Source organism: Hyaena hyaena, unplaced genomic scaffold, assembly GCF_003009895.1.
Source record: "Hyaena hyaena isolate Hyena2069 unplaced genomic scaffold, ASM300989v1 scaffold_1025, whole genome shotgun sequence".
NCBI classification, from domain to species: Eukaryota; Metazoa; Chordata; class Mammalia; order Carnivora; family Hyaenidae; genus Hyaena; species Hyaena hyaena.
Window position 1 is genome coordinate 333,988 of NW_024081659.1, and position 144,179 is coordinate 478,166.

Sequence of the window (144,179 nt, forward strand, 5' to 3'; positions counted from 1 at the left end):
ATGGGGTAAGAGCGGACACCTAGTTTGAAAAGCTGGTACGAAATTGTATTAGAAGCAGGTCACTGAGGCCTAAATCTGAGAAATCAATGGCAGGTCTGGGTTGAGAATTGTCCAAATTTTCTTACACTGTGTCTGAATAGACAAGAAAGATGAGACTATCTTACCGACTGCTGGGGCATTCCCCTCCCACTAACTGCTCTGTTTTGTTCCCTTTGTTTTTACTAATTTAAGGTTGCTGTTGGACCCTACTGTGAGTTATTGAGACCCTACCAAAAATGTGAACTACTAGACTAGCATGGTCACATTCGGAATTAATAGAACACGGAATTATATTAAAATGTGTCTTATGTATTCACTATGAAGTACTGCTGACCATTTTCATAAAGATGGACCATGAATGTTCACTGTTTAAGTAAATACATCATTAGTATGGATCAGGTATTTGGTACGGAATTAGAGAGTAAAAGAAACTACTTACAAATGGAGTTTTTTTTAAAAAAAAACCCAGCAGTATTAGGAAAATAAACAACAGCAAAGCTCTTCTTAGGGGAAATGGTAATGAGATGTAAAGAATTTGTCTTCTCTTTCTTAATAGCAGAAATCATAAGATAGTATTGCAAGAACTTGGGCTTTCCTCATACCAAGGAACCCAGGAAAGATTCCAGGAGGTTTAAGAGGCTCTCTATGAAGATGGCGTGAGAGGGACATAAAGAGGCACCTCCGAAGGAACAAAATACTCACAGCAGGCATCTTTTCCAAGTCTTTCTGAAAATGCAGCCCCTGCTAAACAGGGTGCCACGGCAATTGTTAGAACTCTTTACAGTAGCCACAAAGGAAATGTAATGCCAGGGAAAAGGTGCGTGGACAACAGGAAAAAATTTACAATTGTAGTAAATAACAGGTTTCACTGTATCAAGAACATTCATATTAAAAATGTTGTGTTAAGAACAAAACAGAAACCTAACACATAACTAGTTTCGGAGTGTGGTCTCCTTAGGCGTGAGTTCCCTTGGGATGTGCTTAGATGCTCTGTTTCAACCCGCCCGTCACCAGACAGTGAACCTGTTTTACACTGAACCATGAAAACTGACCAAAAAACAAACCCATCATGGGCTTCAAGCAGCCATAGGAGTTAGGATTACACATGGTGCTTCTGTATTCATGTAAGCAGTTTCTCATGACTCCTGTAGAAGTTGGAGAAATAGAGCTAACTGTTCGTCTTTAGCAAGAGCACTTGTAAAATACAGAAAGGGATTAGGTAAATACCGTTTAGACACTGAGTTGATCCATTAAAGGACTTTAGAAAAGTCAGCAGTTCATTTACCTGAGTTTTGCATTTAAAGGCTAAACATAATTGAATACTTTTTGCTTACAAATGTGAACAAAAACTTACAATATTCAGAAGGGCCAGAGTCAGAAAATTGAGACTCAAGATGAAGTCTGAGATTTTTGAGATTTTATAAAATCTAATAGAAACATCTACGAATTTTCCTTCTTAGTTAAAACATAAAGTCATAGAACAATACTGATTTGCTGGATGTTATTTAGACTTTAGGCTTGGGGTCAGCCTGTGAAATCATTATTAAGAAAGCAGGTCAAAGTCTCTTGGAATTGTGAACAAATTATTACAAGTGATAAAACTACTTATTAGTGCCTTACTTCAATTATGAACCCATATGAGATTATGAATTAACACCAGATAAAGACTTCAGCATAAATATGGTTTTTAACCTGAATAGATCCCTTTGGAAGGGTGATATAGAAAATACCTGTAAATTTTACTCAGAAATATAGTGCACCCAGTGTTTTACCAGTAGTTATTTAAGCTTACCTTTCGACAGGGTATTTTTGTCGTGCTCGGCCATGGAGAATCTTCCAGGTCTTTTGTTTGCTTAAAACAAAATAGGGCTATGTTTCTAAATACAACACATTGTTCATAATCAGGATCCTACCCATATTCTGGAATTGAATATTTTATCCTACAAGAAATATAACCATGTTACTGTTTTAAACATATCATTTCAGTTCCGGGTGGGAAATAAATCACTTCTACAAAATCGCCATTCACACACTTTAACATAAAGCAGACACAGTAAAGCATCTGGGACTACATGATTTCATTATTAAACAAACAAAAAGCATCTCTTCCCCAAATCCTTCACTCCATGGCATCTCATAACATTTGAAACACGACTGAGGTACACGTATCTGCTGAGGAGTTCCTGTAGTTGCGTTCTATATACGACTCGAAGCAGCACTGAGCAAAATCACCAGGATCAGGGAGCAAATTGTAAAAGCAGTGTTCTGAAACCCCAAATCATCTTCCTATTTTCTTGCGTTGTTAAGTCACAAAAACTTTATTAGATCAGACTGGAGTTCCGGAAACAGTCCACATGAATTTACTACATGAAACAAAAATCCCCACGATTGGTAATACTGGTCCTGGATTGAGGACACAAATAGTCTTTTCATTTTCCTGTTCTACACCGAGTGAGAATCAGTGACAGATTTTGCCCAAGATGCATACTATGTTGGTTTAAACACAAAGATAAATAAACGCTCTGCTGACCATCAAGCAAAAATTATTTGAGTGACATCTGCTTAGCAATTTATTCACCCCTTTAAAACCAAAGTAACAGAACCATTTTAGATGAGATGCTTATTTTAAGCCAAAAAAAAGAGCAGAGAGTCCCTGTGCTTCCATCACTGGCATCCACAGCAAGGGCAGGCTTAAGGGAGCTCCATTTCTGTGTATATGGGTTATACTGTGGAACAGGCAGAATCCGAATAGATGACCACCCCACAAGGCCCAGGGCAATCAGGGCGCCTGACGACGCTGTGCCAGCCCTTTAACAGAGTGCTTTTGCAGCGAATTTTTTTTTCCTTCCATCTGATGTACCCACATATCAAGATATCAGAGATTATTAAATTACTTAAAAGCCAGGCTTCTGATTCTGATTTTTAAATTTAATTATCTATTTTAATTAAAATAAATCGAGCTTCTCTAAGGTTGTTCACCAGTAGTACATAGCAATATTAAGATTAAGAGGCGAGGGGCGGCGAGGGCCTCTGTATTTTGCTTTTAAATGACATTTCTGAAAAGTCGCTGAAAACGCAGATCAGATAGATTATAAATGACCAATTCGAGTAAGCCAACCCTGGAAGATTATTGTCTCCACTCACAAAATCCTAGCCTAAGGATAACTTTGGCTGTCAGGTATATACAATTTAGGGTCCTTTTGGAGAGGAGGAGAAATTTTAAGAACAATAGTCTGTGACAATGCACTTATGTGAATTTATGCTCCAGAGAAAAGTTTTCCGTAGGATGAAGGGCTTGGCCAATGGAGAAGGCAGCTGGCATTACCATAAACTAGCAGACGTTGTTTGGTACATACACAGTGAAAACAAAAACAAGGACACTGTACAGGTGTAAACAAGCTAAAAATGACCTTGCCAAAATATCTATTTAAAAAATGCCAGAAAGCATGCAGCTCAAAATTCCCTCCCTTTTATAAGAATGAAACGAAAAAAAAAAGATAAAACAAAAAACAAATGGAACCACCTGTTCCTGTCAGTAGAAAACAATAATAGATACGTGAGGTTCCAGGACAAATAAAACTTTAAAATATTAATATTGAGAAAATACAATTAAAGTTTTATTAAAAAATACATACTCCTTGCTCAATCTCTGTGTACATTTTGTTTTGTGTGAAAGAGAAAAAAAATAAAAATAAAATAGGAAAGGCATTAAGACTACCTAATTATCGATACTGTATTTGGTAGAAGCACGTGTCAGTCAAGCTTTAAAGAAAAATAAGTTATTCTGCTTTCATTTGCTCCCGGACGTCAGAAGGCAGAGTTTCAAACAGAGCGTCTTCGACAACTAACCCGGCTCGCTTGAGAGCCCGGCAGTCACCCAGTTCGGGTGGGAGGATTTCAAAGTGATTGCCTTTAACGTCTAAGTAGGAAAGAAATAACAAATTTCCAATTTTCGGTGAGAGTACGGATAGGCTGTTCTTCCCAATCTTCAGAGTTTTCAGTTTCTTGCAGAAGTAGAGTTCATCTGGAAGGCTCTCTACTTTATTACAGGTGATGGAGAAGTACTGTAAACTCTGCAGAACTCCGATTTCAGGTGGGATAAACCGAATGTCGTTGTAGGATAAGTCCAAGTAGCGGATTTTGTTGCACAGGAAGAGGTGGGAAGGGAGCACCTCTATTTTGTTGTGACTGAAGGCCAGGCGCTCCAGGCTGGTGAGCTTCTTGATGTGCTCTGGGATGTAGGTGATGCTATTGTGCCACAGTTTGAGCACTGTCAGCTTTCTCAAGTGCTGGAAGCTAACGATTTCTTCTATGGATTTCAGATTGTTTTCTTTGAGGTCCAATTCCTGGAGGCTGAGCAGACTAAACACGGCGTGGGGGATGCGCTCCAGGTCGCAGTGGACCAGCTCCAGCTCCGTCAGATTGGTCATCTTCTTTAAGTTGTTGAGCATCACCAGCTTGGTGCCATCGTTATGTATGCACATCTTCTGGAGGTGGCTGGAAACGTCCACCACGGCCTGAGGGATTTTGGAAACGTTGCTTTTGATAGAGAGGATTTTAAGGCTTTTGAGATCCCGCAGAGACTCAAGAGTGACATTTTTGGAAATATCGTGACTTAGAGAGCCAACCAGGTAGAGCTCTTCCAGATTCCGGAGCCCATACATCCAGGGGGGCAGCTCCCTCATGTCATCAAACTTGACGCTCAAGACCTTGAGGTTCTCCTTCAGGAAAGAGAGCGCCGCGCTGTGGATTTTGACTGAGCACTGGTGTAGCGAGAGCTCTTGGAGATTGTCTAGCTGCGCGATGGTGGCTGGGATCATGACGTTCTTAATGATTTCGAGCTTTAAAGACTGCAACTCTGTGATTTCAAACACCGTGTCTGGAAGCCCAGAGAGCATGATGAGGGGTAATTCCAGCCGGTTATGGGCATTCGTCTGGAGCTTCTGCCTCAGTTTGTCAGGTGTCCACTCGTTATTTAAGTTCAGCTGCTTTAATTTGTTCTCGCTCACTTCAGACAGGAACACCGCAAACCTCTTGGAATACAGGGGGTCATACTGATCTATCATATGAAGCATAAAAGCAAAGTCATTTTTCACATCGGGAATATCATCGATTCCAGTCTCCTGCCGGACATACTCAAAAGAGTATTCCCGTAGAGAACGATAGAAGAGCCAATATAGGGTATAAAGGCACGTCAGTCCGTAGATACTCACAAAACACAGATAGCAAAAGGACAGTTTTGAGAACAGATGTGCCATGGTATGATTACAAGAAAAGTTTTTATAGCCAGTCATGTCCTGAATGTCCACATTACAGTCCACTGTAAATTGAACTTTGGAAACCAGGGCGCTATTATAGGCAATGATGATCAGGAACTTTATAACCTTCAGTACAGTCTGGCGAACATACATAGCATATAGGATATCACCTTCTTCCACGTGCAGCCTGAACTTCTTCACCTTCTCAAATAAGGCCTTGGCTTGCTCACCTTCCTTCTTATCCAGTGCTCCCGCGGTGGACTTGTCCACCACAAACTTCTCGGGAATTGACTTGAGTGACTGAGAGTTGACCAGGCTGCCTTCCGGACCGGACTGGATGGTGTTGGACCTGCTTATGTTGTTCTTCCTGTTGTCCTTTTCCTCCGAGTCCTCCCCAGATACTTCGGACAAAGCCCGAGTGGTCCACGGAGAGTCAAAACACTTGCCCAGGATTGAGATGAAATGTTCTATCTTGGAGCTGGAGCCGGGGAATTTGAACCAAAAGTTGCTGCAGAGCATGAAGACCAGGGTGTGGATGAGCACAAGGTAAGGGAAATACTTGGCATACCAGTGGAGGGCTCGCTCGTAACACATCTGGTTTATGAAACTGTACTGCTGAAGGTCCAAATCTGTCTTCAGCCCTTTCATTTCCACGGTGGCGGGGTTAGTAGGAGACGGTTTAGGGGGAGGCAGTGGGGTGGTGCTGGCAACTGCCTGAGAGACATTTGAAACGGAAGAGTGGTTCTGAGAAGGCTGGACTCTTTTTGGAAGGCAGATGATCTTGTCTTGCATGACCTGAAACACAGAAGTAATATTTTCAAATTATATTATTCGGAGAGCTTTGATAATGTCATTAGCGTGGAGAGAGCAGCAATAACATCCAATAAATGTCCATTTCCTTTGCCTGGAGAATACAACGTTCGATTCCGGCACCAGGATTTTATCCTCAGCCTGCATGTTGGGGAAGTGAAATATCTGACTTTGTTCATCATGTGTAAGTTATGACAAAACGCAGCAGTTCTGTTAGGCCTTATAACTCACAACAAAATAAATATCTAAAGAACATTCATGAGTTTTAAAATTTTGCATTTCGCCCCTTGCTGGAGCCTGGGAGAATCAATCATAGGAAGTACATTCGCTTATCAGACTCAGTCTTTTTTTTTTTTTTTTTTTTAAGTCAGATTGATGCCCAACATGGGGCTTGAACTCATGACCTCAAGGCGAGGAGTCACCTGTTCTCTTGACTGAGCCAGCTAGTCATCCCTTATCAGACTCAATCTTGAATTGGATGGCTCCTGAGATTATATAAACTTGTGTATGAGAATTAAAAGGATTGGAAGGAGGGCATGTGGAAGAAATTCTTGTCTTTATCATTTCCCTTTTACTTTCTCCCCATATCCTGGACTGCGTGCATAAATGAGTGCAAATGGCCTTACTACAATGGGAAGTTACTAAGCTTCTATAAAAGCCATCTCATCCCTCTGCCAAACGATGTGAAAGAATACAGAAGTGTTCCATAGTAAAATAATTAGGTTTGAACTTGCTGGCTTTTTAGACAAAATACTGCCTTAACAGCTTTTATCCCTGTACCAATTCTTCAATGTGTCAAAAAAACAGTACGCTCTATAAGAGCGTCCAGGAACCCCCAAATCTTGAAACTTGGGTAAGGGATAGTGCATGCATACTTTTTGAAGATGAGAGAGTATAAGGCAGAATACTCTCTGAATTAACCGGGAGAAACTGTCCCCATGAAAAAGTCCATGTAAATAGAACGCTTTGAACAACAAGCAGTTTGAAGGGAGAATAATAACCCAAGGAACTGACAGCAATCACAGGTGGAATTAGTAAGGCAGGGAAGATCTATTTGCACCGTAAGATGTCAAATGGCTGGAAATCCATAGCAATCAGTGATTCTGCAACAGCAAAATACTCAGTGATTTTGGTAACAAACAGTAAAGCCTTTTACATTGATTCTAGAAGTAGAAACTGAATCCATTTTAAAGAGGGCTGCTGTGGCATGGGGATGTGACGAGAGTTGATGGCATGGGAGATACAGCCCACCAGAGAGAAGGACAAGGTCTGACAACAGAGTGGAGCATCCAACACTTCGCAGAGTGCCCAGTGCAAAGGAGAAACCCAATACGGATTTGCTGGGAAAGTGGGTGAATCCAGAACGGACACTGGTAGTTCTAGTTCAGGGTTCCATAGGTCTGGGCATGGCCCAGGTCTCTCCCAGGGATGAGGATAAGGATGGTGACTGTAGTGTGACAGCTGAAAACATCTGCTGTGTTTAATACGCAACTGATCTGATTCAAAGAATGTCAGAGGTAATTGTTCTTTTGTCACCTTCATCTGATGAGACAGGTACTCTTATTATTCCCATTTCACAGATGAGGAGAAAGGCACAGAAAGGTTAAGTTACTTGCTAATGTCATCTCACTCAGGCCACCTGCACCCAGAGCCCACATTCTTATTTTATTTTACTGAATTTCTGGAATTAAACACAAAAGATCCCAATCTGACTTTACTGTAAGTAACAAATTACCTTATGCAAATTATGCTTTAGGAAAAAAAGCTTATTTCTTCAATACCTTGTGCAGATAACAATGAAAGAATGAAGCTAGAGGGAGAGAGGAAGTCTCTCTATGAGAGTTATAAAAGTTTGTTCTGGGACACCTGCGTGGCTCAGTCAGTTAAGCATCGAACTGTGGCTCAGGTCATGATGTCACAGTTTGTGAGTTCAAGCCCCATGTCAGGCTCTGTGCTGACGTCAGGCTCCAGGTGCCTGGAGCCTCCTTCCATTTCTGCGTCTCCCTCTCTCTCTGTCCCTCCCCTGCTCACGCTCTGTCTCTCTCTCTCTCTCTCTCTCAAAAGTAAATAAACATTTAAAAAATTTGTAAGTTCTGTACTGGAAGATAAAGCAGGGAGCAATTACTTACTATGTCCATCAAAAGAAGGAGGGGAGGGGAAGGGGGGTGATGGGCACTGAGGAGGGCACTTGTTGGGATGACTACTGGGTGTTGTATGTAAGCGAATTTGACAATATAGTTTAAAAAGAAGCAGGGAAGAATAACAAATGGGGCTGCATTTTTACAGAATTTGGTGGCTACAGAGGTGAGAGAATGGAGTGGTGGTCTTTGAACACTTTTATCACTTACTTATGTCAGAGAAAAAATGCTGAAAGTGCCCACTCAGTATATGCATTTCTAGTCATAATTATAACCATGAGCTTCTGTCAACCCATAGGTGAATTATTAGAAAAGCTTAATTCCTTTCCCTGTATGCTTAAGGTAAATACAGGCAGACCTTGAAGACACTGCAGGTTCAGTGTCAGATCACCACAGTAAAGCAAATACTGTGACACAGTGAGGCAAGTGAAATTGTTGGTTTTCCAGTACATATAAAAGCGATGTTTACGCTATGCTGTAGTCTAGGAAGCGTGCAAAAGTGTTATGTCAAAAAAACGTGAACCATCATCTGAGCTTTCAGCAAGTCATAATCACCGATCACAGATCACCATAGCAAATAATAATAATGATGAAGTTTGAAGCGGTGCACGAATTACAATGTGACACTGAGACACAAAGCAAGTAAATGTTGTTGGAAAAGTGGCGCCAACAGAATTGCTCAACCCAGGGTTGCCACAAATCTTCCATTTGTGAGAAACAGTATCTGCAGAGGACAGTGAAGTGCAATAAAATGAGGTATGCCTGTCTCAAAGTTTTCATTTTTTCTTTAGTGTTTATTTTTGAGAGAGAGAGAGAGAGAGAGAGAGAACAGAGCACTAGAGGGGAAGGACAGAGAGAGAGGAAGACAGAATCTGAAGCAGGCTCTGGGCTCTGAGCTGTCAGCACAAAGCTTGACATGGGGCTCAAACTCACGGATTTTGAGATCATGACCTGAGCCGAAGACAGAAGCATAACTGACTGAGCCATTCAGGCGCTCCTAAACGTTTTCATTTTTATCTCACTTCTCAATGGAGCATCGTTTGCACTTCTGGGGGTCAAGCACTCTACCCTGGAAACCCCTGGGATCGAAAATAGGAGGAAGTCTAGACTGCTGGGCTATCCTTAAGGAATACAGAAGAGAGACAAGTGAGCAGTTTAGTTTGGGGTCGAGGTCTTCATGTCTTCCCCTTCATGGTCTCAGTGAATGCGGTAACAGTCTGTGTAGTAAGCAGCGGTGTGGGGTGGGGGGCAGGGCAGGGGGCAGAGCTGAGCAGGGAAAGGGCCTGCTTCCCTGAGAACCTTCCCCAAGAGTAACACCCTTGAGCTGGTATATTAACAAGGCATTGTCAGTGTTGTGATGTAAACACAGGAGAATCAGTTTGAGAGCAAGACCAGTGAGAAGGTAAAAAGGCGGACACCTTTTTCAGTGCCAACTCCCCGCCAAAGAACGGGCAGACCCCATTCCTGTCCCCCTGCCCCATGCATCCTTAGGCTTGTTCCTAATGGTGTAAGGTGACAGACCTCTGGGGCTTGCTTGTGTAGGGTTTCAGGATATGCAGGGTGTGAGAGGGTGCCGAGCTAAAGGGCAAGGGTGGGCTGAAATCCTGCTGTGCTTCCCTCAGCAGGATGGGGGCCCTGTGCTCCCACAGTGGGGATACCTTTCTAGATTCTGCACAGAGGTACCTGACTGGCTAGCATCTGCCATGCCAGGGAGGCAGGTCATACTCCACCCCTTCTACAGAAGAAGACAACTGAGGTTCAGAGAACGTAACTTGCCCGAGTTCACATAGCTAGGAAACGGTAGCGCAGGAATTTAAACCTGACTTCTGTTTACAGACTTGTGTTCTTCTGGTTCCACACGTCTTCCCATTTCACCCAGCTTCTGCTATGAGGGCTTCACGGAGAACAGCCCAGCTGATCTTCCCAAGTTCCTGTAAGACTTCTGATGCCCTATTTCTCTTTCTTTTTTAAAAATCAAAAAAAAAGTTTTATTTTTGAGAAAGACAGAGACAGAGCGTGAGCAGGGGAGGGACAGAAAGAGAGGGAGACACAGAATCTGAAACGGCTCCAGGCTCCCAGCTCTCAGCACAGAGCTGGACGTGAGGCCCGAACTCATGAACTGTAAGATCTTGACCTGAGCCAAAGTCATACATTTAATTGACTGAACCATTCAGGCACCCCACCCTATTTCTCTTTCAATCTTCACAAAGACAGAATTTTTAAAATGTGCCTACTTATTAAATCCCAGGAGGGTAAGGACGGTGGTCTATTCTCCCACAGCTGTTAACTATTCAGAAGTGAGCACAGAATAGAAAAAATACCGGGATTCACTTGCTACGAACAATAGCTGCTAGAGCTGCTGAGAGAACATTTCATAAGGAGACTCCAGCAGAGATGCAGCTCAGAGAAGATTCCCAAAGAATGTGATGGCAGGTTGCCTAACCCAGGACTAGGAGAAGGAACAGGGCAGGTTACGGAGTCCAGCCCTAAGAGTGTGAAGATTGAAACAGCAAAATGCCCACAGGCGAGAGGGTTATTACGCCTGCCATGTATGTGTGAACATGACCGCATTGAGAAGAACCCGGAGAAGAATCTGTGTTTTCAAAGGCCCTGGAGGAATAAAACTATTCATGCAAAGCTCTTCCATCACTGCGATAGCTAGGTAATAGTCCTGGAAAAGAGACTCAAGGATTTCGGGGGTTGCAGAAATGGGCTCAGTGAAATTTGGAGCTATATGTTCTCCTTGGTAAATTATTTTGAGATAACCCAACAGCTAGGGTGTTTTTGGGCGGGGGGGGGAGGCGGGGGGGTGGGGGAGAGGGGAAGGAACTCAGTGTTTTCTCAAGAGAAACAAAATAAACATTCAAGCTGCCTTAGAAAAGGAAACAACCCATGAAAACCATGCCTGAAGTACTGCTCAGATCTAAGAAAAGAAATCAAATATTTAAAATTGTAATTGTCAAATTTATACCCACAAAGAGACGCATTTTAAGTGGAATATGTGTGTATTCATTGAATACACACCTGTTGAAATGCCGTGCGTGGTCAATGCAAATTTGGGCCTTTTAATAGTAATTTTCACTATTTTAAATCATTAGGGTTCATGCCTCCATCGTTGTATGCCATAGCTTTGATGATAGTGATTTGATTCTTAGTACTTCGTTGGAATTATAGTAATTATAATGTAAAAATAAAATCTACTTAATTTAGACAATTTCCAGAAAAGCAATGCAGTGCAAAGCAGAACCCAACTGGGGCAACAAGTTGAAAAAGTATCACATTGGCACGAATGAGACACCAAAGAGCTGAGGGTAAAACAAAACAGAACAAAACAAAACCACTTAGCTTCAGAGAAGCTTCTTGAAATAACAAAGAGCAACATGAAGAAGGGCCTGCTTATCTATGACATGCCAAGGATATAAATGGCACTGATGGCAGTGGCAGGGCAGGTAGAACATGAGAGTGGAGTGTTGCATGTGTGCCCTCAGGAGAGGTCAGCCATTTTGGAGTAACTACTTTTTCCAGATATTATGTGAGGAATAGAAGAACAAGAAGCCCTACAGGATCGGGGCGCCTGGGTGGCTTAGTTGGTTAAGCATCTGACTTCGGCTCAGGTCATGATCTCAGAGTTCCTGAGTGTGAGCCCTGCTCCGGGCTCTGTGCTGACAGCTTTGGATTCTGTGTCCCCCTCTCTCTCTACTCCTCTCCTGCTCGCATTCAGTGGCTCTCTCTCAAAAATAGACATTAAAAAAAAAAAAAAAAAAGGAAGCCCTTCAAGGTCAAGACAGCAGAAAGAGAACTAACTAGGGGCACCTGGGTGGCTCAGTAGGTTAAATGTCCGACTTTGGCTCAGGTCATGATCTCATGGTTCGTGGGTTCGAGCCCTGCATCGGGTTCTGTGCTGGCAGCTCAGAGCCTGGAGCCTGTTTCAGAGGCTGTGTCTCCCTCTCTCTCTGCCCCTTCCCTGTTCATGCTTTGTCTCTCTCTGTGTCAAAAATAAATAAAAACTATAAAAAAAATTAAAAAAAAAAGAGAACTAACTAATCAGTAATTGGTGTGGTAAGTGCTCAGTCTCCTGCTTGTCTTTCACAATGAACTTTATAATCAACTTGTCTGGATCCAGAAAACAACACCATCACCACCTTGGTGGTATTTTGTTGGGATTAAATTACATTTACAAATTAATTTAAGAAGAACTGACATCTTCATGGCATTGATTTTCCTCCTCCATGGTGTGTTTTCATTTGTTTCCATCCAATTTTATGTCTTTCAGGAAGTTTTATAGCTCTCTTCACATAGATGTCAGATACTTAATGTCAAGGTATGCCTAAATAGTTTTATTATTCACTATCATAAATCTTTCTTAAATCTTTTTAACACTTTTTTGAGAGAGCATGCGAGTAAATAGGGGAGGGGCAAAGAAAGAGGGAGAAAGAGAGACTCTTACTCAGGCTTCATGCTCAGCAGGGAGCCTTACACTGGGCTCGATCCCACGAACTGCGAGATCATGACTTCAGCCAAAATCAAGAGTTGCATGGATGCTTAACTGACTGAGACACCCAGGCACCCCATGACTACTTATTCTAACACAGATGGTAGAGTCCTCCTTTTCCTCTTCTCTACCATTCCTTGTGCCATTCCCTAATAAGCGCTGCTAAGTCTGGTGTACCCTCTTCCAATCTCTGTGTATTTGCATCCATATGACCTATAAACACATGGGATCTTACTATATAGACTGTTCATGCACCTTGAGCTTTCACTTTCATTATACGACCTGAAGACCTTAACACATTGGCCCATTGGGCTCTACTTCCTTTTAAGGACCACCAGAATTCATAGTGTGGATATGCTAGAATTTTAAAACATTCCAATGATGACACGCATTTAGGCAATTTTTCTATTGAAACCAATGCGAGCGTTAAAAAATTATGTGCCGTCTGATTTCACATGGCATTCTGTAAAACAGGACAGAGAAGACATGGGTGGTTGCTGGAGGTTCCCTGCAGAGTTTCAGCACCGGGGAGGCTCCTTAGGGTGTTAAGATTCCTCTGTAGCCTGTCTGCGGTGGTGGCTACAAGAATTTATGCATCTTTTAAAACTCACATATGTTATCTTGTTCTGATAAAGAATGCATTCTTGAAGATGGCAAGGCTAAGTGTGTCTAATATCGACGGTGCCCCACCAGCTTTTTTTTTTTAATAATATTGTTCTTTAATCTACTGTGCAAGCCTGTCTGTGGTTTTATTTTTGGGGTGTCTCTTTTATAGATCAAAAAAGAATCCAAATGAATCGCCTCTCTCTTTTTACAAGTGAATTCAATCCATTAACTATTTTGCTCACTGATATTTGGATATTTACTGTTCTTTGGATTTATTTCTGTCTTCTGTTGCACTGTTAACATTGTCCACATCTCTTATTTGCCATCGTGCATCAGCTGGGTTAGTAAGGTGTAGACTGTATTTCTAGAAAGATACTACCTATTCTTAGAATATATGCATTTAAAGTTTCCACTATTGCAATCCTGCTCCAAGCATGTTTTAACTACCCACTGAATTATCTCATTTTGTTGTTCTTGGGGTTTTGCTTTTCTTCTGAAACACACATTTTTATTTTTATTTATTATTTATTTATTTATTTTAAAAATTTTTAATGTTTTATTTATTTCTAGGAGAGAGAGAGAGAGACAGTGTGAGCAGGGGAGGGTCAGAGAGAAAGGGAGTCACAGACTCTGAAACAGGCTCCAGGCTCTGAGCTGGCAGTCAGCACAGAGCCTGACCGCGGGGCTCGAAACCAAGAACTGCGAGATCATGACCTAAGCGAAAGTCGGACGCTTAACCGACTAAGCCACCCAGGCGCCCCTGAAACACACATTTTTAAAAATGACCTAGAGTTGACTGTGTTTATTATATATTTATTAAGTCATGTGCTGACCAGCTTTCTTAGATCCTGTATCTTGTCTCTGGGTTCATTTCCCTTTTGGTTGAAGTATAGCCTTTAATAATTCTTTTAATAAGGGTCTGTGGATAGAAAACTCATATGCCTTTTATGTCTGAACATGTCTCTAATGCTTTCTTTTTTTTTTTTTAATGTTTACTTATTTTTGAGAGAGAGCATGTGCAAGCTAGTGGGAGACAGGCAGAGAGAAAGGGAGAGAGAGGATCCAAGGCTGGCTCTGCACTGTCAGCAGACAGCCTGATGTGGGTCTTGAACTCAGAAACCATGAGATCATGACCTGAGCTGAAGTCTCATGCTTAACCAACGGAGACACCCAGTGCCTCTATTGCTTTCATTCTTGAATAGTTTTGTAAGTCATAAAACTCTCTGCTGACAGCAATTTCCCTTCAGCATGTTAAAACACTATTCCATCTTCTTCTTGCCTGTATTTTCACTTCTGGGAAGCCTGCTGTCACTCCGCATTTGTCCTTCAGTGGGCAGTCTTTCTCTATGGTAACTTTTAAGATTTTACCTTTAGGGGCGCCTGGGTGGCTCAGTAGGTTAAGCGTCTGACTTCAGCTCAGGTCAGAATCTCATGGTTTGTGGGTTCGAGTCCCACGTCAAGCTCTGTGCTGACAGCTCAAAGCCTGGAGCCTGCCTCAGATTCTGTGTCTCCCTCTCTCTCTGCCCCTCCTCTGCTCATACTCTCTCTCTCAAAAATAAACATTAAAAAATTTATTTGAGAGTGAGAGAGAGCATGAGAGTGAATGGGGCAGGGGGAGAGAGAGAGAATCCCAGGCATGTCATGCTGTCAGCGCAGGGCCCGATGAGGAGCTGCATCCCGAGAACCATGGGGCCATGACCTGAGTCCAAACCAAGAGTTGGATGTTCAACCGACTGAGCCACCCAGGCACCCTCCCAAACTTTCTAAGTTTTTTATAGCCATTTGCTCTTATGTCATATGTACCCATTTTTTAATGTCATGTCTTTGTCTCTTTGACCACTGTAAGTATATTTATCTGAACTGCACTGTTTGTTTCAGAACTTAGTTTTATCTCAGGTGAATCAGTGTTCTGATGGCGAATTTTGTTGAGAGCCTTCTCTTGGCATAGTTTCCTTCCTGTGCTCTGGGTGGTAGGCTGGTTGGGAGATGAGATTGTTTCCCACCATCTCTTGGGTGCTCTTTTTCGGTTCCCAACGCCTGGCCTCCCCAACCCAACATCAGGTCTTCTCGTGGTGTGTTGGTGTTCTGCTGTGATGTCAGGATCGCATGGCCCAGTCGGGAGACAACGGGCAGGCTGGCTTAGCTCCCAGCTGGGAGGCACGGTTTCCTCAGAAGTGTCAGTCTGCCATCCGGTTACTCGCCATTCTTTTCAGCTTCCTTTTGGGAGTGGGGCCTCTGGCTTCAAACAGTGACCAGGCTCCAGTCTCTTATCTTGCTCAGTGCATTTTTAGCTCCTCTTACTGGCAAGAGCTGAGTCCCTGGCTGCTACTGCCTTTGGCTAACAGCCCGGCAGCTGCTTCAGCCTCGTTCAGTGTTCTACTCCTGACCCACACAAATGCTGGTCTTGTTTTTGAGTCCATGTATGCGTTTTTGTGATCTCTTTTTATACTTTATCATGGCTCTATATACTCAACAGAGGGAATGTTTTGAAGTGTGACACTTGCTTTAGTATCTTTTCCAGAAGATAAAGAGTATATGTGCATTTTAATATAAAAATTTAGGCTCAAGACTAACATGAAGAATGGCATTGCTTGAGTAGTTCCAAACAAGGCACACCTATAATGCCAAATTCCTCTCCCCACCAAAAAAAAAACAAAACAAAACAAAAAAGGCTGACTTTCTTTATACGTCTCCTACTGTCACAGCAGATGAATGTGCTTATTTTCCTACAACCTCAATGATTAAGTACATTACACTTTTTCTATGTACTATAACCCCACAATTATTTATCTGGTTTAGACTTTAAGTCATAGTTATGACTATATTATCACTGAAAGAAAGAGAACATTTGCTGCGTACAATAAAAAGGCAGGTATCATTCCAATATGCTAACTTCTGATCCAGGCAGATTCTTTAGATTGTGGTTGATTCTTCCTTCCTTCCTTGCTTCCTTTTCTTCCTCCTTTTCTTTTGTTTCTTCTTCTCTTCTCTTTTTCCTTCTTTCTCTTTCTTTTCTTTCTTTCTTTTCCTTTTCTTTCCTTTTCTTTTCTTTTCTTTTCTTTTCTTTTCTTTTCTTTTCTTTCTTTCTTTCTTTTCTTTCTTTCTTCCTTCCTTCCTTCCTTCCTTCCTTCCTTCCTTTCTTTCTCCCTTTCTCTTTGTTTTTTAAATGTTTATTTAAAGAGAGAGTGAGGGGGGAGGGGCAGAGAGAGAGAGAGAGTGAGACAAGGATCCAAAGTGGGCTCCACGCTGACAGCCCAGAGCCTGATGGGGGCTCTAACTCATGAACTGTGAAATCAAGACCTGAGCTGAAGTCAGAGGCTTAACCAACTGAGCCACCCAGGTGCCCCTGTGGTTGACTCGTTAAAGAGATTGTGCTTTCACTGGGTTATTCTGTAATTAGTTAGACAGCAGCCACAGAAAGGCAGGTGAGCCAATATAAAAGTGATTAACGTTATTCTATTTCTACCCCATAAATTCAAATACAGCTGATTCCAAAGGGTTCTACCCTGCAGCTAATCATCCAGATTTGTCCCCGATCTGAAAGACCAAAACAATCTCTTGTAACCCAAGAACAACCTTGTAAGAAACAGATCCTAAAGACCTATTCCCCAGGGCTTGTTCAGAGACACTAGGAGAGAATAGTTTTAGTTTTAGCAACTAAAACTTCTGCATATCTACTCTATGCTAAGCATCACAGGAAAATCAAGGAGACATAACCAAGGTTTGCTGTTCTAAAAGCACTTACACTCTTATGGGAGTGACATACAGAGTCATAGAGAATGTCAAATAGGTACAGACAAGGCAGTGTCTACAAATGAATGGTGTGATAAGTACAATAGGCACTCAGGCTTGGTGTGAGCTGGGAAAGCTTCATGGGGTTGGAGCACCTTCATCTGCACCTCAAAGCTCATGGGCTTGGCTAGGTTACAGGAGGGTGAGGGCAGAACCTTGTGGATCCAGAGGCAGGAACAAAGGATTGCACTCAGGAAGGAAAAGAGAAAAGGTGACACAGGTCGAGTGTGGCTCTTCCTCTCTGCGGCAGACTACGGATGGAGATCTGGGGGAAGGAAATGAATCTTCATGTCTCTAAGTTATCAGTGAGTGTACACACTTACTCCCTCAGAAACAAGGTGCTGGAAGATAAGAAAGCACCTAATCTCAAGAGATGCAATATTTGCCTCCGTCAGTGACAGGATTCACTCTGAAGATGCAGACTGTGTTTCAGGTCTCACTACTGAAAATATTTTCAGTACACACAAATCTTGGTGAGAAAGACAAGGAACTGAAAAGGTAGAAAAGATGGCTATAAAAGAGTGAACATCTAAATGCTTTTGCTCTCAGCAAATATCTTATTCACAAGGCTAGTACGTGTGTACGTGGGGTGGTGACCATAGCAGCGTAAACACAGGCACCCCTAAGCGCCACACGCGGCATCACTCTCACGGGCACAAACCAGGTCCCGGTCTCCAGGGGAGATGGGATGCTGCTGCACGGGTGTGAGGCCCCCTGACTGCTCTGCACAGGGCATCTGCCTTCTCTGTAAGGGTGGTGTTTAAGACTTCTGTCATGGACAGGAAATAATACACTGTGTGTAGAGGAAATATACACCCAAATAGTAAGAAGAAAGAAAGGGGAAAAAACAGCAGCCTTAAGCAAAATGGCCAATTTTAAGGTGTTTTACCAACACAAGGGCTAGTGAAATGTCTGTTTTTATTGGTTGCTCATTTTCTCAGGAAAGGGAAAAAGGGGAAAAAAGTCATACTTGGCACCCGTGAGGCACAGTCAAATTTATTTTGTTTGAGATCACTCCAAGGGATCGAAGGGATGAGTGATTAAAACTTGGATGTCAGAATTTATGAATTCTCTCGGTGGTAAGGTACAGCGATACGACACTTGCTAATGGGCTCATCTGCACACGAGTGACACCCAGACATCAGGCCCACCTTCTGAAGTTAAGCACTGTCAGAAGTGTCCAAGCTTGAGGGAATGAAGTGCCATTAGTCTGGGAGAAGAATGAGCCACTGAAAAAGTCAAAGCGTCATTTCTTGAGTCATTACTATACAGAACAAGGATGTACACATATAGTTAAACGGAACTGGAACAGTCACTTAAGCCCTGGTTTTCCCCCATCAAAGCACCTAAGGAAACCTGGCCTAAATGCTTATTATCATTTTACCTCCTAGACCAAGAAGCTCTTTAAAAGTGGGCTCCATTCTTCTTAACACTGCGTGGCACAATAAGTATGAGGTGAAGAGACAAACACACATTCCCACCTAAGGAAAACAAACCACAACAGTGGCAAGCACACACATTCATAAGATGGGAGCCAGTGAACATCAGGAAATATCTGGCTTCTAGCTACTTTCCTCTGAGAGGGAACAACTTATTTCACACATTTTCCAAACTGCCAGGTGATGTCTGCCTAGCGATTCGTAAAGCTGGAGCTAAGTGCTTACTCAGTTAAGATACACAAAGAAGGGGCTAAGATTTGTGAGGTACTATCCCTTTATTCCCGAATGAGAAGGAAGGCATCACACCTTTAGGATCATGTAAACATTTGATACTTCACTTAATAAAGGTGGTTCTCCTACCATTGTAAATGCAGACATGCTGACTTTTTGAGGGTCGGGAGGACTATGTACTATAAATGTTATTTTCTTTTAAACCTTGGATTAACCTGAGACTTTCCAGCTATCAAGGATGCTCTCATTTTCTGTATCGTAGTTGTATTTACCTTGTGTTTTCTTTTCCTTCTTTTGAGGACAGTTGTTCTAGGATATACAAGGAATTAGAAAACAAATTCAAAAATGAGGGCGTGGATCAGATTCAAAACTGCTTTCATTTTGCTTCATGGCATTTTTCCATAAGTCAAGTGGATTAGTGCTTTATTTGATCCACGGCAATTCAAGACTTAAGTGGAAAGTGTTCATTTTATTAAAAAAGTTTTTTAATGTTTATTCATTTTTCAGAGAAAGAGAGAGAGAGAGAGAGATGGAGTACTAGTTGCGGAGGGGCAGAGAGAGAGGGAGACACAGAATCTGAAGGAGGCTCCAAGCTCAGCTGTCAGCACAGAGCCCAATGAGGGGCTCAAACTCATGAGCCGCTAGATCATGACCTGTGCCGAAATTGGACGCCTAACCAACTAAGCCACCCAGGCGCCCCAAAAGTATTCATTTTAAAGCCAAAACCATGTGAGAAAATTTAGTGAATAGAAAAAACTGTGGATAAACATCAGGAACTTACAGTTAATGATTCATAATGGAGACTGTTTCAGTTGCTTCAGAAATTTAAAATATTTATAATTATGTTCTTGAAATAATGAAGGGAAAGCTCTTTTTGAAGCAATCTCCAGGGATGGAAATCTTAGTTCTGTACTCATGACTCATCCCTGGACACACTGCAGTTCTCTCATAAATCCGTGAGCTAAAGGAAGAGGAGAGAAACTGGGGGGCGGGTAGATTGTCGAAAGGGAAACATAAATCCTCTGGATGAGCCACACAATATGCAACCAGCACAAAGATGCACAATTCTAAACAATGGAAGCATCCACACACACAACTAAAAAACTATACTAATTTACTCTAACACTTGAAGAATAAATTGCCCTTCAAGTGAATGACGCCAAGGCTGTGGTCAATCTATGGGAAGGAACTGATGGATAGTTTAGGAGAGAATGCCTGTGCCTTACTGTGACATCACAGAAGGCTTGCAAGTAAGGCAAAAGTCATGGCAGTCTTCCTCATTTAGGTGTGCTAGATGGGAAAACATTTTTTTTTTTTAAATCATCATGCTTTTTGGAAGCTAATCTACCTGGACTCCAAAAATATCATTAATGTGGAAAAGAAAGATTCTCAAGATTCTCCTTTGTTCCTCCTTCCTTCTTTCTAGGAGCGATGGGGCTCGCAGCATTAAAGGAAAAGTAGTGAACCTTGGTGCTCATAAGGGGTGAAGGCTCTGAGTTCAGGTGGCAGGAACTCTCAAGATGAGTTAGTCTGGACCCTCTTTAGAGCTTCCCTTGGGGGTTACCACCTTGAAGTCTCTCTTCTTCCTTGAAGCTGATGTGATACGATGGGTCTGGAGCTGCCTCTCTCAGAAGTGGACCATCCCCTCAGCGGGCCCAGGGAGGAGGACTCAGACAAGCTCTCCCCTTGGCTTTAGGGAGAATGGACAATCAGTCTCCTCCTCCCTGGTTCCCCTCTCCTGACCCTCCCCCCACGCCCCCACCTCGGTCTCTTCCTTGGCCTTTCCAACTCCAGGCAGGCAGAGATTAAAGTACAGGGAAGAGGTTAAGGCAGCTTCTTGAGCTGCCCCCCACCCCCTTCTAGTCTAGTCTAGATCACATAGCCTTTGGCGCTTAGGCAAATGAAGGCCTGTGACTTGTCTGAGGTCTGGCTTAGCTCACCAGGGGATTGATATAGTGAATTTGGGCGCCAGAGTGGGGCTTCTGTCAAATATTCTTTTATTAAGTGTTCTTTTTTTTTTTTCTTTTATCAAAGGTTCTTTTGCCTGGTCTTGTCCTCTGTCTATATAGCTCCTGTAGGGTCCTCTGGGAGAAGGAACAATTGAGCATTTGGCCCTTTCTCTTAGACCTTTCTCAATCTGTTTGCCAGAGACCCAACTAATCACACTTAGGGCTATCAGGAAATACAATAGATAAAGGCGTTTGAAGTCTATAGTTAAAGAGACTAAAAATAATACATTTCTGTTTTTACCACCATTTCTTCACAATAAACTATGAAATGGAAATGATGCCTATCCTGCTCATTTAATAAAACCATGGCTCAGAAAAACCATGTGTTTCATCTAAAAACCTATGGGAGAGTTAATGTTTTCTGTTTAAAGTTTGGGGGAAAGATTTAACTTTTTAAATTTACTTGACGTAGCTGAAATAAAAATCAACCCAGGTTTTGCATTTCCAGTGAGCACATGAGGTTTCTTACAGTAAAATGATGGTGTAACTGATGGCCTGTTTATTAGACAAGATTTGGTGAAGAATTTCTTTTATTTTTAATGTTTATTTATTTATCTTGAGAGAGAGGGAGAGAACGAGTGAGCAGGGGAGAGGCAGAAAGAGGGAGAGAGAATCCCAACTGGTCCCGTGCACTCAGTGTAGAGCCTAACTCACGGCTCAGTATCACAGATCGCGAGGTCATGACCTGAGCCAACCAAGAGTTGGATGCTCAACCCACCGAACCATCAGGCACCTCAATGGTGCAGAATTTCCAAAAATATAAAACTAAATGACTAACCAATATGATCATGCACAAAAGTGAACTAGAAGGATATATTTCTACCATATTTCCTCATTTTGCTATAGGCATTTCTGAGCCCAACATCTAGCACCTGCATTTTTATTTTTTCCCTCTTTTTAAAAATTATGTTTTAATTTTAATTCCAGTTAAGATATAGTGTTATATTAGATTCAGGTGTACAATATAGTGTTTCAACAATTTCATATATCACTCATAGCACCTACATTTTAAAAGTTAACATTTGGGCACCTGGGTAGCTCACTTGGTTAAGCATCCATCTCTTGATTTTGATGCGTGGGATTGGGCCCCACATCAGGCTCTGTGCTGATAGCATGGGGTCTGCTTGAGATTCTCTCTCTCCCTTTCTGTGCCTCTCTCCCTATCAAAAAAAAAAAAAAAAACGAACAAAAGACCAACTTTAAAAAGTTAACATCAACATCCCAAAACACAAACTAACATATTTGAACTTAGAGTTACATAGCCTTAGCTTAAAGGTGTCAGTGCAAAGAATCTCACCAGCTCTTATGGACTAATATATTCTGAGCAGGAAGACATCAGCTCAATTTAAAAATAGCTGACCCTAATTTGCCAATTAGCATAGTTTACTTCTTAGAGAAAGCTAATGTTTAGAACTTGCTATTACTTGATGAAAAATCACTATGCATATTTAAAAGCCTTGACTCCTTTATTCTTCAGGAAGAAGAAGTGCTGTTGAATCAAAAATCTAAGAGTCTTTATTTGCTAGAATCTTCCAAGGGAACATATAATTAAATTCTATTTTGCCTCACAAGTCTTACTCCACGTAACACACCATAACACTCTCTTCCCCTAGGAATATAATTTAAATCATCCTATACGGAATATTGATTTCCCGGGTAGACTTAACTATTCTTCCTCCTTTGTAGTTATTGCGATAAATGGTCATTGAAATATGACCATAACATGCGTGCGCGTGTGCATGCACACACACACACACACACACACACACACACACTGCAGCAATTATCTTGCATGTTAGAAGGATGCATGTGAATGTTTATCTTTGCAACAGTTTAAACATCTTCAGAGTCAAGAGCAAGTTTTGCGTTAGAACTTAGCACGTAACATAGCATAGAAAATAAAATGGTAGAATGAACGAGTATGTTATTTTGCCTCTCCAACTATTCCTGAAGCTCCTTTGGGGCAGAGATGGAGCCCTAATTATTTTGTATCCCCCACAGTACCTAACTGTGCTGGGCACCTAGTCAACATTCAATAAATATGTACTGATTTACTTGCAGTTTCATGGCAAAAATTTCACTGAATGGAACACTTCTCCCTCTCGCCACATATACTCAAACAGGAACTAGGTATTAATCTGTCAAGGATGTTACGGAAGAGATTTCTATACTGGGAGGGAACTTATATTAAATCGCCTCTAAATTCTCTTTTAACTCTGAAATTTTATTTTTATTTTTTAAAGAAATTTAATTAGTTCAGGACTACAAACTTCACATAACAAAAAAAACTGATATCATGAAGGTATCACTGTTACTCAAGAACCAGTAAATGTTAATTTTTAAAAATCCTTGAAAGACTAAAGTATACCAAAGAGTTAATGAATATATATATTAAAAAAAAAAAGCCCTCAAAAGTCCATGTGAAAACTAGTTGTTTAGAATGAAGAAACCATTTTCCTATAAAACAACAGGTTTTTAGACTCTTAGGGAAGCTCATAAAATCCAATCCCTAGGTCAAGTATTAATACTGCTTTAGAACTTAACCACTGCAAGGGGCACCTGGGTGGCTCAGTTAGTTAGGCGTCCGACTTCGGCTCAGGTCATGATCTCATAGTTTGTGAGTTCGAGTCCCGTGTCAGGCTGTGTGCTGACAGCTCAGAGCCTGGAGCCTGCTTCGGAGTCTGTGTCTCCCTCACTCTCTGCCCCTCCTCCACATGTGCTCTGTCTATCTCTATCTCTCAAAAGTAAATAAATGTAAAAAAGAATTAAAAACAGAAAACTTAATCACTGCTCATAATATGGTTTACTTTGGGATCCTGGCAGTATACTTCTCTGCATAACATCTGAATAAACGGGCAATTGTCTAGATAAGAAAAATCTGGTTTTCACCATGACAGTCAACTACAATTGTATTATAAAACAACCACATGTGGCCAAACTAAACAAATTCTCAGTTCTGTAAAGTATACTCTACTGGTCTTACTGGATTGACTCTATAACTTGCTCTGCTGAGGTGCCTCAGTTTCCAGAAATTTCTTTGCTATAACAGCATGTTATTTTTTTCTATACAAATTTTTGCTATAGTTTTCTAACACATGAAGCCACATAACCACATATAAGTCAGGGTGTGTTGATCTGTTTCTAGCCCATTATTGCAATACATCCTCAATACATCCTCTAAGGACCCCACCCCCACCCCCGCTAAATTTGTTGATTAGACACAGGGCCAGTCTTACTGCTTTGTCACTGGGTTTATGCTAATTATTCTAAGGATGATGCTTCCCCCAGTCTTATCCAGTTCTAGAAAGCTGTGGGTAATATCTGATAATACTAAAGGAAAGTTATTTGCTACTGGCTTCTTTTCCTACTTTAGGGGGAAGATCTGATTTTTATCACCTCCTTATTAATTACCCCACACAAAGCTTTCCTCTGCCAGTTTTTGATTTGGTTTTAAACTGCATGTTCACATAACTGCTTTTATTATTATAACACCCAGTGAATTCTTAGAGCTGGTGATGCATAGTAATGCATCCACTCAACATATTTCTTGAGTGCATGTCAAGTCTAAGACATGCAGGTGGGCAGCACAAAGATGAATTAGAAACACATCCTGCCTTTTAGTAACTTGAAGTCTTGTAGGCGTGATGAGATACGCACTTGACATTTGACATTTTCTGCCACACGCTGTGGCTAAAGTGTCAGCAAAGGGTCATGCTAATTGCTTTAGCAGTTCATAAGGTCCCACGTTCCAAATGCTGTAGGATTAAATTCTTTGTCTTATCTCTGATGTCAGAGTCGACTTAAATCTGGAAGCGTCAATCTACGACATCTGCTATTTGCCAGAGCACAGGGCTCCAAGGCATTAGTGGGAATTCTCAATTTAGGTTAATACTGATGTCGAGCCTTATAAAGAGAATCCCAACAGGAAAAACTGCAAGGGGCCACACCCCCTGTACTCTGTACCTGGCACACTGTCCTCTTCTGTTTCCTTTGTCTGGCATTTTCTTCCCCTAGATAACCACACACCTCCTTCTCGCAGTTCCTTTAATTCTGCCCAGATGGCACCTTTTCAGAGAGGACTTCCTTGACCACCCTATTTAGATGCATGATCTTGGCCAAAAGGCCAAGAAGTGATTGACCACCTTATTTAGAGTCACTTGTCACTCTCTTTCCATCGCTTTACTCTTCACAAATCACTTATATCTAATTCTATACGTTTAATTTTTTTTTTTGCCAGGGATTTGTCTTTTTTTTTTTTTTAATCACCGCCTAACCTCACTGCTTAGCACTATTTATTATATGCAGAGAACAAAGGAACATTGTTTGCATGACACATGGATTCTTGGGCCATTCACTTTCTGGAAGGGCATCTCTGAGAAAACTCACTGCTTCACATGACATTTCCAGAAAGTTCTTGACTTTTTGAGAGTCTGGGTTTGTAGTGAGCCCAAATCTTCTTTCCTAAAACTTCTCTATTGGTTCTATTTGGTGTTTTAGGACACATGGAATAAGTTTAAGCCATTTCAACTTTCCACACGTGTCTGTTATTTTCATGTTCCCTTCAATCTTCTCAACTTTAGGCTAAGAGTATCTTCCCCCAGACCTTAGACAGGGGCTGTGGGTTTCTCTCCTGCACTGGTCACAGTCTCTTAAGTTATGGTGTGAAATGCCCACAAATGAATATAGTATCTCTGTGATCCAAAGTCTCAGCTCCTTCCCATGGCTGTTTGCTGCCACTGGATCTTAGCACATGGCAAAACGTGTCTCATCTACTCTTCCTGGCTCACCCATTCCTTCATTCCGTGCAACGGGTTCTGGTGAGTGCATACACCTGCCCGCTACTGCTCTTGCTCCTGGGGTATAGGATAAACCTGACCGATGAGGCATATGGTCTTATGGAAGTTATGTTACCAGGCAATTCTTCTAACTAGATTTTTAGTTTTGAAACAAAAGTTGGATAAATTTTAGAGCCAGTGATTCTTTTATTTGTAAAACTTGGAGTTAAGAAATGTCCAGCTTGTGAAATCCAGTAGAAATATTTGTACAGAGATTTAGAAGTTTACAACTGAAAAAGGGTGAGATTTAAATGGAGCACCTGACTCATATTCTGCAAAGAACATTTGAATAAATTAGTGCATATAGTTGGGGTGGGGTGAGTCTGTGTGTGTGTGCATCTTCCTGCAAAGCACATGTGTGTGTGGCAGGGAGAGGGGAACCTCAAGGGCAGAGGCTTGATTTATCCATATTTGTCAGTGCACAGTATATTATCAGTTCCTGCAAAGCCCCTTCCTTCCTTCCTCTTCTTTCCCTTCCTCCTCCCCCTCCATCTCTTTCTTTCCTTCCTTTTATTCCCTTGTACCATTCTAGTCCCCACCACCACCCCCATTAGGGAGCACTTGTCATAGAAAATTTGGTATAGGTTTATCAAATTTCTTAAAAAGTCAAACGGGAATTTTATTAATAGTGCTTTTATTTCATAAAATTACTTGTGGGGACTGGTCCTCTATGTAATATCAATTCTGTGCTATCTTAGGGCACATAATACCTTTCCGTTAATTCAAACCATCTTATATGTCATTTACTAGACATTTAAGTTTTCTGTGAAGTTCCTGTGTATTCTTGGTTTTATTTTCTTCCTATAAGATTAATTCCTATATACATAATATCCTAAGCTTAATTCCTATATACACCACAGTTCTAAGTGCTATTTTGAATGGTATCTTATTTTTTTGTTAAATCTTCTAGTTGGTATGTCTCTTCTAGTTGGGAGTGTTTTATTGCATATTTTAAAAAGTGAGCACAAAACAATACTGGGTATATTTTTTTAACTATACAAAGGCTAAATGTTCCGAAACAATACAAATTATAAACATAACAAAAATGCAAGAGTTTATAAAGGAAAACAGTACCAAAGACAGAGAAGGCATAGCACTCTTTATATTAAACAGAAGACTCCAGATATAAACTAGAAACTTACTAGCCTTACAATTAAAATGTCGTCCCATTGCTAGCCAAATCTTTTTATCTCAGGGCCCCTGTGTGGCCGAGATGACCCACATGTCATCAGTGTGGTGTCCTCAGTGAAAGGGAAGAAAGGGACTTGGAGAGGAACCAAATGAGGACGGGGTGGGGGGGGGAGGCTGATGGGTGTCCGGCTGGAAGGATCAGAGGACTGGGGAGGGTGTCCAAGTTCAGGACCCTGATTAGAAATACAAGACCATGCCCTTCATATCAGAGCAAACCTACTCAACAAAGACCTTTAAACACAGGACCTGGTGACTTACAACCCAGGCTCAACAACAGAGACTAAACATATGCTGAATCTCGACTGCTTCTTATAGGAAGAAAATAAAAACCCACAAAAAATCCTAAAGCCTATCAGTGCTATGCTAAAAGATGTATTATTAAACAATCAATAGGCAACACGATCATAACAATCCATGATAGTGAGATAAAAGGAAATGTTCCTCCTTCACTGACGCACTGGACGGCATCAAGTGAGCTAAGAAAAGCATTTAGATTCCTACCCCATGTTAAACCCAAGAGGATGAGGTGGAAGTCACTCATATTATTCTGGTGGCCAGGGATTCGCTGCACATTAAATTGTCAAGGTGAAAGATGACAAGAGTAATGTTCTAGGGAAGATCAAAAGTACCAGGTCGAGTAAACCACCATAACAAGGAAGTCCTAACTAACTAAGGCATATTTTTGTCACTTAGATGTAACAGGGACTTACACAGATGGGAAAGGTTGCTCTTTAAAATTATTTTCACCATCAAATGATTTCTCTTTTATATTCCCCAAAGCCTCAGAGTAGAATGGTGACACGAGGGTACACAGAAATTTCATAAAACATGATCTTCATAAAACATGATCTTCACTTCAAAACTACTCATTAAGTGCCATCTGCTCTTTCACCAGGACCCTGAGTTTCACCGAACACAACAGGCTAATCTAAGTAAGAATTTCTGAGTCTCTATCTCTAAATTCAAATTTGACAACAGAAAAAGATCTACTAGAAATCCAGATGGTATGGGACAGAGGATGGGGGGAAGGAGACAGAAGCCAGAACTCGGGCCATATTATCAAAATGAACTCTTCTGTAATCATTCTGGAGTCTATAATCTTTACCACCTGTACTTTCCAGGGAACTGCCTGTGCCCATTTTCACCTGAAGGCCATTTGTCGTGGAACTGACCTGGATGGCTCTAACTCAGAGAAGCGGAAGCTACCTTCGATATGTACCAAAAATCAAGGTGGGACTCAATTCCGACCAAGAAGCTCAGATGTCCCAAACTCTTCTCCCAAACTCATGCTGGCCAGACTGCTCCTGGGACCTGGGTTAGGTCCCCAAGAATTTTTTTGTAGGTGCTTTCAAATCATTGAAATCATTCTCTTGGCTTTTTTTTTTTTTTTTTAATTTCCTAATTCAGAAAGCAGGAAATGTCTTTCTTGTGTAACAGTCGCAAAGCAGTCCCCTTGGGCTTCCAGGGGGCTTGTTTCTTCCAGTTCCTGTTTCTGGTTTCTAACTACTAACTCTATATTTGGTAACAGCCTGCCTGTGGGCTGTTTTGGATGTGGTCATAATAAGATAACCTGGAGTCACTGAGCAGAGATCTAAAGCAATCTTATTTTTCCAGGAAGCAATGTGTTGACCTTTCAGGATTTGTTCTATTTTATGGAGTGTGTTGAGTTTTTGAATAGTGTTGTTTATAGCAAAAAGTTGGGTGTTTACACTACTGGTCCTTAAGGGTGTATGACTATACAGCAATAGGATACGTACAGTCTCCCGGGTCACAGTGAGTTTACATTTGCTTCTTATGTGGACTGATGTAATCTAAGGAATGCACTTTATCCATTCTCTTATTCCATGGCAGCCTTGAAAATAGCTACTTGCTTGGAAATGGACAAACATTTGTCAGAAGAGTAAGACCAGAGTGTTGACTTTTACATCAGGGCAAAAACGAATGAACACTGACAACAACTGATAGATAGATAACTTCTTTCTTTCCCCAGTAGTTTCAAAATGCTTAGTGTTAAACCTATACGAACACAATATTTTAGGAATAAACAGATAATCAACTTGTATTTGCCATTGGAAGAAGCCATTTGAAAAGAGTCAAAAAGCTTTTGGATGACTATTTTACCACCACTGAGTGCTCTTGTAACCCTACTTTAGATTTTTGCTTTGTCATGTTTTTGAACCATAAGAGTAACTTGTTTTGTACATAAGATCAGAAAGAATCATTACACTTTCATTTTACAAAGGGAAACCCAAGGCGTAAAAACACATTTTATGATAAGAGTTTAATGATTATTTAATTATTTAAATTATTGCCTTCAGTCAGGGAAAGGAATTTGAGCTTCACAGAGACCTTTTGTTTATGAAGTGATCAGTCATCAAGTCAATTTCAGAGGATTATGATACCAGAACTAAAATAAGAGCTCAAATTCTCCCCCTAAAGAACATTACTTTCACGTGTAATATGGATATATGAGATGGTTTTACTTTAAGTAATTTATACCATATTTTATTTCTTGTTTCTTTAATGTTTACTACAGGTGGAAAGTTAGTCTTTCTTATAGTAGGTGTACAGCAAATAATCTTTTAGAAAATCTAAGATGTGGGGTGCCTGGGTGGCTCAGTCAGTTGAGTGTCCGACTTCGGCTCAGATCATGATCTTACAGTTCGTGGGTTCGAGCCCCCCGTCAGGCTCTGTACTGACAGCCAGCTCAGAGCCTGGAGCCTGCTTCAGATTCTGTATCTCCCCTCTCTCTGACCCTCCCCTGCTCATGCTCTCTCAAATAAAAACATTAAAAAAATTAAAGTAGAAAATCTAAGATGTAATTCAGGAAATTCTTTTTATAACTTTCTATTTTCCCCTTCGGTCATTTTGCATTTGTTTTTATACTTAAGATCCTGTTTCACAAGCTAGAACTTGGCCATACAATCTGTGCAGTTGTAATGCTTCCATACTCTTGCAAAGCAGCGTGCACAGGGGTGAAAGACCCATTCTGGAGAATCAACAGGAGACTGGAGCATCCACTGTACCCCTCTTGGCTTTGGGACAAGCACCTAACCTTTCAGATGAAAATCCTCATCTGAAAAATGGGACTAATTCACTTTTTTAGTTTCCTTCGGGGAGCTAAAATGCATGGAGATTCTAGAACAGGTTCCCTTATCAGGGTTACTCAATGGAGAAGCGATGAGCATTCTAGATAAGATGATTCCTCTGCTGTGCAAGAATGTCCCACCCATTGCAAGATGCTCCCTATAACGCCACTGATATTCATCAATGAGGACTTGGTGAAATGATCATACCACCTTTTCTGTTTGTACTTATTTTCCTTCCACTCCTTTAAATATAAATATATAAATTAAAATATATATATATATTTTGGTTTTGCATACTCATTCGTTGCATACTCATACTATGGCTCAATTTTCATTTCCTCAAGTTCCTAACTTCCAGCTACTGAGATGACACAATATTTCATGCTCTTGAAGTTTACCACCATTGAAATGCTTACACGCTGAATAGCTCTGATTTCTATGGTCTTTAGACTGTTAGCAATCTAAGGGCAGTGGCTGTATTATATTTCTCTTTCAGTGTCTAGCACCCCACACAATGCCAGACATATTGTGGGTACTCGGGGATGTTGTTGAATCGAATGGTCCACCTCCTGTGAATTCTGAGACTGGTAGCCTTCGTATTCTGACATCATCTTCCTGTGAGGCATTTCACATCGTTTAGAGCCTTGACATCTCAGACTGCACTTCACAGATCTAGATACCCGGGGCCTGTTTTCTTCTGAAGGCCATGGGAACGAACCAGGCCTGTGTGTGAAGGGACCAGGTTAGGTCAGTACCTGGCACACGGTGATGCCGGGCGGGGTGCTCAGCGAGGCGCGCCAAGAGCTACCGCAGAGCAGAAAGACGTGACAAGGCTGTGCTCCAGGGACAGGAATCTGACCGTGGCACGGGCGCACATGCTCAAGTTGTGCTTGAACTCACTTGTCCCTTCTGAACTTGCTGAGGGCGCACTTCTTTTTTTTTTTTTTTTTTTTATTATTTTTTTTTTTACAAATAGTTTATTGTCAAATTAGTTTCCACTGTAGACACTTTCATAGGCTCCTGCTCTCATTTCCATTTTGTTCTAAGTCGACTACTATTCTTATAGACAGTCTGTGCAGTTTCTCTTTTCTGCACTTCTTCCCGCCATGGGATATGCCAACCAGAGAAAAACGATTCCGGGCCCTGCCGTGGTAATAAAGTAAAACAGCCGCGAGTCCTCCTGCTGATCCATGTGACCTCCCTCTGCGATTTCCCAAACTGGTCATTCTAAATATTTGCCCTTCTCCTCAAGGACCCTGCTCCACGCCTCCTTTCTTACCACATCCTACGGCCTCCCTTACCCCACAAGCTCTCTCCAGATATGTTGCTTTCTACCTCACAGAAGCTATTAGGTGCAAACTCATCTTTCTGTCCCTCACTCCTGCCCCCCAAGCAAATGCATCTGTAGCCATCATTCCCATTGTGGTGGAAGGTGCCCCCTCCCCCCGAATCAAGGGTTATCCTGCCACCTGGATCCTGGATCTGCCACCTCCTTTGTGAAGATGACCATCCTTCACTTACCCTAATTTCCTTCCTGAGTCTTCTATCCAACTTCTGACACAACAGATCTACTTGGATATCTATCATATAACTCAACTGTATGCTCGAAAACAAACTTTTGCGGGTTGCTCAGGCCTAAAAATCTTAAAGTCACGATTTTTTTCTCATACATCACATTCACTCTTCAGCAAATCTTACAGCTTTTCCTTAAAAGTATATCCAGAACCACAGCTTCAATCCTGGTGCAAGCCATCTGATTCTTGCGTCTTGTCTGGGTTTTTTTTAATGATTTTAAAACATTTTGTTTGTTTGTTTATTTTTAAAGAGAGAGTGAGCAAGCATGCGAGTGAGGGAGAGGGGCAGAGGGAGAGACAGAATCTTAAGCAGGCTTCGCACTCAGCGCAGAGCCTGACACGGGGCTCAATCCCACGACCCTGTGCTCATGACCTGAGCCAAAATCAAGAGTTGGCAGTTCCACCGACTAAGCCACCCAAGTGCCCCTGCAGCACTAGGCTTCTAAATAACCTCCCTGCTTCCAACCTTGCCCCCTACACTGTATTCTTATCTAGAGTGGTCTTGTTGAAACAGGCTAGATAATGACACCCCTCTGCTTCAACCTCAAAACATGTTCCATCTGACTTGGAGCAAAGCCCAAACCTAGACAAGGACCTACAAGGCCCTGTGTGATCTGCAGCTGTTGCCTCTCAGGCCTTATTCTTCTACTCTGCTCCCACTTCACTCTGCTCTAGCCCACAGGCTCCCGGCTTTCTTCAGCATGCCAGGGATGCCCCTGCTCCAGCCTTGTAACTTCACCAGGGGTCCTTCTAGGCTCATCTCATCATTCGGACTTTAAGATTATCCTAACACTCATCTGGCACCAGAATCACTTAGAAAGATCCAGGATTAAAGTCACAGCTTGCCAGCAAAGTGGCATCAGGCTTTCTTCCTTTGGAGGAACTTTCATAACTGGGTGTGATCCACACCTTGCCAAGGACCTCGTCTCTCCCCGGGCCCCTCCTCCCCAGATCATCTCAGGCCCAAGGGAAAGAGATCCACGCGATGTGGGGTCTGCAATTATCTGGGCTTAGAAGGCTTCAGCTCCAAAGAGACTAACCTCTGGTGCAACTCAATAGATACTCTGTGTGTCAAGGGGCATGCCCTGTTATAGGTGTCACCACAATCACAGAAGTCTGGTGGTGTGGCTTCCTACCAGGCATTTATCATTCTTCCAGTCCAGATGCAGTTGACCAAACAGCAGTCATTTATATCATAAGCAACGTTGCCTAGTAACACAGCTAACATTCTACTTTTATCAGGTCTCCAGGGAAACAGAGCTAGAAAGCTGAAGAAGTCAAATGTCAAGTTCTCCTGGAGAAGGGGAAGGAATCTGTGAACACTCTGTCCGTGCCTCTTTTGCTTTTGCTGTTCTCTCTGGTGGGGAGACTCCTCCCCGGACATCCTCATGGCCTGCTCCCACCCTTTCTTCAGTCCCTTCATCAGAAGTCACCTTCTCAATGAAGGCTTCCTATGTGAGAACTGCAACTCCTAATGTCACCTGCTGAGACCATCCTCATATGCTATATTTTCTTTTTCATTGTCCTTATTACCTTCTAACATATATAATTTATGAGCTGATTTTACTTATTTTGTTTTCCCATAGAATTTAAAGTCAATATGGCTGGGATATTTGTCTTTTTCCTTGTGCATTGATAATAATTAGCACCTAGGACAGTGCCTGGAATACAGGAGGTTCTTCAACAACTATTTGTTTTATTTATAAATGAATATATGTCCTTTCTCTCATCCAAATTCTCAATTTTCACTGGCACCCTTCTTTGGGGGGCAGAGGGAGGGCCAAATGTGTTCAGTCTACAGATAAAAAGGGGCATGGCGTTAGAGATGAACACTGAGGCCAAACTGCCTGGGTCTCGGTAAAGGTTTTGCCACTCACCCTGGAGGTTTCCCTAGTCTCTCTGTGCCTTTGTTGTCTCTCTGTAAGTGGGGATAATAATAGCACTGATATCTCACGGTTGCCATGAGGATGAAATGAGTTAAAATACGTGTCAAGTATTCAGAAGAGTACCTGACACTTAGGAAGCACTATGTGTCATTAAATCAAGTTTTTATTACATCCAATTTTAAAAGGCCTTTATTTCCACTCTGTACCGCTTCTAGTTATTTCCCTTTCTTCCAAGTTTTTCTTCCTCTCAGCTGATCTACCTAAAAGTCACACCTCCCCCACAGTCTTTAACTTGCATGCACTTTTCCAACCACTTAAAGTACGATTTGCAATGACCCAGGTGCTACCTTTCTCTCCTTAGTCAGTGACTGAGTCGTATGCCTGCCATCACTGACCACAGGTGTCTTTCCCCTCCGGTCTTCCGGGTTCCACCTCTCCGTGTGGCCGCCCCTTCTCCGTCTCCTTCGGAGGCACCCCTTTTTCCTTCGTTTGCACTTTGGTGTTCCTGCCATTATGTCGCTCTCCACGTTCTCCCCGGTGACCCCATTCTCAGGCATGGCTTCAACTCCCACACTCACGACACCCAGGGAGGTCCGTCCTACTGACAGTTTCCCAAAGGCGTCACGTTCTACCTCACCTCCATGACTTCAAGCTTCCCGTCTCCTTCCTGGCATCTTTTTCTACCCCCAGCTCCGTCTCCCTCAATACAGCTGGTTCTCCACGTTTTAATACAACCGTCACCTCTTGTCTCATCCCCAGGAAAATGGCCCCTCCTCTGCGCTCCCTTAGTGCTTCACGGTGCCTCTATCCTAGCAGAACACTCGATGGCTGGTTTAGTTAGTTTTACCTAAGAAATGAACTGCTTCTAGGTATGCATACACATCTAGGAAGGTTACAGATGCATATATACATGAAAGTGCAGTGACTATGGGTTTTGGGCTCCCTTCCATGACGACAAACACCATTCACTAGTAGAGAAAGACAACTAGTATTTACATGGCTAAAAATCATACCGCCAGCTCTTTTTAAAGGTGTCAGCAGCTTACTGTCTTGCTCTGGCTCCCCTTCTGGCTCCCTTAGGTCTAGGCACCTACCTGCAGAGTACATCCGAACACACCGATCATCAGCATAGCTACCGAAAGGTAGTCGGTAAACACATCCCACCATGGTTTCAGCACACGGAAGGCAGGCTGCTGCTCAGAGAACTGCCGGAACTCTGTCACCGGAATCATGTTTCTGAGAAAGGAACGGTTGTGAATTAATTTCTCTTCACGTACAACACACAACATTAACAGCATCTGAAATGCTGCTTCCACCCGTGAGAAACAGCGATCTGGATTAGTCCGGGAGTTGACAAGGCACCTCAGTGTTTTATGAAGCCACTGAATGAAGCCACTGGTAGGGGAAATAAGCCTCACGTTTACTGAGTATTATCCCATAAGTGGGTTGCCTTTGGCTCCACGTGGACCAGAAAGACCATGGCCAGAGCAGACCATTATTTCCTGGACTCTCCCTTCCCCTAAACAAAACATGAAGATGCTAGAGAGAACAGAGCCCAGCCTTTGAAATGTTTCTGTTATTTATCTTACCATCCTGGGTAAGGATGCTTTAAACCATTTTAAAGGTAATCTCAGCATTGGTCTGTGTTAATTATTTACTAGTCTCTGTTTGTAAAGCATTTACTTGCTCCCTGGGAAGGCAGACGGCTTTGCCACATGGTCCTCGTCCTAGAAGATGGAAGATCTCGTTGGTTGTGGTTGCGGTAGGGGGCGGGGGTGGTTTGGAAAGAACTTCATTTTTTCTGGCTTCCCGTTTTTTGTCCCTGTGCTTTGTAAAAGATTCTTTTACTGTTTATTTCTGAGAGGGAGAGCATGAGCAGGGAGGGGCAGAGAGAGAGGAAGAGAGAATCCCAAGAGAGAATCTGTGCTGTGATGTTAGCACAGAGCCCCAGGTGGGGCTTGAACTCACGAACCCACAAGATAATGACCTGAGCCGAAATCAAGAGTCAGACCCTGATCTGACTGAGCCTCCCAGGCACCCCTATGCCTGTGCTTTTGACTTGCTTTCTTTTCCCCATTTTCTGTATTCTGCATACTTCACTGGGAACCTCAAATATTCTCCGCTGAAAAATCCGTTGTCCTTGGAAACGCCTATCTCTATCTAAACGACAGAAGATAAATGAGTAGGATGCACCTGTGGCTCCGGGAAAAAGAAGAAAGAGATGCATCCTTTTTAGACTGTGTTGTCCTTTCTCATGGCTCAGTCCCACTGCCCCCAGGACATGAAGTTCATCACTCTGCCACTGTGAGAAGGAATGTTCTGCTCTTATCTTATGGCAGTGAATAAGGGTAGCCAGTGTGGGACAAAAAGAAAATTTCTCTCCCTTTTGCCACCTTCAGATCCAAGAATCTAGCTCTCGGCACCTGTTTTGTTACTTAGTCCTAATTACAGAGCAAGGGCAAGGCCGCATTTTGCTGCTTATTCTCCCAAGCCTTGTTTGGTTTGTGGATCTTCCCTTCCCTAATACGGAATTAAGGGCTGCACAATAAACAGCCTAAAGCCAAGCCAAGGCTCTTCTTTGAGTTCACAGGTGGTTATCTTTGGAAATGATTATAATTATCCATTCTGTCTTGTTGCTTTAGCTAACTTCCTTGAGCAGCAATCTGTCTTCCTTCGGGGTTTATTCCTTAACACAATGTTTGAAGTTTCAACTGCCTGCTGCTGCGCTCACCTGTGACCTGCCTACTTGACGTGCGTCCAGCATTTGATACGATTTTCTCATTTTATCAAAACACAACTTTCCTAACTCCATTCTGTTACTGCCACGAGGCTGCAAGCTTCTTGAAGGAAGAACCTATATGGTGTGCAGGCGTGTTCTCAAACATAGGTTGCAGGCAAGCCATACAAGCTAACTAAAGAACTTTGCAGATTCCTGGTGTCCTTGACATTTCAGACTAGTTCATGATTTCCTAATACTTCATGACCTCTTGGCTTCCCAGTGAGTCATCACCTCACTGCCCCAAATGTTTCCTACTCATGGTTGTTCCAGTGACAATCACAGAGGCTCTAACTCATCTTAACCTCCAAGTTTTGCTTCCAAAGCTATTGTCTTATTCTGCTTCGCATTCCCGTCCCTTACGTACCACAGCCCCTGGCAAACGGGATCAGGACCCAGACAACTGCTGTTGAGTAAGTGAATGACTGAACTCAGATGCTCGTTCATGGAGCGATGCTCATCTAAATGAGACTGGAGGTGACCCCAGCCAGCTGCAGTGACAGTGCTAACAAGGACAGTACTAGTGCTCTAGTCTATATTCCTTGATAGATTTGGTGGTTGTTTCCTTCATGGTAAGTGTCAAAGGAACTGGGCTTGTTCTTTGAAGTGAGGGCCAATTTCAGGAATAAAATGCACCAATGTAAAGCAGTGGCTTTCAAATTTTTGATCTCTGGACACCTTCACGCTCTAAAATGTAGTAAGAAGGACCTCAAGGAGCATTTTTTTACATGGACCATACCACTCAATATTTAACATATTAGAAATTAAAACCAAGAAAGTTGAAAAATATATACTAATTTAAAAATAAACCCATGACATGTTGATTATAACTAGTCTCCAAAACAATAACAAAAAAATGAGAAAAATAGCATTGCTTTCCGCTTTGCAAATCTCTTTAACGTTTGGCCTAATGGAAGATAGCTAGATTCTCATATCTGCTTCTGCATTCAGTCTGTTGCAATATGTTATTCTGATTGAAATTTATGAATTAAATAGATAGGCAGTTGGAAAATAGAGGAATATCTTTTTTTTAAAATATTTTATTTATTTCTAGGAGAGAGAGCGTGAGCAGGAGAGGGTCAGAGAGAGAGGGAGACACAGACTCTGAAACAGGCTTCAGGCTCTGAGCTGGCAGTCAGCACAGAGCCCGACGCGGGGCTCGAACCCACGAACCGTGAGATCATGACCTAAGCGAAAGTCGGACGCTTAACTGACTAAGCCATCCAGGCGCCCCATAGAGGAATATCTTAACAGGCTTTTCATATAATTGTGGATATGAACTTTTGATATCAAACCGACCTAGTTAGTTGCAATATGGAATCTGAAAACTATATCAACAAACTTCATGATATTAAAACTCATTCATCTGTCGTGTACTTCCAATGGATCTTTTACACAAGGTTTGTATCATATATTCGTCATCTGGAAAATACTGGATTGCTGAGGTATGCAGATCTTCCACATGTTGACAAATTATGTAAAGAAAATCACATTCATTAATATCATTACTGCTTTCATGAGAAAAGTTTTAAGGAATGGGAATTTTTCCAAAATTCTAATCACCACTTGAAAGTTTGAAGTTTGTTTCTGGCAGCAAACGGTATCAGTCGTTTTCCTTAAAGCATTAGGCTCACTTCATTCATTTCGAGAAAATGTCTTCCACAGGCTAAAGTCTGAGTAATCAGTTGTTTTCATTCAAGTAAAAGTGATATAATATGATAAAGGAGTGAATTCCACTTTAACTCAAATGAAGACTTTGCCTTCAGACAACCACTGTACTGTGGAATGTAGTAGAAACGCTTTATATATTCTTCCTCTTAGTCATACAGCGCGTTAATACAGTATGTAGCCAAGGCTTATGTGCTGTTGAAATAACTTTTATTGCATCAATGAGGACATTAAATGAAACTGGCATTTAAGTTGTAAATATATGCCAATGAAGAATGCCATCACCACAGTAGAGTCTGATACCTCTACCTTGATTCATGCTAAGGTGCATTACCCACCATTGCATTTGCACCATAAGTGAAAAAGGCAAAAAAAAAAAAAAAAAATCTTAGCACTAAAAAATAGTTTTTGACCTTGTGGGCTCCCTAAAAAGGTTTAGGTGACCAGGGTTTCATGAACCACACTTTGAGAAGCACTGAGGTAGAGGCTCACTGTTCTTTCATCTACAGCTCTTGTTGAGAGAGCAAACCGTGGGCATGCAGAAAAGGCAATGTTCTCAGAGTCCTTGGCTACGTTGCCTTCACAGTCATTAGTCTTTTAAAATGGAAAATAAAGACAAACTAAGGAATCTAAGAAACTTAAATAGTAGGTACTGCCCCCTAATACTGGCACAACCTAATTAAGATGGGTTGTTAGAAGCACAGCTGGGCCAGATGACACAGCCTTTAGTATCAGAGCTCTTATCACACTTTGCCTCTTTTGAATAAGTGTATCTATATATGTCCATGCCATATATGTGTGTACATATCTACTCCATAGGAATGTATATACACAGATCTATCATACATATAGAGACTTTATTGTTTTAACATATCACTGGGCTCATCCTTATAATTATTTTTGATGTGACCAAAGGGTGCGGACAAATAAGTTGATTAAAAAACTCTAAGAACTAAAGGGACAGCGGATGGACCTTGTACTTGCTGATTGAGAAAAATACCATTTTTTTGGTATTCTTCTTTTACCAATTTCAGCAGCTCTGAAGACATGCATGCATTATCAGTGGCTACCCTGGATTTCTCTTTCATTACTATTGAAGCTTCCAACTGGTTTGTTACCATTTCAAGAGTTACGGTTTCAAGCTGAAGGAGTCAGTACGGAATCAATTGCTTGGGTTTAAACAGTCATTTCCCTTAAAGATCAATCAGCATAATTTTCTTTCTATTTAACTTTTTTCTAATTTTAGAATTTCATCCAACGTTGGGGCACCTGGGTGGCTCAGTCGGTTAAGCGTCCGACTTCGGCTCAGGTCATGATCTCACGGTTCATGGGTTTGAGCCCTGAGTCAGGCTCTGTGCTGACAGCTAGCTCAGAGCCTGGAGCCTGTTTTAGATTCTGTTTCTCCCTCTCTCTCTCTGACCCTCCCCTGCTCATACTGTCTCTCTCTCTCTTAGAAATAAATAAAACATTAAAAAAATAAAACTAAATAAAAAAAGAATTTCATCCAACTTTGATTTCCAACTTATTATATAAGAGCTTAGTTTACCTAATTTTAAAAATGCCTTTGGAAATATGGCATTGCATTTCATTCATGAGATACTGGAGCCCTAATTAAAATTAAATAAATTTTACATTATGTTACATAGCTGCCTCTGTGTCCTTTTGAAGAAATCCATGTGCCTTTCCTTTATTAAAAACGCTTATTTCCAAAAGTCATTTTAATGGCTTTACAAAATTTACTTCTCTGAAAGGTCATATCATATGATCTTTTAGTAAAGAATACTGATAAAGTTAGTTGCAAACCCAAAGTTTATTTCTTTCATTTATTTGGTTCTTCCTGAGCAATCTGTCTTCCTCCCTCTCAGAAGAGTTTTATTATTTTCTCCAGAATTAATTACACAGAAAAAATTCTGCTCCATTAACTCTTGGCTCTAAGAATATGAAACTTACTCCACTTTGATTCAAACCTGATTGCTAACAGTGCTCTCCAATATCTATTAGCTGGGTATGGCCAACATTTGCTTTGTTCCACAGGTTTTTGGCAGTTGGAAAATAGCATTACCTTTGGACAGTATAATTATACACCATTTGAGGGAGAAAGAGCCAATTCCAAATAGTAACAGGTATTCTAACAGTAATGTGGTGAGTGGTCCATTACAAAAATCAACTTAAAAATATAACAGTTCCTGAGCACATGGAATATGGATTCTACAGAGAAGAAATCCACATATACTGTTCATCTATGCTGCTAAATCCATCTAATGGTCAATACTCAGCCCTCACCTATTTGCTCTATGAGCATATAAGCAGCACAGGCATAATTTGACCATCCTTTACTTGACTTTCAGGACACCATAGATGTTAGGTTTTCCTCCTCCTTCCCTGGCTGTTCCTTCTTTAACCCTTCTGCTGTTTCTTCCTCTTCTTCCTGATCTCTGGGCTTAATCTTTGGTCCTCTTCCCAAAGTCATTCATCCTCTGGTGACTGCATCTAGTCACAGAGCTTTATTTTTTTTAATTTATTTTTTAATCTTTATTTTATTTTTGAGAAGGACAAAGAGAGAGAGACAGAGAGAGAGAGAGACAGAGCATGAGTAGGGAAGGGACAGAGTTGAGGTAGACACAACCTGAAGCAGGCTCCAGGCCCTGAGCTGTCAGCACAGAGCCTGATGCGGGGCTTGAACCCATGAACTGTGAGATCATGACCTGAGCTGAGAGTGGACGCTTAACGAACTGAGCCACCCAGGTGCCCCTAGTCGCACTGCTTTAAAGAGCATCCATACTAAACACAAATTCAAACCTGCATCCAGGCTCATGGAGCCAAGTGTCTAATTGACATCTCCATCAGGATATCCACCAGACACATTAAATGCGGTATGTCCCGGGGCGCCTGGGTGGCTTAGTCGGTTAAGCGTCCGACTTTCGCTCAGGTCATGATCTCGCGGTTCATGGGTTCGAGCCCCGCGTCGGGCTCTGCACTGACTGCCAGCTCAGAGCCTGGAGCTTGTTTCAGTCTGTGACTCCCTCTCTCTCTGACCCTCCCCTGCTCACGCTGTCTCTCTCTCTCTCTCCTAGAAATAAATAAAAACATTAAAAATAAATAAATAAATAAATGCGATATGTCCCGAACCAACTCCAGGTCCCTTCCCTTACTCCTATTTCTCCCAACCCCACAAAGCCCTCTTATCTCTAGTAAAGATGGCAACTTCATCTTTCCAGTTACTTAGGCCAAAAACCGTGGAGTCATCCTTGATTCTTCTTTGTCTCTTACATCCCACTTCCAACCTGCCAAAATATACGTGTTCCTTTATTGTCTGTCTCCTAATGAATGTAAGTTTCACGAGGGCAGGTACTTTCTTTCCAGTTCTATACACTGATGTATCCCAACCAGCTAGAAAATAATGCTTGACATATAGTAGGCACTCAATATTTGCTGAGTAAAGTAGTGGATACATAGTAATTTTAATGAAGAAAGGGAAGCGCAGTTGCCTTTAGTTTTAGAAATAATCACTGTAGGGGTGCCTGGGTGGCATAGTCGGTTAAGCGTCTGACTTCGGCTCAGGTCATGATCTCATGGTTCGTGGGTTCTAGCCCCGCGTCAGGCTCTGTGCTGATAGCTAGTTCAGAGCCTGGAGCCTGTTTCAGATTCTGTACCTCCATCTTTCTCTGACCCTCCCCAGCTCATGCTATTTCTCTCTCTCTCTCTCTCTCAAAAATAAATAAAACATTAAAAAAAAAAAAGAAATAATCATTGTAAAGGTAAAGGATTCTCTGGGTAATGTTATGGGAGGAAGATCCCCTGGTGCAGGGCCCAGACATTAGCTAGTGTCCTGAGGCTAGTGTGGAAAAGGAGTGCAAGTGAGGAAGAGCACAGAAATACCATGATTTATTTAGGGATTCTTCTCGGCTGTACCCAAAGTTTCCATAAATCAAAATAAAGTCCTCAAGATATGCTCAAAACATCAATTATAAAAATAAAACAAACTGCTTTTCTTCTAGCAGTGCAAAGATGGAAATTGAGAAAACAGAAGAAAATGCCAAATTTTCCAATTCCTAAAAATGACACCCTTCTCTCTTCGGAGAACATGATTCTAGATTGTTTTTTATTCTGTAGGTATGGGACACATGACAAAGTATCTCTAGAAAAATCCATCAAAGAAGATCCTAATTACATGGTTCTATAGAAACATATTTAATAAAAGAAAACAATAAATAAGTTATAAAATTTTAGAGCCCGAAGGGCGCTTCAGAGGTTATCTAGTCCATAATTCTTATTTTAAGAGTGAAAAACTTGAGCTGATGGATTAGGTGACTTGTGTCGAAGGAACACAGCCAAGGGTGAGACATGACTTCTAACCAAATCTTACCCTGCACAGCTAGTTAAAACAACATCATGATGACTCAATTGCAAAAAACTTAAAATATACTAGGAAACGAAGAGTTTAAGTAGAATTCCTCCCGTATTCAACTTCTCTTTTCATATCCCCATTTGAATATAAAAATTTTAAAAAGCTTTTATTAATACATTAAACTGATTCTTGAGCTCTACTGTCCTTACAGCCCCACAAAGCAAGAACTTTGCAGTCAGAAGGAATTGAAAAAGGCAAGTGAAACTTGCAACCCAATGGATACTTCCGTATTATTATCTCCTTGCATATTTCCATGGTGTCATACATTAAATTAATGGTCCAGTCATAATATTTCGAAAATATTCAGGTTGAGCTTGCCCTGTTTTCCTAAGGGTGGTAGTGGTGGCGGGAAGGAAAAATTACTCCTACCTAGCAATTCTGGTTCTTAAAGAAAAGAGGAGATATTCTATCTTCTCTTCCTCATTACACCTTTCACATGTTAAAAGAAAAATCCCTTTAATCATTGTACTTCAGGCCATATATCTCAAGGACTTTGCTTCACATGATAGTTTCCACAGTTCCCTATACTGTAGTCAGAAGCTTTTGAATCCACTAAAAATTTATTACATATGATGATCAACAGCTGATTTTTTCTCTCACAAGCACAGATTACCTTCATTTACTTATACGCTTGCTATAGAATAACTATAGGAATGTAAAAGATGTCAGTCCTGTGCTAGGTGCTAGGGGAATGGAAGTGAACAGAAGACAAGGTACCTGCCCTTACCCTCATGCACTCTCATGGGAGAATGTGTATTAAAGACATTCCTATAAAACCATGAATTGTAATCCATCTGCTTGGTAAATGTGACTGATTAGTGTTTCCCGTGCCAATGGTGCATTTTATTTCACCGAAGCTAGTGTTTATCTTGTTTATCTCTGTGTCTTCTAGAAAACAACACAATACCTTAGAATGGACCCTCAATTCATTTGTTAAATCAAACCAGGCCCCTGTATACAAGCATACTCAAAGATACACACACCCATTCAAGCATTTTGTAGTGAAGGCCAAACTCTTCTATTACTATCCTGTGTTATAAAGTTTGACACTGCAATAACTATTACCATATAGCTTCACATGATAAACAGTGATTATTCAAAGAACATGCACTACTGAAGAGAGTGTTTGAGAAGAAGAAAAGAGTCAGGAACAATTTACAATTTCAAAGTTAAGGATCACTGATATTTTAATGTATGACGCACCGTCACTGGTGCTGAAGGGGATGTGTCGATCAATAACGACTTAGGTTTAGCACGTATCCAACGGTCAAATTTTGTGACTCCCTTATCAGAACATTGCTCTATTAAGAAATAAGGGACAGAAAACAGATCCAAACATAATACTCTTGTTTTATGATAGAATGGTTTGGAATGATGCCTTTCTAAATCTTAGTGAGATCTCAAAAGAAGGCTTTGCTTTCTTTTGGATTTTTGTCAAAGAGCTTCGGCTTCATCTGTATGACACTAATAATAATTTAATGTTTATTCTGTACATTTCAAGTAAACTTGAATTCGGAAATATTTTCTAAAACGAGGCCAAATTGTGATCTAATAGTCTCAAAAAGCGATCATAAAGGATATCAACACGTGTGGCTCATTACCTCCCTTATCTCTGTCATTCGGAATTTACTAAAGTCTCTCTGAGAAACATGGCCTCAGCTCTCTGCATCCCACTGGCATTCCTGGTCACCTCTCTGTTTCATGTCGCTTCTCTTTCCTTTAAACCAGGAACAGTTTTGGAGGAGGCACAGTGTACACATAAGCCTCCACCCCCTCCCTATCAGGAATCTAAACCCTTGAGAAGACTGTGTTTTTTCCAACTCTTGATATCTTTATATGTGACCGAGACAAGATTTCAGTTCATCTTATTAGTCTGGACATCCAAAAACGAAGTCTAGCATTCAACAGAGCAAATCCATGATGACTGTTTTCAAGACCATCCCTTCCTTCAATGGACAAAAAGAAACATGTCTCCAGTCTGGTTTTATCCCCTGAGCCAAGAAAGCACAATAGTTCTAAGCAGCAGAAGCACCATGAACATATGGTGCAGGTCAGAGAGTCCAGACAAAACGCGTGCTGGCTCGGCGGCGGGAGGTCTACCTGGAAGGAGACTTTCTTTCTGACAAAAGGACAGTCAGGAGAAGATGGCGGAGAAGACAGGAAGGCTCCTGCCCTTCAGAACATTAAAACGGGAGGTTCTTAATTATTTTTCACTTTTTGGAGTTTAAAGGAGTCTGAAAAGGCAGAAGTCATCTTCCATTTCGTATTGTTAGCTCCAGGCCTAAAATGCTCCACAGTTTGAGTTAAATTCTTAACGATTCCATGGGGGGAAAGTTGCCTTGTCTGTCCCAATAGGCAGTTTGGCTTGATTTACAAACACTTTTCACAAACGTAGATAGACTGATACTTATAAAAACAGCAAAAGTGCGACAGGCAGCTGAAACAACTTATTATCAAAAACTTTCCCACGAAGCTTTTTTTCTTTTAATGTGGTAAGATTTAAAATTCCCAGCTATTGGGGCGCCTGGGTGGCTTAGTCGTTTAAGCGTCCGACTTTCACTTAGGTCATGATCTCACGGTTCGTGGGTTCGAGCCCCATGTCGGGCTCTGTGCTGACTGCCAGCTCAGAGCCTGGAGCCTGTTTCAGAGTCTGTATCTCCCTCTCTCTCTGACCCTCCCCTGTTCACGCTGTCTCTCTCTATCCTAGAAATAAATAAAAATTAAAAAAATAATAATAAAATAAAAAAATAAAATTCCCAGCTATGTTAAATATAACAACTAGGAAACAAAGTAACACTGCTCAGGAAACAAGTGATTGGGGCTTAAAGTGAGAGATCGAAAGGCTAAAGGATTTGTAGTATGAACATTTTTATGGCCTTTTTTATTAAGTTCATTTTTACAGGAATCTACCATTTAAAATTTCTCTCTTTTTAAAAAATGTTTATTGAGAGAGAGAGAGTAGGGGAGGGGCAGAGAGAGAGAGAGAGAGAGAGACTTCAAGCAGACTTCACACTGTCAGTGTAGAGCTTGATGTGGTGCTCAAACTCACGAACCATGAGATTATGACCTGAGCTGAAATCAAGAGTTGGATACTTAACCGAATGGGACATCCAGGTGCCCCTAAAATTTCTCTTTTAAGAGAAGATTTGATAATAGTAAAAAAAAACATTCACTGTTAAATAATACTCTCAGGGGCTTTTCAAAAAAAGGTTGTTTTGCAGAAGTCAGCTCTTGGTTTGTCTTTCCTATTGGATGTGCTCAGTAAAATCCATAATGGAAAGAAGTCCAGGCCCTCCAGCCCCTAGGAAGAAACAATTCTACATAAGGAAATTAACAACCACTATACTTTTATTGTCATAATATTAAAATGGATGTGAATACACCTAAAAATTAGAATGTTGGGTTTTTGTTCATCCAACCAATAAATATTTAACACAAGGCTTTTTGCCTATAGGAAAAACATTTGTTGGGTTTGGTTCTAAATTTAATATATTGATTGAATGGCCTATCTTTTCCAAGTTAGACATTATAGGAGTTCCCTCTTTCAACTTTTATTTTCTCATAGCAAAGCTAAATAAAATCTAACATGATGATATTCGATACTAGAGACTCACATTCTAGAAGCTGAGGAGGGAATAAAAGTTTCTTTATATGAAGGCTCTAGGAGAATACAGTCAAAGGCTACTTGCCTCTCAGACCTCGCCAAAAATCTAAATGAAAGGAATGCTTGGAAAATAGGAATCAATTCATTAGAGTACATCTGTTTCTGAAGATAATAGATTCTTTAGTTGAAAGGCGAAAGTTTTATATGATCGGAAAAGAAACCAGAGTACTAGATTCTTCAGGTAAAAAAAATGAAAACAAAAAACTACTCTCCCACACACACTACCAAAAAGAAATAGTGAAATGAGGTGATATACGTTACATGATTGCAAAGGTCCAGTGATCTGTGTGGCTCTCAAAACGTCACTATGAAGGAGATTCAAGCAATAGCAGGGCCTTGTGGTGTTAATCCTAATGCTGGGATGCTCTTCCAATCCCCTCTGCATCCAGCAGACCTTGCTCTAGCACCACTTGGTCGGTCAAGCCATCCCTGATCTCCCACACTGCAGGCTCTTGCAACACCCCAGACTCCTGTTGGAGACCCCAATTTCCTCTCATTTGTGTGTTTCTTGGATTAATGTTGGTCTACGTTGTTTTCCCATCACCTAACAGTCTTTGGCATGTAACAGGTGCTCAACATAGTCATCGAATCAATGAATCATCAAAAAGAAAAAAGAAAAGAAAGTTACAATACCAGTCTAAGTGTGAGATCTCAGACATTCATTTGAATACTTTGTCAGCAAAAAGAAAATAGGGAGGAAAAATAGAACCCATTAGCTAACTTGGAATAAGACCCAAAGCAGTGCCATCTTTGTAGACAAACTATAGTATCGTGAAAATTGTTTGGTTGCAGTTGCTATTATGAGTAAGAAAGATGGCTTGGGGCCAAGGAAGTCTCCCTGAGAAAACCATCTCAAAGACACTGAGAGCCCTGCCAAATGCACTTTTAAAAATGGTGGAAAGACCTAGAAGACAAGACACTGAAGCCCTGCAATCTATCCACCTACGTGGTGCCATTTAGTTATTCAAAGTTGTTCGGCAACTTCAACAGCAGGATAAAGTGGTCGACTAGGGATGCTTGAAAGGAACAAAACTAGTTCAGTGGTTGTTGAATTGGGAAGTTTTATGTAGTGATCACCAACACTGAACAATGAAAACCTGTGTAGGAAGGTCATAGAAATTTGCCTCAAATCTTAGATTTGGTTGGAAAGAGTAAGGAAGAAACAAGAAAAAACTTACTTAAAAAAATTTTTTTTTAAATTTATTTCTGAGAGAGAGACACACACACAACGTGAGCAGGGGAGAGTCAGAGAGAGAGGGAGACACAGAATCTGAAACAGGCTCCAAGCTCTGAGCTAGCTGTCAGCACAGAGCCCGACATGGGGCTCAAACCCACAAACCATGAGATCATGACCTGAGCTGAAGCTGAACCCTCAGTAAACTGAGCCATCCAGGTGCCCCAATGCAAGTGCATTTTGAAAGAACCAACCTCTCATCAAGATGGAAGGCAGATTAGGGGCACCTGGGTGGCTCAGTCGGTTAAGTGTCCGACTTTGGCTCAGGTCATGATCTCACGGTTTGTGGGTTTGAGCACCGTGTCAGGCTCTGTGCTGACAGCTCAGAGCCTGGAGCCTGTTTTCGATTCTGTGTCTCCCTCTCTCTTGACTCTCCCCTGCTCACTCTGTCTCTTTCTCTCTCAGAAATAAATAAAACATTTAAAAAATAAAAGAATAGAAAAAATAAAAGTCAAACATTTCACAGTTGAGAGACCTTTAGAAGTTCGGAAGTAGGGGTGCCTAGGTGGCTCAGTTGGTTGAGCATCCAACTTTGGCTCAGGTTGTGGTCTCGTAGTCTGTGAGGTCGAGCCCTGTGCCAGGCTCTGTGCTGACAGCTCAGAGCCTGGAGCCTGCTTCAGATTCTATGTCTCCATCTCTCTGGCCCTAACCTGCTTGCACTCTGTCTCTCTGAAAAATAAAAAAAAATTAAAGAAAAAAAAAGAAGTTCTGAGGTAAAGCAGGACTTAAGAATGGATGGATGATCTTTTGGGTGGCGCAGGTCCAAGGGAAAATCAAGGTATATGGAACAACTGTGGGGATTTGTTTGTTTTCATTTATTCTGTAACGTTTGATCCTATTTTCAGATGACCTGTATTAAAAACTTAGCAGACTAATGTTTTAGGAACCTAATAAATGGCTACATAGACATAAATGTAAATTGTTTTGGCAAAAACAAAAATATCCATTTCAACAAAGGAACAGAAACTGGTGGAAAGATAGGTTGGCTTATTTCTACACTACATCCTTAGATACAAAGAAAGTCCATATTGGGATTCTTGCAGTCAAAGAGGCAGGATTTGGGGAAATGAGGTGAAGAAAGCCATACCATCGTGATTTACCCTTGGTCTTTCCTGTCTAGAGGCTAAGAGAGGGATAAATTATCATTGGAGATACCTACTTCAGGAGCACAGTTTCTCAAGGATGGACGTAGTGTCTTTGAAATCTTTAAATCCCTAGCACCTATCACAGTGCCTGGTAGCTTTATCCATTCTTCCTGCAAGTCCTAGAGTAGCTTTAAACTGCAAAGTACTGGGGCTCCTGGGTGGCTCAGTCAGTTAAGCGTCCAACTTTGGCTCAGGTCATGATGTCACGGCTTGTGGTCTGAGCCCCATGCTGGGCTCTGTGCTGACAGCTCACAGCCTGGAGCCTGCTTTGGATTCTGCATTTCCCTCTCTCTGCTTCTTCCTGGCTCATGCTCTGTGTCTCTCTCCCTCTCAAAAATAAATAAACAGCAAGGTGTTGAGCTCACTGATGTGGACATACCAGTAACTAAGCCAGAAGCCAGACCCACAAGACTTGTCCTTACGAACCTTATGTTATGGTGGAGAGACTGACAGTAAGTAATGCACAACTATTCCATCACAGCTGGGGTAGCAGGGAGGTGGAGGTTTAGGACACTGACAGATACTGAGGTGCCTGAGCTACTGGGACTTTAGAGAGTGGTGCCTGCACGGCAACATGAAGTACAGGTAGGGATAGTCGCCCCGGTAAACTTGGAGGCTAGGACCAGACCATCTCAGGCAAAAGGAAAGGTCTACAATATGATGGCTCTTTGTTCCCTCTTTAAGGTGTATCTTTTTGCCCTCCATCATTCACCATAAAGGTTTGGTTAGATCTGATACGTTCTGTGTCTGGAGACACAGGGTAAGGGTAGCATGAGCTGGTCTACATTCTAGGCGAAGTGGGCAACGAGTGACCCCTTCTTAGACCGAAATGCCGAAAGGCACCAAGATTCACCGAGTCTTCTTCTAAGGTATATGTAAAAACTTACCCAAAGCAACCTTTCTGTAGAAGCATGTAGACCTTCTCTGCCTCACCTTGTACTTTGCTGCTGAACTGCCTTCTGTAACACGTGAACCACCGACACTGGGTCTCCTGAGTCATCCCCACCCAAAGCCTTCACTCTCTTGGTAACTGTCTAACGACACCCCGAAGTTCTGGCTAGGCTGCGTTTGTTACTGAATTCACCAAATTCTCACCATAAATAGAGAACATTTTTCTAGAATCTCAGTTGGCCAGTCATGACCAGTGAGGGGACTGCGAAGTAACTGAACACAGGTGGCAACCATGAAAGCCGAGGGCTGCTCTGGTCTCCTGCGCCTGTCCAAACGTGGGCCAGCCTGCATTTTAGTCGCCTCACTCCAAATCCATCTAGAATTCCCCCTCAGGAGCTGACTTCCGAGTTACACGCAAGACATTCAGTCATTGGTCAAAGGATAGTCTCCTTTGATCTATTTTTTTTATTTTCTCCTTTTCTTCTTTCCGTTGAATACATCCTCCTCCTTTCCTTTTCTTCCTCCTCCCCCCTCCATCTCTCCTCCTCGCCTCCCTCTTTCAACATTTGCTACCCAATTACTGTGTATCAAGAACTGAGGATAAAAGACGAGAAGCTCTAGTCAAATATGTGGGCAACAGATCTGTTAAACAAAGAGATTCAAAGTGTGTATCTTTTCTCTTTGCTCCTCAGCTTTTTGTATGAATTCAAGCCCAAAGGGCTTGTGAGCCAGACCAGTACCAGGAATGATGCATCCCGACTCGCCATTTAACTCTTGCTTGTGCTTTGCCAAGAGACTTTCCAGAGGACAGAGATATAAAACCACACAGGAGAGTGCCCTGGGATGAGGTAAAAATGAAAACAGAAATAAACAGGTGCCTTAACTTTCACAATCTAAAGTTAGAAATGAAATAGACTGGAACAGATTATTTGATGAATCCCTTGCTATCCAAACTCTTACAGCTTGCTATTCAAAATCTAAGACCCAGATAAATTTGGATAATAAGAGGTACTATTTGTTCAATAGTTTCCTCTGTGCCTTTTCAAAATTGAGACATAATTGACTCATTGTACTAGTTATAGGTGTATAACATGATTTGGTATATGTGTATATATTATGAAATGATTACCTGAGTAAGTTTAGAGAGAATTTTTTTTTAATGTTTTATTTATTTCTAGGAGAGAGAGAGAGAGAGAGAGAGACAGCGTGAGCAGGGGAGGGTCAGAGAGAGAGGGAGTCACAGACTGAAACAGGCTCCAGGCTCTGAGCTGGCAGTCAGCACAGAGCCCGACGCGGGGCTCGAACCCACGAACCATGAGATCATGACCTAAGCGAAAGTCGGACGCTTAACCGACTAAGCCACCCAGGCGCCCCGATTATCTGAGTAAGTTTAGTTAATGTCCACTAACCACATGCAGTTACAATTTTTTCTCATGATGAGGACTTTTAAGATCTATTATTTTACATGCACCTGGGTGGCTCAGTCAGTTAAGCATCCAACTTTGGTTCAGATCATGATCTCGTGGTCCGTAAGTTTGAGTCCCATATCGGGCTCTGTGCTGACAGCTCAGAGCCTGGAGCCTGCTTCCAATTCCGTGTCTCCCTCTCTCTCTGCCCCTCCCACACTAATGCCTCTGTCTCTCTCTCTTTCTCTCAAAAGTAAATAAACATTAAAAATTTTTTAAAAGATCTATTCTTTTAGCATGTTTCAAATATATGATACAGTATTGCCAACTATAGTTTCCATGCTGTACATCCTCAGGACTTAATTATTTTATAACTGGAAGTTTGTTCCTTTCGACTCTCTTCACCCATTTTGCCTACCCCTGTGGTAACCACCCATCTCTCCTCTGTATCTACAAGTTTTTTTGTTTTTTTGTTTTTTTTTAGATTCCACATTTAAGTGAGATCACACAGTATTTGTGTTTCTCAGTCTCAGTTCACTTAGCATAATGCCCTCAAGGTCCATGCACGTTGTTGCAAATGGCAGGATTTCCTTCTTTTTATGGTGAAATAATATTCCATTGTATATATATATGCACTGCATTTGCTTTATCCACTGATCCAGTCACAGACATTTAGGCTGTTTCAAGGTTTTGGCTGTTGTAATAATGTTGCAATGTACGTAGGGGTGCAGGTATCTTTTTGAGTTAGTATTTTTGTTTCCTTCAGATAAATACCCAGAAGTGTAATTGCTGGTTCGTACGGTAGTTCTATTTTTCATATTTTCAGGAACCTCATGTTGTTTTCCATAGTGCCTACATCAATTTACATTCCTGCCAATAGTGCACAAAGGTTCCCTTTTCTCTACATTCTCTCCACCACTTGTTATTTCTTGTTTTGATAATAACTATTATAAAAACTGATTGACAGATAACAAGAGGGGAAATCTCATTGTGGTTCTGGTTTGCATTTCTCTGATGATTAGTGATGTTCAGCATCTTTTCGTGTACTTGTTGGCCATCTGTACATTTTCTTTGGAAAAAAGAACTATTCAGATCCTCTGCTTATTTTTAATAGAACTGCTTTTTCTCCTATTGAATTATATGAGTTCTTTACATATTTTGGATATTAACCCCTTATCAGATAGATGATTTGCAAATATTTTCACCTATTCCACAGGCTGTCTTTTCATTTTGTTGATGGTTCCCTTTCTTACCTAGAAATCTTTAGTTTGATGGAGTCTCCACTTGCTTATGCTTTTGGTGTCAAATTCAAAAAATCCTTGCAAGACTGACGTCAAGGAGCTTATCCCCCTTCTTCTGGGAGTTTATGGGTTCAGGTCTTACATTCAAGTCTTTAACTCATTTTGAGTTTATTTTTGTGTGTGGTAGAATACAGTGAGCCAGTTTCATTCTTCTGTATGTCACTGTCCAGTTTCTCTAGCACCATTTATTGAAGAAACTGTCTATTCTCCATCATATATTCATCCATTACGGCTTAAACTGGCTTTTTTTTTTTTTTTTTCTGGTGAGAAGGTCCATAGCTCCTTTCTAATTCTCGGTGGGATTGTAATTCCCCCAAATACTTAACTACTTTACCAACAGTACCTCAGCTATCGTGGCTACAAAAAAGCTGAAAACATCCGTGTAAAGAAAGTAGCTGCAGGAATTAAACTAGAAAAAAAAGTAATAACATGAATGAGTCAGCATGAGGGTATAACAGCTTTAAAGGCATCAACTTCAAAGAGAAAATGAAATTATTTGGGTTGCCCTAGTAACACCAAGATAAAACGTGGAAATGAAAATGCAAGATTTAACATTAAGGAAACCTCCTTCAGCACTGAGGTCTCTCACTCATGGAATGAACTTTACCATGGCAACAGGCAAAAAAAACATGTAAACAGATTAAAGAAAGAGAATATCCAAGGGAGTAGAACCATAGTAATCAGGGCTAAGCTAATCTAATAAACATTCTGTACCTTTCTTTTCTTTAACTCCCAGAATTAACTCCCAAAGGATCTACAGGGATCAAATGAGACTTTCTTCAGTGACATGTGATCTTAGATCCTTCAGATGTTCTGCTTTATGTATGATCTCCAACCCACTCACTTTTCCCCAATAGCATGGAACTTCCACACATTCTGGAGCTCTGGTTTTATTGTAGGAAAAGACAAACATAAGGAATAGGTTACATTCCCCATGCCCAACCTCTACTTTTTTGGAGGTGATCCATCCCTGGTGATTAAGGAAAAAACAGATAGTCATATTAATGTAGTACTAGAGCCTTAAAGTATTCCTTTAGAATTATAGTGACTAGGGACACAGCACTCAAGTCCAAATGCCTGAGCGTGAATCTTGGTTCAGCCACTTGGGATCTCAGTAACAATGGGGAGGGTACTTAATCCTTGTTGCTTCTGTTTTTAAAAATGGTTTTATAACATTTATTCATTTTTGAGAGACAGAGTGTGAGGGGGGAGGAGCAGAGAGAGAGGGAGACACAAAATCTGAAACAGGCTCCAGGTTCTGAGCTGTCAGCACAGAGGCCGACACGGGGCTCGAACTCACAAACTGTGAGATCATGACCTGAGTTGAAGTCGGATGCTTAACCGACTGAGCCACCCAGGTGCCCCTGTTTCTTCTTCTTTAAAATGGAGAAAAGGATAGTATTTTCCCTCACAGGATGGCCAGGAGAAGTATATAAGAGATAACTGTAGCAGACAGTAATTGCAATGCTATAGCACAGCTGCTAATACGAGCAATAAAGCAAACAAGTCGGTAAGTGCAATAGGGAGTTTTACTATTCAAAGTAAGAATTCCTTGGTGTTTGGCACCTTCAGTTCTAACTTGACGTATCACACGAAAAAATAATTCTTCATAAAAACAGAAGAAACAGAACTTTGAATCATTTTTAATGGGAAAGGAAAAGTATAATAACACTGAACATTTAATATTATTGTGTCTATTAACTACCAGGCATTGAGCATGTTATCTGTGGACCTTCTACATTACACCCCTGAGGCAATACTATCTTTGCCTTACAGATGAGGAAGTGTGCAAAGGGAGATTAAACAATTTCTCAAAAGTTACATAGGCGGCGAACAGCATAGCAAAACTTCCCATTCAGGTCTGTCAAATTCCAATGCCCAAGCTCATTCCACTTTATGAGAGAAATTATTTCAGTCTCTAACAACTTCCGTTATGGGAAATTCAGCCTTGTCATCCACTGGCAACAACACCTGTTTGAGGCATTAGATATCTGAGGACTGAATTCAGGACAACCGTATTTGTGATGTCCACACTCTAGTCAAAAATCTGGCACTGAGAGAGAAATCCACTCTGAAGTAAGATTTCCTTAGACATTAGAAAGGACTCAGCTTCTCTCGAAAAAGGAGTAACTGGTATGAGACTTACTAGTCTATCACAAATAGCTAGGGAAAAAAAACGAATTTTACCAGAGCCACAGAAAGTCTTTCATGTTGTACTTTTGGTTACACTTATTTTTCATTTGACACTAACCCCTTGGTTGGAAAATGCAGTCTTCAACCTTTATACTGTTCCAAACTCTTTTACGGGGGAATCTCCATGTGATTTCCAGGAACTCAGAGGAGCAAAATAGCAAGAACCTTCTGTACTGAAAACTTGAATACTGGGAAATGTATACTGAATTAAAATAGAAGGACAGCGACTACTTACTTCCTTTTCATTGTTCTTTTTCAAATAAATTTGGCCAACACACTTAACTACACTTAGATATTAACCATCGCTTGTCCCTAGAAAATTATCAGAATTTCCCTTCCCTGATGTTCCAGCAAAGTGTCTTGCTCTATTACAGTATACCCACGAAGAAGATTGGTTTTTATCTCTTTAAAATTTTTGAGAGAGAGAGACAGAGTGTGAGTGGGGGAGGGCTAGAGAGAGACACACACAGAATTCAAAGTAGGTTCCCGGCTCTGGGCTGTCAACTCAGAGCCTGACACGGGGCTCGAACCCACGAACTATGAGATCATGGCCTGAGCTGAAGTAGGACGCTTAACCAACAGAGCCACCCAGGTGCCCCACTTTTTTATGATTTTTTTTAAGTTTATTTATTTATTTTGAGAGAGACAGAGAGGGAAAGAAAGGATCCCAAGCAGGATCTGCACTGTCAGCGTGGAGCCTGACGTGGGGCTTGAACTCATGAACCGTGACATCATGACCTGAGCCGAAATCAAGAATCGGATGCTTAACTGAGTCACTCAGGTGCCCTGAGAGTTGGTTTTTCTAAAACAATGGTTCAAATGTTCACTGTCTTTTACAGTTATGACTCTGGATTTCTGGCTTCCCCATTCAGGTCCACAAAGTTTCCAGAGTCAGGGAACAGAAACTACCTCCAGTGAACTTCATGTGAATATGGTCATGGGTCCCTAAAGTCTCTTCACAGTGTCTGGGGCTACAGCCCTAGTTGTGTCAGCTAATTCTTGATGTTGAGACATACCCAAACATAGCAGACCCCTATGAAGTTGTGGCTCTTTTAGGGTCATCTGGCTTATGAAGCGCTTTCACATCAACCTGACTTTCGGGGCTCACATTCCCTTAGCTTCCACTTTCTTCAAACCACCAAATATTGCCCTGCAGATACTTCCGTTACTGCTCCTGCTTTCTACTTTACCTCATTTCCTTTGTCCCAACTTTCCAAGTTTCCTCCTTTTCTAGTTTTCCCCATTATAAGTGATCCTGATCAACCTGGGGTTGCGGAGAGAGGGAGAGGACACCAAGATTTCTGACTTGTGAAAGAGAATGCATGGAATTGCCTTGGCTAAGGGGAGAGGGAAGCCACAGCAGCAGCAGGTTTGGGGAGGGGACGATAAGCCAGGTTAGAGACGTGTTAAATCTGGTCCGTCTATCAGACATCCAGGGGGTGGGGCTCCATTAAAAGCTGGATACATGAGTACATGAGGCTCAAGTTAGGAAGATCTGGGCTGGTGATACAAATGTGGGAGTCATCACAAGACAGGAAATGGGTAAAGCCACGGGGCAGGATGAAGTCACTTAGGAAGTACGTGGAGAGAAGAAAACTACCTAAGGACTTCGGGTAGCAAGGAGCATTTTCCCACCAGATGTGGGACCGAGTCACTCTCTTGCTTCCTTAGGTTTCTGTGCAAATGTCATATTATCAGAGGCCTTCTCTGGTCACCCTATTGAAAATATTAATGCTAACTGCTACCTCTAGCAGCCCAGCAGCCCAGGAGCACAGAACTCCCTTTTTCATTCGAAGTGAGTTCTCTCAACAGCATTCTCTTTGTCAGCTGTACTACACATGCATTCACTTGTTTACTCGTGTTATTGTTTGTCTCCCCATTTATAAGCTCAGTTCCATAAGAAACAGGAACTTTGTCTTGTTCACGCCTGTCTCCCAGTATGCAAAACAGTGCCTGGAACATAAAAAGCACTCAAATAAATAAAGATGAGTGTATGCTTATTCTGAAATTCTCCCAGTTGTTAAAAATGGGAAACAGAAACATTTCTGTAAATATCAGAATTGAGAGTTATGTGTGCTTCGTTGTGGGGAAGAGAACTGCCAGATTGCTCTTGCAGCACTCGGCATTTCCTCATGCTACCTGCTCTCTGCTGAGGGGCACGGGGGAAGCAAAGAAGGCATCAAAGGCCAGTAAGAGATTGAGGAGTAGGCTAAAGAGGAAAATCTTCTTTCTTCGCTTTGTTGAGGGAGTTGGGAGAAGGAAGACCGGAGTGGAAAAAGAGGTGTTCTTGGCCTGACTTATTTTGAACCTTGGGTTCCTTTATAAAAATGTTAGCATTATGTTCTTTCCTCTACTCCCATTGTGTGCCTAAGCCACCTTCCAGGGACCTGCCACAGACTCAGGTAAAGGCCACAAGAAGGGAAGAAAAGGTGTTTACTAAGCAACAGCAGTGCAATAGTGATCATTGATGATTTAGGTCAAAATACTCAGTGGCAAATAACAGCAATGCACAAGCACAGGTCAATGTGGGAAGCTGTGGGAGATCAGAAGTAAAAAAAATCAGCAGTACTGGCGTTCTTTAAAAAACCAACAGGATACTGAATTTGGTGTATTCAAGAGCCAGAAAGTTAAACATTTTCCAAAAAAAATTTTTTAACATTTATTCATTTTTGAGAGACAGAGAGAATAGAGCATGAGCAGGGGAGGGGCAGAGAGAGGGAGACACAAAATCCGAAGCAGGCTCCAGGCTGAGCTGTCAGCACAGAGCTCCACACGGGACTCGAACTCACTGACTACGAGATCATGATCCGAGTCAAAGTCAGACACTCAACCGACTGAGCCACCCAGATGCCTGAAAGTTAAACTTTTTCAAAATTTGTATCATTTACTTTCATTTTTGTTTAAAAAATTTTTTTAGAGAAAGAGCACACTCATGTGCTAGCGGGGGAGGGGCAGAGGGAGACAGACTCTTAAGCAGGCTCCACGCTCAGCCCAGAGTGTATGTGGGGCTCAATCCCACAGCCCAACCCTGGGATCATGACCTGAGCCAAAATTAAGAGTCAGACGTTCAAGTGACAGAGCCACCCAGCCGCCCCTAAACTTTTCTGTAACTAGAATTACTTGGGTCTCTTCCTGGGTTTTGAGACTCTTTTAAGAGGGATGTGGAAAAACATTAGACACTTATTTGAGAGCCACAAATTCTACCTTCAAAAAGACATCCAGATTCAATGGTTTCTGACTCATCTCTACTGCCGTTTCCCTGGTCCAAGCCATCATTCTCTCTCAACTAGATTATTCAGTAGTCTCATAACTGACCTCCCTGCTTCTACCACTGAGCCGTACAAGTTAGCCGCAATGGAGCAGCAACCCTATGAGAGTCCTGGGTTTCTCTTCTGCTCAAAGCCCTCTAAGAACTCCATTTTGCTTAGAGAAAAAGAAGTCAAAACCTTTACGAGAAGCCTACAAGGCTCCGTGCCATCTGCACCCCTCCCCTCTCCAACACCGGTATCAGAGCTCTCTCTCCTTGACTCTCACTTTGCTTCAGCAGCACCGGTTCTTCTCACAGTTTCTTGAACACCCCAGGTTCACTCCTCCCTCAGGGACTTTGCATTTGCCATACCCTCTGCCTGGAATTCTCCTCTTTGTGGTCTCTGCCTGGCTCCGTCCCTGGCCTTGTTTAGGCCCCGCTGAAACTTATCCAGAGGCCATCCAGTTTTCGCCATCTCTGTCACTACCGCTCTGGTCCAAGCCTTCACCAGCACCTGCCTGCATAACACAGCAAAGCCAATTTAATATCACAACCCAGCCCCAGCACTCCATGCCTCCTGTCCTGCCTTCCTTTTCTTTATAGCATTAGCTCCTTTGAACATACTCCATATTTTTGTCACTTATTTCTCTTCTGTTCCCCCTCGTTGAACGTAAGTCCCATGAGGGCAGGAATTTTTGCCTGAATTGGACACTATTTTCTCTGTAGCATCTAGGAGAGTATCTGGCCCATATCTGTCACTCAATAGAAATTTGGTGAATGAAAAAGTAGTGGAAACAGAACCTATACAGAAATATCACATGAATTGAGGTAAGTGAAGGAATATATTACAAGAACTTAGAAACATCTGGACACACAGAGGTACCAAATACAACAACGCTTCACCTTTGTATATAGAAACAGACTTCAAGCTGCTTACATGAGACGTTTAGGGTAGACAGGAAGAACCTGTTATTAAATGACTGAACAGAAGGCTCTAGAACAAAACCTGTCAGTTGGTCACACCGTGGAGATGTGAAAAATAGGCAAGACCTTCTCTCTGGAGGCAGACTGCTAGGGAGAAAGGCTTCTGTTGCTCCAATTACAGCCTAAGGTCTGAGCCAATGCCACTTACTGAAACGGCAGGAAATGGTATGTGTTTCCAAAAGGAAAACACATGGACTGATAGGAAATTGGGAACCGTCAATAGGAAAATCTGTTGACAGAATCTGGGCTGAGCCAGTCTTCTCAAACTTATTAGAACATCTTGGGGAAAATAAAACCCTGGGTAGGTAGAGTAGTGGCTCTCACTGTTGGCTGCACATTGGAATCAGTCAGAAAGCTCTAAAAATACTAACGCTTGGGTCCAAGTAAGTCAGTATTTCTGGAGTGAGATCCAGGCACAAAGTTTCTCAGGTGATTCTAATAGCTGAGTAGCTGAGGCTGAGACCTCTCTCTCTAGAAACATCTTAACTCCTCTTCTTGGGATAAATGTAAACCCAAGCATCAGATGAAATCTTAAGGAAAAATCAGGGCTTTCTCCAGGCCTATCAAAGCAGAATTCACTTACTTAAAATGACTTCAGTACTCTTATGAATTTATATTTATAGCTATAGGGAATAAGCTAGTCACGTTTTTGGTTACTACATACCTCAGACCTTCTCTCTCCCCCGACCACCACGTCAAGACAGACAGGCTCTCCCTGTGGCCTCCTTCCCATGAGAAATACATGCTACTGGGTAACATTTGCAAGGGGCTTAGACCACAATGGCAGTGTCCTATTTTGGAAGCCTGTGGCTGAGTATTTTCATATGCAGTCCAAGATCAACACCTTCCCTACCTGCTCTGTTCACTCCTTCACTCCCCTCCCTGGGTTATTTATACACCCATCTATCTCCCCTCCCACACTGCAAATCCTGCAAGCGCAGAGCATAGCTCATTTTGGCACACCTCGCCTCTGACCCTGTTATCTGAGCAGTAATGGTTTTACGTGACAAGAAGCTCTCATGGACAGCAATGATTTGCCTCTCCAGAACATTCTCTGAACGTAGACGATGTTTTTAAACATTAGAACTGTAATCTATTTTTATTTTACTGGTATTTTATTTTAGAATAACGGTGAGTATTGATCTGACCTGGCAAAGATCTCTGTACGTATAAAGGAAAACCCCACTGCCAATGACATGAGCCAAGGTTTCCTGTGCCCCTAGACAGTGTCTGGCACTTCACACGTGACATATTATTTAATCCCCAAACATTCCTAGGCTCTAGGTACCATCAGCCTACTCTTACAGAAGAAACGGAGTCCTTGGAAGGTGAAATATCCTGCCTGGCATTACACGGGTGTAAGCAGAGAAGCCTCAATACAACCAGGGAATCTGTTATTACAGCCAGCTTTTCTAAGTCATTCAACCTAACATTCCACGGACAATAGAAACAGAATTGAAAGTTGAATTCCTTCTAGATTTAATTTTGGAAATGGCTAGCAAGAAAGGGTGTTTCCCTTTATAGAAAAGTTTCTTTAAAAATGGGAGTGAAACTACATAAAACTTCCTATTAACTTACATTATGTCAGAGATGTTTTATATCACACTCAAGGTGTAATATATCCTCTCTGTGTGTATTATATTAGTGTGTGTTTTCTTTTCATTTCTCTTTGCTTTTCTATTGGCAGTGGCTCCTAACTCCCTGGCTTTAAAGCTCTTAGCTCTTCTGTCTCTTGGTCAAACACTTAATAACTTTAAAGAATTTAAAGAGTAAAATTTACTTCATCCAATAGCTAAGTGAGAGTATGGACAGTCCATTTTCCTGTAAGAAAAGTGCCCGTTTTCAGCATACTGCATATCCATATTTTTAGTAAACATAGTTCATCACTCGATAATGAAGAATAATATACAGGTTCAATTTTTTTATATCAACAGCTTGGTTTTAGAAAGACAATGAGGATTTCTTTAATCCTGTTCATAGGTGATTCTAATATAAAAACAGTGATGGTGCTTAGGTGTAAATTTTTTTTTTTTTTTTTGAGAGAGAGAGAGCTCAGAGGTGGGGCATAGGGAGAGAGAGAGACAGAATCTTAAGCAGGCTTCATGCTCAGTGCAGAGCCCAATCTGGGGCTCAATCTCATGGTCCTGAGATCGTGACCTGAGCCGAATCAAGAGTCCGACACTTAACTGACTGAGACACCCAGGAACCCCTAGGTAGAATCTTTTTAAAACTGAGAACATAGTTGTCTATTTTTAAAGCACTGTGTTCCTCTACCTTCCCCACTTCCACTAAACAAATGTCTTAGCTGGAGTACAAGATGTGGTGAGATGGTGGATGGCTATTTTAATACGTTATGGAGGTTACACATTTTCTAACTCTTTTTCAGATTATATTCTAAAAACAAATATATTTTATAACAGACTTCATTCCAGGTTTGCAGGCAAACACACCCAAAGAGATTAATTAATATATCAGACCCTTAGACGGTTTTCCAATGCTATCCACTGCTTATGATGTCACGCAAATAATTCTGATTCAGTTTGAATATGTCAACAGGAAGAGGTCTGGCAGAAACATAAAAATTCTAAGCAAACGAATTCGGAGACTTGGGCAATTCCATTTACCAGAAATGTTAGTTAAACCAAACAGTAGTGTGGCCAAAGAACATCAAGGAACACCGCTGTTTTCAAGATTTGTGGTTTCTTCATATAAGGGATCTACTCTGCTTGTATTTGGATGTGGCACAAAGGTGCTTTTGGAAAGCATAGTGTATTTCAATTAAAATAATTCCCAATGCAGCTGGGTAAATGTAAAGACGCTCTCAGTCATACACGTACATTCCTGAGATTCACTATAAATATGTGTGAGCTTAACACTGATAACACGCCTTATTGCTTCACCTACAACACTTCCGGTTTTGTGTATAAAATATTCTAGGGGCACCTGGGTGGCTCAGTTGGTTGACTGTCCGGACTCTTGATTTCAGCTCAGGTCATGAACTCAGGGTAGTGGGATTAAGCCCTGAGTCAGGCTCCCTGCTGAACATGGAGCCTGCTTGAGATTCTCTCTGCCCACACCTCCCACAAGAGGGAGAGCGCTCTCTCTCTCTCTCTTGCATTAAAAAAAAAAAATTCTAATGTGATATGGTCCTTTGTGCACAGCTCCAGTTTGGATCTCAAATGTTTTCTCCTCTTTAGCAGAATAGATCCCTGAAAATTTCTGCAGAGGCATGCTGTCATATTAAGCATCTTCCTTTTATTTTATTATTTTTTATTAAAGTTTATTGTCAAGTTGGTTTCCATACAACACCCAGTGCTCATCCCAACAAGTGCCCTCCTCCATGCCCATCACCCATTTTCTCCTAAGCGTCTTCCTTTTAAACCACAATGGCCACTGCTTACTGAGCCCACTACCATACTTAGGTAGACCTATAAAGATAGGATCTGCTCCTACTTAGGACACTGGCATGATTTTAATAGTATTTTAATATAAAATTTAAAGGTAGTTTCTATAAATTTCCTTCTCTATTAAGTGATTACAGCTATTGTGCACATCTAGGGTGATAAAAAGTCCTTAGTCCGACACTTAGTACATGCCCGCAATAAAACTAATACAAATATTCTTGCTATTGTCTTGTATGTATATATTGCCACTTTCAACATCTGCATTCCCAGAACTCTAAATTTAGTCATAAACAGCCACATTAATCTAAAAAATAAAAATAAAAGTCATCTCTACTTACCATTTTGTTCAATGCAATGTACAGGTTACAATGCAAATTTTATAGATAGAAATTTATAGTGGGTTTGAAATCTAGCTCTGCGCCAATCTCTTTAAATTATGCACACTTAGAAAAGTGCCTGGCAGTAAATATGACAATTATCAACCTCATTTAATTAAGAAAATATTAGCTTTGCTTATCTCTTGGGAAGATTCTGGATCCTCAAAACTCCTATTTACTCTATGTTTCTCTATATCTAATGTGCATAGAATGAGCCTAAAAAGTACCCCCAAATTGTGGTGACTTCTTTAAAACATTTGCTACTTTTTTTCCTTGCCTCAAGATAGGCCAGATTCTGGGGCTACCGGGTGGCTCAGTTGATTGAGCATCCGACTCTGGCTTAGGTCACAATCTCGCAGTGTGTGGGTTCGAGCCCCGCATCGGGCTCTGTGCTGACGGCTCAGAGCCTGGAGCCTGCTTTGGATTCTGTGTCTCCTTCTCTCTGCCCCTCCCCTGCTCATGCTCTGTCTCTCAAAAATTAATAAATGTTAAAAAAATGAAAAAGAAAGGCCAGTTTTTTTCAAATCAACCATCTCTAATTCCATGTGTTACCTGTCCTTGTTGCATGGATACACTGAAGCAAAACACCACAAAAATGCCAATCTGCCCCAGTTCTTGAAGAAGGTATCTGCAAATGCAGAAGTCTCGGGTGTGCAAATCCGCTAGGTCCTCCATAGGCTCTGTGGCTCCTGAAGCTTACTCAGCACCTAGCATCTCTGCAGTAGGATGCCGAGTTTTAGGAAAATCTTGAGTTTAAGGAAATCTTAATGATAATGATAACGATAAGGTCAACTGAGTAGCTGACCTTAAGAACAAAGGCCCAACCCTACACCTTCGGGTGTTTAGACCTGCTAGTGTGAAGACCACAGAACTTTGGGAAGGCTGTTCATCTGACTGCCGCCATCTGTGAACACAGCTGCCTTTCTGGGGTCTACAGCATGGTCAGCTGCTGTGCCCCTCTGCTCCTTGTGTCCTCAGCTATACGACGGCAGTACCATGGTGGGAGAGGTCACTTACTGTCTTCCAATATCCAGTCTCTCCTTTTTACATAGTAGAGAAGTTCCCGTTCCAGCCCCCTTGCCGGCAGGGGTGACCATGTGACTTAGTTCTAGCTAGTGAAATAGAAAGAGGAAAAATATGCTCAATTCTGAGTTGTGTCCTTAAAAGCAAGGAGTTTACCCTCAACATACCCTCTTCCCCTCTCTTCTGAGCTGGGATGAAGGCTTGGTACTGACGATGCTCAACCAGGCCAGTGAGGGATACGCGATAGCAAGAGCGGAGGATCAAAATATGTGGAGGATGAACTGTTGACATCACAGACCCACATGACTGTGTCCCCACTAGTATGGGAAAGAATGTCCTTCCTTGTTAAAGTCATATTAGGGATGGAGGAGCAGAGACTCTGACAGCACATGCACTCGTAACTTAACTCTTTAGCCGCATGTGGCCCTGCTCACACTGGAGGGGTGAACGCGTGCCACCTGGGAAGGATGAGAAGCCATAGGATACACAAGGCACATTTTCCAGGCACAGACTTTACTCGGTCATTTTGGATGAAAAGAAAGTGTTACACTGAAACCAACAAGGGTGTGGTGTAATGTGCGTTTTAGAGTTAAAATTAACATATTAAATAAAATTTGGCACTTCAAACAGAATGCTTTGGCTCTATTCCAGATTTCTGAAATAAGCTGACATTCTGAAAGTCTAATTTTTGAAAGTCTCTTCTATCCCAAGGGATGCTCTGATGGAAAGTATGAAGACCATTAGTTGTAGCAAGAACATCAGATTGGAAGTTCAAGGTTCTAGACCAAATTCTACTTTTGACTATACTGTATTAGACTGCCCTGGTGCTTGTTACAATAATAAAACTGAGCCACACGCCTATGTGTTCAGCCAATAAACACTATTACACACACACACACACACACACACACACACACACACACACACTACTGGGTTGCTCGGGGGATAAAGATGATGTAGACATGATCTTGAAAGGCAGTGAGATGCGAGGTATTGTAATCCTGGAGCAATGGCATCTAAGTGGAAGCCTTCCAGAAAAAGGCTGCTTACCATCTTAACACCTATTGTGAAGCTCTTGGGTGGAAAAATTCTACAATTCACAAAATACTCCTAAACAGCTTTCTATGCTTCATTATTATATATGAACACACTATTATAGATTACCAGCCATCTGGGGAATGTCTCCGACCCTGAAGACAAATCTAAACAAACACGTAATCGAGTGAATGAACAAAGAGAAAAACAAAAAGCAGGAGAAACACACAAAGCAGATAGTAACAGATCACATTTAACAGACTCCAACTTATATTTAATATTCTCAGAGCGCTAGCAGAAGATACTGTGTCCATAAAATAAACACATCAGAAGAAACTTGGAAATTAAAAATAAGATAATAAAAATGTCAACCTAAGGGTTAGATTGTAATGTTGAGAAAATTCACTGTAAAGTCAAAAAGGCAAAGGGAAGAAAAAATAAAAATATAGATTCCAGATCTGATAGCTGAAAACTGAAATCTTATTTGTAAAGAGTAAAAAGATAAAATGAGCAGGGAATTATTGCAAGAAAAACTTCCCAAACTGCAGGATATGAGACTCAATATTATAAAAGGCTGACTAAAGTGTCCAGCACAATGAATGCATATAAACACCTGTGCCATCATGAGGTTTCAGAACTTAGGTATAAAGATCCTAAAAGCTTCTGTGGGAGAGGAGGTTAGAGGATTACATACAAAGATAGAAAACTCAGACCAGCATTAGAATTTTCAGTGACAACGTTGATTACCAGAAGAGAATGGTTAAAAAAAAAAACTTTTAGAATTTTTAGTGAAATTGTTTTTTGTTGTTTTGAATGCAGGGCTTGAACTCATGGCCCTGAGATTAAGACCTGAGCTGAGATCAAGAGTCCAATGCTTAACTGACTGAGCCACCTGGTGCCCCCAAAAGTAATTGTTAATTTAGAGTTCTGTATCCAGCCAAACTACTTTTCAATTCTGAGAGAGAATAAATAATAGATTTTGGAAACTGAAAGGTTCAGAAAACTTAACTTGCACTCACATGTGCAATTTAAGAAACAAAACAGATGAACATAGGGGTAGGAGAAATAAAAACAGAGACCCAAACAATAAGAGACTCTTAATTATAAAGAACAAATGGAGGGAGGTGCATGGGGGATGGGCAAGATGGGTGATGGGTATAAAGGAGGCACTTGTGATGTGCACTGGGTGTTGTATGTAAGTCACTAAATTCTACTCCTGAAACCAGTATTACCCTATATGTCAACTAGCATTTAAGTAATAACTTGAAACAAACAAACAGGTAAAGTACTGAGGGATGTAAAGGTAATTAAAAAATCCCTCTCTTGAAGCCCAGACTTAAATATCCAGCTGCAGACCTGACATTTACAACTGGATGTTTAATAGGCATTTCAAAAATCAATAAGTCTAGGGGCGCCTGGGTGGCTCAGTCGGTTAAGTGTCCGCCTTTAGCTCAGGTCATGATCTCACGGTTTGTGGGTTCGAGCCCCACATCAGGCTCTGTGCTGACAGCTAGCTCAGAGCCTGAAGCCTGCTTTGGATTCTGTATCTCCCTCTCTCTCTGACCCTCCCCTGCTCACACTGTCTCTCTCTCTCTCTCTCAGAAATAAATAAAACATTAAAAAAATTTTTTAAAAATCAGTAAGTCTAAAACAGAATCCTTCATTTCATCCCCAAGTCTGTCTTCCCACAATCTTCTACATTTCAGTTCCTCTGGTCCAAAACCTAGAATTCTGACTTTATTCTCTCAAATCCAGGTCCATTGTGTCTACAAACCTATTGGGTCCACCTCTCTACTATCTCCAGAAGAGAACCATTTTTCATTACATCTATTGCCAGGACCTGAGCCACCAGCGTACCTTGTGGGTTTACTGCAACAGCTTCCTCATAGCCCCCATGCTTGCCTGCTTGCCTCCTATAATCTAGTCTCTTCTCTGTGCCTGTTTCTCAAAGTGTGCCTTTTCAGGAAATCAGTGAGTTCAAAGAATACTACGCATTATCTGCCTTTTTAATTCTCATTTTCTCGCGAGTATACAGGGGAGTTTTCTAGAAGCTACATGACATGTCATAGTGAACAGACTGAATGCCAGACACAACAGACCTGAATTTGAGAGAATAAAGTCAGAAATCAGAATTTCCTGAATGAGGAAATTGTAAAAATGTAAACACTGTCATTTTCTCTTTTCTGGGTGAAAATGTAGTTATTTTCATTAAAAAATGCTCTCTGTGTTAACATGTAGTGGCTTTATTGTTATTTTAAAATAAAAACTTAGTTTTAAATTCCTAATACAGAAAATATCTACAGATATAAGCCATTAATATGTAGTGGCTTTATTGTTATTTTAAAATAAAAACTTAGTTTTAAATTCCTAATATGGGAAATATCTACAGATATAAGCCCAAAAAGCTCTTTGGGGGTCTTCAATAATTTTTTAAGAGTGAAAGGCCCCAAGGCCAAAAAATTGGCTAAGGCTTCTCTACACTGCCGCCAGAGTGATCCCTTGAAAAGTCAAGTCAGATTTTGACCCTCGTTTCCTCACAGTCCTCTAACGGCTGGCTCCTTTTTTCAGTCAGAGTAGAAGTGGACAAAAACAAAATCTTAAAAAAAGGGGAAGGGTGGTGCTGGGGCATCTGGGTGGCTCAGTGGGTTGAGTGTCATGACCGGCTCAGGTCATGATCTCGCAGTTGTTGAGTTCGAGCCTCACATGGGGCTGGCTGCTGTCAGTTTGTCTGTACAAAGCCTGCTTCAGATCCTCTGTCCCCCTCACTCTATCCCTCCCTCTCTTGCACTCTCCCCAAAATAGATAAATATTTTAAAAAGGGGAGGGTGCTTGGCTGGCTCAGGTGTTGGAGCATGTGACTCTTGATCTCTGGGTTCTGAGTTCGAGCCCTACATTGGGTGTAGAGATTACTTAAAAATAAAAAACATTTTTTTAAAGAAATGGGCAAGACACTCCACGAACCTACAACATCCTTGCTTAATAACTACTATTCTCCCCCTTGCTCAGTGCCCTCCTCTCACTCTGGCCTTCTTGCTGCTCCTCTTTTCTATCTGCTGCTCCCTCTGCCTGGATTATGCTTTCCTCAGATATGGATGGCTCCCTCCCCGAGTCCAGGTCTTTGCCTTCTGGGAGATATTTTTAATTGTTTCCTTTTCCAGATAATTCAATACATGCAAACATTTCCTTGTCCCCCTGTGGTAGTACTACCCTTTACCATGCCTATTTGTTTACCTTACCCCCTCTGCCACAGAGTAAATCCTCTGGGATAATGGCTGGTTTTTAATCTCCTCAAAGGATAGCAGATCTGGTGGTCTGCACCCAGTATGCTCTTAAATGAAAAATACGTGATCTCAAGGGATTATTTCAGGCAAGACCATATTCAACCCATGACAGACAGCCCCGACGATACCTTATTTTTGAAGAATCTTAAACACCTAACCTCTATGAAAATTCGTGTAAAGGCTGATGTCTTGATGTCATCCTCATGCCACAGATTACATTTTTACCTGTTCTGAGAAGAGATATATAATCACTCTTCACACTCAGTTGGAGACCTCTTTGTGCCTTTGGAAGTAATTGTTAACATTTCTCCTTGTCCTCTTCATCTTAGCTGAAATATCCCAATTCTTTTCATTTTTTCCACATAGATTCAGTTTTTCAATGCTTTAATTTAATCCTGTGATGGTCTTCTGACTTCCTTCCAAATTTTTCATCTTCCTATTTATTTGTACAGTCCTAAATTAAACAGTAAGAGCTAGTGTGGCGTCAGAGGTTCCTAGAGTCTACTTTTCTTTTACTGCATCCCTGGGTATGCTTTTAAAATATATAATACATTGCCTTGTAAAAGAAAAATTGTTCCTAATCTGTTTGTCTGATATAATTTGGAACCTCCTCCCGGAAAGAAATGTGCTTTTGACACAACGCTTAAGTAGTTGAGTCTCATGAACTTTAATGACATTAAGACTTGTTCTGGGAAATTAGTTACCACCCACACAGCTGACCGGCTGTCAACCAAGTTTAGTGGCCTTTAACACATATTATTTTCTTTTGATGTTGAATCAAATGCTTTTCTAACCATTCTCTTCTCCCATAAAATGTCCCTACCAAGAGCAAATCTTTAAAGTAGCCTATGAGAGAGCTTTTCCCCTACAAGAAGTTTGTTACATACTAACAATGAAGTTGTCTTTTTTTTTTTTTTTTTTTTTTGGCAAATGCAGGGATAAGTGATCTTGTTCTATAAAGGAAGAGATAGTAAATATTTAGGCTTTTCGGGTCACATATAGTCTGTGTTGCATATTCTTTTTTTAAAAAAATTTTAAACAACCTTTCCAAAACATAAAAACTAATTTCAGCAAGTGAGCCAGATAAAAACAGGTTGCAGACCCAAACCACATGGGTCACAGTTTGCCATCTCCTAGTGTAATGGTTCTTGAAGTTTCGATGGAGACTGACTCATCTCAAAAGAGGCAGAGCTGTGGGCAGCCTCTGGATCAAGGACCTTTGAGGCAAGTATGCTGTTGAGATCCTGTATGTTTCTCTTCCTGAGCCTTGGAATTTCTGCTGCAATATGGCAATTTGAGCACTTCAGTGTCAAAGTCTAACGGCCATCCAAAAGGATTCTTATCCTACTAGGCTTAGATGACTTGCCACCCAAGTTAAGAGCCTGGAGAGCACTTTGGGCCCTAAGAATTGCCTGCAGTTGGGGTTGAAGTTAAAATAGAACTTTTCCCTAGAGTGAGGTTAGAGAGGTATACTGAAATCTGAGCAACACAAAGGATTCCCAAGAAGAGAAGTCAAGTGTAGAACCCAAAATTTCTATCTCATTTTTGAAGTTTGAGGATTTCTATGGCCAGTGGTTTGTATTTGACACATTCCATGGCTGAATGTCTGTTATTTTACTAAGAAACAATCAAAGTCCTTAGTAAGAAAGTTTAGGGTGAGCAAAAGTATGTACTGTTAAGAAACAAAGTATCCAAAACTTAACACGTGAGACAAAGAGAAGGCAGTACAACCTTTCAATGCAATATTGAAGAACTATTTAACTGGCGCATCCAAAGGTTATTTAGGGAGTATACCTTTCTTTGACTTGCTAATTATTACTGATTAAATTCCAGACTTGCATATTTTGTCCAGTAGAAAAAAACAAACCAACAAACACGGTTGTTGTTGTTTTTTTTATAGCCCTGAAGGATTCTACCTAGTTTTTGTATCTAACTGAGAAATGTTATTCTAACATTCTTTTTTCAGACAGTTCCTTGAATGCTCTCTGAACCAGTTGGCTTCTTTATTAAGAACCTGAATAAATCCTTGACATGTTCGTTCTATATTAAGAGTCATGTTCAACTTTTTGAAAATTATCCTTTGACAACATTCACAGAAGCCTTATTTTGTGTTTTGCTTGCAGTGGGTTTGTGCATATATTTACATTTGTCTAACAGTTAAAACTGCATGTAGGAATTTATTCGGGGGTTTTCTGTTCATTTGCCTGTATCTGGAAGTGGTTATTTATAGTGTTCTGCTTTTATGGTGAGTCCTTTGGGCCCCTGCTAGGCGTTAGCTTCCCACTTGCTCAGAACACCTCTAAGAATGAAGGTTCAGTGGTTGCAGGAGTTGTCTTTTGTGTGTTACAACACAAATAGATTCACTTTGAAAGGAAGGGAAGTGGGAAATGTCTGGGTGATTTTACAATGGGGTGAAGAGAAAAGGTTAGGGAGAATTTCTGCCAGGTCTTGGTCTGATGGTGAATTAAAAGAATAGTACTAAACAGACTGAAACAGATTCAAGTTACCAAGATAGCCTCCCCATCACCACCCCAGGCAAAAGAGTAGTGCCTGAAAAAAATGTTAACCAATGAGAGGTATTTTACTTTTATAAGTGACTTTCCCTCTTTTCAGAGGGAAACTAACAAGACTGAAGACTTTCAAATGAATGGAGTTCACATTTTTTAGGCAGAAGCTAATAAACACTTACATACTTCCATTCTAAGGGAATATGAAAAATATCCCCCTCCACCCTACAATAAAAAGAGGAAAATATGCACAAAAGGAAAGTTTGGCGTTAATGGGTGGTGTCCCGGTCACTAAGGATAAGGAACCAGAAAATATACAAATAGTTACGTAGTCAGCCTTCAGCAGGCCTTTTTATATTTCTTAACCAGAACTGTTATTCCAAGTCAACTGTGGTTGACTTATATTAAAATTCAAAGCTCAATAGATGTTTCTGATGACAAATACTTAGACAAATTAAACTATTTTATTAATTTTCATGAAAAAGACAGTTAAATGTTTTAGCTCTGATTTTATTCTAATTTGGGATATGATGCAAAAATTATACTCATTTACACCAAGCTCACTTACATCAAAATTTTACACACAGACTTACATACAACCCAGCAATTCTGTTTCTACATGCATCTATCCAATAGAGAAATGAAAACATATGTCCACACAGAAACTTGTATATGAACATTCACAGAAGCATTATTTCTCATAACCACCTAAATGTCCACCAACTGATAAATGGATAAAGAAAATATGGTATATCTATACAACAAAATATTATTTGGCAGTTCAAAGGCAAGGACTATTAATAGATATTACAACATGGATATACCTCAAATATATGCTAAGTGAAAGAAGACAGTCACAAAAGATCGTATATTATAGGATACCATTTATATGAGTGTCTGAAATAGGCAAATGTATAGATGCAGAAAATAGATTGGTGGCTTCCTACAGCTTGGGAGGAGGAGAAGTGGGAGGGCATCGTGGGGAGTGATAGCCAATGGGTATAGGTTTCTTTTTGGAGCGATAAAAATGTTGTAAAATTAGATTATTGTGAGGAATTCTGTAACTACTAAAAACCACTGAATTATATACTTTAAACAAGTGTTCCAGTATGTAACTTATATCTCAATCAAGTTCTTAAAGTGTATTTTAGCTTATGCATGACTGATCTGCTCTCTGATAAGACATACATTTAATTGGAAGTTACTAAATTCCTTGTATTTATCTCATAGATCAGATAATTTTACACTAAAAATTTAAGTGCTTGTAGATATGTTCAAAATTGAATTACAACCAGTGTCTGTTTCTTTAACGATGGTTGTAAATTTTAGGCAATGCTACAATAACATGAAACAATGGATGTTGTTTTTCTTTAATATATATATAAGGTTTTTTTTTTAATGTTTGTTTATTTTTGAGAGAGGCAGAATGTGAGTGGGGGAGGGGCATAGAGAGGGAGACACAGAATCTGAAGCAGGCTCTAGGCTCTGAGCTGTCAGCACAGAGCCCGACATGGGGCTTGAACTCAGGAACCACGAGATCATGACCTGAGCCGAAGTTGGACACTTAACCGACTGAGCCACCCAGGCACCCCAGTATATTTTTAATATAAATAGTGATTATACTATTTTTAAATGGCAATGTAAATTGTAATTCAAGATAGTTAATTCTAAGGCTTAGGACTAATATTAAAATTCCATAATGTATAAGGGGCACCTGGGTGGCTCAGTCGGTTAAGTGTCTGACTCTTGATTTTGGCTCAGGTCATGATCTCACCGTTGATGAGATCAAGCATGAAGCCTGCCTGGGATTCTCTCTCTGCCCTCCCTTTCCCTGTATGCACACATGTGCTCTCTCTCAAAATAAACATACATTAAAAACAATTAGGTAATGAATAATCTTTGACAAAATACTATCATGTGATAGTTTAAATTTATATATCATATATACAAAAAAATTTATTCTTCATAACACTCAAATAATGATTATAAACATTGCTTTATAACATGCTTTATAAAATTAATTTTATCTCAAAAAGTAAAGTTTGCCATTTTAAATTCTGTCATCCCCATTGCTTAGCTTGTTATGATAAATAACATGTACTGAGATAAAATCATTTTTTTAAAAGAGCATAATAGATAACTGGTAACTGAGAAAGAAAAATTATTACTTTTTAAATTTTATTTATTTGTGAGGGAGGGGGCAGAGACAGAGGGAGAGAGAAAGAATACCAAGCAGGCTTCATGTTCAATCATGAGATCATGACCTGAACCAAAATCAAGAGTCAGATGCTTAACTGACTGAGCCACCCAGGTGCCTTGAAAGAAAAATTATTTTTGAGATGACCTTTTCTCAGTATGAAACTGTAAAATCATTTACTTATGTATCCTAACCAGATAGCAAGCTATGTTTTTCTTCATCCAGCCCAATATATTATTTCAAAAGGGGAAATTAGCTTATTTTGCTTTTGTACTGCTTTCTGGTATTCCAAAATTATAAATAACTGAAAGCATCCACGCAGAATAATAAGAGATTCCTGGCCTCTAGGGACATTAAAATTCTGACATGTTTTATAACTTTGTGATTTAGTTGTTAATAAATACGACTGCCAACAATATGGTTTCTCTTATCATTGAGCATCTATATTCTTATCTGACATTTTGCAATGTTCTATTAAGACTATGTTCCAAATGTGAAGCTATAAAGAAAGGAGATTTTTTATACTCAGGACATATTTGATACACACTAGACAGTATCTAGGTAGCATCAAAGATTTGTTCCCTCTCCTACAGTCCAGATTATGGCATTCATAAATAATAGAGATGCTAGAAATCATTAGCTCTAATTGATTTGCTCCCTAATTCCTTAATTAGGTCAACAGTAGGATGCTCTGTTTATTGCAATCACATTATGGGGAAAGCTATCAAGTGAAAAAAAAGTCAATAGGTAAAATGTTATTTTAAAATTTTTTTTTAAATTTTAGAGACAGAGTGAGTGTGAGTGAGGGAGAGGAAAAAAGGGAGGGAGAGAGGGAGAGAGAGAAAGAGAGAGAATCTCAAGCAGACTCCATGTTCAGCATGGAGCTCAACTTGGAGCTCGATCCCACAACTCTAGGATCATGACCTGAGTGGAACTTAAGAGTCAGCCAACTAAGACACCCAAGCATCCCAACAGGTAACATGTTATTAATGTGATTATATTGTTAGATACACTCTCAGGAAAGTAAAATCATCTACATGTTTATGTACAAGAGCTGACTGAAAGAGTGATGGACAACATATTTACTTCTAAGCTTTTTTGGTAAATTTTAAATACCCACAATTCATTAGTGATTAGTGAGGCATTTATTATTAGTTGTTGCTTTGTGGATTCCTTAGATTATGGAATTCTGTCTTCTTTATTTTCTGTTTTTATTTTTTATTTTGAGAGAAAGAGAGTGTGAACAGGGGAGGGGAAGAGGGAGGAGGAGAAAAAGAGAGAGAGAGAAAGAGAGAGAGAATCCCAAGCAGGCTCCTCACGGTCTATGCAGAGCCCAATACTGGGCTCAAACTCATAAACCTTGAGATCATGACCTGAGCTGAAGTCAAGAGTCAGACACTTAACTGACTGAGCCACCCAGGTGCCCCCGGAATCCTAATTTCTAATCACAAAATTTATAGGGAGAGATATTTTTGCTACGTCCTTTCCAATCTTTATGTCTTAATTTTTTTCATCACTATTGCATTTGCTGGCCTCCTGTATGACATGGAGTGGGGATAAGACTTGTCCTTGGAAACTAGCTACCCAGTGACCCAGTTAACTGTTGACTGTAAGTCAAGAGTCTAGTAACCTTTAACCCACATTTTTTATCTGGTCTCACAATGATATCTGACCCTCCATTACTTTTATAAGATAGCCCAAGTAAGAATGAATTTTCAACCTTACATACCAGAAACCTTTTATATGTCAGACTGAAACAAAATGTTAACATACACACTATTCTAAATACTGGTGATACAGACATGAACATACCCAAACAAAACTCTAGTATATTTGTATGGTAGGCTTGTTTATTGTTCTTCAAGATATAATTCTATACTTTCCTTAAGTAAATTTTATTGCTTAGTTTTGACTATTTCCTTTCATTTTACTTTCATGTAATTTGGCCAACCTCATTTCCAAACCTTGCTTCAACACCAAGCCACTCTACCCACCATGGAGTCTTTTAAAGAAATATCAGATTCATGTTTTCTGTTATGCCACCTAGACTCGTAGATAAAATACCTAAATCCTCAACTCAGATCCAAACCCTAGATGTACTTCCAGCAGCTAGCTCCTTGGCTTTAACCATTCTCTGGTTACACAGATCCACATAGCTTTGCATGAACTACAAAGTTGTGTATGCTGGGCAGTATTTCCTAACTTTGCAGATAATAATATTATCCTGGACCTAAGGTCAAGGGAAGTCATACAAACTAGCCTGGCAGTGTTTTCCTAAAGAAGCTATTTTCAGGGCGCCTGGGTGGCTCAGTCGGTTAAGCATCCGACTTTGGCTGAGTTCATGATCTCGCAGTTTGTGGGTTTGAGCCCCATATTGGGCTCTGTGCTGACAGCTCGGAGCCTGGAGACTGCTTCAGATTCTATGTCTCCCTCTCTCTCTGCCCCTCCGCTGCTTCTGCTCTGTCTCTCAACAATAAATAAATGTTTAAAAAAAAAAAAGCTACTCTCATAGTTCTTTTGAAAAAATCAGGGTGTTATTAGCTTAATAATCCTCTATAAATTTTTCCAGAAGTTGGATTATATTTTTCCCATTTCAAAAAAAAAAAAAAGATATTTGAACCAGCTTCTAATTTTCTTAAGCCTCAACAATATTTAAAAAAGACTACTTAATAATTTTTATTGATCTGACAGGTCTTCAAATATACAGAACAAACTCAGAGGACTCATGGGTTTTCCTATATTTAGTTTATTTAATGACATTTGCCCAGGATTTGTTTTGGTGTCCTGACTTCATATTTTATATAATATTTGCTCCTAATTTCCAATCACATATAGAAATATTTCCATATACATATTTCATGATCCTATTAAGAAGGATAACTTCTAGTTACACTATCAAATTCCATAATCAGAATTTAAAATAATAGAAAGGGAAAAGGATACACCACAGCCGGTAGGTTAGAAATGTCACTGTCACATATACCATTAGATATTTATCCTGTGACTATATCTTGAGCAGCTACATCCCAGGCACTGTGCAGGTGATGCGGATTCAGACGTGCACAAGGCAGATGTGGCCTCTGCCCTGAGGGAAGTTTCAGCGCAGCTCCAAAAATCAAAGAGAAAAGATGTTGAAAAATAAATATATTACTGGAGGTTTGAGGGAGAAGGAAAAAGCACACTATAGTTAAAGCAAATGCTACAGGTGACACAGATGAGTTTGAGGGGAAGGGAGCATGCAAGGCTGAGGAGCTCCAGATGCTGAAAGAAGTCAGTATACAAAGAAGCCAAGCTCCTCTAATGCTTGTGGCTTCTGAGATCAAACACCAGAAGTCCAGCCTATGTTCCCCAGGGAACTGGAGCCAAGAACAGAACATGAAAAGCTAAGAATGACTTCAGAGCCCCACTCTCTGGTGAGATCATGACCTGAGCTGAAATCAAGAGTTGGACACTTAACCGACAGAGTCACCTAGGTGCCCTAAACTGAGAAAGGATTTAAAATGGGAGGTATATGAGCTCAGGAAGGAGGTAGCATTTAGGCTGGGCCTTGAAGAAGATACAGCTAGTAGAGATCTGGTCAAGGGTGAGGTACGTGGTAGGAAGATACTGGGATTGTCATGGTCCCTGGAGTGATAAGCAAGGCTGAGAAATCAGGAGAGGCAGAAAACAGGAAAGTGTGTTTGCCAAAAATTACAAATTCCAACTCACTGAAATATGGCTAGTGAAGTTCTAAAAAAAAAAATATGCAGAGTGGAGCAAAGGAAAAACTACATTAGGTGAGCAAATGTTTTTAAGTCAGGACTACAAAAAAGGATATAATTCAAAAGTTAAAGATGCTAAACACAGGATTAGACGTTTGTATGAAGAATGAATCGCTGATAGCAATGACTCATCGCTATGTGCATGTGAACTCTACATGGAATGAAATACAGCAGCTTCAATCAGTGCTAGGATACAGGGGTGTTAATCCTTACCACTTTCTCAACAGCTACCAGGTGACAGGAGCTGTCCTTTACATGGATTGCTACACTTAGTCCACAAAATAATCCAATTAAGTGGGTTTTATTAACCACATTATATACAAGGAAACTGGGGCTCAGAAAAGTTCCACAGCATGAATGAGTTTACATTCCTCCTGGACAGTAGAGCCAACATTTGAGCAGCTTTTCCCATCTTGAAGCCGCACTCTTTCCCCCAAGCCAATGGGGGACTGATTGAGACTGATTTATATTTTAAGAGAAATTAAGTGGATTCAAGGATACTTCCATAGTAATGTCACCCTCACTGGTTGTGAGTTCATTTCATTTTGCACTTTATATAGTGATCTAGGACTAGAGCTACAGTCTGCACTTCAGGGACTGAGAATGTACTGCAGCCTATCTGAGAACATCACTGTCAAGTGGATGAGAACAGCTGATGAAAAAGAGTAAAATGTTTCATTAAGTTCTTAAGCAGTCATGTAACAGAGATCAATGGCAAGAACACAGGTTTGAGAAACAGATGGCCCTGATTCCAAATATGAAGGCTGCTATATACTAGTTACATGGAAAACCACAGACAGGTGATTTTACTTCTTCAATCATGTAGTTATTATGGCACATTAACAGTAAATTTTTGTAGAAAAAAGAAAGGCTGCTTTGGATAACAGAAAAGTACATCATTAAGGCTAAGGAGGGTTGGCTTCCTTCTGGCAGCAAGTTAGCTGTCTGGTCTTGGGCAGGTCACATACTCTGACTCTCTTCTGTAAAATAGAGACAGTCACCTTCTCCCTAAGTATTTATTGTAAGAATCTGAGTATAATGTATGTTAGGCATCTAGAGCAGCTAGACTATATTATATAACAATGTGCCATATTAAATCATTAATACAATGCTTGGAAAAGTATGTATAACTTCCCACCCCATTTATTTTTAAACCTAGGCTGTATTATATTGTTACTGGTGACTATAAGTTAAAAATGCTGCAGACTATTGGAAAATCATAAAAACAATTTGGTAAAAATTAGGCACATTAGGAATTTTAAAAATTGCTAACTTTGTATTGTTTTAAAAAGATAAACTTCCCATAAGTGGAAAATCATTCATTCAACCCCCCGACTGAAAGCATTCCCTTCTAAAACATGCCATTAAACAAAGTACTTAGTCAATCTGGGAAATAAGAGACTAGTGCCATTAATAAAGACTTTGATAAGTTTGTTACTAAGAAAATTGTTCCATATGCTTGCTATCTGATACCACTGTTAAATTGGTAGGCCTGATCTGTGGTCTATCCATCACATGAGACATCAAAACACATCTATCCTTGCAAAGCTGGTCTCCCACCCCTCGAAGCAAACAAACAAACTGACCTCAAGACAGGATTTAAACGAATCATCCAAAGTAAATCGGGGTTACACTCCTGGTCTTCACTATTTAAGCCAGTCAGAAAAAAATGCAAATGCTATAGATTAGAGTTGTATACATCTGTGTTCACATATCCAACACACGGTTTATGAATCTGAGCAAATGTGGGGAAATTCAACTTACGTTTTGGGTTTACTGAAGTCATTAAAAAATAAAGAAAAAAAATGTATACCCGTATAAGGGTGATTGGTTCCAGTGATTCTGCAGTGTTGTGCCAAACAAGAGGGTTACCATCACTTGGCCTCCTCTCCCATCTAGATGCCATTTTCCTAACTTGTCTATGAAAGTAACCTCGTGGAAACCACGCCATACCTGTCTGGAAATGTGCCCATTGGTTGAGGCTCCATTTCTTACCTTACAAGAGGTATGTGACTACTTCCGCCCCCAAAAAGCTGCGATGTAGAAGGTCACTCAAGCCTCCCTTTGCCCAGCACTAGCACTCCCACAAAGATTGGCTCTTTTTTCGTTTTGTTTCTACTTTAAGGAGGATGGGGACTTGCAGGTGTTTTCCTAACTGGTTTGCTGAGAGTTTCAAATCCTTAAAAAGAATCTGAAAGAATCTGAAACCAAGTGAAGTTTGGGCTTCACACTCTGAAATCTCCGTCCTGGGATGTGGGCTGGGTGTCTGTGGTTATTCAGAGCTAGGTAAGGTGTGAGCGTTGGAAGGAACTATAATCTGATGTACACCGGCAGACGTAAGGTGGGGGAGGAAAGAACTGGCTGAGCAGAAAAGAAAGGAATTAGAGTCTGCAGAGCACATCCTAAGGTTCTGGTGTTGCTAACTCCATCCCCGACCACCTCGCTGCTGGGAGCCAGCTGGGAGGGGAAGGACCGGCGACCCTGGGTTTGGTCTCAACCGCCGGCCTAGACACCTGGCCCTCCGGATCCGGCCGAATCCTCTCTCCCCTCCGGTTTCGCAAAGGGGCAGACACCGCGCTCGCGTTGGACACCATCAGATCGCGCTCTCCCTGAAAGTGCTAACTTCAGGGGCTCGGGGAGAGCAGACCAGAAGGGCCGGGCTGTGGGGTCTCAGGAGGCGTTCAGGTAGGGAAGAAGGACGTCCGCCCCGGCGGTGGCCGCCTCGCCTCCCCGTCCTCCACCCCCGGCGCCCCCACCCCCCACCAAGTCCGCAGGACCCGCGGCGGCCGCGCGGTGCTCGGCGCCAGGCTGGGGTCCCCGGCCCCGCCGCCGGGGCTGGCGTGGGGTGGGTGGGGTAGGGGCTGGCGGGTCCCCGAGCCCTAGCAGCCGGTGGCTCCGCGGACCACACACCGGGGCAGGCGACCACATTGCGCCCGCCCGAGAGCGGGAGCAGGCAGGGACGCGAGCGAGGCGGGGCGAGCGGCGGCTCCCGCGCACCTAGCGGACCGAGCCCCGCGGTCCCCGGCGGGCCGTCCCTCTCCATCCCTCCGCGGTCCCCGCCCTTACCTCTGGGCGCGAGGGTGCCGGCGGGGAGGGCGCTGGGGAGCGGCGAGCGGTCTCCCGGGCGGGCTCAGCGGCGGCCGGCGGCAGCGGGGTCGTCGGCGGGGCCGCTGCTCGGGGCGAGTGGCGCCCGGGGCACTGCGGCCGCGGCCACGGCGGCGCCTTCCTCCTCGTCCGGTTCGCGGGCTCCGAGCCGGGACGCAGCTACCGCCCCAGCCCCGCAGCCCTCCTCCCCTCCGCCTCCCCGGCCGCGGACGGAGCCGCCTCCAGCGCCGCCCCGCGCGCAGCCGGGCCAGCGGCAGCCAGCGCCGCCCAGCGCCCGGCCCCGGGGTCGCCGCCGCCGCCGCCGCCGCCGCCGCCCGCCCCGCGGTCCCAGCCCCGCTGTGACGCAGGCCGCCGTGCCCGGGAACTTCCTCCCCTGCGGAGACCACCCCGCGCCCGGACTGGTCGGCGAGGCTGCCGCCGGCCGCCGGAGGCTTCCTTCTGTAGGTGGAACGCGAACCCTCCCGCGCTCTCCGGCGGGGCCGCTCCGGCCTTCGAGGCGGCCACCTGGCGGCCTCTGCCTGGGCAGCGGGCTGCGTCTGCTACCTCCCCCATCCCTAACTGGGCGCGGAAAACCGAGGCTCCTCTGCGCTCTGCGGCCACTCCACTGCCGCAGCTCCTCCCATGGGTGTTCGAGGGGAGCAGCTACCTCTAAAAATAGCCCTTCTGGCAACTCCGCAGCAGGACTGGGGTCAGGGCAGAGATAATCCCTCCTCCTCATCTCCCGCCCCCTCGTGAGAACAGAAGGACCCCATAAGAACACAAGAATGGGAGGGGGCGCACTGAGGGAGACGGAGGAGAAAGATTAAACCCGGTATCCGTGCACCACGAAGCCCATGAGACCCTGGACACCCGAGTCTCCTCTCCAGCAGGAACCCCCATGTTCCTGGACACTCACAGCTGGGCTCCCCTATCTCTCCGCAGCAGGTTCCAGGGGCGCTGAAGTTGAACGCTCCGCCTACAATTGTGAGCTGTGTATAGAGGAGTTGACGGTACTCATCAAAACCACCTGTTGTTTAAAGAGCATGGGGGAGGGGTTCTCTCTTATTGATTGATCTGAAGAATGTTTGTCTTCTACTCGTTCTCCCCTTACCCAATTTCAGGACTGAAAAGCAAGCTCGGTCTTCTTGGAAGCTGACAGCTATCTGTACGGAAAGTCTTCTGCCCAGTGAAAAATGTTCAGACAAGATTGCTGATATTTTGTTATTCTGAGAGTACCTAAAATTAACCCACTGCTCTGTCCTGGCAGTCAGGAAAAGGCTGATGTACCTAATTGCCTTTCGCGAGTTGATCTGTTCTGACACAGGAAGCCTTAAGAGAGCAGGCACTTCCTTTTACCCCATTTCTATTTCCACGTCAAAATGAAATGAAAATTTGTCCAGAAATTGTTCTCTTAAGCTTTTAACTATTTCTCCCCTGCTTGCTGGGCGAACTACCACACTTTTCCAAATCCTGTACTGTCGTGGAAGTCAACCTTAAACCCTTGTAGGCTTTAGATGACTCTACCACCAGCCTTAATTCACCTAGATCGAGGCAAAAGTCTAGGAGAAGGTGGGGCCTTTCTCCTAGATGGCAGGTGGAAATATTCCTGGCAAGTTCCTCTGGAAAAGGCCGAGGTTGACTTTAGCAACTTGCTAAAATTGTGAGCACCTTGCAAGCCACCAGATACTATCTGAAGTAGTTCCCCCTCTTAAATATCTTACCTGGATTTAAATACTCAGTGAGGCAGGTACTCTAAGGGCACAAACCTGTCGAGGGCCTCATTTTGCAAGTGCTTTCTGAGCATCTCCAGCCTCTTGTACCATTGTCACCCTGACCTCAAGCTTAGGCATCCCTGAAATGCTCCCTCATTATCCAGTGGGAAGGAACTATTCCACTCTAGACATTGGACTGGGGTGCACCGGGAATGAATCCCTACTCTTCCTATGTAAAAGTAAGGGAGTTATTGCCAATTTTATTTATTTTTTTTCCATCAGCAGCAATATGGGTATAGTTCTTTAGGGTGCTGTGTAAAGTAGATAACATGCTTAAAGCAGCAAGAACAGTGCCAAGCACTTTATAAGTATGCAATAAATGGGAGCTACTATCAACGGTAGCTTACAATAAATTTGTACTTACTATGCTCTTCACAGACCTGAAATCAAAAGGACGAGGAACAGCAACAAGGTTTGGAAATGGGATAGGAACCCTGCAAGTTGAGTCTCCTGCCCTCCCCGGATGCTTAACTGAAAGAGCAACACTTTTTGTCTTTTGTCTAATAGGGTGTATTTGGGTACGTGTATATGCAGTGACGTGATTCACACACGCTCTCAAGTCTGAGAGGCACGAGTCTGCAAACCACTGTTTTCCCGCTTAGGTCACCTTTTCTTATTTGAGAGCACAAACCCTAAGCCTAGTTACCTCGCCTCAGTCAGCCTAACTCAAATCAACATCCACAGTCACCAAGCCCTAGGAAAAGAACCAAGTGAATCTATCATCAGCCAGCTCCTGTGAGTGCTGGATCTTGAGGGTCTCAAAGAAGTACAGTAGCCCCCTGATCTGTGGGGAATATGCTCCCATACACCCAGGGGGTGGCTGAAAGTGCAGATAGTACCAATCCCTATACACACTATGTTTTTTCTCCTATGCATACATACCTACAATAAAGTTTTATTTATACATTAGGCACAGTAAGAAATCATCAGTAATTAATGAAATAGAACACTTGTAACAATATACTATAATAAAGTTATATAAATATGGTCTCTCTCTCAAAATATCACACTGTATTGTACTCCGCCTTCTTCCTCTTGTGATGATGTGAGGCAATAAAATACCTACGTGATGCGATGAAGTGAGGTGAGTGACGTACGCATGGTGATGTAATGTTAGGCTACTATTAACTTCTTTTTTTTTTATGTTTTTTTTTTTATTTATTTCTAGGAGAGAGAGAGAGACAGCGTGAGCAGGGGAGGGTCAGAGAGAGAGGGAGTGACAGACTCTGAAACAGGCTCCAGGCTCTGAGCCGGCAGTCAGCACAGAGCCCGATGCGGGGCTCGAACCCACGAACCGCGAGATCATGACCTAAGTGAAAGTCGGACCCTTAGCCGACTAAGCCACCCAGGCGCCCCTACTATTAACTTCTGACAGATTGTCAGGAGGGTCGTATCCTTCTGGACCACAGTTGACTGTGGGTATCAGAAAGCATAGAAAGCAAAACCTCAGATAAGGGGAGACTACTGTATAAGGCTTATTCCTTGACTTCAAGGTGTTCACAGAACTTGAGAGAGGGAATCTGGTAGCACATGAATCAGAATAAACCATCTTGAACTAAATGTGATTGAATCTCAGAGAAAGGAGAGGGCACTGTGGCCCAGGTGAACTGTGCATACAGAGCCGCCACCTTGATCTCTCACTTACCCAATTCTTTAGACCAACATTTGACATTCTCAGTGGGCTTTCAGAGTGAGTTCCCACACTTGGGCTCCAGATGGTTACAAGTTGACCCTGTACTGATTGGTAAAAGGGAGCCGAAGTAGATCTTTCTGGGCAGTGCAGGGCTATGGTAAGGGATTTAGAATGATGCAGACCTGGGGTCAAGTCCTGGGTCCACTCTTTACCATCTATGTGATCCTGAGCCTCTTAATCTTTGAACCAGTTTCTCCATCTATGTGTTAGCACATCAATACCTACTTCTCTTAAGGTTCTAGCGAGACTCAGAAAGAATATCTGCAACCCTTCTAGTGGGTTGTATGGATGTGGTTTATACTGTTTTGTTGTTAGCTTCAAGACAATGCAGGCTGGGCCATAGCATTCCTTGAAAGCATATTTCAAAAGTCACTTTCTCTGTGAAGCCTCTGCAGGTTCCAGGCAAGTGTAATTCTCCCCTCCTTGTGCTCACACAGCACTTACCATGGTGTTAGTGGTTCAAGCCCTGCTCTCGGAGCCTGCTTTGGGTTCTATCTCCCTCTCTCTCTGCCCACCCCTCCTCTCAAAAATAAACAAACATCAGAAAAAAAAATTTTAATTAAAAAAACTTCAGGCTCTAAAATGTGAATCCCTGGGGCACCTGCATAGCTCAGTTGGTTAAGCATCCGACTTAGGCTCAGGTCATGATCCCATGGTTCGTGGGTTCAAGCCCTGCATCAGGCTCTGTGCTGACAGCTCAGAGTCTAGAGCCTGCTTTAGTGTCTGTGTTTCCCTCTCTCTCTGCCCCTCCCCAGCTCACACTCTGTTTCTCTCTCTCTCAAAAATAAACATTAAAAAAATTTTTTTTAATGTGAATCCTTTAGCTCATAGAGTTTATATTGAAATTATGTTATTATGCATCTGTATCTGCTTAACCTTGATTTTTCAATGCTGGGTTTGTTCTTGAAGACCAACCTGCTATGCTTGCTTTTATATTTGATGTTAGTTGATTCTGCCTAGGAATACTGCAAGTAAAATCTGAATTCTAAACCAAAACCACCAGCAGCGTTTAACCCAGCATTCTCTACCCACCCTTTACACATCTGCTCCCCAGATCCTTTCTGAGCTTTTGTGGGAAGGTCTTGAGCTAACAGAAAGCATTGTTTTAAGTTTCAGCTCTTAACACTGTTGCAAACATTAGCACTTTCTAAATTAATAGCCGCCAGATAAAATCACCTTTAGGGACAGCTTTGAAATCCTTGACTCTATGCCATTAAAAATGCCAAGACAAGGAGAATAAAACCTCTCCTAGAAAATGTCGTGTGAGCAGGAAGTTGCCCAAGAGGTAATGTGGCCAAATGTGGTCTTAACCCTAAAATGGCAGTTGAAATTGTGCCAGAGGAGAGGGTGGTGGTGCTGAGGACCTAAAAATAGGATACTGCAAAACTTTGGGCCGAATTTTTATAAAATCGTTTATAAATAATTTATTTCACCCTCCCCCGCTCCCCTCCTGAAGCGGGAGGCCCAGCAATTTGAACATAAGATTGAAGCGGTTGGCCCAGCAATTTGTGATATACTTTGGAAATGGTAATAATAAGTAAACACTTACTAGGTACATACGGTGTGCTAAGTACTAGCTTTCTATGTATTGTCTGATTTTTTTACCCTAGCTCCCCAGGCAGTATTATTTTCTCCTGTTAAGAGGAGAAAATTGGGGCACATTTTAAACAAGTAACTACTCAAAGGTCATATGACCATTGAGTGGAAGAATTAAGATTCGAACCCAGGCAAGCCTAATTTCAGAGTTCTCTTGCTTAAGCACTGCTCAATCATATGGAAAATGAATGTTTCTTTTTAAATAGAATCTGTCAAGTATATTCAGTAAGGTCCTCTTTCAGTAGTTTTTGAAATTGCATTAGTTTGTGCTTTTCCCAATAACGTACTCACATCCCAATTGCGTCTTCATGAGGTGATTTTATAGCTTCCTCTTTAATTGAAAAGCATTTTGTGACTGAAAACAAACTTCTTAATGAAAGATCATAAAGTGTCTGTGGCTCTGAGTTTAGGCAATATGAAATATACCAAACAGAGAAACTAATTCTTAGAATTATTGTTCATATGGACCAATGATAAATAAGTAACTTTCACGCGCTACATATATAGTATAAGCTTAAAGCACAAAATGAATTTGACATTCTCAAGAGTGGCTTTTATTTTTTGCACCTAAATATCACTGTTATAATGTTATTACTAAATCAAATGTTCCTGTCACTATTAAGCATGTACAACCACTGCTCTAAGAACTTCATATGTGTTAACTCATTAATTACGTCTATAAATGACTAGCTGTAACTGTGAAGTGAATTATTCTAAAGATAATGAAATATTCTTGAGGGGCTTATGACTTCCTTATTTATTAAGACACAACCTCCTACAGAAGGCAACTCAATTTTCCCAGGACTCAAAGTTTCCAGTTTTTTAACATCATCTTATTATGCATATAGGATGTACCAAAGAACATTTCAGATTACAGTTTAGCATTGACTTGTTTCAAATTTCAGTGACATCAGCCCTGACAAAGCACTTAATTTCAAGCCCAAGGAATTGCCTCTTCCCTTTGACTGAGAAGCCGCTCTCTCTCTGAGGCATGAATAACCAATGGCTCAAGAAACCTTAGCAGGGCAGTGAAACTCAAGATGCTCTTGTTACTGACATAAACACAACTCTTTTTGGAAAACTCTCGTGGAAGGTGCTTTGTATACTTAGAAAATGCCATCATCAGATGATCTCTTCTTAAAGCCACCACCCGTACTGATACATGATGAATTTTCTGGAGTTCGTTTATTAATTTTCTGAATTTACTCATGTTGTTTATTTAGCTCTCTGGGTAAAACAACAAAACAAAACAAAAAACCAAGAAACCTGGTTTTCCTTCTCAGTATCAATGATAGCAGTCAGTAATGATCAATTCCATTGCTTCTAGTGAAAAGAGCATAAATTGGGATTAAGGAGACCTGGATTCCAGGCATGGCTCTGCCATCGACTAACTTTGTGACTTGGGACAAATCTCTTAATATCTTTGCATCGTCCGTCTCCTCTGCAAGAAGGGATTGGAATAGATGATTTCTTAGGACTTATTCAGAGCTAAAACTTTTCACATTGATCTTAAAATGATACACAGGTATCCTCCCTAGATTTTAGTCAGTGATGAATATAATCACTGACCTCTAATAAAAGAAGCAGGAAGGCACATATTTCTGCCATCCGTAGGAAAACTGCCTAGAGCATGTCAGACCCATCAGGAACATCTTCCCAAAGTACCTCTGTCTTTCAGCATCCATGGCCAGTGAGCCAGGGTCACCCCTCCATGGAGGCATTTCCAAGCAGCTTTCCTGGGAACTCCCGCCTTGGAGTATCCTGAGAAATAGGGGTCTGTGGTCAAATCCCGTGGAGAATACTATATCCCTTTTGGAGATTCACAACACACGTTAACATGCTTAGAACAAGTTAAAAATACTTGTTTAACTTTGCTGAACCTAGCATTTCTTTAACTTTATTTGACAATGGAACTGTTTCCTTTGTCACAGCTACCAACGTTCCAGGAAGACCAAAATCTCTCAGAACAGAATATTTGAATTGCTATTTTAAAGACTGCAGAGCCTTCATATGACTTTTGGGAAGAGCAGGAGGTTATCAGCCCTATTAATTCATTTAATTAATGCTTACCAAGATAAACCTTCTTGGTTTTCTGTAGCTATTTCCCTTACAAACATCAGCCGTTAACAGAGTACTTGTCATCTTTAATAGGACAAAGAGCACCTATTCTCACTGGTAATAGTGTAGCCTTAGTCCTTTACACTGAGGAATATTTCCTTGCCTTTACATATTCTTTCTTTCTTTCTTTCTTTTTTTTTTAGAGAGAGTGTGAGCAGGGGAGAGGGGCAGAAGAGGAGGAGGAGAGAGAGAGAGAGAGAGAGAATCTTAAGCAGGCTGCAGGATTCAATCCCATGACCCTGAGATCATGACCTAAGCCCAAAATGAGTCAGACACTCAACTGACTGAGCCACCCAGGCTCCTCTACCTTTACATGCTCTTATTAGCCTCTGGGTTCTTCAACAGCCTTTTAGAAACGTGAAACTGGTGTAAGACAAACATACATTCTGAGTAGTCAAAGGGCTGGCATAGAATAGTTTATTAAGGACTGTTGGAAGACAATTCTCCATGGGTCTCTAGTATTTCTTCGCATCTTATGAGCAAGGCACTGACTGCCCTTTCTTCCAGACTCAAATTCAAGGATACTTGTTGAGTGAACAGCCTTTGAAGACAGAAGAAATGTCACCCTCTGGAGCAAAAGGCAAGTTTACCCATTGTCCAGTATCATAAAGGCACAGTTTCTCTTCAGAGCGAGAGGCAGGCACGCTTACACTCATTATAAAACACTCACATTCCCTTAGCTCACGGTTCCTCTCCCATAACACAACCTGTTATTACTATGTCAGGAACTCCGGGAGCTGACACAAAACTGCTAATACTCTGGCCGCTGCTTTCACTGAGTAATAAACTTTTATCTGATCCAGGAGTTTCCTGTCTTCTGCCGCCCTCCAAGAAACCTCGGCAGGCTAATTCCTTTGAGCTTGCCAGGGATAAAGCCTCGGATCCTTCACAATTCTGACAATAACTGGCTTTTTCCTCCCTGGGAATTGGACATTGGCAGAATAACTTCATATCCTTAGGTGTTCTCCCTCCCTGGCTCATCCCTGGTTTTCTGAATATTCTCTCCTCTGAATGCTTCCCTAAGCCTGATACAGCATTTATAGCGATCCATCCTGGTTCCCGAGGAATACTCAGCAGAGGGCTATTAGAAGTGATGCAGTGTGATTATGGAATCTCAAAGAAAGGCACCATGAATTCTGTCCAACATGATAACATTTCGTTAACATGATTAGAAAATATTTTGCAGTCTATCTTGTTTCTTAAAAGAAATTTAAAAATCCTCCATGAAAAGGAAATACTGTCTTTTAGTAAACAGTGGACATGTATGTGGGGGTGAGGTGGGGAAGGGGAAACTTCTGAGTTAATTGTACTGATTGCTCCCAAAAGCAATGTAGAAGGAGACTTGAGTTCAGATAAGAGAAATTGCTTCATGTGACCAAGGGGAGGATCATTTTACCACAATATGAAAACAAGTGTGGCCTTATTTAGGAGATGGAAGACATCCAGATTTCTTGAACGTCCCCAATATTATTCAGCTTCTAAAATGCTCCGACAACAGTCTGACCTGATGTCATTTCGTATGAACCGTTGATTTCATTGGCTAAACCACAACTCAAAATTATGCTTTCTGTAACAATGCTTCTGATAAACTGCTTTGAAATAAAGAATTTCTGATTGAAAGTGCTTTCAGGGTCTGGAAATCCTAAGTGGTAGTCTGGTAACTTGCTACAGTGATTTGAAAGCCACAAATAGGGTAGTAAATTAAGCTTTGGTGAGTACTCCATGCCAAGCATGGTTTAAGCATTTCACATATATTAGTTCACTAATCCATGTAATGACACTATGAAGTACGTACTGTCACTGCTCCCATTTCACACATGGGGAGACAGGGCCACAGATAATGTCACTTGCCTGATGTCACGCTGCTAGTAAGTGGCAGAGCCAAGAACAGAATTCAGGCATCCTGACTCTAAAGCCTACACTCCCTTTCTGCTTTATAATCTCAGAATTTTTTTTTAAACTTCTGGAAAATGTGATTATTTTTTCTAGAATGTGTAAAAGAAATCAACATCATTTTTCTTCTTCGGATTTTTATCTCTAGATTATTAGCTTCCTAGACATAATGCCGTTCTTCATTTTTCTATGAGGAATAGATCTCAGGACCTTTAAGGGTGAATTAGTCTGTTATCAGCCCACGTTGCCAGAGAAGGGAGATACGATGTAGCCTGTTTTGAGAAGGGGGACCTTGCAGTTAAGCCACCTTAAAATCTTCTGTGTAAGATTTTGATATGTCTTGAATGCCTAACACAAGATGCATTTGAAAAATCTTTTAATAGTCTAAAACAAATCCACAATAGATGTTGAATGTTTCTCTTTAGGTCTATATCCAGAGAAGGAGGGAAAAGCAACCATATTTTGAAGTGATGTATCAGTTCTTTGCTGGCACAAGCGTTAGTCTTTCATGACCAGGAGTGGTAATACCAGCCTCCAAGTCACCCACAGTTGCCACAGTCCCCAGATGGACACATTGTGACCCTGCCTAGACCAACAATCACATCACAATGCTTTTCCTCATCAGACTGGCCCTCATCCTCTCCGATCTCCAAAGGAGCACGGGAGGTAGGAGGACTAGGGAATTTCTGAATTCTTGAAGGGGGAAGGAATTTTCAAAATCTTGGGGGGCTAGATTTCTCAGAATGGTGAGGAAATGATTTATTATACGGCATTTATAGATTGCTGCCCAGGTTCTGACGCCCCAAAATATTACTGAAAACTAGTGATAGCAAAGTTTATGTAAAAGCCTCTGCAAGGTTATGTCTGTTCAGTGTTCTGAAGACAAATGGTATGGTACAAATTTCAGATCCAAGAGTGAGACCCACTTCTGCGTGGGCCGTCACCATTTCCACAGGCAAATGAGGGTGCCAGCACTGTCTTGGCCCAACAACTTTTGTGCGGACTGGTGGGTATGTTTCTCTCCTTCTGTTAAGGCCTTGAAGAGCCAAGAGTTGAGTAGAGATTCCTGCCCGGCTGCTTCTCATATCTAGAGTGAACTAGAAGTTCAAGAGACGTAAATACAAATCCATCTTCCGATCTTTCTGGGACCCCACGTAGCTGCGTGGAATTATTGTAATTCCTTAGCTAAAAGGATTTGGATTTATCTTGATGTTAAAAAGCACTGCTTTTTAAAAGACTTATATAACTGAATTCTTCCAGACCCAACTTTTTAGGCAAAAGTGCTTTCCTAAATGTTGCAGTGTTTACTCCGAGGGGACCCGCACATTTGCACATGCCTTCAGTGGCTTCACAGCTCTTTGCCACCTCCTCTAGTATCTTTCCACCACCTTCTAATTTCTCTCTCACTTCCCGTTTCTTGTCTCTCCACTCCCCTCCAAATTACATCGGTCTTTAAATGTCCTATTCAAACCTTTTCTCCATAAGTTTTTCTAACACTTTCTTTTCTGAAAACTCTCATACTAATTAACCATGTTCTTTCTTCCATGGCTGTGAAAACTTGAATAAGTTGTTTAGCCTCTCTGAGCCTCAGTTTCTTCAGAGATAAATGAGGATAACTATAGTACTTGATAATGTGTTTTGAGGATTATGTGATTTTTTTTTTAATCTTCGCGTAGTCAGTTCTGCACTGAGCATATTAGTCCTTGAAATAAAACCTTTCTGTTTGTTTGATTGCCACTTGAGGTGCCTGAAAAAACTTTAGGAAAGCTACAAAATCCAAAGGAAAGGAAGACTGGAGAGAAACTTGTTTCACCCTCCTCAACACTGACCACCCCCAACCACCTTGGGTACAGCTCCACCCTCCGATGGTTCAAAAACAACACACAAATTAAATTATGCTATAGTTTCGCAATATCCGTGCCCCTCACTCAGAAATATTTGTCTATGATTTTTAATATAGAAGGGAACAGATCTAATGTAAATTCAGTCTATAATGGCTGACTCTCTGGAATCTGTGAAGAAGACATTTTTGATCCAGAGATAATGTACAATGTCTTTCTAGAAGTTTCCTCAAGGACAGAAGGAAGAACGATGGAGCAGAAGTGAACCATTACAAGCAAACTAATCTTTCCTCCTTGTTTCCTTTTTCTCTCCCCCTGTTTCCTTTCTTGGGTTGGCCAGTCAGGGACCCCAACTCTGAGGCCTTCATCTGTCACCCGAAACAAAACAGCACCTCCTCCCCAGAGGTTGCCTTTTCTCACACGACGGGACACAGGATTCTGAAAACCATGTATATCCTTCCCTCACTTCCACCCTAATTTTCTCCTCCTGGTCCTCCAGTTCCAGCCTGGATTTATAGGCCTTACCTGAGATGGGGAAGGGAACCTACCTCAGCCCACCCCCACCCCCCTGCACCCCGCCTAGATCACGAGGAGATAACCACTGCATGCTTCTGCCTGGCGAGGAGCCTACAGGAAGAAGCCTAGGTTTCTTCTTCTTCTTTTTTTTTCATTTATTAATTTTTTAAAATTTACATCCAAGTTAGTTAGCATATAGTGCAATAATGATTTCAGGAGTAGAATCCAGTGATTCATCACTTATATATAACACCCAGTGCTCATCCCAACAAGTGTCCTCCTTAATGCCCCTTGTCTTATTAGCTCTTCTCCCCACCCAAACCCCTTCAGCAACTCTGTTTGTTTTCTGTATTTAAGAATCTCTTATGGTTTGTCCCCCTCCCTGTTTTTATATTATTTTTTTCCCCTTCTATTATGTTCATCCATTTTGTATCATCAATTCCACATGTGAGTGAAGTCCTATGGTATTTGTCTTTCTCTGACTAATTTCACCTAGGATAATACCCTGTAGTTCCATCCACATTGTTGCAAATGGCAAGATTTCATCCTCTTTGATCACCAAGTAATACTCCATTGTGTGTGTGTGTGTGTGTGTGTGTGTATACCACATCTTCTTTATCCATTCATTCATTGATGGACATTTTGGGCTCTTTCCAAACTTTGGCTACTGTTGATAGCACTGCTATAAACATTGGGGAGCATCCCTCCTACACTGTTGGTGGGAATGTAAACTGGTGCAGCCCCTCTGGAAAACAGTGTGGAGGTTCCTCAAGAAACTAACAATAGAACTCCCCTATGACCCAGCAATAGCACTGCTAGGAATTTACCCAAGGGATACAGGAGTGCTGATGCATAGGAGCACATGTACCCCACTGTTCATAGCAGCACTCTCCACAATAGCTAAAACATGGAAAGAGCCTAAGTGTCCATCAACTGATGAATGGATCAAGAAGATGTGGTTTATCTATACCATGGACTACTACATGGCAATGAGAAACAATGAAATCTGGCCATGTGGAGCAACATGGATGGACCTTGAGGGTGTTATGCTGAGCGAAATAAGTCAGGCAGAGAAAGACAAATACCATATGTTTTCACTTATAGGTGGACCAGGAGAAACCTAATGGAGGGTCATGGGGGAGGAGAAAGGGATAAACAGTTTGGGAGAGGGAGGGGGGCAAACCATGAGAGACTCTTGAATGCTGAGAACAAACTGAGGGCTGATGGGGGTGGGGGAAAGGGAAAGGGTAAGGGGAGTGATGGGCATGGAAGAGGGCACTTGTTGGGATGAGCACTGGGTGTTATATGGAATCCCAACTTGACAATAAACTATGAAAGAAAAAATAAAGTCAGCTGATTAGTCATCTTAAAAGATAAATAAAGATAAAAGATACAATAAAAAATAAATAAACATTGGGGTGCATGTGTCCCTTCGAAAGAGCACTTCTGTATCCCTTGGATAAATAGCTAGTAGTTTAATTGCTGGGTTGTAGGGTAGTTCTATTTTTAATTTTTTGAGGAACCTCCATACTGCTTTCCAGAGGGGCTGCACCAGTTTGCATTCCCACCAGTTGCACGAGGGTTCCTCTTTCTGAGGATTCGGTGATTTAACACATGTCTTAGAACTGCCTGACACATCATAAATATGCATTGTGTCAATTTTTATTAATATTCAACAGCTAATTACATCTTTTCTTTTTTTTGACACAACCACATGGTTGTGGTTCAAAAATTATTTCTTAACTTTATTTTAATATTAAGTTAAAGGAGGAGTATTTCCTTCAAATAAAAAAAATACAGAAATACGAGGAGCTGCCACTTGCCAGTTTTCTTAAAAGTCAGTATCTTGCAACTTGATATATAATAATTTCTTTTAAAAAGTAAGCACAAAAAGTGCTTCTTGCAGGAATAAAGTGTGTATGTTTTTTTACTCTTTCATTTGTATTTCAATTCAACATATCACCTGTGATATATAAAATAATCATTTCTTTCCCCCAGTTGAAACCCATGAAATTATTTTTTTGAGAAATTCTTACTTAAAATATTCAGCCTGTTGCAGAACTTCTGCAGGTGTGAGCGATTTGGTGTCTTCATTAACATTGTGGGAAAAAGTACACTGAGGATTTTGAAATAGTGTTTTATTGTTTACTGAAATCTGCACAGGGGAAGAAATCACCAGTTTTAACACATAGTGTTACAGGTTCTCTCTGCTATATGATTTATACAGGGGCACATCCAACATTCCCCCGGCCACTTCATGAATTTGTGATCTACGAGGGGAGGGAGGGCCCTGTCCTCAAAAGAGAACACATTTCAAAACTCTGTTTGAAGAGTAAAAACCGACAGTGTTCATTTTAAAGCAGAAATAGGTCAGCCATTCGAAGACAAGAGGAGTCAACATTTTTGTTCAGAAGAATAATAGACATATGGCATTAAAAATCAAGACAGAGGTGCTGAAGCTTGCTCAGGAGATAGAATATTGCTATCTTTTCTGTTAGTTTTTAATGTTTAGAACACAAAGCTCTATTCATCGCAAAAGAGCCAGTTTACTTATCAAGATGCCTTGGATTCCTTTAGCAAATAGTTTAACTCTTCCCGTAGTTTTCTCTAGTCATCACATTGTATTTTGTAATGAAGACAAAATGTTAAATGGTAAAGAGTGCTGGTGGAAAGACAGATGGGTCGTGGCTAGGCCTGCTTTCCAGCCTGTCCCAACCAGGATTTGCTTTGTGCTTGTGTTGGACGGAGGTACCCATAACAGAGTTGTGTGAGGAGGAGAAGACCTGTTCTGGGTGAGTCCAGGTTGCCCCAGAATTACACGGCCGAGGTGTGGGCACTGGGGCCCAGACTGAGATTGGGTTTCAAGCCAAGATGCTGGATCGTCCTGGTTAAGATACAGAACTCTGCATGTAGAACAGTGAAAATGGCACATGTCCATGTGATGCTGCACTAACATCCCATGACTTGAAGGCATGACAATTCAGGCACACAAATGAACTTGTGGCACACAGAAACGAGGCACAGAACAAGGAGACGCGTGATTTTCTAAAACTAGAAAAGCATTCATTCTTCCTCACTGAAACAGGTACATTCTGCTCAGTTATCAAGTTTGAAAATCACCAAGAATGAAAGAGACGGTGTCACTGGAGTCCCATCATAGCCCTCGGTGACACAGCGCTGTGTTCTGTCATGGCCAGGATTGACTCTGTGTTGCAGTATTGGCCTTTACATGCAACTGGAGGAAACATGACTTTATTTCATCATGTTCAGAAATTATAAATTCTTTATAATGACTTCCATGCTATGTTTATTGGTCCTGGCTTCGCCCCTTTGGGGTGGAAACTGGAAAAGTCTCAAGCTAGTAAAGTGTGCCACGCACAGAAGTCACCATGGTTGCGTCTCCGCAGAAGGTGTAACAGATGTGTGATGAAGATGGACCATCACTGTCCTTGATCAGTAACTGTGTGGTGACCAAAGTTGTGCTTTGTTCACCCTGTTTCTCCTTTTAGCACCACGGGTTGCACTCATGCTGCCTTCATTTTTGTTATGACCTTGTTTACATGTCTTTATAATTTGCTCTCCTTTGGGCGGAACACAGTAAAGATGGAGAAGGGCAGCCCAGAGAGATCCTCTTCCAATTATTCCCTTTGAGTTACCAGCACTTGTAGCCACCTTGTTTGCCTTGGGATTAGCTTTAGGAACAACCAGAGTGGTTGGGATGTTGTTTTGTAACCAGATGAAAATAAGTCTCAGAAACAAAACTTCTGTTGAATCGTGGATTGAAGAAAAGGCTAAAGATCGAATTCAATTATTGCCAACTAGATGAGGTCCTTGTTTTACCATACGAAATGGGAAGTAGATGGAAGAACTTTAAACAGGTATTTACATGGTCTCCTTTAGGGTTCCCTGATGGAGATGGGTTAGAGTGGCCAGTAAGAGAAGGCTATCACCAGTACAGCATAACAATAGAAAATTAAAACAAAAAGCAGATAAAGGAGTCAGAAGTGTTTAGTGTAAACACTTGTGGTCCTTTGAATAAAGAAACCAAAACCTTCCCGAGACCCCTGCACTGAAAAGCCTCAAGTAAGGCTATAGAAAGGGGAGTTTATTTTAGCCCTGATTGTATGGAGATAAAATTCTTAGCGATTCCTTTATAGAAGGTGCTTCAAGAATAAGAATCTGGTTTTCTAGAAACCGTGTGGAGAAGTGTCCGTGTGATGCTGAAACAGATCAAGCCCCAGAGGGTGAGAAGAAAAATAGCCACTGTTAAAGTAAAATTATTCTTTAAGTCCTCTCCATTACTTGAAGTTGTACATATTACTAAAGAATCACGGAATGAACCTACTCTGGTCAAGGTGTTCTTTTTCTCAAAGGTGTCCTAGTGCCGTGATGTAAATATTTTAGTACCATTTTGAAATGGGGAATGCATTCTGCTTATGCCTTTGAATTCCTGCCCCTCTTCATCACCCCTTCCCCTCCCCAGAAGGAAAAATACTTCACCCAAGTAAGTCCTCTGTGTTTTCTCTAGGATTATTTTTACATGCTGCACACTATGGACCACACCTGCAGATATGGTGATGCTTTATGCTGTTTCCCCCCCCAGTTTCCCTCTCATTTCCTATGTAATATTCTAGATACTATAGAACTTATTATGTCAGATTCTATATAAGCTGAAATTTTATTATCTGTCTTTTAATAATGCAGACTTTGTCAAATCATACAAAGATTAATGGAGGTTCTGTAAAAACGAAAACAAAAAAAGTTAGATGGCAAGTTGAAATCTCCCTTCAAAACCTCTCTCAAATGACCCCCAGATTTTCCATGCCCACTTGTGCTCCCCCACATTAGCTCTCATCACTTTGAGGCTAGCCGCTACACAGGGCGACTGCCTCCTTCCTCGTCTTCTCCTGTCACTTCAGCCAGACCGCTCTCCATGCAATTGTCCAAATTATCTCCCAAAAGTACAGCTCGCAGCATGTATATCATTTATGGCCCATAGTAGCTGCTCAAGAAATCACTTGCTTTAAGTGATTCCCCACTGCCCAAAGGAAAAAGCTTCAACTGAAAGCCCTTATGTTTTGTAAATAATAATAGGAGACTATGATATGATAAAGAATATATTTGGTCTTTGTCCCTGGTCCCTGGTATAGAGCTCTTATAAAATCCTTGGAATTTCCCAAGAGATAGAGGTGTCTTTGTTAAGCTAAGGAGATGACTCATGTGGGCCTTTCGATAGCTTCAGAATGGAGGCTGGACATCAGAAAGGCCAGGCCTGCTATTAGACTGTTGGATTTGGGCCCAGCCTGACCTGGAGGGGCGGGGAGGTTGGGGGAACTGGGAGTTGGGGAGAGGAGAAATTGAGATCAATCTTGTCTTCATCATAATGAAACTCTGGTAAAAACTCTGACATCAAGGCTCATTGGAGCTTCCCAGTTGGTGAACTCAGAGAAGTGCCCAGAGGGTGAACAGACCCTCACTCCATGGGGATAAAGCAGAGGCTGAGTTCTGTCTTAGGATCTCTTCATGTAGCCTCTCAAAAACAACTGTAATCATAAGTTTGTGTTTTCTTGAGTTCTGTGAGTCATTCCTGTGAATTATCAAACCTGAGGGAGTCATGGAACCCCTAGATTTGTAACCAGTTGGGCAGATGAATGGGTGTCCTGGGGACTCCCTGGGGGCTTGTGACTAGCATCTGAAGGGCGGGCGGTCCTGTGGAGAACTTGCACTTAACTTGTGGAGCCTTTGCTGAGTCTAGATAGTATCAGAACTGGGTTGGGTGGAAACAGAATAGAGACAGCACTGAGTAGCTATTCCTGGAATCTACGGAAATAGAGCATGTCACCAGAGCATGATTTGGGATATCATAGCTGTACGGAAAAGATAGATTCAAAAGCCTCCCCAGGACCGCAAAATGATACTACTGCTTCCTATGGTCTGGCTTACATGGAACCTGTTAGGCTGGCCCCAGGCTAAGGAACCATGCCTGGGAGTAGTCCTTTAAAGAAAGAGGGGTCAAATATTTTGATGAGCCTAGGGCAAGGCATTTGAAATGCATTATGATCTATGGTCTTAATTTCATGGGATCCTACTGGCGGTTCATTTGGGCAAAAGACAACCCAAGTGTCCTTCTCCACGTAGTCTCTCTGAGGAACATCCCACCTAAGCAAGACAGCTGCGCTTGGCTAAGAAGTTGTAAGTAAAGTGGGTATGTTCTTTGTGAAGAGTTGGAGTCCCCTGCACTGGCTACATCCTTGGTGGCACTTTTGAGAAGAATCAAGCTGCTGGTGCTGGTGGCGGGGGTTATAGCAAGAAGGAGGTCACCTTCTACTTGTTGCTCACCAGGCTGTTTCCAATATTGGCAGTAAAACCCAGAAACAGAGGAAAAGAAAGAAGACATCCCCAGGCGCCGCACACCTTTTGTCTATCAGACCTCGAATGAGGACTTTTACTTGAGTTAGCTGATTTTGTCCTCCCCCGTGGAGGAGGTGGAGGGATTATCATCCCACTTTACGGAGACTCAAGCTGGCTATGAGTTCTGTGAGATCTCACAGCTAGTAAGTTGGAGAAGAAGCGTGAGCATTCAGGGCTGTCTGAATCCAAATTTAAACTCGGCATTCTCTGTCGCTGCTGACTAGCGGCTTTGGGCCTCACCCGGCCACACCCGAGATACCCTCGGGTTAGGAAAGCCAGGAAAGGATATCTTTTCCCTCTCAACTTAGTATAGGGTAAGCCCCTGAACCAGTTTTCCCCAGAGGAGCCAGAGATTGCCAGTGGCAAGACAACATGGAACCCTTTTGCACCCTTTTTTCTTGGCCTTGTCTCATTGAGGCAAATTGGTGCTAATTCTGGGGCAGACGGGAACAAGTAATCATCACCGCCTCCTGGCGCAGCCACCCAGGGCACACTTGGCTGTGTTTACAGAGTGCTCCCCCCCACCTCCCGAAATTGGCTCCATCTAGTTTCAAGTAGCAGACAGTGAGTCTTCCAGCAAGAATCCTTGATGGTGCATCCTGCTGAGCACCAGAAGATTCTCCAGAGGGCTCAACACGTGCTGAAACCACACCGGGAGTTTGAGGCTGGGGGACCTGCATTATTAAGCATCTCTTTGTCATTAGTAGGTGCCTGATTTCTAGCGCCGGTGGCCAGGCTCTGACACAGCAGGGCCTGGAGTGCAGTGCCAGACCCTGGTGGTGGATGCTCAAAGGACACTCGGATGAGACATGCTGACCTTCGCAGTCCCACTCAGCCACCAGCCCAGCGGGCAGCCTAGGACAGTGTCCCACCTGGGGGCTGGGGCCTGGGCTGAAGGCAGAGTGCGGCCACTCACCAGAGCCCTCCTTGAGCCAAACACGCGCTCCCTCTCGTTTCTGAAGCTTTCACAGCAGTTGATTTCCCATGGAAACAAGCAGAAATCTGTTTCAATCATCTGGCATTTTTAGTTTCCTCATTTGTATGAGAACCTGGAGATACAGACATATGGTACATTCATTACCTCAGAAAGCTACGGCTGAAAGAAAAATAGTTAAAGCCAGTCTTAAAGCTGGAAAGCTTCAGCATATACCCTCAAAGTACTTTCCTTAATCTCACAGACTGTCAAAAATTCTGCCCAAACAGTTGTTTCTGTTTCAGCTCAGTGCTTCCAGCAAGTTCCACATTTGAACCTCGGAGTGTGCTTCTCACAAGGCACGGCCGCCCCTCTTACCACCTGACCCCGACGGAGTGAGTAGAGTGCGTACTGGCAGAATCCCAGGCCTGACCTTGCCCTCAATAATCCTGTGACCTTGGGCTACAACTGGGTGTCTTTGGGCCTCGCTTTCCTCATCTGAAAATGTCATCCAGTCATCTGACAAATACTTATTGAGCATCTATTTTGTGGCAGGCACTGTCCATAGAACTGGGAAGATACTGATAAATAAAATAGGATCCTCATATTTATGGAGTTCAATTTCTTTGTGGGAGAGATAAACAAATGAGTAGAGGACCCAGTAGGGTAGCTGGCAACAGGGCCATGGAGAAGAACAGAACAGGGAAGGGAGTATTTGTGCAGAGTGATTGCAGGTGTGAAATATGCTGGTCAAGGGAGTCCTCCCTAGAGAGGAGGAGTTGATGAGGAGAGGTCTGTGGGTGGATGGCAGAGGAAGAATATTTTGGGGGAAGGCCCTGAAGTTGGAGACCGCCTCAGTTTTTGAGAAATAGCAAGAAGTCCAAAATGGCTCAAATCCACCAAAGAGGGTTTGCCTGTTGTTGCTCTCAGAGGGTTTTGAGCAGAGGAGATCCGACCTAAGTTGTGTTACGGTAACTCTGGCTGCTATGGGAAGAGTACACTGAAGGGGGACAAAGTCAGGCTGCCATTGCCATCATTGAAGGGAGGCCCCATGATGGACTGGACCAGGGCAATCAGCATTTGGTGGTGAGGAGTGCTTGAATTGTAGCTCTACGTTTTTTTGAAGGTAGAGCTGCCAAGGCTGCCAGAGTAGACGTGGGTGTGAAAGAAATAAGAGTGTGAAGGCGAACTCCACAGTTTTTAAGCCTGGTTGCCAGGAAGAATGGAGTGTTCATCTTCTGAGACTGAGAACAGTGTAAGGGGAAACAGGTGGGGAAGAATGGCACATCTGCAATTCAGTTCGGGGCGTGTGAAGTTTGAGACACCAGTTGGAAATCCAAATAGATACAATGAAAACATGTTACTCAGCGAACAGTGAAACTTATCAAATGAACTTGATCTTTAAAAACATGATTGCTTTTGTCTTCAAGAAAAATCAGAGTAACCTCGGGCGATGCCACGTGGCGAGAAGCCAAGACGACTGGGAAGTAAATCATTTTGAGAAGTAAAGTTTCTCTGCCTCCCTAGCCTGGACACTATTATCATTATTATCTCCTTGTAGTTTATTATCTAATGGGATTGCAAAGTTCACAAACTTAAAGGTAAAGAAAGGTCTTGTCACTGGAACATACAATACAGAAAGGCCACATCCACCCACCCACTTTGGGGAAAGGAACACGGTGCTATACTCTGGATGTTTGCATCCCTCCCTTCCCCCAAGTTGATAGGTGGAAATCTTAATCGCCAATGTGATGGTATTAGGAGGTGGAGCCTTTGGAAGGCAATTAAGTCATGAGGGTGGAGCCCTCTTCCATGGGATTGAAGCCCTTATTAGAGATCCCAGAGCTCTCTGCTCCTTCTGCCATGTGGGAACACAGCAAGAAGTCAGCAGTCTGCCGCCCAGAAGAAGGCCTTCACTAGAACCCAATCATGCTCTTGGGTTTTCCAGCCCCCAGAAGTGTGAGAAATAAATGTTTGGTGTGTAGAAGCCACCCAGTCTATGGTATTTTGTTATAGTAGCCCCAAAAGACTAGGATATACAGGTTAGAGTTAGAAGAAGGGTATTTATGACTAAGGGTGAAGAGAAGACCATGGTGCCTATGCTCATCTCGGTTAGAAGAAGCCTTCTGGCTCCCAGACAGAGAAGGCCGTGAGGCTGGAATTGAGTGGTAGAGTGGAAATTATAATATCTAGCTTGCAAGGCTGCTCAGGGCCTGGCTCATAGTAGGACTCAGTAAATCATAGTTCACTTGCTTTTGAGGATAACAATTCTGTATTATTAATCTTTGTACTCTTAGTAGGCACATAATAAATGTACTTATTTCTAGATTTGAATATAGTCACTTTAGATATTAATATATTTATGTTATATATGTTAATAATAATATATTAGTATTTCTAAGGTACTGGAGACTTAAGGATCAGGTCAAGGCAAATTTAAGACTTCAATCAATCGAGAGCAGTGCTACCAAGTAGAAATATAATGCAGGCTACACAGGTAATTTTATATTTTCCAGTGTACGCATTTTAAAAAATGAAAAGCAATAAAATTGATTTTAATGGTATTTTTTAACCCAAAGTATTATGCTTTCCACATGTAGTCCATATAAAAATATTGACATCTTTTATTCTGTTTTTAACTAAGTCTTAGAAATCCAGTGTGCGTCTTACACCTACAGAACATCTCAATGAAAACTAGCTGCAAACTGAAAAGCTTAATACCCACACATAGCTAGTGACTATTATCCTGGACAGGGTGGTCTGGCAGCAAGAGGGAGGTACTTTTTTTCTCTTGCTTTATATTTTTATGAGCCTGACATTCAGCTACAGAAACATGGCGTATTTCCAGTCAGTCAGGCTCAGGTATTACTTGTTCCTTTGTTTTATATAGCAAGCAGTTATGTGGTTGCTATTTTTATATGCATTGGAGACAGGGGTTCTCAGACTGTCTTTCTGTACTAACCACTAGGAATGGAAAATTGTGCAGACCGTCTGTCTCCGTCACCTGTTCTTATCTTCCACAGGTAGAAACAAAACAGAAGAAAAACCCCAAAGGAAACATCCAACAGCAAAACTTCTGCTTGTGTGCGTGGTTATCCTGATAGCTGCACTTTAAAACCTTACCTTCCTCTGATTTAATGCTAAGAATCTTTGTGGAAAAAGTATAAAATGGTGTGGGGGGGGGCACAAATCACTCAGAATCGGTGGCAGGAGATCTTCTGAGAAATGGCACTCTAGGAAATAAAAGCAAAGGGAAAACTTTCTTGAAAAAATGTAGAGCTCTTAGTCACAGAATAACTGGGAGGCATTTCAGTTCCTCAAAATAACTTCATGTGCTTTTGCAGACTCAACCATATCTCTAACTTACAACATTCCTCCCTGACTCCAGAATCTTAGGGTTGGTACTGAGTGGAGAGAGTTATAGCAAGCAATACTGTTCTAAGTGCTTTAAATGCGTTGATGTGCTTCATCCTTCTAACAGTCCTGTGCCCCTTATAATAAACCTGTAACAGGTTTGAATCTCAGCTCTGTCACTTGCTAGCTCAGAAACCCTCTGAGATTTAATTTTCTAATATGTGATGACTGATCTCGTAAGGTTTTCGTGAAAATTAACCTGCAATGTGTGAAATGTACATAGCACAGTGTTCGACACTTGGTAAACTCTCCATAAACATTACTTTACAAATCTTGAGGAAGGATGTTGCAAATATTCTATGGCAAAGAGTCCACAGGGTTAGAATCTCTTCTTCTGGCTATTAAAGCTATTAATAGTGGCTTTCAGCTTTAAAAGCCAAAATTTCCCATGTTTATATACTAAAAAGTTTTGGAGGGTATACTCCAAAATTGTGTGTAGAGTATGTAAATCATGAATGTATTCCAACCTCACAAATATTATTTAAGAGATTTTATTTCTAAGTAATTTCTGTATTACCTCATGTGGGGTTTGAACTCACAACCCCTAGATCAACAGTTGCATGTTGCACCGACTGAGCCAGCCAGGTGTCCCCGCCCCCAACATCACTAACACTTTTAAAGTGATTTTTGAATAGCTAAAAGATGCACATGATGCGAAATGCAAAAAGGTATGCAGAGAAAAGACACTCATAGGAAATAAAACCAAAGGGAAAACTCTCTTCAAAAACGTGGAGCCCTTAGTCACAGAATAAATGGGACCTTAACTTATTTCAGTCATAGATAACTCAGTCCCTCACTGTGGGACGGGCCTGTCCCAGGAAGTCATGTCTGACACTGGGGAGAATTTTTAATCATTGACAGTTGTTTTAAGGTGTCCCTGTCATTAGGATCTGGCCACAGTTGAGCAACGGGGGGCTGTCAGGAAATTGTTCTCGGGCAGTTTACTCATCTGGGGCTTTATGCAGCCACCTGGAGTTTCAGATGAATCAGTTTGTGGAGTGGCCGTAATCAGATGCTTGTAGAGGTTTTAGAGTGACCTTAGCAAGGTGATAAGCATACAAAGAGCAATTAGCAAAAATAATATTTCGTAAACCTCAAGGACATTAGGCATTAGTCTAAGAAATTGTTAAGAAACATGGATTATTCATATCTAAAGGATCAGTAATCTCCAGTGTGATTGAGCAGATCTAAGGGAGTAAAACCTCACATTAATTCTGGCAAATCAGCAGGGACTGTACAGTTTCATTTTTTAACAAGATTGATTACAAAGTACAAACACGGACTCATGGTTGGCAACTCTTTTTATAAGGTGTTCAGCTGAGCTAGTACAGATAGGACTGAGGAAAGGTTAGCAAGTATGGGAACACCTGTTTGTAATAACCTGCTAGGTAACATTTATAGGCTTGTGGGTACAGTCAAGAGTAGCATTTGGGATTAAAGAGACATTAGTTATAGGCAAGACCCAGGGGTCTCTGATATTGTGAACAGATCAGAGTTTTTTGGTGACAGGTCTAACAGATTTCTTCCTTTTACCCTAGACTGAGAAATGTGGAGAAGAATATTGTTTCTCTAAGAGAAAGAGGAGGGGAAAAACAAACAAACAAGGTAGAACCATCAGTGAAAAAGTGGTATACAGGCCTGGTGGACTCATCCTGAGAAAGCTGTCTCTTTTGGTTTTCATCTGCTTCAATTCTTGGCATTTTATTTTTGGGTCACCAGTTGGTGTGCAGGTCTGTTTAGGATTTGGTGTTTTGTTTTGTTTTTTAGACGCGACGTGTGAATCTAGGGGTCTATTTCTTGCAGTTTTCTGGCACAGGGTTGGTTAATTGTAGTTAATGTGAGTCTTGCCAATGAGGCCGAAGGGAGTCTTTTTGGAGATATCTTTTCCAAGAGATGAAATCTCCAGGTTGTAAGGTGTGAAGTATAATATTTTCATTTGCCAAGAGCACGCTGTGAAAAGATTGCTCAACCAAAGTGTTATTATTTTTAATAGATGCAATTAGGCTCTTACTACCTTGAAGTATATTGTCTTTTATCAACTGTGGATCAAAGAAACAGGGGCTGTGAGGGGCACCTGGGTGGCTCAGTTGGTTAAGCGTCTGACTTTGGCTCAGGTCATGATCTCATGGTTCGAGCCCTGCATTGAGATCTGTGCTGACAGCTCAGAGCCTGAAGCCTGCTTTAGATTCTTGTCTCCCTCCTTCTCTGCCCCTCCCCCACTCCTTCTCGGTCTCTATCTCTCTCAAAATTAAATAAACATTTAATAAATTAAAAAAAAAAAGAAACAGAGGCTTTGAGTATTGGGTATTACAAGAACAGATTCCTATTAAACTTATGTAAATACTTATCTTGTCATGAAAAATAAGAATATTTAACAAGAGTTTTAGAACTCTTTTTCTCTGGGAGAAAAAGATAAATGTTTTAAACTTTGTTGTAAAGGCAATGTACCAAATTGTGTTAAGTTACAGATAGCTGGAAGGAGAGGGGAGTGGGGGGGGGGGTCCTTTAAACCTGGAAAACAAAACATTAAGAAATCAGTTTTTTATTAGAGGTTTAAAATTTTTATATACTTTCTACAACATTTTAATATCTATTTATGCAGATACAACGTAAACAAGGCTTAGTACTACTTTTTATTTGACATTGTTTCCCATGCAATTGGGCATAACGAATAATCCTAATTAGCGTAATATTTTTTCTTTTTATGAGAGGGAACAGACCTTTTGAGAAATTCCAGACCCTCTAGAAATTGTCAGTTACTGTTAGGACAAAAAGACTTTATTTAGAATGTGATTTTGGAAAGTCTGTCAAAAATATCAAAAGGTTTTGAACATTTGGCCAAATAAGATCATAAGATTATTGTAAAGCAATCTTTAAGTATTTATTTGACCAAAGCGACAATAAAAGATTTCAAAGGCAAATACAAAGGGTTGCCTAGCTGGAAGCAAAGCTTGACTCTCCTAATACCAGAAAACTTGGTTTACGTGACTAACCAAAGATCTGGTGAAGACAAAACATAGAATTTGCATTTTCTAGATAGATGATATGAAAGGCAAAGGAAGGTCTTTGCTCATCATTTTTTATTAAGGGCAGTTATTATTCCAATAATTTAAGGAAATGTTTTCTTTTGAACAGAGACAAAAATTGCATTCTAATGATGTAGTAGTATAATTTTGATAGGAACATTTTCCATTTTTAAAATTTAAATAAATCCATTCAAATCTTAGCTTGACTATATATAAAATTTCCTTGTCAATATTCCTTTCTATAAGCCTTCTACCACTCTTTAGATGTATTTAGGTTTTGTCTTATCATTTTCCTTTTTTATTTTGAAACAATCATTTTACTTTAGGACACAGTTACTTTCTTTTTTAAATTCCTTTGGACAATTTCAACTTAGTTTAAGTGGTTGGGTGTTGTTGTTATTGTTGTTGTTGTTTGTATTTAGAGACAGAGTATGTGTGAGTGGGAGGAAGGGAGAGAGGGAGAGAAAGAGAGAACCCTAATCCTAATCCTTATCTTCCTTGCTGAGGTGGAGCCTAAGGCAGTGCTTGATCCCATGACCCTGAGATCATGACCTGAGCTGAAATTTAGAGTCGGACTCTCAACTGACAGGAGCCACCCAGGCGTGCCTCAAGTGGTATTTTTCTAATTTCCAAAACTTATAAAGCTTATCTAGAAAAGAAATGCTATAGGGCAGTTGTTACAGAATAATACTCTCAGAGGATAGTGTCATTGCTGATGCACTGCATTAAATGAATATAAATTACTTCTATATAGTGTCATGAAAGTAACCCATACAGTTCTAGGGAAATTACAGTGTGAGAGTTATTGGTCTGCAGATCCATCCTGCCTTTGCTCTGCTAGAATAGGAATGATAGAAGAGGCCAGGGCAACAGGAGCCCCATATCGTCGCTGAGGAGGTTGTTCTGAGTTAGGCAGAAGAAAGATTAGAAAGATAGGACAACTCCCTAAACTGATGGCAGAGCTGTATTTATCATGGAAACCACCACCAGAATTCCCAGCCTTGCAAGTAGTTACAAGAAATTGGAGGGTGGGGGGGAAGTGCCTTTAAACAAAGATGGCTGCCTGGTGGAAAATCTGAAAAGACAAGGCAACAAAGTTCGAACTCATCGAAGAGTGATTACGGCTTGGCCTTGAGGAGTTACCACTGGTCTACAGGACAGAAAGGGTGGTCATTTTGATATTGGCCTATTCAGCTGGCCACACACATCTTCTGTTGCTCAATTTACTGGGGTATTAAGAGCAGTGGCTTTTAACCATGTTGGATCATTTCACAGTAGAAAATATAGTGTATATTACGTCCCAGCACAGACACTTAGAAAACTATGAAAGTGACTAAAAGAAGAGTTTAATAAATGGACACATATTTTCTATTTTCAGTCTACCCCGAGCATGCATTTTATTTTTCATTTTATGAAATTATTCTTTCTCAGAATATTTTAAAATTTAAATTAAAAATCCAAAAGTAGATCAACTTATGTCTAGCATTTGATGTTTATCTTATTTGGAAAGATGATTTAGAAAGTCAGTGAATATCCATGATCTAGTTTAACTTAATATAAGTTTTGATCTTATTTATAATTATTTAACTACTTGTTTTTAGTCATTATACTTGGATTAGCTATTACACAGCTAATCATCATTTTAAGTTTGTGTTTTGCTGTTGTTGACAAACTTTGCATCATAGAGATAAATGAGCTTATTTGATTAAGTAAACCCAGGTAAAATAAAAGTTGTTTATCTCATTTTATTTAACACTGATAATTCTGAAGATGGGATTAAACTAACAAAGTTGAATTAGCTTTTATTTATCAAAGATTATTTTAGATTTTATGAACTTGAAAAAAAATTGGGTTAGTTTTTATTATACTTCTGAGAAACTTAAGAATACTTAACTTGGGGCGCCTGGGTGGCTCAGTTGATTAGGCTTCTGACTTCAGCTCAGGTCATGGTCTCATGCTCCGTGGATTTGAGCCCCGTGTCGGGCTCTGTGCTGACAGCTCAGAGCCTGGAGCCTACTTTGGATTCTGTGTTTCCCTCTCTCTCTGCCCCTCTCCTGCTCACACTCTGTCTCTCTGTCTCAGAATAAAGTAAAGACATAAAAAAATTTTTTTTAAAAAGAAAACTTATAAGCACTTGACTTTTCTTAAACCAATTAAAAAGAGATCCTTTACAAACTAATTGTGGCAATACCAACCGGAGGTAGAACAATATCACATATCTGTAAACATACACATGAAAGCATACAGATGCAGAGAACTTATGCTTTTAGCTTTTTTGTTTTGTTTTGAATTTTAGCCATGTCTCAGATATGAAACTCAAAAGAATAGTTGGATCCAGATTATGGTTTTAGCAGATGGACAAAAAATGTTAGGGTTATTGGCTTAGATGGCCAACGTCTTTTACCAAAGACTTTTATATTATTTGTATGTTATAAGGATCCTTTTAGGACCATTTCTGAAGCTATTCTGTCTTTTAGAAGCTTCTGTATATCAGTCAAGGAGCACGTTCTATTGTCTCCCAGAAGTTTGGATTCCTCTTTTCTAAGGGTTCCTTTAAGGTGAATTTATCTAAGTTAAAGGCTCCCTATAATGGCTTTCATTTACAGGCACGTGAATACATTGGCAGAAATCAGAATAACCAGGTCATAAATTTGAATGGCCAAAGTGTTATTTTTTTGTTAAGAGAACTTTAGAGGGTCTTTAAAGGGCATCAGGCAATTCTTTAGTAATGGCTTACAATCTTGCCATAGCCCCACGGTCACCAGAAACAGAGGGAGTTCCTGAGCCCCCTTCATTAGATTTTATCTCAACAGGTGCTTGAATGACTGGAGGATTCAGGGGGGCTTCCAGGTTTGCTATAGATGAGAAGCAGAGCTAGAGGGGGTGTGTAGGTGGCGGATGGGGGAAAGAAGGCAGAGGAGAGTAGTAGTGACAGTGGTGGGTTCAGGAGCCCCAGAGAACTTTTCTAGCCTTGACAGCCTCTGAGAAAGCTCAAAGTGTTCTTCAGAGAGCCAGGACTCGTTTCTCGTAAAGGAAAAGAGTTTTGAATCATTTGATGGATTACTTGGGGGCCTCCAAATACCAACTGAAATATGTCTCTCATTTATTTTGCTTGGTTTTACATCCCCTTTCCAGTTGTGCATGCAAACAAATTAATTTTAGAACTTCAGAGGATCCTCAAAATGACCATTGTAATTTTATGTTATTTTAAGTTTATGCATTTATTTTGAGAGACAGCAGGAGCAGGGGAGGGGCAGAAAGAGAGTGAGAAAGGGAGACTCGGAAGCAGGCTCTGTGCTGTCAGAACAGAGCCCAAGGAGTCTCTCCCTCAGGAACCCAGCTGTGAGATCTTGACCTGAGATCATGTCCAAAGTAGGATGCTTAACCGACTAAGCCACCCAGGCGCCCCTCACCACTGTTATTTTAAATGTAGAGTACTCACCAGATAACTCTGGATAGGAGAGCGTTAATACCTCATAGAAGCCTTACCGAACAGAATCCCCACAGGAAAGTGTTAATCCCCTGCGAGTACTGGCTACAGTCAGACAGGGTTGTGTGACTCCCCTCGGAGAAACTACGTAATAGAATCGGGTCAGAGAAGTTTTGGTCCTCTGTACAAGCCAGCACCAAAAAGACACCCAAAGAAAGACTGGAACCTCAACCAAGGAGGGGGGAGGTTCAGAGCCAGGGGGACTTACAACAGGCACTCGGGCTGTGGGGAGACAACAGAGCACAGAGGGTTCAAGTGGGTACCTTGTTGGTCCACCAGCAGCACAGGAGTTGAGGTGCTGTTACCTCAGATCCCACTTCTTCAGACACCAGAAATGCCAACTGAGAAAAAAGGCTAAGCTACAATAAAAACAAAAGCATTTATCTGGGGTTCAGAATTACAATTCAGGGGAACACAGATTTGGGCAGTAACCCAAATAGTGCCTCCCTTGCGCCTGTCGCCCCCAAAGATTTAAAAGACAAAAAGGAAAGCTTGCATTGGTTGTTTATAAAAACTTTTGATTGACAAAGGGAAAGAAATTTTTTTTGACTGGTGTTGGTGACAGAAAACGAATCTTGGCTGATATACGTGGCCACTAAGGCTAGCACCAAGCAAAGTCTCTTACTGTAGGAAGTTGCAGGTGTTCAGGCTAAGTCTTTGGAATATCTGCAGTTTGGCCCAGTTCAAACGTTCATGGTTTTGCCAAGTGAGAACTTGCATATGGCGCATCTCCTTAATGAACTTCTGGCTCAATTTAAAAGCCCCTTGACATAACTGACCCCATTTCATTTCATCTTTCACATGATCCACGTGATCTTCTATGAATATCCAAACTTACACACGCACACATACACACACATACACGCTATCAAATACTCAATTGGCACATATATTCAATAGGAGTATATTGTTTTAATTGAGATACTCCAAAGTCATAGCCTTTATAAAAACTTGGGGCAGGAGTTTTAGTTTAGAAGGTAGAAATATTCCCCTGAGACACTTTCTTACAGGCTCACCACAGCTAATGACGCTGCCAGCAACTGCCTTACCAAAGGTCCCAGAGAGATGTCAATAATCAGGCATAAGGAGTGAGAAGTGGGTGAGAAGAGAGTCCAGAGAAAGGAAGGGGAACTGATGAGTACCCAAATGGTGTCAGATATGACTCTCAGAATTTTAAAGGTACTGTCTTATTTCATTTTCCCAACCACCTGGGGAGATGATTCTCTCCCATTTTGCAGATGAGAAGACTGAGATGTAGAAAGGTTAAGTGACTTGCCCAAAGTAAAACAGCTAGAACATTTTGGGGGTGAGATTAAAATTTAAGTTTTGCTGATTTCAAAGCCCCAAGCCTCATGACCTCCACCCTACCGGAAGGACAAAGCAGAGCAGGTGCCCAGAAGGGTGGAGAGTGGCAGCATTGCCAGTTATTTTTAAATACTCTAGAAAGGGGTGGGAGGTGAAATCTGAAGAAAAACTCACAAAACTCACAGTTAACATCGAAACCACACCCAATAGCAGAAACCACAGATGACAGCCCTCCCCTGTCTCAGCGCCTCTTCAGGTATGTGGACTCTACCAGGCCACATCTTAGATGTTCATGGGTGTCAATTCTGAGACAAATACACAGAGATGGTGACATTTTGTTGGGAAGGTAGACATTCTACTTTTTTTTTTTTTTTAATGTTTTATTTATTTCTAGGAAAGAGGGATAGACAGCGTGAGCAGGGGAGGGTCAGAGAGAGAGGGAGTCACAGACGGAAACAGGCTCCAGGCTTGAGCTGGCAGTCAGCACAGAGCCCGACGCGGGGCCCGAACCCACGAACCGCGAGATCATGACCTAAGCGAAAGTCGGACGCCTAACCGACTAAGCCACCCAGGCGCCCCTAGACATTCTACTTTTATGTGTGTTGAGTCTATCCCCAGGATCCTAACTTTGGTGGCTAAGTGGAAATCAGTTGTAATAACTTGAGCACATAACTAAGATTTTTGTAACTCAAAATTCCCGATAAAACCAAGCAAAACGAAACTAGATATTTTCTTCAGTTCTGGTAGTGTTATTGTTGCAGTTGGGCTCTCCTAACAGAATACCATAGACGGAGTGGCTTAAATAATGCACATTTCTCACAGTTCCAGAGGCTGGCAGTCCAAGATCAAGGTGTCGCCAGTTTGGTTCTTGGTGAGGGCTCTCTTCCTGGCTTATAGACAGCCGACTTCTTGCCATCACAAGACACAGAGAGAGCACACTCTGGGCTCTTCCTCTTCTTTTTCGAGTTTTTATTTTATTTAGGTCATCTCTATACCCAACGTGGGGCTTGAACTCACAACCCCAACATCAAGAGTCATGCTCCAACTGAGCCAGCTGGGCACCCCCTCTTCCTCTAAGGACATTGATCCCATCATGGGGGCTCCACCCTCATGACCTCACCCAATGACCCTCCAAGTCCCCACCTCCTAATACTGTCACATTGGAGGTTAGGGCTTCTGCGTTTGCATTTGGGAGCGGGGTGGGGGTGGGGGCGGGGACACAATCAATCAGTCCGTAATACCAACAATAACAAATAAGTCCACACACACAGAATTCAGCAGTTGGCCAACTAAATGCACATAAATAACCCCATTTGCGCCTCTTGATTGTTACAGATGAGTTGGCTATTTTCTCTGTTTTACAGATGAGGAAGCTGAGTTGAGAAGGATTCAGTGATTTCCCCCAAGGTCACATACCTCATATGTGGCTGGCAGCAGCAGGATGCAAATTTAGGTCCTCTCATTTCAAACCCCATGTTCTCTCAGCTGCAGCAGGAAGTGGGCCATTCTGTCCCTGGTATGAACAGCGGCAACAAAGCAGAAACAAGAACTGATGTTTATTTAGTGCCAGTCTCTTTGAAAACATTATCTCCTAGGGTAGCTATTATTACTCCCTCTATTTTACATCCCTGAAAAAACTTACAATTATCAGGTTTAAGCCACTTTTCCAGATCACACAGCTACTATATGGCAGAAAAAATATTTGAACCAAGTCTGGCTGAACCTAGAGATTATGTTCTTAAGCCCTTTGCTCTTTGAAACACTCTTTGGAAAACGGTATGTAAGATGAAAATCTTCTGTTGGATGGACTTATTGAGATTTTAGGAGAAATGAATTTCTTGCCCTTTTAAAAGCATTAGCGTCCTACAATGTACTCTATTGAAAGCCCTATTTTCTAGGCACTGCAGATGGAGGACAGATGTCTCTTTATGCTCTGAAAGGTCCACTCTATGTAGCTGACCGTAATGAGATTGTATCTTGTTCTGAATGTTTCCGAAAAATGGCATTGGGCAGATTATTCCAAATGAAAGCTAAATCAAAGGAGTTACTGCATAGATTTGATGAAAACAACAGGATGTTATGCAGTAGTTCGGGTGGGATCTTTCTGTGTCAGAGTTCATTTGGAACCACACAGACGTTTCCAGATGTGCTCTGCCCTCAAATCCAGCCTGAAGCCCGAGGACTACATGTATGTCTGGTTGAGACTGATGTGGTTGGTGGGGTGGGGGTGGGGCGGGTCTCAGGTTTGGGGTGTGCTGCTGGACTTGATAGCAACGTGATACAGAATTACAGGTAGAATGAAGTCCCTCAGGCCATGGAGGGGGAGTGGAAACTTGGACTGAGGTACGACTATTCAGATAAAGATAGTCTCTGTGAGTTACACTGATGCCTGAGTATATTTTAAATGCCTATCTGAGAAGAATAATTAGACCCCTAAGATAATATTTCACAGGCTTCGTTGTGTTTTGGGATCGTGACTGCAACCCATAAAAAGGTTTTTAGGGCCAATACACCAGTGCGTTTATGTTTTGGCCAAGCTGATTTCCAGGTTAGGAAGTCCATTGGTATTCTACAGAGAATCATAGTGGCATAGAGCCTGAAACTGGCTTTACAGTCACTAGCTCAATGTCTCTCATTTTATTGAGAAGGAAACCAAAGTGGGCCCCGAGAGGGTTAGTAACATTCCAGAGTCTAACTTAACACAGCTGAGAGAGCATTCCCTGAAGACCTGATGGACCAAAGTTCAAGGTAGTATTTGCAAATTTAGTTGAGTGGGTTTTTTTGTTTGTTTGTTTGTTTGCATAGCATCTAAGAGCACAGACTCTGAAATCAGATCTGCTGAAGCTGATTCCTTTGCTTATTAGCTCTGTGTGCTTTGGTAAGACATCTAACTTCCATGAGCTTTAGTTTCTCATCTATAGAATGGGCCTAAGATGTTCATGCTTTAATTTCACCATACCTATTACACCTTCAGATAATGTGCCCACAGTTCTACTTCCTCTTGCTGCTTCTTTGCCCACAGCCTTGAATGACTCCTCTGCATTTTAATGGTCTGTCCACAAAGGTACCCCCGTGTAGTTTCTGGCACATACACTTGCTGGGAGGCATTCTGGCTGACCCACTGGCCCCACGACACAGTTTGCCAATGCCTGGCTTTCTGCCTTTTACTCATTCTGCACCTGCACCGTGTTGGGCACTCTACTGGTCCAAAGGGCATACAAAAATGAACAAGATGTGGTTTTTGTCATCAGTTTAGTAAGGAGGAAATCTATAAATAACATTCACTATGGAGTTATTAAGAAGGAAAGCACCTAACTCCAACTTTGGAGAAGGAAGGTGGTCAGAGAAGGTGTTGGAGACAAAATGATATTTCATCTTAGTCTTGAAGAGTGAATGGAGGTTTGACCAATACACAGATGGAGGATAGGGAGGGATGATGGATAATAGTCCATATTTCTGTGGAAGGAAGGAACTTCTGATTGAAAGAACGGCATGGACAAAGACATGGAAATTTATAAAGGCCTGGCAAAGAGGCCTGCCATGAAGTTCCATGTGGTGGGCTTGCAGGAATGCATGTGGGTAGGCCAGCACTGCCCAGAGGATTTGGATTCTGGCCAAAAGAAAACCACTGGGGTCAGGTCACATCGCTGCTTTGTTAAATCCCACAGGGCCCGAAAGGGCAAGAACATTAACATTTGTGCTGAGTCACATGTAAATGACAGTGTTTGCTGAAGTCTCTTTCTCACCATACTGAGGCTGGGGGCATCTTTCATCCGGTGTGAGAGTGAAAAGTCAACATGGTTACACTTCTGTTGCTGACATCACTCTGGCCATGTGACATTGGATTTCATTTTTTTGAGATTCTTCTACCTAGTTACAAGAGACAAGGGGCACCTAGGTGGCTCAGTTGGTTAAGCATCCGACTTCAGCTTAGGTCATGACCTCACAGTTCGTGGGTTCGAGCCCCGCATTGGGCTCTGTGCTGACAGCTAGCTCAGAGCCTGGAGCCTGTTTCAGATTCTGTGTCTCCCTCTCTCTCTGAAAGCCCCCCTGCTCATGCTGTCTCTCTCTCTCTCTCTCTCAGAAATAAATAAAACATTAAAAGAGAGAGAGAGAGAGAGAGAGAGAGACAAGACCTTCTCCTTTAAACCATGCTGCCTGGCTGTGGGAGGGCAGGTAACACTGTGACTGTGGTACGTGGTTTCAGAGGAGACTCCCAACTGCCCCGTTCTCGGCAGCGCCCTGAATGGTGATGGATAAATCTTGTTCCCAATGGGCAACTCCGCATGCCATCCTTTGCACTGTGACTTGGGTACCTGATTGCCTCCAGGGAGATGTAGGTGCTGCCCAAGGGCCTGGCCTATTTTTTTTGGCCATCTCTTGGCTGTACCTCCTCTTCATATTAGGCCAGAAAAAAGAGGGAGGAAATAAAGACCCCCAGTTCTCCTGATGGGAAAGATTCTCCTTTTTCTGGTCCGGTATACTTTTCTCATTTGGAAGAGAACATCCCCTTCACACGTCAGCCAGTTGGATGGTGAGATACTTATGGAAAATCTCAAAGCCGGGAGTTGAGATTCCCAGTAGATATGGATGCTGTCCACACCAGTTTTATAGTCTAGTCAGGAACGCAGACAGTAAACAAGTAGTAATTACCAAAGTGATGGATACCTCAAAGTAGAGTGCCAGCTGCCATGAGAACGCACAACAGGGGAACCTGAATATGAACCTGGTCAGGGAGGCACTGTGCTGAGGAACTGACCATTTACCGCAAGAACTGGAAGCTGGAGAACAGGAGTTAACTACGCAAAGGGAGAAAGGAGAGGAGGTACCTTCTCGGCAAAGAGAAAGACTGAGGTGGGAAAGGGCACATTTTAAAAGATTTTCCTCCATACCTGGAGGAAAAGTCATTAGAGCTAACCAGTAGTGAGCACCCACGAGCGTCAGGCAAGATGCTAAGCATTTCATACAATCTCATGGAATCCTCCTAAAACTGTATTTCCATGAGAGCAGGGCCCTGGTTGTCTTGTTCCTATTGATGCCACTCTCTCCTCAATACCTAAGGCAGCAGCTGGTCAGAAGCAAACATTTAATATCTGTAGAACAGAGTTTAAATTTTATAGGAGAGGAAACGAAGGCTCAGAGAGATAAGGCTACTCAAGTGTTACTGGTAGAGATGGGACTCCTACCCAGGGTGGAGCTGAGTGCCCTCCCAGCGGCCGGCTCATACTCTGGCTCTGTGTAGGACAATGATCTTGCTTTCTCTTCTTCTAGACACAAGAGAGCTCAAGTCTAGGGCTGGAACGGTCCTGAGCTGGGCACCGGGACACAGAGGAGTGCACAGCACACAGCTCCAGGACAGCCCACCGTGTGTCAGGCAGGCCTGATGGCCACACAGTCTACTATGGGAGCCGGCGCCCAGTTGGATCTGTACTCTAAGTGCAGGGAGAAGCTGCCATGTCCCGGTCCGCCTAAGGCTGGAGGGGTATCTCTCCGACCGGAAGCCTGTTTGCGGCTCGCACCCTTAGACCCAGAGCCCCAAGGAACCGAGACCTGAGAACTGAAAACTTGGAGGCATCCATCAGTCCGAGTCAAACTCTGGGCTCAATGTCAGTGGTGAGAGATCAGCCTCAGATTTCCAGCTCTGGTGTTAAAGCCCAAGAGGGTCAAGAACCTCATGGGTCACCTTTTTACCTCCGCAACCTCAGGACATTTCTCATTGCTGGGATCTGTAACCTGAGCATGATGAAGGCCCTCCTGGGACTGTCCCATCTGCCCTGACCTACATAGCTCCTCTCCGCCATACACCCAGCCCTCCTGACGGGGAGGCATGGCAGAACAGCCCTTGGAAAGAATCCCATCCTCCTTCCCTTGCTATTATGCTTTAGGTTCTTTGGTGAGTACAAGTCATAAAAATGAGTCATTTCAAAAGCTCAAAAATAAATGTATGATGTGCTCAAACTCTAAGGAAGATTACTTACCATTAGTCCACTCACTGAGCATCTTATGCAGATGAGAATATTAGAATTGCGGGCCCCCCAGGGAACACCGAAGTTCACCCTCTCATTAGGCTCAGTTAGGCCAGGGCCCTGAGCATGCTGACATATGCAGATCATGCTGGAAATGACCTCATGAGGGTAGATGCTGAATTCCAGAAGTCACAAGGACACCAGACTCTCTCCCCCGATGAGCCGGCCTCCCGCAACCTGAGCGCTGCCAAATTCCCTGAGTCGCGGCTCACCCTGAGAGAGATGCGGGTTGATTTCCTGCAGGCCTTCTAGTCATGGGTTTAGCCAGGGCCTTCACTGCTTATCCAAGGCAGCACCCATGCCATCGGGCTCGTTTCCAGCCTTGCAAGTAAAAAAATTCTCTGTGGGCACTCTCTTCTAAGCTGGAGGAATCAGACTCAACTACCAGAAGAAAAAGGGAAGAGGGCCAATTTCTTTCATCAAGAAGAATAGGAAAACAACTAATGCGATTGCACGAAGTTACGTGGTAAGTCATCTTCCCTTCCTCGGCAGAGCTCAGTGGTGGGTGCGGCACAGGCAACACTGAAGAGCTGCAGTCCCACTGTGTGTATGGCAACAGCTGGTCTGGGCGACTCATGGTGGGCCTGACATGCCACTCGCCTTAAAAGGCAGGCGTCTTGAAGACGCAAATGCCAAGCGAGGGCAAATGCCAAGGAAATCAGTGCTTCAAGGAGCGGGTTCTTTGCTTACGTTAAGGCTTTTTCCTATGCTTAGCAGCGCATTCAGCCAAAAGGCAAAGCCAGGGAGGGACACACCATCAGCGTGGGGTGAGGAACGCAGCTTTGTATCTGGAGCATGGCACGAATTCAGTAAGGACAGCAGAACCCGCTCCTCCAAATGCCTAAATCAGCAGAACGAATTTAGAACGAATTTAGCCCTAACTGTGATTGGTTGTCGTTTTGCAAGTCTAAGATGTCTGCCAGCATTTCCCTATAATAAATCAGGACTCTCAGGGAGTTAAACTGCAATTCTGTAGTAAAACCCAAGCTGAGTGCGAGCCTCATCTGTACCTCGAAACGAAAACCAAAATGTTTTCTTTTAATTTTACTTTTTTTTTTTAAACAAGATGAGGGTCTTTATCCAATGTCTCCCACAGGATCCAAAATTCAGAACGACGCTCTGCTCTGAAGAGAGCAAGTGTGCTCATAGTTTAGGTTAGGACACTGAAATAAAAACTGCATTTTCAAGAAACCCCACAACGTTTAAAAATACATTAGCCCTTTGGATGAAGTTTTGTATTTACATTAAAGGGTGTTTAAAACTGTGTTTATGCAGGGGCACCTGGGTGGCTCAGTTGGTTAAGCATCCGACTTCAGCCCAGGTCATGATCTCATGGTTCGTGGGTTCGAGGCCCTCATTGGGCTCTGTGCTGACAGCTAGCTCAGAGCCTGGAGGCTGTTTCAGATTCTGTGTCTCCTTCTCTCTCTGACCCTCCCCTGCTCATGCTCTCTCTCAGAAATTAAAAAAAAAAAAATTGTGTTTATGCTTATGCGTGTGTCTGTGTGCATATTATCCTTCCCGCAGGATATTTAGAGTCTGCACATCATAAAGGGCGAAACTGTATGAGATGCCGAACACCTCGGCTGTACTTGCAACCCCATCACTTACCTGCCGTAGGACCACGACAGTGTGCACGATACAGATGGTGGAGATTTAGTGCCACCGAGTTCCCAGTTCAAAACCTGGCTCTGCCACAAACCATACAACTTCATATATAACGTAGTAAGTCATTTAACTTGCCTGGACCAATTTCTTTTTCTCTACATGGAGATAATGCCTGCCTTAACAGGTTTTAAGCATGAATGTTTACAAAGACTATGGCAGATGCTCAATAGTGGTAACTATTGAGGATGCCTCTTTGAGAGCCTGGTTTTCTTATAGTGAAATGGGGACAGGAGCCTTAAGTGCTTTGCATCTACTAATGCACTGTGCACAGGAGGGGTTGTTCTCGAGATGTAAAACGCAGCTAAAATGAACGCGCTCATTAGGGAAGGCACGGGACTGCGGTTAGGGAAGGGGCCTGGGTGCTAATCTTGGCTCTTCCACTCTTCGCTTAAATATAGGTTAGCCATGCTTCTGAGAGCCAGTGCAGGAAAGTGCAAACAGGACTCACCAGGAGGACAGGCAGATAGTGCCAGCTCCCTCTGACGGTGGGTCTGTGGCCCCCAATAAGCAAGTTAGTCTTTCCTCTACAGAAAAGTCTACATGGTTCCTTCCAACTGGAAAGTTCTAAAACTCTAGGATTGCATTCGGGAATGAGGGAGCAAATAAAAGGGACAGGAAGTGACTCACTGGATCAGGAGAGGACAAACTAGGACAGATATGGATCAGGAGATGGTACTGGGCTTAAAGCAATGGGAAGAGACCAGTGAGCTCTGAAAACCGGGGTGCTATCTGTGAGTCTTCAAGCTCCAAGGTGAGGGAGAGAGGAGGTAGAGCTGAGGTTAAGTGTTCTTTACCTCCACCTCTGTAGAACAGGCTTTGCAGACCTGTGGGTTGAGTATGATTCCTCTTCTGAACAGTCATGAGGCCTTGGCAAATGTTACACTTTTCAAGTTCGTGTTCTCATCTGTAAAATAGGAATAGCACACCAAAAGGTTGTCGGCTGGATGGAGCTGGCACACATAAGCAAGCTGTTGTATTCCGTTATGCGTTATGCTACTCGCCCTTCTGTGATGGACACCAAGCTGAAGGAGCAGGGACCACATGATTAGATTTGGATCTTTTCTCAATTTGAAATCATTAATGAGGCTCCTGATGTATCATTCTGCCCACGTATCACAACCCCAGTACATTTTCCTCAAGCCTCTTAAGGCAGCTGAATCAATTCTCCTCCCCTTGGCTGCTTCTTCAGGCTTTCCCTTTTCACAGAGCAATTGCCAGAGACTGGCTCTATTATGACAAGGGTGACAGACCTGTTCTCTTCCCTCCATAATGACCTAAGTGGTTTCTCTGGGAAGCACTATTGAGATACTAAGACAAGGATGGGAATCCAAATCTGGTTCAGGCAAAGACTAGAAGGCAACTTCCCTCACAGGGGTGGCATCTGGTCTTCCTGGGAGTTAAATATTTGCCCGGGGTACTCATCTCCATGGGACACCAAATGTCACTGAAATAATTGGACTTGGGGGACCAGTCAACTCAGGTTTCCATTGGTAATTCTTTAGGTTAACCAGCCTAAGGAATGCAAATTGGTCCTACTCCCATTGTGTATATTGAAGAAGTCTTATTTGAAATCTGAAACTGTGACAAGAAACCCCCTTTTAGGAAGGGAGCATCTTGATAAGTGAAAGATTTATTTTGGTGAGGACAAGCTAAAACATCATCCTTAGTATGACTTAATACTCTCAAAGATGGGATTTAAAATGGTTGAGGATATGTAACTTGGGGGTATGTAATTAGGAAAACGCTAAATAGTACAAGCAGAGAGGGGCGGGGAGGGAGAGGCCAGGGGCCGGGAGAGTAGAGTACTTCCTTACTTCCACGGGGTGAACCCCAGAGGCTGGCTGGTCTGCTCCTGAGGCCTGGGAGAAGAGACTCAGAGAAGAAATGCTATGGGCAGAATTCTATTTGCCCAATAGCTCCTGCCCCCAGCTGTCTCCAGCTCATTCTTGGAGTTTTGAGAGAAAGGAATAATCAGACAGCTGACACAAAAGTTCATAATTTTTACTAATAGGAGACCAAGTCCCCTACCTTTACCAAATGCATATTAAATATTCAAAGCACATTTTTAAAAGGGGTGCCAAATTCTTACCTGCCCAGGGCACCCGCATGTCTGGTCCTGGTGCCCGGTGCTACAGGAGGCTTCCTGAGTGCATCTCATTTGAGATAGAGCCACTGAGACTCAGTGGGGGCCATGGAATTCTCCAGATCTTACCTTGGGGGCTGCATTTGATCAAGGCAAGGTAAGGAGAAATGGAATAACAGGGGAGGAAGTAGAAGCTGGTCAACTTCTGTTTGAAGTTGTTTGATTTATTCTCATCTCAGCGGCAGAGGGAGGCAGAGAGTAAAAAATGGTGTGGGTCAAGCCCTACACGAACAAACAACAGGCGTGTGTGTAAAAAGGCATACAGCATTTAAGGTATTTATTAGGAGAAAGAAATTGAAAAGCTTCTGAGTAGCATACAGGCAGTTCCCTGGAATCACTGGTATTTAGGAGGGAAGACTAAGAATTTGAGTCTAGAGGATGAGGAGACCACACGGGATGAAGAGAGATTTGTTATTTATAAAAGACTATGCATTTTTTTAAATGACTTTTTTTCTGATTCTTCTTTGACTTACAGATCTGTTTTCTTCTGTAAATACGGGGTTTGAGTTCAAAGTGTGACGCTGTGCCTTTGGATAAACCGCTTTTCTGCAGACCTCAGAGAGGAGAGGGACAGAGGCTGCAGCTGGGAGCCACGTTGCAGAGAATCCAGAGAAGGGGAGCGGGCCCACAAAGGCACAGCCTCTGTCCTGCCATCAGGCCCTCACCGCATTCTGGAAAAGCCACGTTGTAGTGTGGAGGGGACGGCCCGAGAATGTGAAGCCACACTTCAGCAAGCCTGGGGGCCCTGGTCAGTGCCCAGCAGGATGTCAGCACAGGACCCCGGCGTCCCGAGGCTCCCGGCAGACCTGGATACCTTGACATCAGACACTGGCTTCCTCTCCTCCCTGCATCTCCCATTCTTCAAGCACTTGCAGGTGGGTGAACGCTTCCCTCGAAGTACTTCATTTCCAGGGAAAAATGTGGCCATCGGGTTTCAGCAGAGTCATTCTCCTTCATAACCTGGTTCAGTATATATCGAGTTCTGTCCTCTAGCAGAGCAAAGCCTTTTATCAGCTTTCTAATGTGTTCCTGAAAGTGTGTGTGGGGTGGGGGTGGGGGCGCAGGTAGGAGCCTGAGAGAGACAGAGAGGAAAGTCTTCTATCCAAAAGCTCAAACCATCATGTGCTTATTTTACCCAAGAATTTCATTTTTCCCCTTTTACTAAACCTCAAAAATTTCACCTTGCAGTTCTCTACTTTTTATTTATCTGGTCCAGTGTTCAGTGTTAGGGCTAAACTAATAGTACCTGGAGAAACGAGAGAGGAGAAGGGGAGACCTCAATTGCTTCGTGGGCATGGGTCCCGAAGGATGAGCGCCATTGAAAAGATGGACCTACTTAGGATGGTGACAGATCTCGCCCCTCCCCACCCCCTGCTCCCATGTATTATATTTTAGGATCAGTCCAGTTCTTTTCAGGGCTTGTTATTTTGTGAGTGTTGCAGCCTATTTTGAGAACTCCTACCCTTGTTAGGAGATTCACATGTAAATCTCAAATCCATCTTCTGATGAACAATGTAACACCACAGGGACAAATTAGTACAGTCAACTTCTTCCACCATGTAATCTGTTTTTATTTGCCATTTCTTATAAAAACGGAATCTTCATTTTACACAAAAACTACTTTAAAACAGGAGAGTTGACCAAAACCCAAAAATCAGGCAAAGGGATTCACCACCAAAGTGCAGATTTACATGGTAAACCTGAGGGCCCCAAACATTCAACTCACAAAAAGATCTTCCACTTTCTAATAATTCATTACCAGAAGCAACACCCGAGCACGTACATGTTTCACAAAATATGTGACAAAGATAAAATAACAAACGGAGGCTTTCGCCACGAAGCTAACCAGAGCAAACATCTCTACCCGAGGTTAGCCCATTATTTCACTCAGAGTGAAGCATTTGAAGAGCTTTAAAAATATTTTAAACATAAATATTTAGGTTTATACACAACACACATATGCACAAACATATCCACTCTAATTCTATGCCCCTCTGTATTTTTTTAAATTGCACCATCTCTGTTAGAGATAATATATAACATGCAGGAGGCGTTCATAATTGTTTTTCTCAGCAGTGGGGTATGATACAAGTCAAATGCAAAACTTAAATATGAATGAAGTTCAACTGGAAGCCATCTCAACTCAGTACGTTAGCTCATATATTCTGCGTTAATGCTTTAGTGTTGATGAAATTGTTCATATTAAAAAAAACAAAGTTGAAGAGAATGTAGTCCATTACCAAAGGTACTGAGCAGATAGTTCCCAGAGGATGTAGAAGTGATGGATCAGGAACAGGAAGAAGCCAATTAAATGGGACCGCAGGTTTCTGCTGCTTTCACATTCGACTGAACGTAAGAAATAATCATATCCAGGGCATTTTCCAACAGTCATTAGTTTATACCATTTCATGTATATAATGTCTTCATAATTCAAGTGAGGATATAGAATAGCTCCTCTCTCTCCCACTGGCCTCCCTCTTGTTTCCAGAAAGAAAGAAACACAGATTTTGATGCGATATACAGTTCTGGGAAACCAAGTGGACTTATAGTTATAGTCTCATGTTTTTGGTAGGGATGAGAGATCATTGACTGAATCAGCTCTAAATACTGCAGGGACAGGTAAAGTGGGGCTTCTCAATTAGGCATCACTATAGGCCTTGGCTTCCCCCCAAATACATACATGCTCAAGTATGACTGCAAGTTCTCTAGCACAAATACATTCTGTTATATACAAGTGCTGACCAAGTGTAAGGAGGTGAATCAGTGGAGAAGGAAAGCAACGTACCTATGCAGTTAGGATGATATGAAGAGAAAATGTAAAGGTGGAAGGAGGATTTTATTGGAAACACAAGGAAATAAAGCTATAAATCCACAGAACAGCTGTTTGACTATTTTAATGGTTTCTGAACCCATCGTTATGCAATATTTTAAACATACAAAATTTCCATCATGAAACACATGACCAACAGAAACAAATATCGTCACTCTCCAACAATGAACTTATGCAGATAACTCATCGCAGCTCACCACAGCACAGTGGTAAGCGGACACAAACTGGAGTTACACCACAGTGCCGAGAGCCAATGGATCTCCACTTACCCTGTTTAACACAAATACTTGTTAAGGGACGGTGAAATACGGTGTCATCCAGGGAGAAAACTGAAGACTGATGAATGAAAACACAGTATCTATGTGCCACACACACGTATCTGAATGTAGGTTAGGGAAGGAACGCTAAGTGCTCAAAACTGCCTACGGTGTGTGTGTGCAACCTTAGCTGTGTGCGTCTGCAAATAAAAGGAACCTATGCCATTGCTAGCGTAAGCCATGGGCTTTGTTCTGAGTAACATCCACATTGATTTCTTGGAAAATGCGCTATGCATTCTTGGAAGTCAAATGCCAACTAAAGTCTCGTAATGGAGCAAACTGCATTTTCCTCACTGAAAATCCTCTGGAATGAATTTGAACACTTGCAAAATGAAGATCTGCTCCAACAAGGCAGTAAAGATGACATCAAACACGATGTCCACATCTGTCCAGTGGTGGCCTCACAGTTCATTGCATCAGCGCTGGGTTATTTCCAAAGTCGCCTCAACCCTGGGGTATAAGATTAAACAGCAATCTAAAAACTATGGCATCAAACACCAAAGTCTGTGCCAGTAATGATACCCCAGCATTTGGAAAGCAGCTTACGATATTCGTTATTGACCCTGATAGTGATGTGCTTCCTGAAATTGAGAGAAGCGATGAGGAAGATTTAGTCAATGACTTTTGCAGAAGAAGTTCTAGTTTGTGAGAATGATCGCCAATCTGAAATTTGTTTGGAAAACTCTTCTTTATGGAGTAGGGTTGGATTTTTCATAGACCTCATGGCTAATTATATGGCCAAAACCATTTAGATACGTCTCCATGTATCATATTTGTAGCCAAAACTCAAGATAAATCCTGTCCAACTTTGGAATCAGTACATGTGACAATTTTAGTGTGAAACATTGAAATGGCCTTTAACTTACATTTAAAAAAATGAAAATAACAAAAAACCCTAGATATAGTCAGAATCTGTTTTTTAAAGTCCTAGATGAACGTTTTGTCAGTGAGGCCTGGGTCCCTGAGAACTTGAGTGTTCTGACTAAAGGCAAGTTTTGGTAGGAATTAACATTTTTACACTGCTCTGTCTCATTTAGAATAAAAATAATCTTTTAGGCAGCTTTTGGTGTTAACAGTTTTATGTAATATTATTCAAATTACATTTGATGCAAACAATTCCTTTTTCTGAGCTGCAGTTCAGGGGTGTGTGATGGGAGAGGCGGGGCTATGCATTTTGCTAAAATTTCAAGACTCATTTTCATCTTCCTGGACCAGGCAAGGGAGGACACACATACCACACATCACAGTTCCATGTGTACAGTACTCCTTATCCATAGTGTTTTCCAGTTTTGTCTGGGGGCAGTTAACAGGTTACTTCATTGTTAACATCCCAAATGAGACAGGCATCATCATGCCTTGACCCGTTGGAGCAAAACAGAGTAAAAAGTGTACATTTCCCAAAACTGAGTCCGTTGGTTTTATTCATTTTACAATATGCATGATAATAAAAAGCTAAACACAGAGCTCTTTATAAAAAAGAGCAAAATGTATTCCAGGAAAGTTAGACAAAGGCATGAGATGAATTTCGGTTAAATGGATCTACTTCTTTGTGAGCTTTGAGAATTCTTCCTAAATACTGAACAGAGGCCGAGTGTTTTACATTATAATCATATCTTTAGATCATGCAGCTGGAGAAGAAAAGTATTCTGCATTAAGTCTTAATTTCTCCAAGTGTTTTGAAGTCAGTTTTAAGAATTCAAATCTGTACCTCTCCCCTCCGTCACAGTTTTTGAAGTAAGTAAGAATTGTACCCGTACAATAGCACAGCAACCGGGGAAGAGAGAGGTAGATGATGGGCCATCCTCTTATAAGGAAACCCCCCAAATATTTTAGGGCATGAAACACAAGGCTTTTGTTATCCAAAAGTAATGAGTTGCAGAGTACAAAAACATTCTGTAGCAGAATGCACACAATAGGAGACTCGTAAGTAGCCCAAACCAAGGACATTAATAGTAAATTCTTAAAGAAATGTGTGTGTTCTCTGTACCTTACAAAAATTATTCTCACAGATTTTGAATCCAAGATTATACAATAGAAAATATGTATATGCTTTACATTTAATATAAAAAATTAGTAGCAAATAAAAAAGGCTTTGATGATATACCAGAAGACATTTCAGAGAATACACAAATTTTCCAGAGGCCCTGAGGATGACATGCGCTAGGCACCCTGTCCTTTTCTGTGCAAGGGCCAAAGGCAAGCACTTTCTCAGGGTTCACCATGGTTTTTTTTTTTTTTTTTTTTTTTAGGGTTCACCGTTGTTAAGAGGAAACAAGATGAAGGAAGACTCAAGTCAGCTGGGACAGGAAATAAAAATCAAGCCAAGAAGGAATTCTGCCAAGCACAATGCACACCCTGCCTAAAAATATTGAAGAATAAATCAAGGACCATGTTGAGTATACATGAAAGACATTTATATTGATGAATTTATATGGTCTAGGTGATAGATACCAAAACAGGAAGTCAGTTAAAACAAGTGTGCAAATAAGTAAGTAACAGGGACTGGGGGAGGGAGAGGAAAGAATATCTAAGCTTTAAGGTAAAGACTTCAAGGTAGAGATTCATTCAGTAATTCCAGGTCCCCCATGCCACCCTCCATGTGAACATCTCACACCTTAATAAGTTAAAAGTCAATTATTCACAAAGCTTTTAGTTCAGTGTTAACACTTTTTACCTGTTTCACATAGGGCTAGACACTGAGTTGCTTTAAAGACATTTGGTTATAGTTAGTCATAATTATTACCCATTTTCCTCTGTATAACTTAGGAAATTTTAGCTCTGGTTTAAAGCCCTGGGGCAAACATTTAAAAATTATTTCCCCTTTCAGTCAACATTTATCTAAGCACGTCTGCAAGCGTTCTGTTACAGGGAGAGGAAGAGTGTTGAGCAAATTCTCCTCGACAATCAGACAGCTCCGTTTTAGGGACTGACAGCCTTCTAGTTCAGGGGGAAGTGTTTCCAGGTAATTACCAATGAGCTCCAGATGAGTAAGGTTCGACAGCTCACCCACGTGAGGGGACAAACTCATCAGGCTATTTTTCCCCAAAAGTAAACATTGCAGCTTTTTGCACTGAAACAGCCCATCTGGTAGCATCTCAATCTGGAAACAGAAAAAAAGAAGGCAGTAAACCTGGTTTTCCATGGCCTGTGATAATACATTTACTTATTTATACCCCTTTTCCCAAAAACACTTCCATTTATAGGGATACTCAGAACAATGACGATACATTCAAAGTAGATGGAAAAGATCAAAGAACATTCTGACGTGAAGTCAGCACTGAGACCACCATGAACTTACAAACCCTTGCTGCACATATGGGTGGGCAAGAGATTTGATTCTAAGCATTCTAACAAGCAGTCTCAAAACCTAATCAGTCACATACTCATTGTCTGCAATAGTATTTCAGAAATAGCAATAGTATTTCAGGAAAATCGTAACTATTCTTGAGGCTGAGTTACTGTGTAATGTACCAAGCAACAACCTCAAAAACATCACAAGTACAGGCACAAGGCTATTTCTTGGGGTTTTAGACTACAGACTGAAAACTATTCTGTTAAAAGAAAAAAAGTCAACAGAAGCAGAGACAAGAAGATACCGTCATGTATCATTTCATGCACATTTCCTTCCCCTCTATATACACACTCCTCAATATTTACCCTTCTTCCTGCCCTCTGGCAGTTTCAATTAAATCATGCAACACAGAGAAATAATTTAAAATATAACAAACGGCGTGAAATTAGGTCAACTCCTATAGCTGATCAGAGGAGCTGCTCCCCCTTGTGGTGGGTAGGTTGCATGTGAATTTCTAAGGTAGCCCCAGTGCGAAACTGGAAGAGAGTGTATCGGAAAAGACATCCAGAGAAGAGCTGAGAGCAAGCATGCTCAACTCCTGGCCTGCCACTGAGAGGTGAGTTTGAACCAGGCAGCACTGGACAGTGCACACCCCAACCTACAACACTCCACATGTTTATGTATCTGTGGATGGGGCATCTTTGCAACTATGAAATAATGCAGGCTCCTTGGTTCAGGAAGTGGCTTGGTTAGACACAGGGACAAAAGGGGCACTCAGGAGCTCAGCCTGCTCTTGTGATGGGCCAACACAGCCCCCCTGAGCCAGCCCTTTGCTGGAATCTCCAGGGCCATCCAGAACTACCTCCTCTAAAGGATAAACACTCTCTACATAAACTGAAAAATGGTCAAACTGCATTCCAAACTGTTCATTGTATTGGAAATTCCCTTCTCTTCTATTACCCACACATACACTCAGTACTGGATATCCTAGAAAATAAATCGAATGATCACCATTGCTGAGAATGGCATTTAATATAACTCATCATTGTACATCAAAATACTAGGTATAAGCAAAGAAAAGATATCTACCCTTTGGTTTCATTCCCTTCTCAAGAATGCAGATGCAAAGCCCCACATATGAAGATTTCAGTGTAGAGATGTAGCAGAGGGATAACTGACAGGGGAAATGTAGCCCTTTCTAATGCAACCTCTTCTGATCATATACCTGCAGCTCAGCAGTAGGGTCAGTGATGAACGAGTGGAGGAAATAATCCATCCTCTGCAATGTGCTCAGAGTTGAGAGTATCCATTGGTGTCTAAACAATGACTTAGGCAAACCAGCTGAAAAGAGGGTAGGCTTGGCTCATGTGTAGTCAGTAAATGCATGCAGAGATCCTCGTTTTGTGCCAGGCTCTCAGCTAGGTGTTGGGGATAAAGTGCTGAGAGGATGGGTCTTTAAGGACCTTGGTCTAGTGCAGGGTTCCTCCACCTTGGCACTGTTGACAATTTGGGTGGGATAATTCCTTTTGTTGGGGTGCCTTGTGTATTATACAGTGTTTAACAGCATCCCTGGCCTCTGCCTACTAGATGCTAGGGCTACGCCCCTCCTCGGCCATGATAATCAAAAATGTCTCCAGACAAATGTCTCTTGTGGGGCAAAAGTGCCCCCATTTGAGAGGCACTCGACTACTGGATGAGAAATACTAGACAATTTTGTGAATAAGTAGTCTGCAGTGCGGGCTGGGAAGGAGTGCCCTGCTCAGGGCTGAATCAGGGACTCCTCTGTCCTCCTTCTTGAGTCAGCTTCCAGATCCCCAGCTAATACCTTGCTTTGGTGGATTCCTTTCCATTGGGTAAATACCCTGAAGCCACTGCCATCACTCTCCTGCCTGGCTATCAGCACTACCATGTTCTCACCAGTCTTCTTTCACATCTCTGAATTTGTGGGGCACCTGGGTGGCTCAGCTGGTTAAGGGCCGGACCCTTGATACTGGCTCAGGCCATGATCTTGCCATCATGATCTCACGGTTGTGAGATTGAGCCTTGGGTCGGGCTCTGTGTTGAGCATGGAGACTGCTTAGGATTCGTTCTCTGTCCCTCCCCCGCTCATCCTCTCTCTCAAAAGAAAGAAACATTCAGATCTCCAAATTTGTGATTTTAGTGACTTCTCAGCTTTCTATGACAGGAGGGGGATTTCGCAATGCGATGAGCCACAAGACCCTTAGTCACCTGCCTGACTTCAATTATGTTAAAGGAGGGAGCTATGTTAGAGATTCAAGACTTTCCTTCAATTCAGCAACTTGATCCTGAAAAAATTCTACTTACACCTTTAAAAAGTTTGCCTTGAAATTTACAAAAGCATCAAAAACATTTTTCCTGGGCCAATTCATTTTATAAAAAATTTTCGATAGCCTTTATTTATACCGAATTCATGTAACATGCACCTTCTCAGACAATATAATACACAAGCCAAAAAGGAAAAAAATTACCCTAATGGACTACTGATTTCTTTTAAAAAACCAAAAGAAATATTTGCAGGATATCAGGAGATGATAAGCTTCATAAACATAACGTTTTTATAGAATAAACTATTATACATATAATAAGCTATAAAATTAACTGGAAAAAAAAGAGAGAAATGAATGGCCACATCCTACAATTCTCCAGAAACAAAGTACTTTCAACAAAATGTAGAGCGCCCAGAATATCCAAGGAAGGATGGCCCTCTTCCTGCATTTATTGTGGACACGGACAATTAGTACTCCCTTGTTTCCAGGGCTGAGACCTTATTTCAGAATCCGTCTCGATGTCAGATTCCCCCTTTTTTTCTGGCCATTGGCACATCATCTTAGAACATGCTAACCAAACCACAAAATCCAATCGGTTCAGGAAACGAAAATGAAACATTTCCATTTCTAAAGAGCGATGTCAAAAACAAGCACTACCACATAAATTATCTTCTGAAAGAATTTCTACGACCAGCCAGAAGTCTTTGCATTAATAAAAGAAATGTATTAAATGCACGAATGTAGAAGTTGGAAGAGCTAGGTGCAAACTGGAGTGGTTTTTCAGATTTGAGTGCAGCTACGAGGTCCTCCTTTTCTGTGCTTCTCCATCACATTCAATACCATTATAATGCAACTGCACTTTGGCACTAGGTTAGAGAGAGACCCTGCCTCCTCTTCTCCCACCTCCGGCGCCCACACAGCATTGCTTCCCATGTAACACATTTGGCTTGATGCATCTGCGATCTGGCAGAGAGAGTGCCAGAGTGGGAGTCGGAACACCTGGGTTCCACCCCAGATCCATCACTAACTAGGAAGCTTCAGATTTGAGGCAAATCACTCCGAGCATCAGGTTCAGTTTCAGTAAAATGAGGGCAATAGATAGAGCAGAAGTTGGAGAAGTTTCTACATGAGCAGGATAGTAAATACTTCAGGCTTTGTGGGTTAAAAGGCAAAACTGAAAATCTTATGTAGATACTTCTACAATGAGAGAGAAAATTTTTCATACATTTTTTAATGATGAAATTCAAAATATAATAACAATGGAGTATAATTTTTTTTTGTAATATAGGTCCCTGAATGAGAAAAATGGAATTTATTCATGGACACTGAGATATGAATTTCATATAATTTTCATGTGAGACAAAATATTATTTAAAAAAATCTCCCCCAACCATTGAAACATTTTAAAAATGATTCTTAGGTCAGGGTTATATAAAAATTTAAAAAGCGGGGCACCTGGGTGGCACAGTTGGTTAAGCATCTGGCTTTTTTTGTAATGTTTATTGACTTTTGAAGGAGAGATAGAACGTGAGTGGAGGAGGGGCAAAGAGGGAGGGAGGCACAGAATCCAAAACAGGGTCTCCAGGCTCTGAACTGACAGCACAGAACCCAGTGCGGGGCTCGAACCCACAAACCCTGAGATCATGACCTGAGCCAAAGTCAGATGCTTAACCAGCTGAGCTACCCAGGAATCCTTTGTTCAACTCCTGATCTCAGCTCAGGTTATGATCTCACACTTCATGAGTTTGAGCCCTGTGTCAGGCTCTGTACTGATAGCGTGGAGCCTGCTTAGGATTCTCTTTTTCTCTCTGCCCTTCCCCTGCTTCTGCTGTCTTTCTCTCTCAAAATAAATAAATAAACTTAAAAAAAATTAGAAAGCATTCTTAGCTCAAGCTCTGGGTGGGTTTAGGTCCCAGGCTGCAATTTGCTGACTTCATGGCCCATGGTGTTTCCTTTAAGATATAAATCTTTATTTCTTATGTTCAATTTATATTCCTACTTCTAAATTACAACTGATTAAGCCTTTTCATTGGGTTTTATTTCTTGATTATGCTCTCCCAACCCTTCTAAATGCTACAATTCGATTCTCCTTTGAAGGAACCAGTTCAAGTCTGACCCCAGCTACTGTCTAATGAACTCAAACTTGAACTTGACTGGCAGACTTACAGGCATTCTCCATTCTGACCCACCTTCTAAATGTTCTCATCTCTTATTATATCTAGGCACGCCTGTTGCAATCCTCTGCAGATGACCTCTGTCCTTTTACATTTCCCCAACCCCCCATGTTCTCAGGAACACTCCTCTCAAGAGATACTATAAAAAAGAACATCTTGGGGTGCCTGGCTGACTCAGTCAGTAGAGCATGCACTCTTGATCTTGGGGTTGAAGTTCGAGCCCTACACTGGGTATAGAGATTACTTAAAAACAAAGTCTTGGGGTGCCTGGGTGGCTCAGATGGTTAAGCATCTGACTCCTGACTTCGGCTCAGGTCATGATCTCATGGTTCACAGGTTCGAGCCCCACGTTAGGCTGTACCCTAGAAGGGTGGAGGCTACTTTGGATTCTTTCTCTGCCCCCCCCCCCCCGCCTTACCCTGCTTGTGCTCCCTCCTCCCTCTTAAAATAAATAAACAGGGGCGCCTGGGTGGCTTAGTTGGTTAAGCGTCCAACTTTCGCTTAGGTCATGATCTCACGGTTCGTGGGTTCGAGCCCCGCGTCGGGCTCTGTGCTGACTGCCAGCTCAGAGCCCGGAGCCTGTTTCAGTCTGTGACTCCCTCTCTCTCTGACCCTCCCCTGCTGACGCTGTCTCTCTCTCTCTCTCTCCTAGAAATAAATAAAACATTTAAAAAAAATAAATAAACAAAAAGCATTGAAACATTAAAATGTTTGATAAAAGAACATCTTGCTCAAATATGTTTGGTAAATATTGCATATCATATGTCCCTTTTGGAGAAGCACAATGCATATTCAAATACTAAAGGCTCTGAGGAGTTCTGCATCAAAAAATATGACAAAAAGAAATGTTTAGTGTTCTGTGTGGTAACACTGATTACTATCTTGTGGAAGAAATTCCAGAGTGCCTTCTCTGGGAATGTCTGTCATTTGGGGGATGCCCAGTATCTTCAATGTCTGGAGAATTCCCTACCTTATCTTGGTGGGAAGCAGAGTCCGCTTCCCACTGTGGGGACTGACAACACCATATTCTAGTTTTCCCAGCCCCCTTACAGCTTGGGTGTGGGGTGGGCATTCATAAGCTCTGCCAATCAGATGCTCAGAGTGGAACTTTAACTTGGGGTTACTGTCACAAAGCAGCAGAAACTGTGAAGAACCTATTTTGTGGGAGGGCAAGGGCTGCATTAGCAGTAGCATCTAATTTTCAGGGGACAGCACTCTGCCCACTGCTGGTGTGGTCAGCAGAAGGGTATCCTCACCATTTTGCTTTTGTGCTATATTTTTGGCCTTTTGTCTATCTGACTAACTCCATGATTGATTGTTTTCCAAGCTCAATTCTACAGCCTTTTCAGTGGTAATATGACATTTTAATAAATGTCTTTTCTACTTAACCACAGAGTATTTGTTGCCTCTATCCATGAACCTGGTATACTGCCCAACTTTTTAGAAAAGTATTGTATTTTAAAACCTTTTCCTTCAAGAATCTTTACCAACTTCTAGTCAGGATGGACAGATCAACTCACATTTCTGAGAATATGCATACCTAAAAATTTATGCATCAAATTTGATATTTTATTTTCTAATTTTAATAAATGTTTTGGTCTACCTCATAGAATCTTAAGAATTTCAAAGTTAGAAAGAAACTTGAAACTGAAACATGAATCCCTGATTCCCTTTAACAATATCCCTAACAAGTAGTTGAAAACCCACATCTGGACAGTTTTATTAATAAGAAAATCATGGTGCCTGGGTTGCTCAGTTGGTTAAGCATCTGACTCTTGGTTTCAGGTCAGGTCATGACCTCATGGTTCATGAGATTGAGCCCCTCATTGGGCTCTGCGCTGACAGTGCAGAGCCTGCTTGGGATTCCCTATCTCTCTCTTTCTCTCTCTGCCTCTCTCAAAATAGATTTTAAAAAAAGAAGAAGAAAAAAATCATTTCCCCCTTCTCAAAGGTTCAATATTTGGACAACTTTTTGGGAAATATGAGAAATCTTCCCCTGCTTCTCCTGGTTCAAACACTCGTGATTACTTACAAGAAGATTTCTTTTCTATTTAAGTGTTCCAAATATTTAAAGACCAATATCATGGATGATTCTTTCCCTCCCCTCCCCAATACTTCCCGTTACTAGGCTGTTCCATCAGAGAACTTTTCATCTCTCTGGCTGCTGTCTTCTGAGTGAGTTCCACTTTCTCCATAGCCTGACTAAACAAGTCTCTTCACAGCTCTGAGGGGAGTGTTCCTCACCCATTCAAAGGTGTCATGGTTATGGCTCTAGGATGCTTAGCAACTGCTGGTTATCAGACATTAAAAAAAATTTTTTAATGTTTATATTTGAGAGAGAGAGACAGAGAGAGATAGAGGAAGGGTCAGAGAGGCAGGGAGACACAGAAACTGAAGCAGGCTCCAGGCTCTGAGCTTGAACTCATGGACTGAGAGATTATGACCTGAGCTAAAATCGGACACTCAACCAACCGAGCCACCCAGGTGCCCCTCCTTATCAGATTTCTGAGACAACCCAGCCTAAGATATCATTCTACTTTGGCCATAAACTGCCTTCACCATAGGACTTTACATGTGCGCTAAGTATCCTCCCTTACTCAAGATAAAATGTGTCTGATACTCACACTTAGTTTCTCTTTCAGATATAACCATACAATAACTTAGCGGAACCAGTGCCTTTCCAAATAATTATTTATACTTTTTAATTATTGATTTAACAATGGAAAAGTATAACCAAAATATTCACATTAATCTACTGCATAGATAAACAACACTAATGATAAATCTCTAGACCTGTAGTTTTCAAAGTATGGTTACAACATCAGCAGCATCAGCTTCAACTGGGATTTTGTAGAACTGTGAACTCTTGGATCCTACACCAGACCCGCTGAATCAGAAACTCTGGGAGTGGGGTCCAGCAATCGGTGTCTTAACAAGCCCTTCAGGTAATTCTGATGAGCACTGCTAATCTAGATCAACCCTCAAGGAGTTTTACAGCCTCCTAATCCTTTAAGTCCTTAAGATTTCTCAGGGGTGCCTGGGTTGGCTCAGCTAATAGTGTTTGACTTTTGGTTTTGACTCTGGTCATGATCTCACAGTTAGTGAGTTCGAGCCTGCTTGGAATCCTCTCTCTCCCTCTCTCTCTGCCCCTCCCCTTCTAACTCACTCTCTCTCAAAATAAACAAACTTAAAAAAAAAGACATAAAAAAAAAGACTTGAAGGTTTCTCATTTATCTTAGGATGGGCCTTTTACATATATGAGTCAAGTTTTAAAGTTCTAAAAATCAGACTGAATTTTGCTCTCATTCCTCAGCTTTCTGGTGTTTTTCCAACAATCCATGGTTTTTGAAAATAATGTCTGGAGATTAATATGTTTATTAGCCAAGACCATGCTCATAGCTATATTTAGCATGAAATATGAATTACAAAAGGTCTAAGAGATAGTAGTACATTTTCTGGGTGGGGTAGAAGGAAATAGTTTCCATTTTCTACTACTGGAAGACCACTTTCATCTTTTGGCAGACTTGATTTCTGAAAGATTTTTTTTTCTTCTTCGCATGTGGACATTACCATCACTCTCTTGCCCTTTTGGCTAGCATGATTTTTCTCTCTTTTTCCTCCTCCTTCACATTTTAACCTAGGAAACTAGTCATTTATTTTGTTTTTTCTTGTTTCAGTGAAGTCAAGTTTTCTTTAACTTGGCTTTACTGTTGCAAATTATGGTTCAGTTTTAAAGTATGGATGCTGGAAAAAGCTTCTAAGAAGCCCTAGTGTTGCATTATAGAACCAGGCCTTTCATTTTGAATTGTCTTTCTAGACATGCATGTAGATTTCCAGTTTTTCTTACTGCATCACAAAAAAAGATTTATGAATAATTCATGATCCCAGTATTTTTAACAAAAAGTTCTTCTCCTGTGACAGATTTGGAAAGCTTAAAACTTTTATGAAGCTTCCTAAATACTTAAGATCTTTCCAGAATGAAAAGCAAGCTCTGTTACAATTAGTTTAAAATACTTCAGCTGTAATGTTTATGTGAAAAATGGAGACAGAGAATAAAGAGAACATTCGTTGAGCATTTCTATGTGCCAGAAACTGTGCCTGGTGCTTAAATAGATAAATATAAATATATATTTTTTTCTTCCATAAAATCTCCATGACAACTTGTCAGTTAGATTGAAAACTGATGCTCAGTGTTTTGGTAATTTGCCCACGGTTGCAAGTTTGCTCACTGATAAGCGGTAGGTAGTGAGGCCAGGGTCAGAGTACACTTAGTATGACTTCAAGTCTAATTTCTTTACCCATATTATACTCTACAACAACAGATGTTCAAAACACCGGCTAAATGAAGGCAAAAACAGATTTACTTACATTGTTGTTGGTCACAGCGAAGTACTGCAGATTACTCAGATACTGGATTTCTTCTGGAATGAAGGTCAGGTGGTTATAGCTTAGATCCAAATAATGTAGTTTGGTGCATAGGAAAAGCTGTAGGGGCAGATTCTCAATATTATTATGGTTCAAGGAGAGCTGCTCTAGGTTAGATAGTGCCCCGATCTGGGCAGGAATGTAAGCAATGTTATTGTGCCACAACTTTAAGCAGGAAAGGTTCTGGAGATGCTGGAAGCTAATGATCTCCTCCACAGTTTTAAGGTTATTTTCTTTTAGGTCTAACTCATGCAAATTGTTCAGGCTGAAAATGGAGTGTGGGATGCGTTCCAGGTCACAGCTGATCAGCTCTAGGCTTTTCAGATTGACCATCTTTTTCAAGTTGTTCAACACAACCAGCTTGCTTCCCTCGTTATCGAGGGATAATTTCTGCAGAGAAGGCAGGAGGTCTGTGATGACTTGCGGGATCCGGGAGAGGCTGCTCTTCAAGTAGAGGGTCCTCAGGTTCTTTAAGTCCTGAAAGCCCTCCAACTGCATGGTGCTCAACTGCTCAGGAAGAACACAGCCCGACAGATAAAGTTCCTTGAGATTCTTCAGGTGAAATACCCAGCGTGGGATCTTCCCCATTTCAGTAAATTTCAGGCGGAGGATTTTTAAATTCTCCTCAAGAAAGCCCAGTGCTGGATGGTCTACCACCAGGGACGAATGGTACACGTGAAGCTCCTTGAGGTTGACCAGCTGTGACACTGTGGAGGGCAGCTTGACCTCTGGGATAAGCTCCAGGCTGAGCACTTCGATTTCTGTCAGCTCAAAGACGTTGTCTGGAAGACCATTTAGCATAAAAAGGTGCAGTTCTACCTTGTCCTGGGAATTTTTCACCAGCTTACTTTTCAGTTTCTCAACCGTCCATTCGTTATTGAGGTTGATCTGTTTCAGTTTGTTCTCACTGACCTCGGACAGGAATATGGAGAAGCGTTTGGAATAAAGAGGATCATACTGATCGGCCAGATGGAGGATGAAGGCAAAGTCGTTCTTGACGTCCGGGATATCGCTATAGTTGCTTTTCTCTCTCAACGCCTCAAAGGAGTATTGCTTCAGAGAACTCCTCAGCATCCACCACAAGCTGTAGGAGGAGGTGAGGCCATAAAGTATAACCAAAATGACATAAAATGAAGCCAGGACCTTAAATATCTCTGCCAAGGAGTAGACGCACTGGTAGCGCTTGTATCCCGTAAAAGCCTGCACGTCAATGGAACAGTCGATTTCCAGAGTGATGTAGGTTAGGAAATACGGAACGTAAGTTATGATGAGGATGAACAAAATGACTTTCACTATGATCTGCTTCAGATACACTCTATAAATGATGTCCTTCTGCTCCACGTGCAGGCGGAACCTTTTCACTTTTTCAAAGATGGCTTTGGCCTGTTCGCCCTCCTTCTTGTCCAGGACGCTAGAAGTCGGGCTCTCTATGCCAGCCGACTCCAAGCCAGGTTGTGGGTAGGGCAATGACTGCTTGCTGGAATCAACGTCGGCTGAACACCCTGAGGACGAAAGCAGAACCTTGGACTTGGAGAGCGTCAGGGGCCTCACCGACTGCTCAGCCACCGTTTCGGACAGGGCGCGTGTGGTCCACGGGGAGTCGAAGCACTTGTGAAGGATGGCCACAAAATGCTCGAGCCGGGAACTGGTACTCGGGTAGTGAAGCCAAAAGTTGCTGCAGGCTGCAAAGATGAGTGTGTGCAAGAGCACCAGGTACGGGAAAAACTTGGCGAACCAGTGGAGCTGTTTCTCGTAACAGACAGCATCGATGTAGGAGTACTGCTGTCGGTGGAGGTCATTCTGGATTCTGAGGGGGAGTGGGAGTGGTGTCCCAAGATCAGAGGACGTGTTGGCGCTGGCTTTCAGCAGGTCCCAAGGCACGGCACAGTGATTGTCAAATTCCACCTTACATGGAAGACAGCACAGAACCCTGCTCTGTGTCAGCTGCAGAGCTCCGGCCAGCACGGCCACCAGCAGCATGATCAGGGTAATGTAATACCAGAAGACGTCCCACCATGGTTTTAGGATGTGATAAGATGATTGGGCGTCTGCTAAACATTTCAGCTCTGTTAGCGTGATCATGACTTTCCCCTGTAGGAGTACAGAAACTGGGAGAGGAAAATAAAAGAAAAACCACTGAAGGGAGGATCCAAAATAAGCGTTTCATTCTAATGCTTGTAGGTCCCCAAGTAGGATTTAGCTCAGGGACAAAACCTGGGAGGCAGGGCTGATCAAAGGATATTAATGTCTTCTGGTTTCATTTGAAATCTTAGGCCATCCCAACTGTGCGCTGTAAAGTCCTTCAGATGAGGCACCATTTGGTGACAGCCAGACTGGATCTAGAAAGGTATTTGGGGCAGACTGTGAAGCAACTATCTAGTTTCCTCCTGAATCTTGACTCCATGCCAAGCTATTAAAAACAGAAGCCATATTTTATACCTTCCAAATGGTCTGAGTAAGCTCTTTTCCACATCCAACCACATGCCCAGAGCATCAGTTACAGCCTGAGAGTTGTGTTTCAACCACTATGGGGAACGTCTTTGGAGCAAGCACTGCTTTACATAACCATCCGTTAGGATTAGAGGGATCTACCAATTCTACCTTCAACACAAACTGGAAGTTAATGCATTATCTCCTCCCCTCCCCCCCGCCAAGCTCCTGCTTTGTAACTTAAGTTCATGTCCAAGTTAGAGTATTTAAAAGCTAATGAAGCAACAGTAGTGGCTTAAAAAGGTATAAGGAAGAAAAACTCAGAACCTGCTACTACGGAGGACTCTCACTCATGGTTAATGTTTTGATGGCAAAGTACTAATAGGATAAATGGTTAAGAGTATACTCTCTTACTAAATTATTTGCGCTTCAGAGAAACAGGGGGTAGATTTTCCATTTTCATTTAAAAAGTATTCAGGTAGTGCTCCTTACAGAAATGATGTACGTAATGTTCAACTTTACATAAATCAATTGTTTAAAAAAATTGCTAATTAGTAAAATCCAGATCACCTATAAAACAGCACAGAGTAAGATAAAAAAGGAAACAATTGGGTCTGATAACATATCTGGTATGAAAAAAGAAGAAAAAATTCACAGCAGCATGGTCTTTTAATGGAGAAAGAGAATGAAGCAAATCATCTCTAAGGACACTGCCAGCTCAAAGTTTATGGCTGTCTTTGCCCTCTTTAAGGTCCTGAGAGTTAAATGCATTTAAGACACGCAACGGAAATTGCGAAAGAATGTAAACACAAATAGCCCAACCATGATAAGGGTATTCAGACAGCGAATGTTCATTCAACAAAGAACTCAAGCCAATGTTGACCAAAATAATGTACTTTAAATATTTACACTTACTGGATGAAAAAAAATGAATCCAATAAGTTGACTGTACTTCAATCGGGAGGCCGACACCTTTTGAAATTTCTTAGACACACCATCTCTGTGTTTGTCTTCATTCTATGAGAAAGCACAAGTATCTTATAATAGCTGTGGTATTTCAAACAAAATTGGAAATACTGTCTTCAGAGGCCCTCTGCCTTATAAGACACGATATGGCAAATAGGTTTTCATAGATCAGTTCGCTTTTCACACCAGAGGGCATTTTGGCAAAGGCATATATACAGGACCCCACTCATATATGAGATCATACTCAGCTACTGAACTCCTTTAGATTACAGAGAAGTTTCCACAGAAACTCAGATGTTAATGTATTTTAAAATGCCATATTTACAACACTTAGATGAACACTTAGCTTTTCCAAGCAGCCTACATATGTTAATTTCTCTCATTCAGTCCTCATACACAGTTGGTCTTATTTGCATTTATCAGATGGCCTGTCAAACCATGTAGTTTCTGCGTCCTAATTTAAAACTGCACATCTCTCCAAATAAGACTCAGTACTCTTCAAATTTAGCCTACTGATTTCATTAGAAATAGTCACAAGTTAATAACTTTTGAAGACACAGCTCAGAAATATGGCTGAAATTCTCTGAAGTTATGATATTATTAAACGTAGCTAACCTTTATATTAGCTCTTTTTTTAACCTTGTAAGTTAATAAAAGCCATTCTTAGCATCTACCTCAAACAATCACTTGCAATAATTTAAATTACATATATATTAATCAGTTTGAAATAAAAGGATATTCTAAAACAGAAAAAATTTAATTTGGTGCAAAAGTTATATTTTTTAGTGCCTACGGAACACCTCAGAAAAGTTGCTGGGAATGTTTATATATATTTGCCCTGAAGATACAATCCTTTTTGGGTTTATTAAGTACTTGAAACCCAGCTCAGTGTACCAAGCCAAATTGTATTTAAGAAAGTTTTAGTAACACTCTTGTGATCTTGTCATTTTCAAAGATCAAACAGTTGGGCATGTCTGAAATTTATTTTGGATTTACCAATCCATGTGCAAAGCCTACTTTATAACTGCTATCCGGTATCAAATTATTTTGCGGGCTAGAAAGCAGAGTTAGTGTGTATGACAATCTAGCTGTGACTAATTCATAATAAGACACAACCACTGGAGTATGAGTTTCTGATTCACAATTCATTTTTAAAAGGCTTACAACACATGATACACACCTGCATTTATGTGTAGCAAGCATGACAAAGATATCTGAGGTGTGAAGCACTTTACAAATTCTTCCATTGCACTGGGTCTATAATGTATCTGGAAAGAATATATTACATAATTCCAGAATATTTCTCAGCCCTCCTGATACTTATTATACAATACAGTTTCCTTTAAATACTGCAAACACATTTTCTGCTTTTAATGCAGTGTTTCTATGAAAGAGAGTCACGAACCTCCAACTATAGTAATACTTTAAAACACATATTTTAAAATAATCAATACGAGAAACTACTATAACTAATCCATTAGGGAACCACAACTAGCTACAGGTTTACTATATTTATACTAACTGAAAATTATCTATAAAGAACTTTTCCTGTTTGCCTTTTTAAGAACTATAAATTTTCCCTCTCATCACCTAATTCAGATTTCCATTGAGGGGGGTTCCTTGTCAATAAGAGAGCAAATAAAAATATACTGTTTAAAATCTAATATCTGTTTTTCTACTCCCAAAGCACTTTCATTTACATTAATTTGTTGCATATAATGAAACATTAGATAAATATTCTTCTTCTTCACATTTTCAAACATGGAAATACAGCAGGCCCAGGAGTTATCCTGTCCAAAGTGACAAGACTGGCAAGAAATAGTTCCAGTTAGAGCCTAGGTACTCAGACTTAATTTTCAAGCCTTGTCCACACTGGAGACAAGACCACATTGGCGTTAAATCCAATTAACTATGCCATTCAGTTATCTCAAAGGCTAAAGAAAAATCTAAATATTTATCTCCTTTCCCCAACTGCAATGGACTATTTGGTCCCTCTAAAATACATATGTTGAAACCCTAACCCCCAAAGTGATAGTATTAGGAGGTGAAGCCTTAGGTCATGAGGGGGAAGCCCTCATGAATGGGATTAGTACCTTTATAAAACAGACCCCAGAGGGCTTTCTTACCCCTTCCACCATCTGAGGACACAGCAAGAAGGTGGCATCTATAAACTAGGAACTAAGATCTCATTAGATCTGCCAGTGCCTAGGGGCACTAGGGTGGCTCATTTGGTTAAATGGCCAACTTTGGCTCAGGTCATGATCTCACGGTCTGTGGGTTCAAGCCCCACATCAGTCTCTGTGCTGACAGCTCAGAGCCTGGAGCTGCTTTGGATTCTGTGTCTTCCTTTCTCTCTGCCCTGGCCCCTCTCATGCTCTGTCTCTCTCTCTCTCTCTCTCTCTCTCAAAAATAAACATTAAGGGGCACCTGGGTGGCTCAGTCGGTTAAGTGTCTGACTTCGGCTCAGGTCATGATCTCACAATTCGTGGGTTTGAGCCCCGCATCGGGCTTTGTGCTGACAGCTAGCTCAGGGCCTGGAGCCTGTTTCAGATTCTGTGTCTCCCTCTCTCTCTGACCCTCCCCTGCTCATACTGTCTCTCTCTCTTAGAAATAAATAAAACATAAAAAAAAGAAAATAAAATAAACATTAAAAAAATAAAATTAAAAAGAAAAAAAAAAGAATCTGCCAGTGCCTTGATCTTGAACTTCCTGGCCTCCAGGAACTGAGGAAAAAAATGTGTCTTGTCTAGGTCACCCAATCTGTGGTGATTCGTTATAGCAGCCCAAATAGACTAAGACATCAACTTACCCCAACAATTGCATTGTAACTGGGTTTTATTTTAATCTTTTGAAAAACAAAAGATACAAATATACAGTTTTCTGCAATGTTCCCTATAACATACTATATAATCTACTTTCTCAGCTAAACTTTTTCTACCAAACATTTGCAACTAAGATTTAATATATAAATAGCACCCAGATCTAACGATGTATGAAAAGTCCCAAGCATTCCTATATATTAAATGATGGTAACTTTCTCTAATTCAAGTGTTTAACTTGAATGCTAGAGCATAGCTATCCTTTGTCGGTACAAAATTTAATACTGTTTGTGTGTCTAGGAAATGTTTTCCAGACCATATTTTTGCAAACAATGAGGATTCAATCTAAATCAGACCTCTATTTCTAATATACAAATGCACTAAATCAGTTCAAAGAAATAATGTTAAGAGTAGAGGATTGTGTGGTCCTAATCCCATTCCTTTAGCTTTTAAACCTCATTAAGAAATCATAAAAGCTTTTCAAAGCACATGAATTCATTTGACAATCTCATCCCAAAGCCTCTAGGATTGAAACAAAAACACTCAAGTTAGGCATCTTTACTTCCCACTAGTCCTTATTTTACTTTGAAAGCTTTTCCAAAATAACCAGTGAAAAAATAAACAAATGATGATCTGATGGTATTTAGAGTCATTCTATGCAGAGAACTGGACACTACTTCAAAGATCTTGGTCTCTGACCCCAGGCAGGATATAACCAAACAATTCAAAATGGGGTTTCTCTCTGCTCTCACTGCAAACTGATTTAGAAATCGCCTTATATCCCTTCAAAATGTTTAGTACTACTTCTCATCAAGATGTTTCTTGGGTCTAACGTATATCCAACTGAAGTTTAAATTCACCTCTTGGAGCTCTCTCTCTGGGAAATGATGTGTCGGTAACCCTGATTAATTTGTTCCATTTCTCCAGACTAAATAACCCCTTGAACCGTTCTTCAGAGATCTGGTGAGGATTGTTTAGCTTTCCTCAAGTACTTAAATGATCACTAGCAAGACACATGGTATGCCAGTTTACATCCCTTACCAGTTGCTTCAGATCTTGTCAGTGGAGTAATTTTCAAATAACAAACACCCTTCCCAAATTTAGTTGTAGTTTTGAGACTTCTTACAAGGAATTAAGATTTGCATAGGAAAGGATGTCTCCAACATTAATGTTCATAAAAATCACTGGAGAGCTCATGAAGTCACAGAGTGGAAGATTTCACCCTCAGAGTTTCTGATCCATTAGTCTGAAGTAGTCCTTTCTAACAAATTTCTAGTTAATGTTGATGCTGCCGGTAGAGTGACCATTTTTTGAGAACCTGAGACAGTGGTTTTCAGTTTTGGCTTCACAGTAGAACAACCTGGAGCACTTTAAAAAACCTCAAATCCAGGGGCACCTGGGTGGCTCAGCTGGTTGAGCATCCGACTCTTGATTTCAGTTCAGGTTTGATCTCAGAGTCGTGGGATCAAGCCCTGTGTGGAGGCCCATGCTGAGTGTGGAGCCTGCTTGAGCTTCTCTCTCTCTCTCTCTCTCTCTCTCTCTCCCTCTCTCTCCCTCTCTCTCTCTCCCTCCCTCCCTCCCCCTGCCCTTTCCCCCACTTGCATGTATTCTCTCTCTAAAAAAGAAAAAAACAAACCAAAAACCAAAACTCAAATCCAAGCCCTACTCCTATAATTGGTCTCAGCGAGACGAGTACTTTTTTTTTGTTCTCCAAATCTCCCCAGGAGGAGAAAGCGCACAAGACAGATGGACAATGAAACACCTGGGGAGAGCACTGCCCTTTTAGATCCTCCTGAAAGTTTCACTAGGTGTTTAGAGTGCTCAACCCTCTCTGCAGACTACCAGTAACAGCTACCGGGAACTCCATGAACCCTTCAGAGACCTGAGACCCCAGGTGTGCGAAGCAGATCAGGGAGTCACTGAGCTATAGACATTGCAGGGTGGATTCGAGGAGGAATCAGAGACAACAGAACCGAGCCAAAAGGTATTTCAATTGTGTGGACTGGAGGCAATGAGGGAAAATTTTGCAATACACTGGAAAAGAAGGCAACCAATGAAACAGTCACTGTAAATGAAAATTCAACACCATTTAGCAACATCAAACAGAGGGGTCCATGGAGATGCAGGAGTCAATGGATTCACATTTTGAGTCTATGGTATTACAGGATCTTCCACCATTTCTAGCATGTGGTGTACAACAAATATTTGTACAATAAATAATTGTGCATATCAGAAGGCAGAAAAAAATATATTTGGATGTTAGGCAGACTACATCTAAAGTAATTGGGCATTTCCTGGGAGAGGCTAGAACGCAGTCACATGTAGACAGGAAGGATTTTGGCTAACTATTATGCATATTTTAAAGCTGAACAGCTTAAAAAAACAATAGCGTTTTATGTCTCATGATTCTGTGGGTGGTTCTTTCACTTCATGGTACTGGCTGGCACAAAAGTGGCTGGAAGGTCCAGAATGTCCTCATTCATCAGGCGGGTGGCTGGAGCTGCCTGCTGGCTGGCACTTCCAGTGAGACCTCTCGTGGCTGTTCAGTGTCCTCACACAGTATGGTGGTTGGGTGCCAAGATGGTGCATTCCAAGCACGAAAAATTGTAGTTCTTTTATGGCCTAGCTCTCAAAGCTACAGTGTCATGTCCACCCCATTCTATCAGCCAAAGGGGCCAGCCAGCCAGCCCAGATTCCAGGGAATGGGAAGCGTTACCTCTCAATGGGAGGAGTGGCAAGGGATGGGTGGCCCTGCTTAACCTACCCTGGTCTCTCTGCCCACCGACGATGTATAGCCCTTCTACATGCAAAGCACACTTTTCCCCTTCCAAGCCCCTAAACATTTCATCCAATTATGGCATCAAGGCTTGAAGTGCAGGATCTTGTCATCTACACTAAGTCAAGGAGGCTATGGGACAGCATTCTTAAGGCCCTCAGAAGCCCTGTTATCTAGTTGAGAAGCTCGAGGAAGCATGGCTTTACATCTTTTTGAAGTCATAACATAGGGTCTTACAGCTATGGCTTTCATTAGTACCTTGAGATTAAGTTTTATTGGCAGTATTGCTCTGGATCTGATCTTTCCACTTGAGGCCATTTCTTACTTTGAGCACCTTTTTTGCTGAGTAGAGAAGCAGGGAATGAGAAACAGTTTTTTGTTTTGTTTTAATTTTTTAATGTTTTTTATTTATTTCTAGGAGAGAGAGACAGAGACAGCGTGAGCAGGAGAGGGTCAGAGAGAGGAGTCGTCACAGACTCCGAAACAGGCTCCAGACTCTGAGCTGGAAGTCAGCACAGAGCCCGACGCGGGGCTTGAACCCACGAACCGCGAGATCATGACCTAAGTGAAAGTCGGAAGCTTAACCGACTAAGCCACCCAGGCGCCCTGGGAATGAGAAACAGTTTTATTTGCAACCCTAGAAAATTTTGGACTGGAAACACATCCTCCAAAGTCTATTAAAAATCTTAACAGTTTCTTCATTAATTCATCTCTCTCTTGCCATACTTTGGTCACGAGTGGTTAAAAAAGTCATTTGATGCTTCCAACATTCTACTGGATAATCGCCTAAGCTGGTTATACAAACCCATTAGGTTCATTTTTGATTTTCCATCTTCCATGTTATTGGAGATATCGGTCTTGTCAATTTTTCTGTCAGTATGAAACAATGGTACTGTTTTATATCCTCTGTTAGCAATGTCCTCATTGCCCCACCAGCCACCATTAATAGTTGTCTTACTTCCCTTCAGACCTTCACTGTCATCTGGTCTCAAAGCCAATGCCAGATGTTTTGTTACAGCAGCACTTCACTTCTGGGTACAAATTTTTGTTTTGGTTCTTTATTGC

General features: G+C 41.8%; 2 protein-coding genes and 1 pseudogene across 4 annotated transcripts in view; 1 reads left to right on the top strand and 2 right to left on the bottom strand.

The window, feature by feature from the left end:
- Window positions 1–3,672: 3,672 nt before the first annotated feature.
- On the bottom strand, window positions 3,673–79,154 carry LRRC8C (leucine rich repeat containing 8 VRAC subunit C). Its single transcript, XM_039221837.1, has 3 exons — window positions 78,958–79,154; window positions 34,484–34,625; window positions 3,673–6,092 (listed from the first exon to the last, which is right to left on the bottom strand). The coding sequence occupies exons 2-3, from the start codon at window positions 34,619–34,621 to the stop codon at window positions 3,819–3,821; spliced, it is 2,412 nt and encodes an 803-aa protein (XP_039077768.1). The 5' UTR covers window positions 34,622–34,625; window positions 78,958–79,154; the 3' UTR covers window positions 3,673–3,818.
- Window positions 79,155–79,829: 675 nt separating this feature from the next.
- Window positions 79,830–94,724, top strand: LOC120223643 (annotated as a pseudogene).
- Window positions 94,725–120,347: 25,623 nt separating this feature from the next.
- LRRC8B (leucine rich repeat containing 8 VRAC subunit B) overlaps window positions 120,348–144,179 on the bottom strand; it is a 70,946-nt gene continuing 47,114 nt past the window's right edge. For 2 of the 3 annotated variants that reach the window (XM_039221829.1, XM_039221830.1), the window contains exons 3-5: window positions 137,469–137,570; window positions 134,067–136,231; window positions 120,348–125,044 (exon numbers count right to left, since the gene is read on the bottom strand). In XM_039221829.1, coding sequence (XP_039077760.1) covers window positions 124,772–125,044; window positions 134,067–136,205 — 2,412 coding nt within the window. In that variant the 5' untranslated portion in view covers window positions 136,206–136,231; window positions 137,469–137,570 and the 3' untranslated portion in view covers window positions 120,348–124,771. Of the gene's footprint in view, window positions 125,045–134,066; window positions 136,463–137,468; window positions 137,571–144,179 lie in introns of all 3 variants that reach the window. The other variant, XM_039221831.1, reaches the window with a different exon arrangement.

Bases quoted from the DNA above. Each gene is read 5' to 3' on its own strand.
- LRRC8C (XM_039221837.1), bottom strand. From the start codon at position 34,621: ATGATTCCGGTGACAGAGTTCCGGCAGTTCTCTGAGCAGCAGCCTGCC. The intron at 6,093-34,483 runs GTAGGTGCCTAG...TCTGTGTTTCAG, and splicing joins TGTTCGGATGTACTCTGCAG to GTCATGCAAGACAAGATCAT.